This window comes from Eulemur rufifrons, chromosome 21 (assembly GCF_041146395.1).
Source record: "Eulemur rufifrons isolate Redbay chromosome 21, OSU_ERuf_1, whole genome shotgun sequence".
In the NCBI taxonomy this organism is placed as follows: Eukaryota; Metazoa; Chordata; class Mammalia; order Primates; family Lemuridae; genus Eulemur; species Eulemur rufifrons.
Window position 1 is genome coordinate 20,602,278 of NC_091003.1, and position 144,179 is coordinate 20,746,456.

The window sequence follows — 144,179 nt, forward strand, 5'->3', positions numbered from 1 at the left end:
CATAACCCAGGATTTATCTGGGGCACCGGCAGGGCAGGGGGACAGTGTGCAAAACAGACGTCAGCGGGGGGTGCTGCTAGGATGGGGCAGAAAAGCCCTTACACTCCAGCGTCGTCTCTGTCCCACGACAGCCCAGTGCAAAGTACTCGTTAATGACAGATGAGTGACAAGGTAAGTCAGAAAGCCAATATACACAGTGAACCCACCGCCACACATTCATTCTTCGGCATTCTTTTTTCAATAAAATTCATTTTAAATTATACTAAAATGTAAAACAGATCTTTTTTTTTTTTTTTTGCACATCCATTACTGATATTTTCCTGGGGTCAGGCAGAAGGAACCGGAATGACTGTCACACACGAGTGCAGGCTGTTGAGATCCCCCACCCCTGGACCCCGAGACGGACTCACCCACAAGCGTGTGCGCGCACCAGGCACGGAAAAGGTGCTGAGCGCACGGGACTTGAAGATTTTCGAAGACTGCTATATATTCTCCCTGAAATCTAGAACACCACTGTGTCTCCTTCAGAATCACTGCAAACCTTTCCCAGGCCCGATGGCCGAATGCCTTCAAGGATGGGAAACCCCGCGCACTTTGGGAGTACGGTCCCGTCACTCCCACCTGGCTGTGAGCAGCCCTGCGACAGACAGGTCACAGGTGGAGCGACACACAGAGGAGGCCCTGAGTGCGACCTCCTCGGAAAACACCTTCAGCTCTTAACCCCAGGACCCCTGGAAGTCAGTCGTAAAGTGCACAAAAGAGACACCCCCAGCAGTATGGAGCAAAGATGGATATAAAACCAGCAGTGGCTGTTTCTAGATAAAATACGGCAACGCTTAGGGCAATCTGTTCCCCAACACTGCAGGCGGTTAAATGCCACCCTGGAAAAGGTGAAGAAGTGCTGGATATCAGACGTAAAAATTTCAGTGGTGAGTAGGAATCATGTCAAGTTCTAGGTTCAGAGATACCAAATAAGTGTCTAGCAAAGGAAAAGAACTTTCGTATCTTCAGTAGTTTCCGACGTGGGCAGATGCGACTGGGCAGGGGACCAGGTTGACCCCGGGTCCCAGAAGGGTCCCGACTCCGACTGGAGCGTCTCCGTGTGCTTCCACCACGGAAGGGCCCGGTGGCCAGCGTGTCCGACGCTGGGTCCCCACGCCTGGCCAGAGGCTCTGTTCAAAGGGCTGGAGGTCGCCGGCTGGACCCTCGGGGACCTCCCCTGCGGCTGGGTGCTAGAGGCCGTTGCTGTTTCTGTGGCAGAGGGGTGGCTTTGAGAGCTCCACTATGTTGGAGCGAGGTTTGTTGAGGAACTTTGGCGCTCGACGCAGTAACCGCTGGGCCTCCGTGAAGGTTTCGGTCAACTCCTTCTTCCACTGCACGAACTCCGGGTCACTCTGGCCGGAGACACAAAGGGAGAAGCTGTCACAGGGTCACCCGTCCTGCCAACAGCTGCGGCTGCCCCCGGTAATTACCGATGGCCTTGGAAGCCCCGATGGCCACGCCTCCCGTGTGCCCGCCCCAGTGGCACTGCCACCCGGTGGGCCATGCTGACACCTCCAGAATCTCTCGCCGAGAGAAGGAAAAGGCCACATGAAAGCCCTTCAGGTGATTCCAGCACGACCCGCTGTGAGAATCGCTGCCTTCAGTTTGCTAGAGGTGACCTCTGATTTCTAAAGCAACTGAAGTCCACAAAATAACACATGGGGGCCAGTTTTGACAAATTAAAAATGACCTTCCTGTGTGTAATGTAGTAATAAAGTTATTAAAAATGTGTTTTTATATCTACTACATTTTAATCTCTCTGAATACACTCCTTTAAGACACACACACACGCACACACTGGAGAATCACTTTGGTATCTTATGTTTATTAAAATATATAAACCTCAATCTTAAACATGCTGAAAGATAATATCTTGAAAGCTATAGGAGAAATAAAATTCTAGACCCCGTTAAATACTGGACAGAGTTTCCAGACAGGGTAATGAAATTATTTCATGTACTTCCTCCTGCCATTTTTTAATATTTGTTTTTTAAAACAATCACTGTTAATTTGCTGAAAACCTTGCATCTTGGGGCCTTCTTATTAAGTCTGTAAGTGATAAAACACAGAGGAAGAAAAGTGTTTTATGAGCAGGCAGCATCTTTGCTGAATATTTATATAGCTGTTATTTCACCTAAGAGAAAATGAAAACTCACCTCACATTGCAAGACAAATTGTTTCCCTCCTTTTATTCTGAACAAAATACATTTTTTGTCTTTAATCTGAGTTTCTTCCACAGAGAGAATCTGTTCCATTGTCAGTAAATTTTGCTAACCAGGAAAATAAAAATTAAAAATTACTTCAAATTATTTCATGATTTTTTAAGTTACATTAATAGGCAATAATACCCAAAACTATCGGATTAGAATGAGTAAAGAAAAAGGGGTGTTTTTCTTTCTTTGCTGGTACTCTAAAGAATACAGACAAAAGTTTGAATTATAACATTTCAAAGAAAACTGCAGAGAAAGACATATTTCAATAAGGAAAAATAGCAAAACTGTTCCCTCAACACAGGATTGATTTCGGATGAGTCATAAGTATACTTTTCGTATCATACACACATCTAAATTCTATCAATAAAGTTGTCAGAGAAAAATTAAGCACTACATACGATTTACGTGAGCAAAAGGTTTGTAGTTCAGTTTTAACACAGCAACTCAATCAATGCTTGGCGATACCAGCTTGTAAGCTAACGATATTTTGATAGTATCAAAATGATGTTATAAATACAGGCAATCTCCTTAAAAGATTGTCATACTAGGTCTATGGCCTTATTGCTTAAGGTGAATGCTATAGTGTGGTGAATTCCTTACCATTTTGTTTTTTGGATAAATACTCCAGGAATCCTAAGTGAAAAACAATCACATCATAAACTCTCCAGTTTTCTTTTTCCTAATTTGTACTTAGAAATGCACTCATGCATATTATGTAGCTTCTCAAAATAGAACTCTAAATGTTGAATCTTTTAAAACCAAGATAATTTATTACATCCAATGTTAAACAAAGGAAGTTTTTTTTTGTTTTTCTTGGTTTTTTTTTTTTTTTACTTTTTTAGTTTCCAAATATCTCGAAAAGCAGGATCATTTCCTTTTAATGTGCACAACAGTGGCTTGCCAGTAGATAGCATAATAAATGCATAATATGTGCAGGCCTGTTGATTATCTGGAAATAGACTGAGCTTTGGGGAGTTGCTTTTAATACTTACCAGCACCTGAGTTATAATTCAGGGCCCCCCAAGAGAGTCGTATTTATTGCAACTCAGGGCCTAGATCCTAATTTTTAAAAAATGACTTCTCTGGCACAAATAACAGTGAGAAGACCTGGTTTATTTTTAAAGAAGAGTAGCAATATGCAATCATAATCATTCCTAATTAAATGGCAACTTCACCTACAGGGATTAAAAAATACAGTCCAAAGTCAAATATAAAAGATTTAGGTCTACTATTTTCTGCTCTTCTGGCCACTGCAGAACCGATGGGTGGGATTCCAATGTATCCGACACATAAACTATGTTTTTAACACTTGGGACCATCGTCCCATTTGCAGTGACTGACTAGGCCTTCCCTAAGAGCAGAAGACACGCCTTCCACCATGCTGGCTCCTTCTATGGTGACCCCCTCCTCACACAGTAAGGGCTTAATAAATGCTGCCTGGCTTGCTGAAAAGTACGGTGTGGATCAGAAATTTCATTTTGTCTTGTTTGTAAACATCAGCTCTTGCAAGAATCTTAAAGGGCAGCTACATCTTCCTGTCTGTTGTATGACCCACCTACAAATTTCCGACAAGGTAGAGACACAAAGAAATACCATTTGGTGGCCTCGCCTCTGCACCAAGGATCACGGCTTATGACATTTTATTTGACCCAACCAGGAAAGGCTGCTTAATGGAGAAACTGAGAGCACAGGGAGAGCTAGGTCTGAACCACCTCTCAGCCTCCAACTGGCCAGCTGTGTCTTGGGTACCAGACCTTCCCTAAGTTCTGGTGTCCTCTTTATAAAATGGGGGTTGAACCCTCAAAGGTTACTAAACAGATTGAGGCGTTTTTTTTTTTTTTTAATAGCACTTGGCCTCAGATAAACACGTAAAAATTATAGTGCAGTCATCCCTTGGTATCTTTGGGGATTGGTTCTAGGACCACCCAGGATCCTGAAATCCACAGATGCCCAAGTCCCTGATGCAAAATGGCGTAGTGTTTGCACAACGCCTATGGACATCCTCCCGTGTTCTTCAAATCACCGCTAGATTACTTATAATATCTATAAAACTTAAAATACCTAATATGATCTAAACGCTATGCAAATAGTTGTTATACTACACTGCTTTATTTGTATTTTTATTATTTGTAGGGTTTTTTTTGTACTTTTTAGTTTTTACTTTTTTTACTTTTTAGTTTTATTTGTAGTTTTTATTGCTGTACTGTTATTTTTTACTGTTTTTTCCCCAAATGTTTTTGATTCTCGGTTGGTCGAATCTGAGGATTCAAACCCGCAGATGCGGAGGGCTGACTGTAGCTGCTATCTATGATTTCTGTTTCTCTCATTTCACAGATGAGAAAACTGCAGCCCAGACAGGCAATGCGATGAGCTCAGAGGCCCAGAGACGCCGTGCAGCGGGTCTGCACTCCTCTGTCTGACTCCAGCGTGCAACCTTTGTTTTTCTTTTCTTTTTTGATCTACCAGCCTTCTTCAGGCTCATCTGATGATACAGAGCTTTGGACCTCACCAAATGGCACATTCTATTTCCAGATATCACACAGTTCTTCCTTGACTTGGACTTGACTTGGAAGCTTAAAAGTTAAAGGTGCAACATTACAATCTCGTGTATACAAGTTAAAATAGACACACAGCGTTTAGGAGGACGTTTTACTAACATAAAACATGCTAGCAACGTGGAACAACCCTTTGACCTTGAACGCACTGAGCAACGTGCAGGGTGAGGCTGCCGTGGACTTACCCGAGACTCCCCCTCTCCTCTCCATTCAAGTCTGTTTGGAAAGAGGTAAAAATAGCGACGCTGCCACTGAGTCAGAAATGGGTTTCCCAGTTTCAACATGTACCCGTGCATGATGCAGTCTTTTCCCAGAGCGTAATCTGAGGAGTGTAAAATAACTGTAAGTTAAATAGGCTCTGAGACAAACTGTCTTAGCGACATTATTCTCAGGAAAAGAAAGAATGGCATACTTTTTGGAAAAACCAAGTTTCTATAAATGCAACACATTACAGAAATCATTATTTTAGTTTTGAACACATGTGCCCTGGGAATCCAAAGATCAGAGGTTTCTTCTGCTCTCTCTCTCTCTCCTAACATATTAAATGGTTGCTTCTCAATATCCTCAGAAATCATGTTTATTTATTCCTTTGAGAAGCTAAATGTTAGTTTCCAAATTACTTTTTCATAATATATAATGAGAATCAGAGAACCGAGAGTATTTAAATTCAAGCTATCCTCAAAGTACCTTTACTTTTATGTGGGATAGGGAGTCCTTCTTTATTCTATTTTCTATCTTACAAATAATAATAGAGTGGGACTTTTCTTGTCCAAGTAAGCTAAGGTAACATAAGGATCAAAAATGGTTCATTCCTCAGCTTAAGGTTAGGTTCATGCCTCAAACGTATGGTTATGTACAGAGACGATTCACACTCATGTTGAGCCCTGTTTATATGCTTATGGTGAAGTACCGTCTCGATCAAAAAAAGGTTCATCCTAAAGCCTTCATTAATGGCTTTGGTGACTGTGCCCAAATCATTAATTCACTCACTCATTCACCTAACAACTACCATGTAAATGCGTAGGTGCCTCACACGTTCCAGGTGTTCTGGATTCAGCAGTGAACACAAGAGGCAAAAATCCCTGCCTCCAGGAGCTTACAATCTAGTGAGAGATTTGGATCACAAATAAATAACCAGAATCCTCATTATGTCATCTGGAGACAAGCAGGAACAGAACAGAGGAGGCAGAGGATGGAAGGTGGTCAGTGGTGATGGGGGCGACGTTAGTGGAGTTGCCATTTTAATCAAAATAGTGCTTGCACTTGCAAAGTCTGTTTAAAGCAAGAGTGCAGTCATCCCTCCAGTACCCATGCGGCTTGGTTCCAGGACGCCACAGATCCAAAATCCTCAGCTGCTCAAATCCCCAATATAAAATGACGTAGTATTTGCATATAACTTATGCACATCCTTCCGTATACTTTAAATCACCTCTAGATTATCTGTAATACCTAATGCAATGTAAATGCTATGTAAATAGCTGTTATACTGTATTGTTTTTTATTTGCATTATTTTTATTGTTGTATTGTTATTTTGTATCATTTTTTTTCCCCAAATATTCTCAATCTGTAGTTGATTGAATGCAAAGATGCAGACTCACAGATAAAGAGAGCAGGTTGTATTGTATTTTTTTTCCAGAGATCTAAGCTTAGACTGTATTTTTCTGTAAAGGTGACTTCTAAGATCATTGACCAAGACATCGTTATACACAATTTACTTACTAACATATGAAGATAAGTTCATTAATTTGGTAGGTGTTCTGTCTAATTAAAAGGATGCACTTCAACAGGTTATTGAGACACATATTTTTTTCTACATCCAATTTGTCAGAATTATAGTGAGATTATAGCCCTGCCTTGAGCAAATTAGCAAGAACACAATGTCCTGTGTAGAATCTGCTATGGCAAACACGGCCCAGTGTAATGGCAATGGGCTGGTCCTCTCTGAGGAGTTTACAAATTAGGGCCATGTCCCTGCAGAATCGAGGTGAGCAGTTTACAGAAGCGCAGTCCTACTCCCTTGGTGCATTCTGGCAACTGCCATGTATGGGGTAAGTTGTCCGTGACTGAGGACACTTTAAAGGCTACAGGGAAATTGGACAGATAAGACCAATCAATGAATTGTGTACCAAGATGCCTCCACCAAAGTAACCTACAAATAGAGTGAAAATGTCTCTGGTCATTCTTATTATGCAAAGTTAACCTCCTAAGAGTCTTTGCTCAGAGGTAAAATGAAATATCTTACCATAGTCATCAACTACCATTTAAAAATCCAAAATTCATAAATTTTAGAAAAATCCAGAGCAATAGTATTTAGTGAATCAAGAACGACTGATTAATTCTTGATGTAGTTTCCTAGTTTGGAAATCCAAATAGGGTACTCGATTATTTTTAAATAAAAATACAGTTTGGCAATTCTTGAGTGCAGTTTGTAATATAAATGTATTTATATATTTATCTCTCATGTCATGCCAAGTTCCTCACCAGGACTGGCCACATATACCCTGGGGCCCAGTGGAAAACGAAAATGCAGGCCCTTTGTTCAAAAATCATTACAGAGCATTACACCAAAGCCTGGTGCCCTGCGTGACGGCACCGGGCACACATCAATGACAGCAGCCCTGTTCCTGGCATGGCAATACTCAATCTTCAAGGAAAAAACTTCCAGACTAGCCCCGAAGCACTGCAAGATAAGCGGACACACAAGAAAATACTGCTGTCTCCGTACACTTTTATTTACGTGTTGACTGAAGACTGAAATATTACACTGAGCTCTTCCAGAGCAGAGAAAACCAAAATGATTTGTGGTATTGCTTTCTCCTCTACTGAAAAATACTTTACGACCCAAATCCTCTTTCAGCTTTACAAGAAATGATGAAAACTCGTTGCATGAGAAACGCATGGAGACACGTTTGCTATTTTTACCTTCTTCGTGGCCAAGCTGCTTATTTTTAGCCCTCTTCCTGGCCTCGATTTTATCTGTGTCTGCATTTACTGCTTCGTAAACCGTTTCCGCCACTTCCTGCTGCCAGCGTTCAGAGATCACCAAAGGGAAGTTCTTGTAGAGCTCTTGGTCACAATCAAGCAGCTGATTAGTTTAAGAGATCAAGACATTTTGGATTTAACGTACTGACGGAGGCAACAGAGTCAGAGCATCACGTGCACAGTGACGGGGTCATACCCAACGCTGTACAGGAAGACAACTAGATGACAGCACGGTCATTTAGAGACAGTTCATTGGTTGTCCTAAACCGCTGCTAATGACAAGTCAAGCAACCAGGACCCACAGACACCTAGAACCGAGTTGCGCTTCACCTTCAGACCCAGGTGGGTTAGGCTCGGGCCAATCTCCTACACTGTCTTCAGGACATTTGTACCAGTGAAGACTAACAGAGGCGGGGTTCCACTTGAAGGACTAAAAGATTCTGACAACAAAGTAAAATTTCAATTACGGTGAGGATATTTTCCTTCTTAAAGTAGAAAAACAGATCCCTACAGTTTTAGAAACAATGATTGAGGGCGGTGCCAAGAGGGCTTCTAACCTCCCCTCGAATAACCGGAAATGTTAGAAAAACAAAAGGTAAACGAGGCTGGACTTACTATTATTAATTCCATGAACCTTCCAACTATTTAAAGTTTAACAGCATAATCACATGTATAAGGATAAAGCTCGAGATACATGGACAGTTTAGGCAACACAGCCTTTAAGGGTTGCTGTGATAAAGATCACAGTTAACGACAGCATTTTTCTATCAAACAATTACTTGAAATTCTTCATTCTGCCCTCTAGGTAAAGCTAAGAAAGTGGTTTTATGCATTCCTACAGTTTTTATGGCAAATGCTAGCAATGCTTCTGATAGAAATACGTTTGTCTTGTTGGAGGCACAAACCTCCTTAGAGACTGGATTTGCTCATTCCTCTGTCTAAGTGAGGATGGGCATCATCACAGGCAAGGTATTTAGAAGGACAAGAAAGAGCAAGGAGTCCAAGGCCCCCCGCCCACAACCCTTGAGCAGATCAAGGGAACACTGGAAGAACTTGCATCTCACATCCCAAGCTGGGGCCTGCCTTAGCCAGCTAGTCTCACTGATGTCGTGTAATAATGTGTCGATTTTGAGAGCCCTTTGATTCGTAGACACTTCCCCCCGTTCTGGTTTTTTCAGATGTCCAACCTAAGCCCAGAGCTGAAGTCCTTGGTTGTTCTGAATGCGACTGGAGGCGCGTGTGTGTGAGTGTGAGCAATGGGGTGTTAAAGAGCAAGGCCCCAGGAGCACCCGTGGTTAGGCACCCTGGGACGCCGGGACAGGTGCTGAGAAGGCAGCAGCAGTCAAAACACACTCCTTTCCCAGGGCGTCGTTCTGAAACGGTCAAGTCTGCTTTACAGACCAACTGTTCTACTGCCTATAGTTTCAGAAAGCCTTGATCTTTATGACTCACCCCAGGCTGCTGAAAATGAATAATAAAAAAAAAGAAGAGAATTTATGTTTACAAGAGGTGAGCTTCCCCACCTCCAACCCCCCTACCTTTTCTTTTCTTTTAAAGAACAACATATTATCTGGGCTGATTTTTAAGGATAAAGCATAGATAATTTCTTAAAATGCAGTTCGCCCGCTAGACTTGGCCATGAACGGGCCAGGACCTTGGTACTGGCTCGCGGCTGAGTCCCGGCCACTCACGACTTCTTGTTCTACGTGTGCGCTTTCTCAGCTTGTGCTCAGGAAGAACCCAAACCCTCCCAGTAGAAACTACCAGTTTGCCCAGCATTGACTATATACGCCAGCAGGCGTCAGCAGGTCACGTCATCTATCCTCAGAGAAAGCGGGGCAATGAAGCCACCCACTCTACAGGTGAGAAAACCAAGACTCAAAGGCGACGGAATGGCCCAGATGCACTCAGCTGACAGGTGGCGGATCTGAGCCCAGGCTATCTCACTCCAAAGCCCGGATTTTGGTTCACAAAATTCTGAAGTGTGAGAATCTCTTTTTAGCATCAAAAATTTTCGGGGGCTCCCGTAAAGTAGCAGCTTTATTTTTGGCACCCTTTGATGGAGAGTAGTGCATCTGACGACAAGGTTCTGTCGTGACGGCAGTAACCCTTCTAAAAAGCACCGTAAGTGGATTGTTCCCCAAAGCACCGGTGCATAGTGGTACTCAGACACCTGCCGGCTGCTGATGGCGCAGGCTACAGACGGCGCCTGGCGCTGCACGGGCCTGGGCATCAGTCTCGCTGCCGCTGCCAGGACGGCCGCTGCTCCAGACCACAGAAGGTGTCCCTGTGTCGGTCAGCAATCCTCATGGCCTGTGGCCTGGGCTCTCTGCACTTCACCCTCACCTAACCTCCACCTCCTGGGAAGCTGGTCTGTGAACACCCCAATCACCTTTACGACTCAGCCCCTCCTCTCCTGGCGCCACCTGCTCTGCCCAGCTGCGGCTCGGCTCCCAGCTCCCTGATGCACTCGGCCTCCGCATGCTGCTCCCAGTAGCTGCTCTCGTCCCCAGCCATCCTCCCGTCCTCCTCCAGCCACGTCTGTCCCCACAGCCCAGCTGGTGCAAGTCCTGGGTGCCTCCAGTTAGAGCCCCTGCTAGACCCTTGCATTTTACTTGTCAGTCTTTTATCTACACCTGACAGGCGTGTGTTTTAACAGTGCTGCAGCCTGCTGGAGGGGGAAGCGACTGGGTGGGGGAACGAGGGGGCCTCGCATCAGACGGGTATAAATGCAGCCAGCTGAGGTGGGGGGTGGAGTCGGGAGAGCCCGGGGCAAGCTGTCAGCGTGGGGGTGGATGCTTGACGGGTAGTGATAGCTTTGACTTAGCATCTTAAAGGGGATGATTTTCTCTCATGACTCACGTCTCTAATTATGTCTTGTCTCTACTTGGAGAAATAATGATATGAACGAAGGTTTGAAAAATGCAGAGGATTATATAAAAAAAAACAGTGATTATTCCCCCTCTGATTGACAAACGTGAAATGATTCACACTGTTTGCTCTTTTCATCCTAACACAGGGAGAGCTAAAGACTTAGAAGCATTAAGAGGACTGGCTCTTCTGCACTAGGCTAAGTATGTTTGATACCACACCGTGGTTTTTTCCTGCTTCGTACACAATTCAAGTTGTATTTCAATCACAGATATCCCAAAGCAATAAAGATTTTACCATCTTGCAGCTCATCAAAAATAAAACTATTAGTGCAAAGAAAGCTTTCATTGCTTTTAACTTACACATTTTACAAACGTGTGGATATTCATTTGTAAGTTACATTCCACAAACAGCCCAATACTAAAACAATCCCTATGTTTAACTGATTTCCAACAGAAATTCTCCGCATTCAGAAAAAGAACGAGAAAAAGAAAGAGACTGGCACGTGTATACCTTAATGCCTTTGGTATCCTCTTCGTCAAATGAGCCTATGTCAAAGGCGTCAGCAGCGTTGACTTCTCCCCGGGGGGGAATCAGGGGTGGCGGGTACTGGAAGAAGCATGGCACGGTTATCGGATGACCTTTGGGGACCCCATCCCAGCCTAACAGCCCAAAGAAAGAACACAGCGGAAGATGTCGATATGCTACACTCTGTGCAGCATTTTGTTCAAACTTTACACAAATCACATTACACGTTTCACACGAGAGCCTTTGTACTAAACAGCCCGGGAGACTTTGCTTTGCATAGCCCAAAGTTAAGGAAAAAAAGATGCATGACAAAGCCTTAAATAATTTTTAAGTATAAGAAAGTCTCAAGACTGCATAGCCCTCCAGCTCAACCTAGGAAGGCGCGTCCTCTCGGAGGAGGCGGCACCACTCGTGAGCTGCTGGAGCCAGAACACGCGAGGGGCCTGGACAGAGCCCTGCACACCTGCAAGGTCAAGGTGCACCCCGAGGTCAAGGCTAACGGAACAAGGGCTCGAACTCAGACTCTAATTAGGCAGGACTGAGAGAGTCGTCTCTCTTCACTACAGAAAATCATCATTCCTCTGCAGCCTGAGTTCGTGCAAAAACAAGCCCAAAGCTGATAATCAACATTTAAAAAAAAATTAATGTCAAACGTGTCCATCCCCTAGACGGTGCGCATGGGGGGGGAGCGGGGGGCAAGGGCGATATACGTAACCTAAACTTTCGTACCCCCACAATATGCTGAAATAAGAGTAAAAAGAAATTAAAAAAATGTTATAAAGCTTTAAAAAAATTAATCTGTGGTGTTTTGTGTATCAGTGTGAATATAATAAAGCTTAAAATAAGAAAAGGGGATTATGCTGATATAAAATCATGCTAATTCTTAAATTATGTAGCACTAGGTTAGAAAATATATATACGTTTACGACAGAAGTTTCTGGTACATTTTTATATAGATCTGTGTAAAAATACGGCCACGTATTGAGATAAGAATTCAAGAAGATGAGCTAAAACCAAAAAGAGTCTCAAATAAATGTACATCTGAATTAGCTAGATAACAGCTCCATTTTATCTTTTATTAATTTATCTAGAAGATATCAAACAATTTTACACCAGGGAAACGAAGAAGGAGAAGTTGTCCCGTGGGGAGTCGGCCACGCGGTAACACTTGGGTACCAGGGCACTGTGGACACAGGGAGCTGGGATGGGGACCTGGGGGGACACAGCCAGGAAGCCAGCAGTACGTGGAGAGACAGAGAGAGGGACAGACAGACAGACAGACAGACACGAGAGCACAGGGACGGCGGTGCCCAGAGCAGAGCACCACAGCCAGGGAATACCTTTTGCAAATAGACGTGCTGCCAGTCAACGCCTTTGAAAAAGATGTGCTGTTTTACTTCCTGTGCACTGGAGGGGAAAGAAGGAGTCATAACAATGGTAAGTATGCATCTGGAAATAGAAGAAATATTTTGCAAAAATTGTCTCCTATTATTAAGAACATGGAGCAACAACTATTTCTAGTTAAGAAAGCAAGTAAAATAGGCTCCCTTCAAAGCAACAGAGGAAGCGCTGTGATGTTTAGGAATGCTTCCGGTTACACCCAGGGATGTTATCCCATATGATCATTTATTTGGGATGTTTATTTCGGTTTAAGATAACCTGGAAGTTTTCACAGATGTATGTACACACACATGCACGCACACACGCAGTAATCCCATAGTTAAGAGAACATAAGTGAAGTAAGCATTAAATGGGAGATTGACACCTGAAAGAAATTTACAGCAATGTCTGCAAGTCATGATAGACAGTATGATAGGAGAATGACAGGAATCTGAAGCACCACATATTTACTTAGAAGCAAACTAGAAATCTAATAATATAGTGCATACCAAATTCCTTTGTAAGTTTATGGAACTAGTTTTCTTGAAGGTCACGATTGAAGCTCCGTGTACACAGAACAGAAGCTGCATCCTCGGAGGCAAAGCCCATGTCGGGCAGCGGGAGCTCCCAACACACCCCGGCGTCCTCTCTGCCCGCAGAGCCCGTGACTGGCTCTCGGGGCCTTTCCTCTGCAGTCGGTCCCCGGGGCATCTTGCCCAGCCCAGGGTGTCAAGTGACTTTATTTTCCTTTACCTGACTCCCAAATCTATGTCCCAAGCCCCACCCTTTGTCCTGTGCTCCAGAAGGTCCCCCATCCAAGGGCTTGCTCACAACCCACTCCGACAAGGTTGGAGGGTTTGAAGCGGCACCCTTCAGAGCCGCACCTGCTCTACAGGCCAGCGTCATCCCTGACGCTTCTCTTACCATCCCTCAAGCTTCTCTTCCCTCCCACGCCACGGCCGCCCTGGGCTTGGTGTCAGACCCGACTACGTCCCCCCTGCCCCCGGCCTCCACTCCTGCCTGCCGCAGTCTGCAGCCCCGTCTCACTCCATGTCCTGCACAGATGATCTTAAGCGCCCTCACCGCTCCGCTGCTCAACTCTCCCAAGCCTTCCCTTGTCACTCACTGCCAGGCCCGGCGCCCAAGAGACTCGGCTCTTCTGGACCCCGGCAGGCTTGATTCTGCCTCGGAGCCCTCCCTGGTGAACCCGTGTGCCTGGAATGGCCGTGCCTCCCTCGTGCACTGGCTCGGCCCGACACTTAGAGAGCGTGTGGCACTCAGTGTGCCCAGCAGACATTCACGGGACGAAGGAATGGAATTCAAGTCGGAGCTGCCCCTTGGCATTTCCGGCAGAGACACTGAGTTGACTCTCCTGTTCTGCTCCATTCTGTGCCCATCGTCATCTGCACATTAGACGGGGAAAGCTAAGCAAGGAGTTTGCTTGCCTGTGCCCAAGCAACGAAAAATACCCCAGAGAGAGGCTTCCGGTTCAAGCCGGTGATGGAGCACAGGTGTGCAACTTTGCTCCTTCCCGGCAATCACTGAGATGGTAGGAGAGGAACGTGGACATATTGGTCCTCCATGGGGAGTGGGAGAGAGCCATCAGCAGGGGACAGGGACAGGGACACACAGAGGGGTGGCAACTGACAGCAAATGGGCAGAGCTATTGCACGTGGAGCCTCTGACCTTGACCAGCATGCATGCATACATGCGTGTACACACATGCACACACACATGTGCACACCCGTACTCACCACACTTCCTTCCCCGATACCAAATCCCAAAACACCTGCAGCTAGGTGTTTATTCTAATGGGGGGGGGACCCCTGAAATGCTCTACTTTTAAGAAATTGAACCTGCTAAAGTTTTTTTTAAAGATATCAATGAAAGAAAGGGTTGGAAATTTAAACTATCGGAAAGTAAAAGGCCAGGTGCGGTGGCTCACGCCTGTAATCCCAGCATTTTGGGAGGCTCAGGCAGGAGTTCAAGACCAGCCTGGGGAATACAGTGAGATCCAGTCTCTACAAAAAATTAAAAAAATTAGCCAGATGTGGTGATGTGCAACTGTAGTCCTAGTTACTCATGAGGCTGAGGTCGGAGGATCATTTAAGCCCAGGAGTTCAAGGTTGCAGTGAGCTATGCTTGCACCACTGTACTTCAGCCTGGACAACAGAGGGCGGGAGGGTGGGAGGGAGGAAGGAAGGAATGAAGGAAATCAAAGCAAAGACATAGAAAATATATAAGACCGGGAGCATAGAGGACCAATCTAGAAATCCCAATATCCATCTAATAAGAGTTCTAAGACAAATGGAGAAGAAATGTCAAACAGATAAAATAAGAGTGTTCTCTAAGCTGAAGAACATTAGTCTTCGAGCAAAAGGAACTCTAAGTGCCCGCCATGAGTGATAACGGAGCTGTGACCAGCACTGACTGTTCACTTGTACATAATAAGGCAGTGTCTTCAAGGTTCTGGGGGGAAATTATTACTGATTTAGAATTCTATATCCAGCCTAACAATCAGTCAAGTTTGAAGACAACAGGAGGACATTTCAGTTCTCACAGCTTCTCGCTGCGGAGTTGAGGACAGTCTCTAGCTAAAAAGTCAGGGGACGGAGTGAATGGCAGAGTCAGACCTGGAGAGCGAGAAGGGGAGTGTTGAGTGGGACAATAATGATCAGCAGCAATAGAGGTAGCCTCAGTCCTCATGGAGCTGCAGGCTGAGTCCTCCAGGAAAGAGAAACCAGGCACAAATGAAAGTCTACAACTGTGATACTATCTTTTAAGATAAATATCATATTACACATATTGCCATGTTATATGTGTGTGTGTGCGTGTGTGTGTGTGTATAAATAAACTTAAGGTTTATTATCAGGCTAAATAAAAACTATGCAGCAAACAGCATTTATGTTGCCAGGATAGAGTAAATACTCTTTTATCTGCAACTTTTGAAATCAACCTATAAGCAAAGTGCAAAGATCAATTATGATCAATTATGATCGAGCAAAATAGAGAGTAAATAGTATCAATATAAATGTAAAAATAAAAATGAACATGGCAGAAATTAGTGAGAGAGAAGACAACGAAAGACAAGAATGTCAAAACCCTCGTTGTATAAAGTGGGGACTCGAGAGATACTGTTCATAGTTGGTGGAAAAAGGTATAACTGGGTACGTGAATAATTTAAAGATTCAAAGGTAAGCAGGAAAGGAACCAAAAACAGAGGCGGGGGAGAGGGAGGGCTACAAAGAAGAATGAAGGAGCTAAATCTTCATCCATTACAGCAGGAATAGGCGCTTTCTAAATTGATAAATAAGGAAATATGCATTTGAATACACAATTTAGCTATCTGTATTATACCTGTATATAGGTATAATATGTATGCATACATACATGCTACTGTAAAAATATATACACACATATGTATGAGCCATACATACATGTGCCAGATTCTTAAAAGTTGTTTCGTATGTGAGGCAAACCTGGGGATGGAGAGAAATAGGGGAAAGTTGTGTTTTAAGCCCTTCTCTGTAAGTTCCCTGATATCACTGTTTGGGTTTTTTTTTTGGTGGGGGGAGGCAAGAGAATAGAAAGTATGCATAAGATAGCAGCTACTCAGTTATGCATGAAAGAAAATATATGAGAACCTGATCAGGGTATTAAACTGCCATAATTGCAAATACAATTATTACTAAAACTTAACCAGACGAACTATGAAATATCAGAATTCAGTTTTTTCACCTACAAAGTCAAATTCTCAAAGTTGCAAAGTTAGTGACTTTTTCAGCTACTTAATTACAGAACAGGTAAGACAATATACACATATATACATATATATATCTCCCATGTGATTTTTTTCCCCCTCAAGTCAAAGTGAAAGATTTTAAGGACTAGGAGTGACTTTTGATATACAGTATTAAAATTAACTCTTTCACTACCGGGGAAAAGATACCGCAAGGCAGAAGCGATGGCCTACCCGCCTCCGTGACAGCCCAGCCGCGTACTGACGTCTCTCTGGAGCAAGCCCTCCAAAAGCGACTTCAGTTCGGGAGAGAAGGTTTCTGGAAGTTCCACATTCTGGGGAAAAGAAGAGTAAGATTTCAAAAACCCACTCACGGAACAGCACCCTCACAACCAGCTAGATTTAAAGGCTGCTTCTTGGATAAGAACAGTATTAAAAACTGCAGATTCATTACGAATTAATATTTACTCTAAAGAAACATAAAAAGGTCACCGATCAGTTGTAAAATCAATCAACAGGCTACGGCCAGATCAGAAGAACCAGAAGGCCTCCTCATTCTCTTGCATCATAGTAATTTCTCCTTTTGTTGGATTTCTTTAGTTTGGTTCACAATTTTCTCTTTCTTATACTATTTATTAGCAAATCTTGATTTTTTTTACCTTGGCATCTATTTAAATTAGTTTTTCTTTTAGGAATTCTTCTAGGAATTGTATCTTCATTTATTTGTTTCAAGAAAGCAAATTTTAGGCCGGGCGCGGTGGCTCATGCCTGTAATCCTAGCACTCTGGGAGGCCGAGGTGGGTGGATCGCTCAAGGTCAGGAGTTCGAGACCAGCCTGAGCAAGAGTGAGACCCCAGTCTCTACTAAAAATAGAAAGAAATGATTTGGACAGCTAAAATATATATATAGAAAAAAATTAGCCGGGCATGGTGGCACATGCCTGTAGTCCCAGCTACTCGGGAGGCTGAGACAGGAGGATCGCTTAAGCCCAGGAGTCTGAGGTTGCTGTGAGCGAGGCTGATTCCACGGCACTCTAGCCAGGGCAACAGAGTGAGACTCTGTCTCAAAAAAAAAAAAAAAAAAGAAAGAAAGAAAGCAAATTTTTGTTATTTTTATATTTTATATCATATCTTATATATTTATATGACAGTAATTTTATTATTCAAGGAATGAAACATGAAAATTATGATGTAGATAAGAATAAAGTTGTTAATCCCCTTACCACGGTGAGTGTCATTCGGTCTATCTCGTGCTTATCTTTGGTTTTATGTTGCCTGAAAGGGCTGTGACTGTGGAAATAAAGAATGTTCTATTAAAATACGGCATCTGGTAACCCAGCACATATCACTGACTAATATTCGGGTAAGTATTACATCCTGCCACTGTCAATTCAAAACTACAGAGCTACAAAAGCCATAAACATGTATCACTTCCAGAGAACTAGTGAACAAACACGTTAGGTCCCGGAAGAGCAATTCCTGCGTTTCACTTGAACTGCCTGACCCTTATGTCAATGAAATCGTGGCACTAAAATATGCTTTTCCAATTGAAATCTCATTCGAAAAAAATATATAATTAGCCAATGGGTAATCATGAAAATGAAAGTCATTTATGTAACATCTGTCACGCGAGGGTTGGAACTAACAATACCTTTTATACATTTATTTCAGCACGATAGACACTGGTCCCTCCAACAACCCGACACGACCAGGGGGAACATGACTCACCCCTGGAAACCAGCGATTTTAGGCAATACATCCCTTCGATGGAAACTGAGATAAACTAATCACGCCCCAGCAGCTCCTGCAGAGCTCTGCTTACTCATGCCTTCCTTGTGCAGGGCCCCAGCCTGCAGCCGGAAAAGCGGGGTTCAAGTGCTGACTTGGGTGTTTACTGGCTGTGAGTCAGACATAAGCCTCCAGGATCAATGTCTTCATCTGTAAAACGGGGATCATGCCACGTCCCTTACAGAAGTGGTGAACGGAAAACTAAAATAACATCGACGCGAGTGGCCAAGACAGTGGCAGTACACAGAATACAGTGGCTGCCTAACATAGTCACCACTGGTGAAACTGGTAAAGATGACTCTTACTTTGTAACAAGAACGTCTACTTGGTAAACTATACAAAACAAATTATTCTCACTCTCTATTATCATGTTTTTAAAACTCCAGAGAAGTTGGCTTTTAAAGGAAATCTTACCATTGAATAATACTTATTAAATATGCAAAGTAGAATACCATGGTCTTATTTATTTGAAAATTAACAAAGGGATAGATATAATTGAGTTTTCTTATGATAAGACATGCCAGTAAAGTGACTAATCCCATAAATTTATTTATAAGGTATATATAACATAATCTGAGGCAAGATATTATGTAAAATATTTTAATATTAACTCCATGAAATGGATTAGACTGTTGAACATAGGAATCAATGGGATTCTAAAAAAGAATTAAAATTCCACTTATCCTTGCGCTGCTACTTCTACTGGCTGGTCATCCTACTGAACTCATTAAGTTATGCATTGAACCATCTCTTGAAGAGATTAGTACATTTCAGAGCATTTGTCTTAAATACTTTTAATTTTCTTTTTGTACAAGAGAGGGCACTCTAACGCCTTATTTTCTTCCATGTCATGCACTGAAATAAAAAGTAATTTCCAACTCTTAAAAGCATTAATTTGAAAAAAAAAAAAAAAAAACCCCAGAAAGGTGAATTAGCACCAAGCAAGCATCTTTCAAATAGGTTTTGATTGGAAATATTCTTTTCATCTTGTTTCCAAAGGATAAAATGTATAATTACTATATTTAAAAAGTAGATAGGCTATAAAAACAAACAGTATCTATTTGTTATTTATAAGATATTATAATTTCAAAAAATATACCCGTATGATTCTTTTTATACAAAATCCACAGAAATACTAATGTGTTTACAGTTCCAGAGAACAGGAACACAAGTTTATTACATCTTATTAAAACCTCAGTTTCTCTGCTTGACACTTAGCTGTTTCCACCCCAGCCTGGTCCTTAACGTCCAAAAAGTGATTAAGGGAAGCTCTCCTTGTGTCCTGGCAAATCCGTGGGCCCTGGCTCCTGTGTGTGGAGTCGCAGGACCCCACGCCTGTGCTCGACCCCGTGTCCTTGCGTCTGACGCAAGAAGGAAAGGGCTGCGTCTTGACCTTGCAGAGGAGGCCTGCTGTGCCCTGACACAAGCGCTCTCCGCTGAATGTAAAAAACGTCTTTCACCAGCCCACAGGGAGGCTGGTGCAGGGATTGGAGTTAGAGGTGGTGGTGCCCGAAACACCTCCAGCACGTGTGCCCGGCTGCCGCAAATTCCCTTATAAACATAGCGATCCCGTGTCCGGCTCCATAAGGAATCATTGGAAAACGCTCTTCGGCTTGTCATTCCGTGCCGGGGTGTTGAGACCAGTTTGGTCTCTCCAGTTAAAAAATCTTGATGCAGGCCGGGCGCGGTGGCTCACGCCTGTAATCCTAGCACTCTGGGAGGCCGAGGTGGGCGGATCGTTTGAGCTCAGGAGTTCGAGACCAGCCTGAGCAAGAGCGAGACCCCACCTCTACTAAAAATAGAAAGAAATTATATGGACAGCTAAAAATATGTATAGAAAAAATTAGCCGGGCATGGTGGTGCATGTCTGTAGTCCCAGCTACTCGGGAGGCTGAGACAGGAGGATCGCTTGAGCCCAGGAGTTTGAGGTTGCTGTGAGCTAGGCTGACGCCACGGCACTCACTCTAGCCTGGGCAACAGAGTGAGACTCTGTCTCAAAAAAAAAAAAAAAAAAAATCTTGATGCACATCTGTTTCCAATGTATTCTTGATTATTCTTTGTGAACAAAGCCAGAGGCCTTGGTTTCTATTTTGGAAAATATTAAAGAAAACCTACGATAGGAATGATCTCCATTCTGAGGGAGGCACGCGGGGCCCACGGAGCCCGGGTGAGCGCAGCTGTGCCCTGACGCCGTCTGCCTTAATCAGGAGACGGCCGCAGCCTGCAGCCACGCTCTCCAGCACAGGCAGCGTTCTGGCCACGTCGGGGACCGCTGTGGGGAAAGAATTCACATGTGCAGGGGTCAAGCGTAGCTTTCTGAGCTCCAGAGAGAGCGAGACGGCTGCACACGTCTCCCCAGGGCGCTGGGACATGGTCCTAAGACAGTGTAATTGACAGGGAAACGGGCACGCGTGGCCCACGTTAGTTATGTCACATTCACAGGGAGACAATGAGTTGAAAAAGACAATATGTTTGTGATTACAAGAGATTCAAAACTCTCGCATCACAAGTTAATTTTAGAATGCCAGAAAGATTGCATGTGGTACTAAATATGCGTTTTGAACCTAAGCCAATAGCTGCCAAAATATTTATAAACTCTCCGTTTTTCCGTACATAGAACAAACTCAAGACCCCAGGCAGCGTTCAGCTCTCCCCAGGCCGCCACCACCCAGGCTCTCTCGCTAGGTCTGACACCTCTGCAGAGGGACAAGAAATGGTGACAAGCTTGAGATCAAGGCCATTGTCATATCAATTCTTTTCCTTAACAGACACCTTAAATATAGACTGAGGGTCATGACAGCAATTTCACAGATTTGCAACATGGACATATCTTCATACACAGATGCTCTTAAATATCTAACAAGGTCATCTGAAATGGAAGTAGTGACCAGCACCCAGAAAATGTGGTGTACGAATGGCACCGTTCATCACTGCAAATCCGGGGATGGAAAACACCTTCCTCCCATCCAGATGAATGCCTTGTGCTATTCTTCTAGGGTGTCAGGACAAAATTCGGGGTGCAGAAAAGTGCTTAGGCGGAAAGAGCGGGACACGTTGGTCGGTGCAAGGATTATTAAATCACAGAAAATGAAAGCAAAAGAGATCCTTGGTGACCACTGGTTCCACCTCCCCGCACAGGTGTGGGGCGAGGGAGGAGGGACTTGCTCTAGAGCAGAGTTCTTCAACCTCCGCGCTGTTGACATTTGGGGCTGGACAATTCTTTGTCGGGATGCCAGGGAGCTCTTCCGTGCATTGCAGGATGCTGGGCAGCATCCTTGGCCTCTACCCATTAGATGCCAGCAGCAGCCCCTCCCCAAGTTATGACAACCACAAACGTCAACAGGCATGGCCCAGTGCCCGCTGGGCACCCCAAGAGAGCGCCAGGATGCAGAGGGGACAGGCTGCCCCCAGAGCCTGCACCCAGGGGGCCCTGCCTGGCCATGGCCCGCTTAACCTCCTGCCCCACTCTTTTCAGTTACTCAAGGCCCCTGTGCCTGAGAAAAGACACCTGCCAGGGCTCCCTTCTGCACAGCATATGACAAACGCACAGGGCGCTGACAGACACATTTCTGAGGTTTTCCCACGTGCAACTCTGAGGAAGCAGAACAGGTGGCATTATTCCTTCCTTGCAGTGGAGGAGCGAAGCCTCCTAGGGGCGGTCTCGTCTCCTGCTGCCCTGCTGACCCCGTCACAGGGCTTTGCTCCTCAAAGGGCTCCATAAACCTCAGTTTCATCGGAACCACTGAAACTTCACAATTACTGATTTTGGCAACGATATTGTAATTCCCCCAATTATCTTGAATCTGAACTGGCACCATCTTTAACTCCGATCCTTCCATACCCAAGCACCTATAAAAAACAGGAACAAACAAAAAGCCGGCCACCCCACAAAACTCCTGGAGCCCATGGCCTCTAACTCTGCAGCACTGTGGTGTCACATGCTCCTGTCCAGCTCGGTCGGCACTGCTGTACCGAGGGTCCCAGGCCTGTCCCCTGCCTCTGTGCCCCGTGCTCCATGCTGCCGCCAGAGCCATCTCACTGAAAAGACTCCCAACCACATCGCTCCTTTGCTTAAAAGCGTCCAGTCTCTGGGGCGTCGAGGATAAAGGCCCAACTCCACGGCACGGCATCCAAGGTCTTCCCTGGTCCTCCCTGGTCCCGACCCAGGCTTCCCAGCCTTCTCTATCAGCACGCATTCCCCTCTTGAGAAACAGGGAAAACAGGGCTATTCCCTGCCCTAGTCTTTGTATTGTTATCCCATCCATCTACCTTTCCAAGCCCACTCCCAGACGGCACACCACCGCCAACGTGGAGTCAGCCCTGCTCCTCCAAGTGAGAACGGTTCTCCCACGTGCGCTTCTCCGGAGCATTGCTGCCGTGTGAGCGGGCACAGCCCACCCAGCTCACGATCCTGTGTGTGCCTCTCTGTCTACTCCCCTGGGCTGCGCTTTCCCTAAGGACTAACTGCGGCTTCTCCCTCCCTCCCTCCCTCCCTCCTTCCTTCCTTCCCTCTCTCCTTTTCTTCTTCCTTCTCTCCACCCTCCCTCCCTTCCTTCCCCAGCAGCAGCAAGCACCATCTCATGTATATTACAAGCATCCAGTAAATGCTTATCAAGTTTAATTTAAATCACTTAAGTCAAAAAATACTTCCTGCTCTTTGGTTTTAGTGCCGTATCCTGTCCGTGAACGACTACTGAACAAGTACTAGAAAGCACGATGTAAGACCATAAATCTTAGGGGGAAGACTCATCTAATTCTATCTACCATGCACTGGAAGGATTCTTTCTATTTCAGGCTCGATAAATGGCCACCAGACAGTGACAGGGAGCTTGCTATTTGTGAGGCAGGACACTCCTTCATTGGGCAGCTCGAATGCTTGAATGGACATTCTTGTATCAAACTGCAATCTTTTCTTCTCCTTAAAATGCCAAACCCTCTGGCACTGTGCAGCATGAACGTGATCCCTTCAGTAAGACAGACTTCCAATAGCTGGGGCCAACCGCTGCGGCTCCCCTAAGTTCTGTACTCGGCTCTCCCCGTCTTTCCATGCAGGCCACACTCTCCGGCTCTTCTTGCACCACTCTTGATTCAACTCCTCCATCCGTCCCGTCCTGCTGACCAGCCTCTGCATGTCCTGCTGGCCACCAAGGCGCTTCCCGAAAGGAGCCACACTGAGCAGAACCTTCGGTCAAGGCCCCTCAAGGGCTTCACAAAAGAATTCATACCTTCCAGCCAGTTCGATACTCTAAACACGAATGATGGCAACTGAGATGGAATTCGTTTTACCAGCCACAAACCACACTGTTGGATCATACAGAGTTAATAATTCAACAAAACCCTCCACATCTTTTTTAAAAAAAAAAAAAAACTGTGTTGTACCAAAACCTCCCCAGCCTTTATGCATGGACATCCTAACAACTAGAGCAACAAAACAAAGCAGTAAGCCAAGCCCTAAACGCAAAGCCTTGCAGACTTCCCTGTTATACTTGATTTCCACACTGAAAGGTTAGCTGTTGCAGAGAGTTTTATCATCTCTGAATTCTGAGAGTACGGATCCTACATCGCCAACCCTCTCTCCTGCAGAGATCCAACACAAACACTCTGGGGTGTCGTCATACGCTCACTCTGCACACGAGTGACTCCACTGGGGAGAACAGCGTGTCTCGCAGGGGAAATGGCCTTCTCGGTTACTTAGCATAAACTCTCTAATTAGGTCAGCTAGTCTGATGACATGAATTAAGGCCATCCAGGCTCCACAAATACAACAATTCAATTACGGAGTAACAGAACCCGACTTTCTAGGCAATAATACGATTTTACATCCCAAGTGAATACGGTGTGCAGAGAACAACTGGATTATCAGAGTCCTGAGGAAACAGAGAGGGTGCGTGCAACCTGGTTTTGGGGGAATCTGGAACTCAGCCTCTCTTCAGAACGTGCTAAATATAATTGGAAGATGCAGAGGTGCTCGATTAGACTTCCTGACGGAAACTTGCAAAGTTTAGCAAACCATCAGGACTGTGTTGATAGGAAAATATTACAAGGAAAATCTTGACTAGGAAATTTTAACGTCAAGTGCTTTTTGTATCTTTATGAGTGGACGATAAAAAGCTTTTCAAAAATTAAACTCTCTTAAAGTTAGCTAAAAGTCTTAAAATTAATGGAAACCTTAACATAATTGTTAAGTGTTCAACACAAGGACATATTTTGACAGTGCTGTCCTCTCGTAATATTTTCCACTCTATTTCGTCATCTTTCGTCGTTTAAAACAAAGGTCAAGCATCATATTAGCTTTAAAAACACAAATTAATTTCAGCATGCTTATCAATCAATGAAAACTTTTAAAATGGGTTTACTTTGGGCCTCTATCTTTGTTTTATTTGTAACCCTCAAAATGCTTTACGCTCACAAGAGACTCATGAGTAATTAATTTCTAGGGAAAAAAAAAAACTATCCTATCTTCTTCAATTATCCACATTTTAACATAATACTTACTCCCAGAACATGGCTTAGCAATGGAAATATTTCAAAGCAGTCTTACTTTAGGTTTAAAAGTGCTCTGATTCCGACATGATATGGAATGAAACCAGTGAGCCGTAAGCTCGTATCTGGCGGCTTATGGGAAAGCTGCGCTCACTCTTACGAGACGGAAAGAATCTTCCAGACTAGTGTGTGGCTTAAAGATCACCGTGTGATTTCAGGTGACACTGGGGTCTCGTCATTTCTGAATATGCTCCATTCTGATCCCAGCACGTGCCTCGCTGACAGCGCCAAGCGGATGCAGGTCACTCACCCTCGCAGGAGCTTGAAGAGCATGCAGCCCAGGGAGAACCAGTCGGCGCTGCTGTCGTAGGCTGTCCCCTTCTGCAGCACCTCGGGGGCCATGTACCCATGGGTGCCACTGGGGAGGAGAGAGCACACGCGGTTATCAGAGCAGGCCCACCTTACACACACCGACCGTGCGTCATTCCCAAGGTGGCAACGACTGTAAAGGCAGGAGAGGGGACAGTCCGCTGCCAGGCAGAGTTGAGTCCTCGAACATCCAGTGGGGAAACAATCTTTTCTGCCTCTGCTAGTAGAGGAATGGACGTAAACAAATAAGTGACCACATGAAATAAACAGGAAAAACGCGAGGTCCGTAGTCTGGGGGGTGACACCTGAATCTCATTAGTCCTTCTCTATTCCGGCTCTGAAGAGAAGTTCTGCCCCTTTAAGAGCCTGTGTAGAGGGGTATGGGGTGGAGGGAGGCAGGGGGCAGGGAGGAGGGAGAGGACGATGGCAGGCGACCCCCACTGCAGCTGTGGGCCCTCAAGGCCTGGGGACGCCCACTCCTGCGCGGTGCCACCAAGTGCCTGAGCTCATGCGTGCTACGAGTGGGGGCCACCTGCTTGGTTGCAGTTGGTGACAGATCCGGGGGGGGGGGAGGGGTGGCGAAGAAGTGGCAGTGCAGGCCCACAAGTGTATACGATGGAGAAATCATGCGTCACGTTTTAAAAGCTGCTGAAATTCAAAGGACTCAGCACTAAGCACGTGTGAAGATGATTTTCAGGAAGTTGAGAAGGCCATGTGAGTGGAGAACCATGTTATACTGCACCCTCCGCAGCTCCGAAGCCCCTCCCGTTCCAGGACTCTCCAGCCCTCCCCGAAGAGCTGGGCAGGCCTGTTCCGGCGTGAAGAGCCAGGGCAGCTCGTGGGGAACTTTCAAAGTGGCAGCTCGAAGCGGCCCCGCAAAAGCCATCATCCATACACCCTACACCTCTTCATCCTTCTTTGATTTTCTTATCCACACAATGGGTGATAAGGTAACACCTCTACCTCTCAGGGCTGCTGCGGGGACGGCACAGACATCATGGGCTGGCACAAAAGAAGAACTCCATGTCGGGGATTTTAATCTCTATTCTTAGTGTGATCATTTTTAACTTATGCTCAGAAACAGTACGAATCTACTCAAAATAAACGATCCTGGATCATCATCAGGACCCGTACTCTGGGTCCCGGAGGTATGCTTGGGGAGTTTTATCAAACCGTGAAAATGGGCGCTGGCCCATCAAGGCAGGTCTGGCGCTCCGGAAACCTCCACCATCCAGAATTTAAAGTTTGACAGCGAAAGGTCATCAGGCCGTGCTGTGAGAGAGCACGAGAGATTTCTACGAGAGGCATCTGAACCGTTTCCCAAGAAGGTTTAATGTCAGTGTTGCCTGCAAAGCCCTTTGTGGTGACCTCTTAACCTGGGATTCTCAGGATCAAATCGCAGTTCTGGATAGGAAAGATATTTGCAAGGACAAATAAAATCGGTGAACACAGATCGGCTGTCCAAGCTTACACGGGACACAAATAACGCTGAACACTGGACTGCCTGTCACCACGGTTTTCTGGTTCTGCCTACACGACAGCTACTAATGCTTCCTGAAACATTCTGCTAACGATTTATACTGCTATTAATACTGAGTGAACACTTGAACATTTTAAGACACTGTGACACGAGACCCAGCTTTGTGTTCTTACATAAAATAAGCTAGGACTCAAATGAGTCACCGACAATTCGCTCAACTCCAAAAGTCTTCCTTTGATTTTTCATGGTTTACAGTACTTTGTGATTCCGTCATTAAATGGAGTCCGTATAAGCTCAAATCAGGAACCTCAACTATAACGCTACTTTGCAGATGGGCTGGCTCCTAGAGGAAGTCCATGCATTGCATCTATAGCTTTGAAAAGATCTGAGAAGCCAAGTTCGGGGTGAAATTCTGGCCAAAAATCTTTAGTCCTAAGTAGATCATTTCAAAGCCTCGGGGAGTTCGTCCATATGGCGTTAAAGAGCAACAGGCTCCGGAATCAGGCAGAATTGGATTATGATTCTAGCCCCACAGTGCACCGGCTATGTGACCTGGTTCAAGTTCTTAATTTCTCTGAACCTCAATTTCCATGCCATAAAAAGTGAGTAACAATACCTAGGATTTATGGGATTTCTGTGCAGATAACATAGTCAAAGCAGTTAGCTATGCGTGCCTGGGACAGCTGATATTTAGCCAATAACACTGCGGATTCTGCCAGCACCGCTACCAGCCTGTACGCTGGTCATTTAATGGACAAAGTGCTCTGGGCTGCAGGTTCCAGGAGGTCAGGGATCGGATCTGTCTCACTGCGGCATCCCCAGCACTTGGCGCACAGCAAATGTTAAACCGTCTCGCTGAGTTAATGGGTTGACTCAACCCTCACAGCTGTCACGTGAGGTCCACAGCATTGTTGCCTCCTCCTCATAGAAGGGGAAAATGAGGCCTACACAACTTGGAAGAGGAATTCAGATCTAGGTCTGTTGACTCCAAAGCCTTCATTCTTAACGCCTCCTTCATTTAAAAATGTAGTGTTTCGTTGTGCATTTATCTTTTTAAAGTAGTGGCCTCCCGATCATCATCTAAACATGGAAACCAACCTTCCCATCCCCACCCGTGTACAGATGCTCTTCAGACACCGCGCTTTCCAGGGCAGGCAAAGGAACAGACACCGTTCAGAGCCTACATGGGAATTACAGTCAAAAGTGGGCTAGACCCTATTAGGAGATACATAACCCCAATCTGGAAGTTAATTCCTTTGGAAGATTAACTCTTATGAACTCTTGGATTCATATTTAGTTATGACTACACTGAATTGAAGAAATTAGCATACCAAATAGCTGGGGCATTAAAAATTCAAATGACTCTCTTAAAAATGTCTGAAGAACTCCCTGAGAGAAGCTTATACAACCACAGGTTCTGGCCTAATCACTGTAAAGTGCTAGCAAAATGCTAATGCTTTTATCACAGTATCCCAGATTCTGTAGAAAAAGAGAACTATGTTTACAGAAATGGTGCTATTCATTATTAACATTTGATCAGAGCTTTAAAAGGCAGTTTTGATTTAATGCAGTCCCTCGTAAAGTATTGCAATTCAGAACCACTTTACTTCTAGTTACACAAAGAGAAGGATCTGCAGTTTATTTTCTGCATGGAGGGCATGAAATGAGACTCCTGGGAGTTTCTTCAAGACCATTCAACACAGAGATGAATGTTAGCTCAAGATGTACAATAAAATGTGCTTTGAAAAGACTCAGTGCTAAGGAGGATACATTTAAAAAGACAAAATAAAGCAAAAGTTGCCTGCTTTTCCACAATCTGCACACATGTTCGTATTTTCCACCCAGATTTTCTGATACCAAAGAAACAGAAATGAAAACCTGTGAATATTCCATTCTGTTTCTGCGGGGCCCTGGGAGAGCTGTCTGATAGTCCTGAGTCTTTTTAACAACCCCAGGTTCAGAGGGAAGTCTTCGGGCCAGGGTCCCCATGCAATGGTGAAGCACAGCCACCCCCAGAAACAGCTCAGGGTCCCCTGAGGTGTCAAGCGCTGGCTGGGACTATAGTCTCAGGAGTTATGTCCGGTAGCCACTCAGAGGACTGGTGCAACGCCCAAATCTAACAATATGACCCGTATTAAAAGCCTGAACTACAAGTGAATGATTTTTTTAATGTTTTAAAAAGCGAGGGGGCGGGGTGGAAGTGGGGGAGATTCCTGATTTCGTATCCAAAATAAAAAAAAAAGAAAGAAAGAAAGAAAAGAAAAAGAACAGCCTTTTTGAAAAAGCAGGGCAAGTAGGTGCAAAGAGAAACACTTGGCCCCGGGGATCTCCCTCGGAGAGATCTATGCAGCTGCCTCTGCACCTTCCTAGGCACAGGGTCTTTCATTTATCCTATGACAACTTTCAGGGATTTATTACTACCTCTATTTACAGATGAAGAGACTGAGGGTCAGGCAGGTTAACTGACTGACTCAGGGTCATACGAGCAGCATGAATTTGGGTTCCTGGCTGAGGCCTGACTCTTCCCGCTAGACTCCCCCGGGCCCCCTGAGCAGGGGCAGTCACGTCGTGGGTCGATTCGTCCTCCCCACAGACAGTGACAGAAAGCACACCGCTCTTACCTCCTCCCGCACAACCTGGGACACTGGGTCTTCCCCTGCCCTGGCATCATCCCCTATCAAAAACCACCCCTGGCAAGAGAAAAGAGAGGGAACAAATGGCCAGGCCCCCGTCTGGCTGAGTGGCATCAGAGAGACGAGAGTGAGCAGAGGTGAGGGGCTACTTACACACTCGCGTGCGGCTTCTTTTTGGAGAAATCACAGGCGAGACCGAGATCTGATATTCTCACGTGTCCGTGTTCATCCAAGAGGATATTTGCTGGCTAAACAGAAAGACAATATGGTCTTCGAGAGTCCCCCAGGTGCCACAGGGGCTTCGAGAACTAAAAGTACAGCCGCTTAATATCTTAGTATTTTATCATAGCTTGTTCCTAAACATGAATTCTAGCTTTACACTATCACGCCAGAGAAGGGCATGAGGCTGACAGTCGTATTTTTCATGTTAACTTCGGCAGGAAAAGTGGCAAGGACAGAGGTGAGGGATTCTGCTCATTAGAGAAAGAAACACAGGCAGGTGACGTGGGAGGGTTAAGGCCACAGTTTGTCAGAGTTAAAAGCATTTCCTTTCGCCCGTGCCGAGAACTGCAGTGTAGCCAGAATGAGTTTGCCTCTCGGCAATGGGGAGTGAATCCACCGCTTTTTCCGCTTACGTGAACCACACTGACTTGTAAGAATGAAGCCATGAGGCACAGAACAGAAAGGCATCTTTCAAGAATGTATAAATCCTGATCTACGAGATCACAATATCCCACAGTGCCACACTAATCCCGATGAATGTCATTTCTGTTCATTAGCGCAGCAGCAGCAGGGGGCCCTACCAAATGACCAAATATGATTCTGACCACAACTCTGATGAAATGTACCCATTGAGATTAGATTTAGGCATCATAACCACGGAAAACAAAGCTCCTCTCTCTAACATACATTGAATTATAGTCGTCTTAATAATATTTTTCTGCTGGAGATCAACTATTGTTTTGCTTGAAACGAAGATAATGGCATGCTATTATAAAATTGAAGCATGAATAATCATGAGTGACTAGAATTAAGTTTGAATAGAAATTAAATAATACCACTGCCTACTAAATAGCTTAGAAAGTAAAAATAAAGCATAAAGATGATTAGAAACCGGTTATAGATTTAAATTAGGATGTATTATAATGGCATTTCAGGAGCCTTCAGCATATATTTTATTTTTCTGCAATACTCACATGAGGAAATAAAATGTCATATGCCAACCAATGTCTGATTTCTGATTCAATAAAAATACACTTTTTCTTTATGCTCAAAGGAAAACTAAGGGAATAATTCTTTAACCTTGCAGAAAGCTTAAACATTTACAAAGTATTTTATACAAAAAATAATATGCTCAAAAATAAAATGTGATTTTTATAATATTTTAGAAGGCAACCTTGAAAAACCAATGAGGACATCTTAGCTCCTTAGAGAAAGGAACATCATGTGTGCATTTCAGTTGGCCACTCTGTGGGTTCCAAGAAGGAACTCAAAATAAGAGGGAAACACATTCTCTTGGAGTCGCCTCATCCTATTGGCAAATTGTCACTCATATCATTTTTCTTCCCATTATTCTCTGTATGTTTATACAATCATTTCCATAATCACTTCTATAATTTGTCAAGGTCCCTTTTAGCTCCATCCCTGTCTTCGGGCTGGTGGCCGTCACAACCAGGTGAGTGACACCATGGACGTATTACACAAGCTCCCAACTCCCTCCTTCATGTGGGACCCGGCACCATGGTCTGCAATGAAAACACTCAGAATGCTCCTATTTCGTTACTTTCCAGGCCAATGAGCTTTCGCAGAGGACGAGAACAAAAACCCAGGCCCGGCAGTCAGAGGTTACATAGTTCGGGGATCTAAATATCTATTCGTGATTTTTAAGGCAATCTCAAAAAATAATGCAAAGCTCTTGAGAGTGGCTTTTGAGAGAAATCCCGCCGGCTGACCAGCAGCGCCTTCCTCACCGATGGGCCTTGTCTGGGAGCAGTTGGGATGTAGCCGTTCTATGCCTTGGGTCACCAGTTTATAAGCCCTACAAAATACATGTGCTTCGTGTTTTCATCTCTGGACACAGAGCTGGGGCAACATCAGTTGCTTAGTGAACATTAATTGATTTATTAATACAATTACTTATAAAATAGGTGACACCAAAAAAATTCCTACCCTGCTTTTCATTAATGAATCAATTAACATGGATTATTCAGTGCACGTGCTGCACCAGGCACCGTAGCAGGCACCGAGGCTGCAAAGATGCCGGGGACGGCCCTGCATTCTGTCCCTGCAGAGCCAGGTCTGGGGGAGACGGACATCACACAGACAACAGCTTCCTCGGGGCTGAGATGAGGGCTATGAGGAAGACGTGAGCACTCTACAAAAGATACAGGGACTTCCAGGGGACCGTTGGCACAACATCTACTATTCGGAATGAGTCTGTTGACCGTTCTCACCTTCAGATCTCTGTAAACAACAAACCGATTGTGCATGTGTTCCAGCCCCAGGATGATTTCCGTGGCGTAAAACCGCATCTCCTTCTCCGAGAACACCCCGTGCTGGGAGAGGTGGTAATGCAAGTCGCCTCCTGGTGTCAGAGATTCAGAATTTAATTCAAAGCGTGTTAATTTAAAGGAAATAAAAATCATTGTCATCTTAAATAAGACACAGTAAAAAAAAGGTAAACTATGCTTCTGCTCTGTCTATATACCTATCTTTGCTTTCTATAGTTTGGCAAAACACTTTAACACACTGACTGCCATACTAGGAAAAATTTTTTTTTCCCTCGGGGCCACAGTGTTTTATTAAAACAGAACGATCCTTTCTAATTTACTATTGTTTATTGTTTTCTGTGCGTGAGTTATATGCAACACAAACCACATTTTTAGAATTAAATTGTCAATATTAATTGCAACGATAAGAACATCAACGATAAGTTTCACCAACCAACTGCAGGGTTTGGCTTCACCCTTAGGTCAAAATTAGCCGGAGTTAAATACAACTCACATGGCAGCCAATGTGTTAAACAGTATACAAAAAAATAAAAACTGATCATATAAACAGATATTTGGTAAAGCAAATATCGTAAAATTTTAACCGATAAAATCCAGGTGGTGGGTGTTTGGGTGTCCCCAGTAAAATTCTTTCAGCATTGCTACAGGTTTGAAATTTTTCATAATAAAATGTGGAAAAAAGGAAATAATCATATGGCCTCAAGTTGCAGGGACAGAGAATGCTGCCAAGGGGGTAAGGGAATGTTTTTATAAACTCACAGGGAAAAGCCTCCATTGGTTTACAAAAGTTAATGTGTGTCCAACTTTACTGTCCTTGTTTTGAGCAGCACCTTCTCTCTCCACCCACAGAGACCCCTGTGTAACGCCGGCCAGGTCAAGATACAAAGGGTTTGCAGCATCCCCAAAGGCCCCCCACGCCCTTTCCCGAGAGGACCTCAGTCCCCAAGCCCCGACCGGAAAGGGGACTCTTCTGCCCTCCCGCCCCATCGATTAGTTTTGCCTGTTCTGAACGTCACATAAATGGGACCACAAAGAACATATCCCGCTGCGTCTGGCTTCTTTCGCTCGTTATTATGTCTGTGAAATTCCTTCACATTTTGGGGTAGATGTGGTTTTAAATCAAACCCTCAAAACAGAATAAAACTTCAAGTGAACTTCAAAAAAAAAAAAAAACAAACAAAAAAAACTAGGCATTTGAGTTGTTGAATTGTATGCCTTTCTGTTTCTGCTCTTGTTACTAAAAATACCTTGGATATATACCAGGTCACTTTCTAGTCTTAGAAAGCTACTTTTCTAGCTGGATATTTTTCAGAATTCTCAAGGTCATCATTTGCCGTTGAAAAGATCAATTTAGAAGGAACAGAAGATTGGGCTCCAATCTGTGCTTGGCCCCAAATCAGTCCCTTCAAAGTGGATTTTTAAATACATTTCTATCTTTGGCCTGTATTCTTAGGAGGTATTTCATTCCTAAAAGTTGAGGGCCAGGAAATAAGCTAATTACAGACCCAGGCCAGCTGCATTCCAGAAAAATCAAGTTTCACTGTAAGTATTTTATGAGGATCTTTTCTAGAAAATTCAATTTCCTAGGGAGAGAGTGGGAGGTCTAGGGAGAAATTGCAGTAAACATTTTAAAATGAATTTTAACGGAAAATTGAAGGGCAAAAGGTTTCCTCAAATTTCAGGGGGACTCTAATTATCTGAAAAGACCCAGACTGCCAGTCTGCCCAGATTCACGCTTGCTGAGATGTGACGTCGGGGCAAAGTCAGTGAGGTGCTGGGACTGCCCGAGCTGGGCTCACCGTTCATCAGGTCCAGGATGAAGCAGAGTTTGTCTGGCGTGTGGAAGGCGTAGGTCATGCAAACAATGAAAGGACAGTCCTAGAGTAAAACAACAACAAGTTCAGGCAGAATGCAAAAGCTGTCCTGCAAAGCAGATCTAGGACTTTTAATTCATTTGTTTATTTTTTTATTGTCACATTGTAATCGTACATATTTATGGAGGACCATTTGATATTTCGATACATACTTATGTTGTAGAATGATCCCATCGTGGTAGTTAGTGTATCCATCGGCTCATGCATTTATCATTTCTTTGTGGTTTAATGGGGAGCGGATGTAGAAACCATCCGCTCCCCATTAAACCAGTCACCGCTCTGATGGTTCCTTCTGCTGTGATTTCAGTTTATGGAGTTGATCTGGCTTGTAGCTATTTTATAAGATACGATACATGCTATGGATTTTTATCCGTGCCCCTGCCCCATGCACTGAACACAGACACTGGCACGGTAACTTAAAAAGTCACAGTAAAATGGATCCGGTGACGTGATAAAATGCAGAGACACGACATTAATACTTGGAGCAGATGAACTTGAAGGTCCTCCCTCACTCAGATTCAATCATGAATCTATTCTAATTACATCTTCTGAAAGACTAGATTCTACAGAATAATATTACTGTCTTGCTAGCCTTTTTGTTGGTCAACACTGTGGCTCTGGATAGTCAAAATATCTATTTCAATCTCTGCTTCTGGAGTTGGAAGAACCATACCACAGGGGAGGCAAGTTATTTGTGTTATTGTTTTGAAACACTGAGAATACAAATGGAATTAAATGAGTTTTTGAAAGTGGAAAACTATACCATGGTCAGGGATTGAATAACTCAATTGTAAAGATTTTAATTTCCCCCTAATTAATCTATAGATTCGTGCGATCTTAATTAAAATGAAAACTGACAAGCTGATTCTAAACTCTAGGGACGTGTAAACAGCCAAGAAAAGTTGAGATAATCTTGAAGATAAATAAAGCTGGAAAACTTATAGTGCCAGTTATCAAGACTTACTAGAAAACAACAATTCAGAGAGCATGATATTAGCCCAAGGACAGACAAACAGACCAAGGAAACAGAATAGAGAATCCAGAAACAGACCCACACATACATGGTCATTTGATTGTGACAAAGGTGACACAACAGGGCATGGGAAAAGTATGGCCCTGTCAGTCAATGGTGCTGGAGCACTTGATATCTGTACAATAAAATATGGACCTTGACCCCTACCTCACACCATATACTAAAGTCCCCTCCAGTAGATGTAGATCTAAATGTGAAATATAAAACAATAAAGCTTCTAGGAGAAAACAAAAGAGAGTATCTTCATGATCTCAGGGTAAGTAAACATTTCTTAGGCCACAAAAAGCAGTAACAATAAAAAACATTTATAAATTGGACTAAAATAAAATTAAGAACTTCTGTTCAGCAGAAGACACCATTAAGACAGTAAAAGGATAAGCCACAGAATGGGAGAAGATATTTGCAATCCCTAAACACACAAAGGACTCATATCTAGAATATATAAGAACGCTTACTTATCAATAAAAAGGCAACTGACATAACAGAAAAATAGCAAAAAAAAAAAAATTTTTATAAATAGGCACTTCCAATAGACATTTCCAAATGGCCCACAAACCTATGAACATCTGCTCAACCTCAGGTGTCTCTAAGCAGGTTAAAACTACAACATGCTACCACCAAAACCCACGAGAATGGCTAAAATTAAAAAGACTGACAATGTGAAGTGTTGGAAAGATAAGGAAGGAAAGGAACTTCCACATACGGCTGCTGGCAGTGTACAATGGTACGACCACTTTAGCAACCTGCTTGGTGGCATCTACCAAGGCTGAGCACCGCCTGCCCAGGAATTTCACTCTGAAGTAGACACCTTACAGCAATCTGTACGGATGTGCAGCAAGAGACCTGCACAAGCGTGTTCAAAACAGCACTGTTCGAAATAGCCCAAACCAGGAAATAACCCACATGTCTACCAACAGTAGAATGGATAAAGTGCGGTATATTTATACAACGGGATACTATTGAGCAGGGGTCGGCAATCCTTTTCTGCAAAGGGCTAAAGAGTAAGTATTTTAGGCCTTGCAGACCACATTCAGTCTCTGTCATCTCTTTTTCTTTGCTTATTTTCTTTACAATCCTTTAAAAATGTAAAAAACAAACAAACAAACAAACAAAAACCCCACCATTCTCGTTTCATGGGCTGTACAAAATAAAGCCACAGGCTGGATGTGGTCCCTGGACACACCTAGCTTGCTGATCCCTGCTGTGTGGCCGCTGTGTGCAGCAGCACAGACAAAACCTCACCAATGACACTGAGTGACGGAGGCCAGGCACAGAAGAGCACGTTTATACAAAGCTCAAACAGAATTAGCAAAGCTCTTGATGAATTCTAGTGTTAGAAAACTGGATAGCGGTCAGCTTGGGCGTGGGGCTAGTGACGGAGAGGGGCACAAGGAGACTTCTAGAATACTGGTAACTTTCTGTCTCTTGATCTGGGTGCTGAAGACATGCATGGGTTCCCTTGTGAAACGTCATCAGTGCTAGGCTACAGCTATTAGATCTGTAATATTTAGATCTAATGTATCTACCATATCCATTCAGATTCTTTACATACAGTGCATACCTATCACCAAACTGATTCAAATTTTTAAAAATGACATAGACTATCTATATCCACTTTCTTAACAGACAAGGAAAATTATTCAATTTCAAAGAAAATGTCCAGATTTCAACAGAATAATCTGTAAACAGAATTCGCATTGTTCAAACCTCTCTATTAAGAACGTATAATTTTGAGTTGACACATTCCTATATATTAATAGTAAAGATTCATGAACTTGAACTCAATTTCCATATATCTCTCAAAGAAAAATTTCCCACGAAAGAATTACAAAATTCATTTTGTGGCTATTTAGTTTTTCTTAGAGTTCTGCTGAGATGGTGTTAGTATTTACTGATTTCAAGATTTATTTTGCCTTGAATAGGTGAAATGCAGGCGGCATCCTTTTCCCGTGAAAACCCCTGTGGCCTTTCCAGTGGGCACTGTCTACTTGGAACCCATCTGTGCTTCACCAGATCTTTCCATGAGCCTCTGAAGATGGCTGTCTCATTCTGCTCCAAATACCACATTCCTTCCCTAGCGGGGTTCCCCACGTGCTCTTGTTCCTGTTCTGATGAGCAAGTCATCGGCAGAGCAGAGAAGCGGATGAACCTAGAACTTGGTAAAGCCTGGCTCGTTCCCAGCTTGAGCCAGCAACCGCACCTGCGTCACCGGGTGGGGGCAAGTGGACCCTTCCAAACGGGATTTCTGAACATGAGCCCTGAGAAAACAGCAAAAGGTTTAAGTCTCCTTAAAATATTGTTATTAAGATGGGATGTGAATTTTAGATTTACAACTGTAGGCTATCAGGGTAGAAAGGGCTCTTAAAAAAAAAAAAAAAAAACACCTGGTCTAACTTCTCTTTTTTTCTTTTTTGAGACAGAGTCTCACTCTGTCACCCAGGGTAGAATGCAGTGGCGTCATCATAACTCGCTGTAACTTCAAACTCTCACGCTGAAGAGATCATCCTGCTTCAGCCTCCTGAATCGCTGGAACTACAGGTACACCACCATGCCTGGTTAATTTTTCTATTTTTTTGCAGAGACGGGGTCTCGCTGTTGCTCAGGCTGGTCATGAGCTCCTGACCTCGAGTAATCCTCCCACCTTGGCCTCCCAGAGTGCTAGGATTACAGGCGTGAGCCACCGCGCCCGGCACACGGCCTATTTCTTAGCAGGTCATGGACCAGTATTGGGCCACGGCCGGGGGTTGGGGACCACAGACCTAGATGACTTGAATGAACTTGCTGGTCGCTCTTCCTAGCTGTGGACATACTCATGCCGGTTCTCAAACATACGTATTTCTCTTTTTACCATCTGAGAATTACGGAAAAAAAGTAGGATCAGGACTTCCTACCGTCTCTTTGGGGCATGGGGGTAGGAATACTCAATCTGAGATTGAAAAAGAAATTTAAACAAATTTCCAGTAAAAAGAAAACTATGGCAAATGAATGCAGTTCCCACCACAGGAAATCCTGCTGACGCAGGCTGATCTAAAATGTCACCTAATGAGGTAAGTTTAAACTAAAGATTACTGAAACCCTATTAAAAAAAAAAGTGCCCTTTGATTAGCAAAGCCAATCCCAAATAATCTTACTATGACTCTTGCGGTTAAATTATGTATCTTAACCAAATTATAAATTTTTAAAAATGCCATATAGTTGTGATACTTGAATAAAAAATATGAATAATTCTTTTACATTAGTTCAAAGCAGTACCCCAATATAACCCCAATTTTTAATTTATTCTCTTGGGGTTATACCAGTGTGAAACTACATACCTATTTAACCACATTTCCCCCTCCCCTGAATCAAATAAGCATAAAAAGTCTACATGAAAACTGTACTTAGACTTTTCCAACAGCAAAACAGTTTTTCCATAGGCTTCGAGAATAACTATCCAAGGCTTTGAGATGACCCATTAAAAATTAATATTTTAATAACCACTTGAAATCTTCATCCCGTAAACACATCCATATTGAAATGTAAGACACGGACATTTCCAATAGAAATGAGAAGCCAATGCCATTCACGCTGACTCCAATACAGTGTGCACGCTGTTCAGCTTCCGTTCCAATCAGTTAAAAACTTGGTCACGCGCACAGAGTGACTCTTATTTGAAATGCTTAATGTCCATACATTGAGAGGTAGAGGCACATAATTGGAAATTATTTATGGCTTCGGAGTTTCCATTTGTTACAGCTCAGCTAAATATTTCTATGCTATTTCTTTGCTTCAGTGGCAAAGAGCCCTTCTAAAAGCACTTAAACTAATGCTAGAATAATATAAACCAGAGTACAATAAATATAGGTGATAAAAAAAACACATAGCCTGTAAACGGACGAAAAGAAAGGAGCCCTGGCCAGGAAATTTACCGCTTAGGGTCTCAGGTTCCTTGCTTACTCGTTGAAAGGGATTCATTCTTTGATTAACCACTAAAATTTGAGTCTTTCAAATCCTTTCGGTGAAGATGACCTTAGAATCCAACTGTGATATTTAGAAGTCCCCTACATTTCTCACTGCATATACACCTTCCTGGCTTGGGTGTTTAACAGTAAATTCACATGTGAGCTACACACTAAGAGTTTTGCCACTCCACGCCCATCCAGCGCCTGCCCTTTTGCGTGCCTCCTCTGCGCACACGCGTGCACAGGTTTCTGGAAGAGTAAGTTTTCCTGGATGTAGCTTCATACGCACGGGCATCTGTGCACATAAATTAGGGCCAAGAGTTCGATCCCGGCTAATACCATTAACAGAAGAAGAAATCAGAATGGGCAGCTATTTTGCAAGGAACAAAGGTGCAGGGTAAAAGTTTGTTTTCATAAATGTTGAGCTAAAAATGATAGTTTAGAAAGTCCAACAGGTAGAAATATAGTGCTGGAAACGGAAAGGCCAGTAAACAGAGAAGTACGTGCTGAGGGGGAAGACAAAGTCACCCTCAAATGAAACACTAAGCAGGGACAACCCCAAAATGACAATTCAGATTTGACTAACCCAGTTGCTTCCTCTCTATTTGCTTCTAAAGGGCAGGAGCTACTTTTCTCTTTTTCCTCTCCAGATTCGTCTTTCTTCTCATACAGTCAATTCTTGACTATATTCAAGTGATTTTTTTTTTCTGCTATAATTATTTTTTGCCATCTCTGCTACCATATTCTGCAAAGAAGGAAGTCAAGGACAAACAGTAGGCAGTAAAGGAGAAGTCATGGATTGCATAATGAAGGTTGCTAGTGTTCTTCTAACTTGTAAAATCAAATAAGAGATAATATCAAATTCTAGCCCACCCGAGAGCTGGACAGGCCTGTAATCAGCTAGAAAAAAATAATAATAAATCATCCTGCTATAAAACAAACAAACAATAAATTTTAAAAAGCAATGCTGGAAATTGACTACTTACTCCCGTACTGACAAGAGACAACATAATCCTTTCATTTAAGGCTAATGTTTCTCCTTGTTTCATCTTGATTCTCTTCTTATCCAAGCATTTCATTGCATACCTAGAAATATAAATACTACTGAAAAATCCATACTGTGATATATCTAGACTGATTTAAACAATACACATCATACTGGGGAAAGCTTCTAAATATTTAGGCAATGTTTAAAAGAAAGAAAATGGCACCCAAGTGCTGTGCAAGAAATATTTTTCTCTTACGTGGTGATATTAAAAAAAAATCAAGCAATATTTAAGATATTTCTATCATTATATGGATAGAAGTTCCAGTTAAATAAAGTAGAAAATATACGGACATAAATCAATTCAGTGAGATAAATTTTTTATATAATGCCGCTGCCTATTAATATTGGTAATGGGGGGATATTCGTATCATATTTAGCAGGTAGGAATTGTGAATTCACCAGTGGTCAAGTTTTTATAAGAGTGTATAGGGTTTAAGACTCTGAAACATTGACAATCAACAAAATGGGAACGGAAGGCATGCATTCAAAAGAGCGTGTTCTAAAATGTTATTTTATTGACTTGTTCTCAATCTTTTTTGATTTCAAAACTTTACAGGAGTACAAATGTTTAGGTTACATATATTGCATTTGCACCGCCTGAGCTGGAGCTTTTAATTTTGATATTTAAGTTATTATATTTCAAATAATGAAAAGAATCAATAAGATTCTGCTATTTATCATTGGTTAAAGTTAATCTAGAAGAACCAATTGACAGCTTAAGATTTTTGAAAACTTAGAACAAACTCATATTAAGAAAATACAGAAAATTTTTTCGGCATATTCTATAAGCACAGATTAAAGAAAACAGGAAGCTTTCCCAGTAGGAGAAAGCTAAAAGGGAATTCTTGCAAAAGTGTTTTTATACATGTCTCAGGGGCTGAAAATTCTGTGTGTGTAACTATTAATACAAATTCCCAGTGGATGGAGTACTCTATGTAGCCCAGGTATTCAAGATAGACCGCTGTCTTAGTATGGCAGGACACAGAAAATCTACCTATTTCTTATTGATCACAACGTATCATGTTTGAGTTGCATAAAAACAGAGAGAACTGTTCAAATTTGATATTTTTATCCAGTTTTCCAGGAGTTCTTATCATGAGTCAATTGACAGTTTGGTTAATTATGAGATCAAATATTGAGAGCATACGAAACTACGTGTTCTTTAAATATTTCGTTTTTATGATAAACAATTTTCAAAATGCTTCACACTACTTCTATCACTGCTCTGTACCAAGATGGTTTTTAGTAAAACCTTTAAATTGCAGACCAGAGCGGATGACAGGGACTGGCCCTGGGCCACCGGGTAAGCATGTACATTCTTGGCTCCATCTGGAAGGTGCAGGGGCGACTCACTGACGGGCCACAGAGCCAGCGCACGTGCCCCTGGCAGCCCTGAGACGGGAAAGAGCAGCAGCGAGGACTCCTAGGAGCTGAGGCCTGACCTGACCACTTTCTAGCTGTGTGACTCCTGAGAACTGTCTACCCATAGTCTATAAAATAGAAGAATATTTGCCAACGACTTGCTGTTTCTGAGAGGTAAGTGAAACAATAAATGTGTGCAAAGAGATAAACTGATATTATTTACTTCTACTTCATGTGACAGCCTAGATATCCTACATACCTCAACAAGCTGCAATGATGAAGCAAAACAAACAAAATTTAATGAAATGTACCAAGCAACAGGCATACCATTTTGCATAAAAAAGTTCACCGTGCGAACAGAATGGGAAAGAACTTTTTCATGAGAAAGAGACCAGTGTTGCAGAGGCCTGCATGTTTCAGCACACTCTTACTTGTCGGCACTTACTGCAGGATAGGTAGCCTTCCAAATGCTTTACAAGGTATGATCTCATTTAATTCTCACCACGAGCTACTTTGATTATACCTATGTTACAGACTACAACACGGACAACTCTGTCCGAGGCACCGAGTGTGGAGGCTGAACCTGACATCGCTGGCACGGCACCAGGACCCTCCCTGGCTCTAGATCACTGGGCGACACTGTCCCAGCACGACCCCAGACTTCAAGCTCCTGAGCGTCAGGCATCAGACTCACCCCATATGGGGGCCCAAAGCAGGGGGATGACTGATGGGCACAAATCAGTGCAGGTAAACTGCAGTCCCCAAATACCAAAAAAACATGCCAACTATCGGACCTTCCTGAGAACAGGGAGAACTGCCTGGCAGAGCCGTCAGCACCAACCCCAGGAAGTGCCTGAGCAGAGGCTGAGTGATGACTTGGAGGCTAGGATGGAGCCATTTGTTCTAACATGCCTGCCACTTAATCAGACTTGTAGTTCTGGGTCTATTAAATCATATTCTTCCATTCTCTTGTGCTTTCAAAAATATGTTCACCTAAACTGTTTCAGCAAAAAAAAAAAAAAAAAAAAAAAAAATTCCCACACTTAAGAATTCTACTGTTCACTTTCCAGAAGAGCCTTCTACCTGGCTCAGGTGTGCTTAATTTCCTCCCACTGGCTCCCATAAGGAGTGTGACTGAGGGGACTGATGGAGCCCACGCTCACTGTTCACCAGCAGGACGTCCCCCTCTCCAGCACCCCAGTTCCCAGTCTCAGGAATCGACATCTCCCGAAAAACTGTCACCCCAAACTGCTTCTACTAAATAATAGGTGGATCTTTGCTGAAATAAAGAAGTCTCTCTTTTGCAAAGAATTCTTTTTGGTACTATCTGACGGGGAGGCTGCACGTAACACGTCCCTGGTTGCCAAGAATCACTTCCTGCTCATCTCTGGACCCCTGGGGCTCCTCGCCCACGCCCTGAGCCGTGGCGGACACGCAGTACGGGGTTATCATTTAACTTCCCGTTTAGACCTAAGAAGTAGAGGTTCCAGCTCTCAGTCACCATGCTTAACAAAATACAGACTATTTCTTTCTGAGCTAAATCACTTCAAAAGCAAGGTCGTAGGCTTCCACATTTCTATATAGGGATTGTCTTTTGATGCAAACATAAAGTCTTCTTAAAAATTGCAGTAAACTAGATGAGCACCGAAAGCTTACATTTTTCCAGTGTCTGCTTTCCTGCAACCATATACTTCGCCAAATCCTCCTCGTCCGATAATCCTGTGCACACTGAAATCATTCATGGTCAGCTGTGAAATCAAAACACAAAATGAAAACTTCCAGCTATGTTGTTATAAAGATTTTTTTTAACGCAAAACACAGACAGTAATTAAAAGAGTAATTGTGACTTCCGGGTCTCCCTCTTCCACAACTGATTCCTTAAGCTGCAAGATGAGACGCCCAAGGGCGGTGAGATCTTACACAATCTCCCTGAGCTCCACCTCCAAGGTACGTGGGGCACACAACAGAGGCACGTGGGGACATGATGGACGGGGAACCCAGCAGCTAAACATTTCTGCCAAGTGCCCAGGTGACAAATTACAAGATGTATACTTTGAAGGCAAATGAGTGTGAAATTTGGAGCCAAAATGAAAATCAGCCTCAGCTATTCTGAAGCCTAAAAGTTTGGGAATGATCCGAAAATTGCAAGAACTGTCAGGGTGGAAAAAAAAATAAGAGTCCAGGTCAAGGGCATCTGTGTTTTCATAATAGCGGGCAGGATGATCAGAAAACACCACAGATGCAGCCAGGGGAGCCTGGTGTCGATAACACCGGGGAACAGAGAGGGCTCGTGCTGGCCATGTGAGCGCAAAACTCACTAAATGTGAGTAAAGTCTATAAAGAGGCTTCATTCATAAGCACTATCCCAGTAATGCCCCATTTCATAAGTAGGTTTCATGTGTTAAATGACACAAAGACAAAAAGTGAATCCTATGTCCGTAAGAGGCCGTTAGACAATAGCAAATGCCTCCTGCTTTTCAGATCCTGGCAAGTTAAGGGTGAGGCTCTTTAGGGGTTCCCCCAGACAACCCTTAAAACATCGTATCTGCATCACATAACCCTGCGTCGGGGGCCACAGACTTCACGTTTGATGCTCAGAGTCCACGAGGACACAAAGTCTGCTGAAGGACAAGCACGAGAAAGATCCGGAACAGATGTAAAGGATCTTTTAAAATGTGTGGTTATGTAGTCTCTTGCTTCTAAATCCTGCCAGCAAATACGATGGACAAGGGAGAGGTTAAAAAACAAGGACAACAAAAGCCTTATTGCTTCTCCACGTGTTGGCTAAGGGCAAGTGTAAAAAAAAATAATAATAAAATAAAATCAAACAAAAACTCTTCTTCCAACAATACCATTCAAGTAAAATCTAACAAAAAAGAAAAAAAAGGCCAGTCCATTCTTTTGCCCAGTTGCAAGGCTAGGTGGAAGGAGGATGTGAAAGTGAAGAGAGACTGTACTAAGACAGGTGCATTCTGGAAGCGATTGTGCCCTGGAATTGCCCACACTGAAAGCCAAAGGGGATGAAACGCCAAGGATATATGCTAGCAAGTGGCCTGTATTGGAAGATCGCTTTTATCATTTTCACAGCAATAAAAAGGAAGATGAAACCTTGGTCTGGTAAAAGACGTCATCACTTTTATTATTATACTCAATTTTTATTATTGCATGTAGTAATAGGAAGGAGAAATGGAACTTTCCAAGAATAGCAAAAGATAAGGACATAGGGGAATTATATTACGTAAAAGATTCGTATTTTTACTACTATTTTCGCTGAAGGGTCCACTACTGCTTAAAATAGCCTTTATTCCATAAATAAGCACATTCTTTTTCATTTACTAACCACATTCTTATATGAATATTACAAAGAAGCAAAACTCCAGTGATTTATCATTGAGAACGGGAGGGGAATGTTCGGCACACAAGCGGTAGGAGAGACATCTGTTCGGGCAGCGCACCCTTTGGGAGTATGTTCCCGAACAAAGTATTTTCTCACGAGGTTAAGCCAGAGGAAGTTTTTATTTAAAGAAAGAAAAAAGAAAAAGATGATACTCACATGGATGTTTAATTCGACATTTTTCCACTGACAAAATCTAGTGAACTTGTCGCTAAAAGAGAATATAAATAATTACTGCAAAGTTAAATATCGAATTAACTAGATTTACAGAACATTATAGTATAAAATAGAGTCGCACTACTTATAGTGCTTCTCAACTAGAGGAAGTTTTCTTACACGTTTTTTCACAAAGCATTCACCAGCATCCATGGCTTTATTTTATGATTCAAATGAAAGAGCTCACGTTTCTCCTTCAATTGTCGCGTGCTATGGTAACACTTTTATCTGAAACAGCATAGTCCAATAGGAAGATAACAGAAGCCACAGACATAATTTAAATAATGCATTTTATGTAACCCAGTATATCAAAAAATTATTATTTCAACATGTAATCAAATCTTTGAAATCTTGTGTGTCTTTTGCACTCGAAGCACATTTTTTTTTTATTTCATCTTATTGTTATGGAGGATACAGAATTGCAGGTTACATACGTTGCCCATGTACCGCCTTTTCCCCCAAATCAGAGCTCCAGGTGTGTCTGTTCCCCAGGTAGTGCGCGTTGCACCCATCATGTAGGTATATATCCCTCCCTTCCCCACCCCTCCTTCCCGAGTCAGCACCTTCAAGTGTTACCACTCCCCAAACGGTGCGCAATGCACTCATTGTGTAGGCATACCCCCATCTCCTCCCCCACCCCCCACCTCAGTCTGATATCCGATTGGTGTCGTTCCCAGATTTGTATTTAGGTGATGATCAGGGAAACCAATTTTCTGGTGAGTACATGTGATGCTTGTTTTTCCATTCTTGGGATACTTCACTTAATATAATGGGTTCCAACTCTCTCCAGGAGAACCATAGAGATGTCGTATCTTCATCATTCCTTATAGCTGAGTAATATTCCATGGTATACATATACCACAGCTTACTAATCCAATCATGTATTGATGGGCAGGCATTTGGGTTGTTTCCACATCTTTGCTATTGTGAATTGTGCTGCTATAAACATTCGGGTACATGTGTCTTTGTTGCAGAATGACCTTTTTTCCTTTGGGTAGATGCCCAATAATGGGATTGCTGGATCGAATGGCAGGTCTACTTGAATCTGTTTAAGATACCTCCATAATGCTTTCCACAGGGGTTGCACTAGTTTGCAGTCCCACCAGCAGTGTATTAGTGTTCCTGTCTCTCCACACCCACGCCAACATGTGTTGTTTTGGGTTTTTTTGATAAAGGCCATTCTCATTGGGGTTAAGCGATATCTCATTGTGGTTTTGATTTGCACTTGAAGCACATTTTAATCTAGACTAGTCACATTTCAAGTGCTTGATAGCTGTAAGTGGCTGGTGATGACCCTACTGGATAGCACAGCTCTAAATGATAAAAAAAATTGTTTATAAAAAATTATAAGAGTAGCAAACACTTAAATAGTGCTTACCATATGCCGGGCCCTACTCATTTATTCTTCCTAAAAACTCTAAGACCAGGCACTATTTTGATCCCTATTTTACAGTGGAGAAAACCAAGGCATCAAAATATTCAGTGGCTTGGCCCAGGTCAGTCAGTGAGAGAGTGGGCGGAGCTGGATTTGAACCCAGACCAGTAGGCTCCAGAGCATCTTCTTAATCAAAATTTAGTATTCCCTCCTGAAGGTGCAAGAGGGTAGAAGAGAAACCCTCAGGCTAGGATCCCGAGATGGGCCCTGATAATGATCCCACAATTCACTCAACAGCTTGACCGGTGTTTTCGTCATCCATGAAGAAAAATATCTACCTAATTTCTACTTAATAAAAGCATTATTTTAATTACTTTTTTTATTAATGAGTAACATATCTGTAAGGTGTTTGTTTTAAAAAAGATTTTCAAAAGAAATGCATTCTGGATTGAATACTTCTTAAAAGCAGAGAACATTCTTAGTGATGGGTGGACCTCATTTATCCCGTGGCATGATTCCTTACACAGACACAGGATTTGGGATTCTTATAATGAATGAGAGAAGGAAAAAAAAAGAAACAAAGACAGGGAGGGAGGGAGGGAGTTAGTTTTTTTGAAGTGCAAGTTACAGGTACTTCTCAGCTTTATAACAGAATGCCTTAAGACAGCCAAATATCAAAATTCTCTGGGGGCTTCATTTAAGAGGGCTTTTAGAAACAAAGATCTTTTACAAATATTCCTGGGGCTAATAATTGAATTGAAAATCAAAAGCAGAAGGATTCTTTGTAATTACTCAGCATCTTTTTTCAATAAATCTAAACTGACTTTTAAAGAGTGCTTCACTGACCCGCCTAACATCTATGAGGTTGGTAAAGTAAAAGTATATTTTGAGAGTTTCTGAGATTTATTTCAAACCGTTTTCAAAAGCATGGTGCATGCAAAAGGCAAAACCACACAGGTGCGCTCTGCATTTATAAAGCCACGACTGGTCTTTGAAATGCACTTGCTTTGCTGGGCCGGCCCACACTCTCTTTTCTCTCCAATTCTGGGGTTCGGAGATGGCGATGGGGATGGGGATCCGACACGTTTTACACCAGCTGAGGAGGGTTAGCAAACCAGGAAGCGAGAAGGGCCCACACGTTTTGCCACTAAGTATGGATCTGCCGTAACAAGTTCCTCTTTAGGAAGCACAGATGGCCCCAGGACTGAGCATCTAGACTCAGTACGGCCTCCATGGGGGTCACTTGAGCACTATTCCTAATCCACAGCTGGTGACTTGAATGGGGCACTTCTCGACAGAAGAGGAACTGGGGCAGAGGACAAAAGCCTTGGCAGTTACCCGGCTTCGGGAGCCAGAGCCCTTGCAGACAACTTGAAAGGATCTCACAGAGAAGACGGGAGGTTGGGACGCGGCAAGGTGGGGTAGAATAAATGTGTTTAACTCTGATTCCTGACTCAGTCTTTGTCCCGCTGAGCAGCTGAAGTTCACCTGCCTGGACAAACTCCTCCTCCCCATTCAGCCCCGCCTAGAACTTAGCCCCGTGCCTGCTTGGGTCTCAGAGGGCGGAGAGACACGTCCCCAGACACAACTTCCTCTTTGCTATCCTACTGCAAGGTGGCCACAGAGAAACTGCTTTAACCATGTGGCCCTTGGTGCATTCTGGAGACGTCAAAGGCTACGTGACCATATTCACAGAAGGCCCATGCTTTCCAAAACCAAAACTGCAAACTCATAACCCGACATGAATTTTTTTGCTAATTTGAGAATGCATTCACATAAAAAGAGCTGCAAAGGTATAAAAATTAACAAATCAACTTTAAAAATAATTTGTTTATGTAAAATCGTTAACAGCTTCAGAAAACCCAGGGCGGTTGCTTGCCTAACGTGCAAACAGCTTCCCTCGTGTTTCCTGTGACGGTATGAAATGACTAACAAGGTGAGGGAAAATGAAGAGTTGCAAAACATGCAGGGAGGACCCCCTTCCCCACTTCATTACCACCCCCACCTCTCCCCTCTCCCCCAAGGATCACGTAAAGCTAGACTGCCCCAGGAGCTGGGAAAGGTCAGATGTCAGAACCCATGGCAACGGAGGTGACCCAGGACTCAGCTGTAGCTCAGCCCTGAGCCACCACCCCACCCCCTCGGATTGATGCTGCTGCTTTTTGGCAAAGCGTCTGCGACTCTTCAGAAGAGTGCAATCATTTGCACGAATATTAGTTTCCCAAAGTATTTGACTCTACTCCAGGATAAAATTATCTCTTGAACTCCAGTAGAATCACAACACAACTTTTTTCTGTTTGTTTAATTGCTTTAGTTCTGTGACTATGTGGAGAAGAAAACTGCAGTGAAGTGGCGTTTGTTCTTCAAGTGCAATTACCCGGCAGCTGCGCGCTGCTCTGGCAACGAGACACAGTCATCATGTCGATTGTCTAGAATTTAGCTGAGTTGATGGAGGAAGGTACAATCAGTGTCAAGGCAGATGCTGTTCTAGAAAAGTCCAATTCCGATGGTGCGTCATCACAGGGGCAAACTCAAAACGCTGAAGAACTGACCAGAGCAGTGAGTGTTCCAGAAACTGAACATTTTTACAGGTGTCATTGAAAAACTTCAGAATATCACATGACAAACATGCTCTACAGTGTGAGTGACCCCAAGGGACATATTTATCAGGTATGTCAACAATGTATGTGATCACAGACGCACACTGGCCTATGCCCTTACGTTCTATTACTACATGGAGAATCAAGGTCAGGCTGGTCCCATTTTGGGAGATCTGACTCCAAAATCTAAACAAATGGGCCAGATGAGGTACAGGCAGGCTTATGTTATATAGCACAGATCTCCCAGTAAGATACTTTTCCAAAATTGAGGTTCCCTAGTCTATTTAAGTTTTAGACCATAATTAAGCTAAAGACCTCAAGGTCAAATGTTAAGTCAAAGGTCAAGGTCAAAAGACCTGAAGGTCAGATGTTAAGATATACAAGATCTGCAAACCCTAAAATTATAATGTGAAACATTCAGGAAAGCGTCTAACACAAAGATTGGCACATAGTGTATATAATCAAGAAATACCTGTTGGATGAATAAATTAACATGCATTTGAAGGACAGCACTTACAGAGTAAGTGAGCTAGGCCTACATGATACAAAATTGTATATTCATGCATAAAGTTTCATACCTTTCCATAAATTTTTGAAAAATGTCACCTCGAAGACTGTCACAAATTTCTTCTATGTATGGCTGGAAAGGATAGAAAAGAAATCCCGCATTGTATAAATAGGAACTTATTCAAGCAAAAAATACAAACCAGTGAGACTCAGACTAGGCGAGGTTCTCAATTACACACACCCAGGGTGTCTTATCTTTGTACTCGCCCTTCTCGGTGCTTGTCTAATTGTCACTAACAGATTCGTCATCACAATTACTTATTGCATAGTTATCTACCTCGAGACTCCACGAAGAGAGGGACGGGTCTGGCCTGTTTGCCACCGTATCCCTCTTGCCTGGCACGGCTCCTGGCAAGTCCCAGACACTTCTTAAATGACCAGGGCTAGCTCCATGGCGGTGCGACTTGGAAGAGCCCAGTGCCGGCTCTAATGCTCTCCTGTCACCATCGTGACATTTTCAATAATTTCTGAACTCGGGACCCTGCATTTTCATTTGGCTCTAGGCCCTGTAAGTTACATAGCACATCTTGTAAACTACTAAAAGCTGTGTGTTAGTATCGAGTTTTAAAGACTCGAAGCTAATAGAGCCATGGAGTTATTTGTTTTTTAATTAGCTAGTTTATTGATTGATTTTCTATCTCTTAGAGTCATAGAGCTAAAGGTAACCACGGAGGAAGAGTTAATCCCACTCTTCATCGTGCACATAAGGAGGCTATGGGATGGCGGCAGGTGCTTTCCCAAGGTCTCTGAGCAAGTTCCTGGCCAAACTGACACTAAGGGAGGGCTCCTGGCTCACATACACGGTGCTCTTCCCCTCACGGAACACACCTACAATCTACTTCAATTTTCAAGCCACTTTATACAATACCAAATAAACAGCATACGCTTTTCTACGTGACGAACTTTAAACCAAGAACTACAAAAATACGAAGTGCCACTATTACGCGGTTTAGCTTAGAGTCAACTACATAGTTTTGGAAAATATCTTGATACCCTAAACTTGCTGCATGATCCAAATGTAACATTTTTGGGGTCTTCACAGATCCTCCTGAAAGTTTACAGAAAAGGACTAGGTCCTGGAACAGTCCTGGTCAAGTGACAAGAGTGGGAAGTCTGCAGAAACCGCAGTGACCAAACCGGGGCAGGGAGGCAGCCACAGCTGTTCCGGGAGCCCCACTTCCCACAGCAGAAAGCACGCCGGCCTGACAGCAGGCAAGGGGGCTGAGCCCACCTCTGCCACCTCGAGGGGCTATCCCCCTGCTGGAGAGGGCACCGGGACTGGTTGCTAAAGCCACGTGGACTTTGTTCCCTCCTTCCCCTAATAGGAGAAGCTGAAATCTCTCCCTGAAGTTCTTTCCAGCTCTGAAACTCTATGACACCTCAAGGACGTATGAACGATACAACTACCAAGAGGTTCAAAAGACTTCAGAAGACAAAGCAGCTCCTATGTTTAAAGATCTTTACAAAGAAAAGGCTACATTTATGTATTGCAGATTTTCTGTTTACAAAAACTATCATGTTAATTATTGTAATAATATTTTTCTTTTATATTTTATCTAATAGCTCAGACTTTCTGCTAATAAAGTAAAAGATGAAAATCACTGGGAATTCTTCAGGCTACATATAACGTGCCACATTGCCACTTTGCAGCAGAAGGAACCATAGAACATGCTCGGTAAGCAGTACAAAAGCCCAGAGTTCAACAGTGGGATTAGGAGCAAACTACTTCCCCTCTCTGATCCTCAGTTCCCCTAATCTGTAAAAGAGGGCAGTTGCATCTAATTTGCAAGGGCATCATGGGAATCACATAAGATTAGGAATGTTGAATGCTGAGCACAGGGCCTGGCATGTTTTAGGGACTCAAACACCAGCCAGAGCCCTTTCTGACCCAACCCCCCCACCCCCCCCACCCAATGGACCTACGCAGTTACTTATTTCTAAAGGTGACTTGCAAGCAAAATGAATTTAATAAAAAACATTTTGTATTTACTTTCAGAGCATTTCTGTTTCACTACAAACTTCAACCAACTTCGCTGGCTAATGTGCCTCTATAAACAGGACATCCAAACATATAACTTTCACTTATACTATTCTCACTATCTTTGGATGATAAGTGCTACATTGAATTGCGATAATACACAATGCACTTAGTTATTTTCTTCACCTTTGAAATAAGAACACCACCCATTCTATATCAATTTTACGAGAATACTATTTCCATTCATTTTTTAAGCGAACAAAAGAAACCAGTGAAGTGTTTTTAAAAGAAATACTCAAGAAATAACTTTGAAATAAATCAAAGAATCTTAGTGGTTTTTTTTTTTTTTTTGTATCTCACCTAGAACAATTTTTTCAGTGTTACTTATGCTATAGGAAAAGCTAATATCAGAGTTGAGAAACCCATGTGTTAGGAGGTATGGTTTAGCCATGTTCAATGTAATTGACTACAAGGCTATGTGCCATGGCAAAATCAGTTGAAAACTGAAATTCTGACACTAAGGTATCGTAGAGACAACAAAAAGCGGGTATTCACATTGCACTCTTTGAATATGTGAACAGAATCTGTGACAGTGGCTAGCATTTGTGGAGCATTGTGACAGGCAGACCCAGTGCAGAGCCACTCAAGCATACCTTTCTCACTGAACCCTCAGGACCCTCCTTCGAGGGACAGCCCACTGTCACCTCTACTTCACAGGTGAGAAAACTGAAGTCAGGAAGGTGCAGAAGCTTGCCCAGGGTCCCCCAGCTATGGCCCCGAGATCTAAACCCAGCTCAGGTCAATGAATTTCAGAGTCCAAGCTTATAACCTGCTAGACTATACAGACAGGTCCTGTATTTTATGAAAAGGCCATCTAATTATTTTGGCAGAAAGGTAACGCCCTATTTGTTATTATCCAAGTGCTCTCAGAGCCAAATTAGTATCTGCTCTGTAGAATAATCACATTCATTTTGCATAAATACTATCAAGTCAAAAGTCAGATTACCTCACTGCAAGCGACTGGATAATCCAAGAAAAGGATAAATTAATTATTGCCATGTAGGAAAATCTTTATATTGCTCAATGCCATTCTTTCATATTCCTTATAATTCATACAAACGCAAAAAGTACATTATCTATTTGAGAATCTGACTGTCCTTGCAAATCACTGTCACCTCTATGGAAAAGAAAGGATGGAAAAGGCTTTTGGGAGGAGATAAAACCATTAAATCTAAACAAAATACATAGGGCTATTAGTTATGAATTTGGTTTTTCAAGTCTTGTCATTGAAATCTATATGACTGTACTGTGTTCAAGATACGAGTAGTCTATGTAGCTACTAAGTACCCATAATAATTAAAAATAAAAAATTTTTAAAAATAAATAAATCAAAATAAAGATATGAATGGGCAAGGTAAAATACAATTCCTCAGTCATGACTCTAAGGTCATTCAACCATTCACTCTTGATTCTTGAAAATAAATCTGATTTTATCCAAAGAATAATCACTGCAAGTATCAACACCCTGGCAATAAAAATACAAAATAAATCTTGTAAAGTCCTTACTCATCACAGTTATCAGAATGTCAAATGGGAAAACATTTTCTTCTCTGATATCTTGATTGATTTCTAGAACATAATGTTACTAGAAAGCTCTGGTGGCCTTTTTCAAGAAAGCCTTCATGGAGCATGTTGGTAGAAAATCACATTTCAATGAGAAGACAAGCCATGTTAACTTCAGGTGTTCCAGATAAAGCTCCAGATAAGAATACAGTCTTACAAATCAATTCCTCTAGTGCATTTGCACATGCAAAAAGAAATGTCACCAAGGTCAACCGTGAAGCAAAATAGATATATTTATTTTGAAATAACTTTATCTTACCTGAAAAAGAGTTGATGTCACTTGTTTCTTGGAGAGATGACTTTGTACATGTTCTACAGCTTGCTTTGAGAAAGGCTTTCAAAAATCAAATATATTTTTTAATGATAAAATGTAACAGACCTCTGTATATTATATAATATCACAACAGATGATTTAACATAATTACTAAACAGCAACCTATGGTAATTATATTAGCAGGCATTCTTTAAAAATCTATTGAATATTTATAGGCAATCCAAGCAAATACTTATATCTCTGGGCATCCACAGTTCTTAGACACCATACCTAGGGGTCACCTGATTTGCATACCTAGTTCCCCAAGAGTTCAAGGACACTGTGATAATAAAGTGTAAAGAATCCTATTATCGCCTGATTAAATATATATACCCCTTAATTAGCTGATAATGGGGTTCCAAAAATGTAAAATTTCTACTCTATAAGAGAAATTGAATACACGAAAATACACCTAGGAATTAAATGCCAGGCTTACAAAGCCAAGTTATAAAGGGCTCTGGGGTAAGGGAAGTCTTGCTGTAACCACAGCAGACAGGAACTGGGGCAAAAAGAATGGCGCTTCCACTGACAAAAATTACAAAGTGTATCCTCCCCCACCCCCACCGAAACTTCAAATTGTCTTCTTTAATAACACACAATAAGAAGAAAGGCTTAAAAGTCACATCACATGGCTACAAACCCTCTCAACTGCTGAGATGCATAAAAACCAAGTTCACGGAGGCTATCCCACTGAACAGCTGGCATTCCCCAAGGGGTCCTTACGCCCCAGCAAGGCAGCAAGGCATAGAGTGTCAAGGACTAGTTCTAGCTCAGACATTCCTTCCTCCCCAAGCAAGGTGGGTCCAAAGAGCAATGAAGCAGTGCATGCTACGGAAGATGCCATCTTCAGCCACAGTTATTCAAATGTCGGAAAGAACCGTAAACAACACAATAAACACAGAAGCACTGAAACAGATCGTGACGATGGGAATCTCGTGTATCTGTGCCATCTGACACAGAGGCCACTAGCCGCATGTGGCTACTGAACCCTGGAAATGTGGCTCATGAGGAACTGAGAGATGACATTTTTAATCTCATTTGATTTCAATTAATGTAAATTTAAATAGCCACATGTGGTTAGTGGTTACCATAATGGGATAACAGGCCAGAACTGTTAGGCCACTCTTTTGGAAAACGGTCCTAATGTAGTGATATTACCTGGTAAATTTTCATTATTAATTATTCCACTTACTCCTGGTGGAATAATTTTCTAGGAATCTAGTGTAGCCTAGTGACTGAATTAGAATGTTTGTCTGATTTACAAAATATATATACATATATATATTTCAACCATTATTTAACTATTAATGAACAAAATTAACATAATTATAATCCTCATTAATTCAAAGAAACCTTTTAAGATTTATATTTATCCAATATTTGATTAGCCTAATTGTTAAAGTATAGCTAAATTATTATAAAAATAATAAACTTAATTTTCTTTAGAAACTCTAGAATTGAGACTAACCTTGTTCTTCAATTGATCCAAATTAGCTATTTTATTTTGTCAATTTTTGCAATGAAAGTATCAGCTTTTGGAAATATATTAAGTTGAGACTAACTTTGTTCTTCAATTGATCCAAATTAGCTATTTTATTTTGTCAATTTTTGCAATGCAAGTATCAGCTTTTGGAAACATACTAAGTACACATGAAGCTACAGATATTGTGTCATTATTAGCAGGAAACAAATGACAAAACAGAAGAAATGGGTTCCATCCTGGAGATGCATTTTCACATTTTTAAACGTCTTTCTGCTATCTTACTTTCATTCTAGAAACACTGAACATGGTCTTGTACTTATCAGCTCTACAGCACTCGGATGAGAAGAAATACTCACATGGGAACAGGAAAGGAGCTCCTTCATGATATAGGCATCGTAAATCTGTCGACTTCTACAAAGGCGATCTTCCTCATTGTCAAGCTTTTCGTATTCTTTTATCTAAATGTTTTAAAAGTTATCATTGTTAGGTTACGTCATCCTAGAAATTTACCTTATTAAAAGGTATTATTAGCCCAGACAAGAAACCACTACCATGTGAGATAAAGCAAATTACTGGCCTGGCCATTCCACAGGAAACAACTACTTCTAATGTTGTCATGATGAAGTTGGAATCATTTAAATTCAACTAGAAACATACACATGGATGTTTTTCCCTAGGATGAATCTCATCACTTAAATGGAGAAACATAATATTGGGAAACAAATACTGCCATGGTTACGATTATCTTATAATGGCGCAAGTCGTGGACCATGTGTCCTTGCCAATTCTCCTTTCCAAAGCACAAATAATTTCAATTTGGCTGTAATTCAGTTCTAAGAGTTATCATAGAGATTGTTCTCACTCAAGTACAGTGTTCCAAAACTAACAGGAGAAAAAAAATAAATTGCCAGGATTCCTGCAAAGATATTTTTAAAAATCAACTAAAGAAAGGAATTAATCCATAGATGAAAACATTGGCTTTTTAGGTTGGAACCTCACCTGAGCTATACAAGTATTAACAGAAAGGTGACTTCAAATGGTATATTTTGCTATGCTTAGGTATACCTAAGGTAACCTGCCTCGGGTTAAGATAAGCTAGATAATGAAATGTGCTTTAGAAATATTTGCCTTTTGTGGAAATGGTCCCGATTCCTCTACCCTGGTAACAGAAGGTCCTGAATCAGGGATTTGTTCCCATTTATTTACAGAAATACTTCTAATCCAAAAGATGAGAAAAGAAGGAAAACATAAATAAGATATGAAGCTGGGAGGAAGACAGTTACAAAGGGCTTCAATATAATGGCTGACGGCTATACATGATTGATTTTGGGGAAAAACTGTTTCCTACAGTTAGCCACTCACTGTATCACCTGTCATCATACCTGAGCATTCGTTATCTTGGAATGGTAAAAGGTAGAAACTACCTCTATGGAAGAGAATATAAACTGAATAGAAATAAAAATTACTTTTTTACTTTATAGTATGGGTTTGACAGTTTTGAAAGCTAAACCAGCAAATCCTATAAGAATTCCTGATAAAGATAAGGTCACCATTGGGGGGTCGGGAGGAGATGAGTAGGTGAAACACTGAGGTCCCACATGAGCCATGGGGGGTCAGCTGGTCACACTGGGGGAGGTCATACTGAAAAATCACTGGAACATCTTACTATCCTGAAAGATCATCACTGTTACATTGCGTTGGCTACAATTCACACTTCTGTTCCTGCCAGTGCTTAGAATGGAGTCTTCTGAGAACAGATAATAAAACCTGCCATAAAAGCAGGTAGACGGTAGACTGGGGTAGGCTGATACCCCATCCACGAGGAAAAGACTGTCTCAGTGAAGAATCAACTCGGTAATGTTGGCATAGCCAAGGACCAGGGCTTAAGCATCCTGTCAACTCAGGAGAACAAGTCTAAAGAGTCCACACACCATGCTAGATGCAAATACAGCATCTGCATCTGCAAATGTAATTCTGCAAAGTAATAGAAGCCAGACACCAAAATCCAAAGTAGACTCAGAAAATAAACAAAAGAGTTTCAGCTTGGTTGAGTCCTTTTGTTGTGATTTGTTTTAAGCAGATCCAAAGGTTAATGTCAGAATGCTAGGACAAAAAGGTGGACTGTTACTAAATCAGAGGCAAAAATTTCTGCCTCAACTGGCTATTCTGCAGGAAACAACCTCAAGGAATAACAGGTCTTCATGGAATCCCTGAAAACAAGTGTAATGAAATGTAAGTCTACGTTCCAGGAAGCACATAAAGCAAATTGACACTTGCTTAAACAAATGTTCATTCTATGGAAGTTTCCATGAACTATCAAATTCTGACTATACAAACAATTCTCAGAACGAATGACACTCTGAACCACAATACTGTCTTTACCTTGAGCCTTATAAACTCCAACTTGAACAACAGAAAAGGTAACTCTAGGCAAAGTAATAGCCTAAAGTATCTGTGGCTGTATTCAGAATTCACTTTCTGTTATCAGTTAGACCACTGATTAAAGAACATGTATAATAGTAGTTACCTGTCAATTAGCTCTAAACAGGATGTCCTTACGGCAGCCTATACGTAGCAAATGCCACCTCTGATTCTGACGGTTTGGTTGTCCAGGTAACCTGAACAGGGGAAAGGTCTAAGTTCAAGGTGAAAAGTCTTGCCTACTGCAGGGTAGGGAATTACTGTCATCAGTAATAAACATTCACTGACCATGTAGTCCCTTTCTGCTGTGGTAGTTACACAGCTCATAGCTGAACACGTACCCAAATGACCTGACCCCGAAGAGCAAGCATTTTGGTCCACAGCTGTCACGGTCTCCGCTTTCTCCCCCACTGCTTGTTCGGCCACCATTCCACTGAGAGGGTCTAGTAAAGTCAGTAATGGTCTCTGCCTTGCCCAATCCAAGGCTCTCTCTTCTGTCTTCTCAGTGGCACTCAACTCAGTTGTCCACTCCTGCCTTCTTTAAAACTTTCTTCTCTGGTTTCTGTGATCTACTCTCTCCAGGGGCTTCACACATGGGCGCCTCTTTCTCAGTCTCCTTTAGTAGTTCTTCCTCCTCTGCTTGACTTCTAAATTTTGACCTGCCTCAGAGCGTGGTGCTGGGGTACCCCTTTTCACTAAGCTATGTCCTCCTTAGGCAAAGCTAATCAGTCCTGCACTTTCAAATACCAACTCTATTCTGATGACTGAATGCAGACCTCTAAAACTTACTTTCTACGCCTGAGCTCCAGATTCTAAATATTCAACGATGCCCTCTGTGCTCCAGCAAAACAGGCCCCTCCCCCAATCTTCTCTACCACAAAAGCAAGTAAAACCATCCTCCCGGTTTCTTAAGTCAAAAAATGAATAATCTCATTGATTCCACTCTTTTGCCCATACCACCTGCCACCACCACCCCCTACATATAATTCATCAGCAAATCATGTTTGCTTTACGTTAAAAACATATCACAAACCCAAGCTCTGCTTCTGATAAGAGCCAAATACCTCCTAACAGAACAATCCTCCTGAGATAACAACTATAAATTCTGCACATACATAAAACACAACTACCTATTGGCACTGGAGAGGGACGAAAAGCACACAGATAATGGAGAAAAGGCATCAAACAGAAGCTGTAAGAGAGGATATTCCTGAAAATAAAGAGACATAGAATGGGAGTTCCAAAATTCTATGTATAAATTCTGTCAAAAGTCCTGGTAGACCCAATACTGACACATAAGCATGGCAGACCCTCGTAGCCTGGCTAAGTCTTAAATAACTGAACAAGATTCAGCTGCTACCCAGTGCAGAGAAGACAGAGCTTAAAGTTCGAGTGAGCCAAATTAACTGTCTACTAAAATAAAAAATATATATATCATTTGGAGGAGCATAACAGAGTTTAGAGTATCTATAATATATCAATTGTAATATTCAATATACAATTGAAAATTATTCCACATATTAAGAAACAGGAAAATGTGATCCATATGCAAGAAAACAGACCATCAATGAAAATCCATCCAAGACGATCCAGAGGTTGGAACTATCAGACAAGGATCTTAAAGCAGCTATCATAACTGGACATAACAAAAAGGATATTAACAGAAAATATTCATGTAATGAATACAAAGGTAGGAAACAGTGCAGAAAAATAATAACTATGAAAAGAACCAAATGGAAATTTTAGAAGTAAAACAGAGAACATCTGAAATAAAACATTCAATGGATCAACATAATGGCAGACCAGAGAAGCCAAAAGAAAAAGTCAATGAACTGGAAGACAGATTCATAGAAATTACCCAATCTGAAGAAGAGAAAGAAAAAAAATGTTGGGGGAAAAATTGAACAGGGCATCTGAGATATATAGGATACTATCCAAAGATCAAACATGCATATAACCAGAGAGGAAAGAAAGATTGAAGTAGGGAAAAAAATGCTTTAAAAAATAATGGTCCTAATTTTCCCAGATTTGGTGAAAGATATAAATTTACAGATTCAAGAAACTCAGCAAACCATATAAAGGCTAAATACAATATCTAAAATTACTCCACTAAAGAGAAAAAATTGTCAGAATGAGGAAAACAATAGCCAGGACACTTTCGTATCTGTCTAAAAGAAACAAGATTTATACCTAAAAACAGAGGTTGATGGTAGAAAGATGGAAAAAGATATATCATGAAAACAGTAAGCATAGGGAAATTGAAGTGGCTATATCTATATTAACATCCAGCGAAGCCGATGTCAAGACAAAGAACATTACCAGAGATAAAGAGGGACATTTTGTACGGAAAGACATAACAGTCATAAATGTACATGCACCTAATAACAGAGCTTCAAAGTACATGGAGAAAATTGACAGAACAGATATTCTTTTGTACATTCTACAATCAGATTTGAAGATTTTAATACCCTTCCGTCAGCAATTGCCAGAACAACCATATATAAAATCAATAGAGATACAGAAGATCTATCACATCAACCACTTTGACCTAACTGACATTTATAAAACACTACAGCGAACGCTTCCCTGTTTTAAATTTCCCATGGGCTTTAGACAAAAATCTAAATTTGTTACTCTAACCCCCAAAACCCCATTTCTCTCCTCAACCTGATCGTATCTCACAATACCTGCCCCACCCCCACCCCAAGACAACTATGCCACACTGGTCGTCTTTCAGTTTCTCAGACATGCCAAGTTCTTTCGCACCATGTTAGGGGCTCTGTCTTAGCCGTGACTTCAGCCCAAAATTACTTCCTCCTCCCTCTGCTCTCATCTTCAAAAGACTAGCCTCCTTGACACTCAAGTCTCTGTTTAAATGCCACCTCCTCAGACGGTCTTTGACCCATCAATCTAAAGTGGCCACCAAGTCACAATATATCACAGAGTTTTGAGTCTGTTTTGAGTCATTGTATAACAGTTATTACTTCTGGATACATTTCCTGTTTCTTTACTTATTATTTGTACTTTGTTTCTCTCAAACAGAATGTCAGTTCAAAGAGAGCAAGGATTTTGTTCATCCAAACAATGCCTGCACAAGATTGGCCTTTAATACATATTGGTTGAATGAGTGGAAAAAAAAATCTATAGCTGGAACTCTTACTGCTCTGTTACACAGATGCCTACATACCTGAACAACACGTGATAGATATGATAGTTTAGAAAGTGACTGTTCACCTAGTATCCTGTTTGGACTTCATAATCAGACTGTCAAGGAAGCAGGAGATGATGACTAATCTCACTGAATAGGTGAGGTGACTGAAGCTCAGACATTAAGTCCCCATACTGTGAGCTTCTCAGTACAGAGACAGTGTCTTTGCATCTGTAAACTCAGGGTGTGACACAAGGTAGATGCCTCAGGCTTTGCTGAACGACTTGGCCCCATGTCCCACCGCAAGGGAGAGGCACAGCTGCACTAGGTCCCAGCTAGGCCTTCTGCGGAGGAGTCCAGTTACGGTCAAGATAAAAATCCTGATTACACACAGGTAAGCAGCAAGCACAAGGCAAGTGTGACTTGAGCACAGCAGACACAAACAGCGTACGAGTCAGAGGAATAATCCGTCACAGAAGACAGGAACAGCTGCACTAACAGATTTGCTAGAAAATGCGGAGATTTTCCACTTGGGGAAAATTGAAGTCAGGCTTTCGACAAGCCCAGGAGCAGCATTCTAGGCTGGTGAAAGGACTCAGTAAAAAAAGAACAGGCGCAGGTCCAGGGAATGCTGGTTAGTGAGGTTCGCCAACGTGGAAGTTCTAGGTGAGAAGGCAGAGAGAGACAAAGCGGGAAAGGTAGGTAGTGAGTAATGTAGAGATATATGAATGCCAGGATAAGCCATCAGGGCTCTAACACACAGGAAATGGCTAACTGTTAAAAGTTTCGGGATGCAGGAAAGTGGAAATACAATGTACAAAGTGTACGCTTCAAGGAGCTGACAATGTGGTTTTCTACGGATTGAGGGCATAAAATGACCAGAAATTAAAGAAGAATCTGCTAGAATGACAAAACCAAGGGATCGCAGAAGAATCACTGATGACTTACTTCAGTGTTCACAGGCTACACTAATTTACAGAACTGCACTTGAGCCCGAGGGGGACGGCCGCAGAGGAGCTTGCAGCGTCCTCCAGGGCATCAGATTCCTCCTGTGCCAGGAAGAGCGGAGAGAAGAGCTGGGGAGGAAGCCGACAGAGAGAAACACCAATGCCTGAAGTTCAGGGAGAAACGCAGCAGCGGCAGCTACTACCAGTTTTTGAAAGAAAGTGTGAAAAATACCAAGTTTTCACATACAACCATAGACCAGTAAGAAAGGAATATCCCCCAGTTTTCAAATGTGCATAAAGATTACTAATGTGCTTCCCTTGGACCGTTTAAAATGCTTTCTCCTACAGATACATCACACTAATAATAATAGCATATATCATTTCTTAAATACATATATATATATATAATATATATATATTTTTTGAGACAGAGTCTCACTCTGTTGCCCGGGCTAGAGTGCCGTGGCATCAGCCTAGCTCACAGCAACCTCAAACTCCTGGGCTCAAGCAATCCTCCTGCCTCAGCCTCCCGAGTAGCTGGGACTACAGGCATGTGCCACCAAGCCCGGCTAATATTTTCTATATATTTTTAGTTGTCCGGCTAATTTCTTTCTATTTTTAGTAGAGACGGGGTCTCACTCTTGCTCAGTCTGGTCTCGAACTCCTGACCTCAAGCAATCCTCCTGCCTCGGCCTCCCAGAGTGCTAGGATTACAGGCGTCAGCCACCACGCCTGGCCTTAAATATATTTTAATTTAAAGTATTTCCAAATTTCTATTTTAATTTCTTCTTCGACCTATAAATTATTTAGATGTGTATGCATTACCAGGCAGTTAAGAATTTCTTAACTCTGTTATTAAAGTTGAGCTTAATTCTATTGTGGCCAGAGAATATATATACTAGGAGCACTCCTAATATCCTATATCCCTATTAATATTTTGTCTGTTTCTATAAGCTCTCGAAGGGTGTGTGTTATTATCTTCCACTAGAATTATAGATTTGTCTTATTTCTGGCAATTTTTGCTTTACATAGTTTGAAGTTATGTTATTTGTAACATACAGATTTCAGGTTGTGATATCTTTCTGTTGGACTGACCCTTTATCGTTAGGAAGTATCTCTCTTTATTTCAAAGTGGCATTACCGTGCAGTTTATCTGATATTAGTGTAGTTACACCAGCTTTGCTTTGGTTAGTGTTTCTGTTATATATGCTGTTTCCATCCTTCTATTTAAAATATATCTCTTAAAAGCAGTATATAGTAGAGTTTTGGCTCTTTATCCAGTCTGGAAAAACTTTGTCTTTTACTTGGAGTATTTAGTCCACTTATAGTAAATGCAATTATTTAAATAGATTTATAGCTACTATCTTACTCTGTTTTCAATTTGACATACTTATTTTATGTCCGCCTTTTGTTCCTTTTTGGTGCTTAATCTAATATTATTTTATTCAATTTTTCCCTCTTTCAGCTTGTTGGATATATAGTCATGTATCACGTAATGGGAACACATTCTGAGAAATATGCCATTAGGCAATTTTGTCGTTATGTGAACATCATAGAGTGTATTTACACAAACCTAAACAGGATCGCCTGCTACACATCTATGCTGTACAGTGTAGCCTGTCGCTTCTAGGCTGTAAACCTGTACAGCATGTTACTAAATACTGTAGACAATTGTAACACAATGGTTAGTATTTGTATATCTAAACATAGAAAAGGTACAGTAAAAAGACAGTATTATAATCTTATGGAAGTTCTGTCCTATAGTGGTCCATTGTTGACCAAAACATCATTATTCAGTGCATGACTGTACACACTGTTCTTATAATATGCATTTTTCACTCATTACAATCCAGTGCAAACTATGACTTATGCTACTCCCCCCAATAATCCTAGAACCTTACGATACTTTAACTTTTTTCACCTCTCCTGCTTTTTGTGCTATTGTCATACATTTTAATCCCACCTGCATTCTAAGCTCTAGAAACATGACATTACTGTCAACATTCATTTATCTTTTATGCACACAGTTACCCTTCATGATGCTCTGCGTTCTTTCTGCATCTCCATCTGGGAGGGTTTTCCTCCTGCCTGCAGTAGCTCCCTTCAGCATTTCTTGTCATGCAGGTGCCACAACTGATAAATTCCCTCATTTTTGGTTTTCTGAATTTATCTTTATTTCACTTGCACTTTTGAAGGAAGTTTTTTGCTGGGAATGGGATTCTAGCGTTGGCAGTTTTTATCTTTCTCTCTTTTAAAGATAGACATTTCATTGACTTTTTTTTTTTTTTTTAATCATATCTCTTAAGATGTCACAGTCAGCCAAATGGTTGCTCCTTTAAAAGTAATGTGTCTTCCCCACCCCTCACCCCGGCTGTTTTTAAATTTTTTTTTTTTTCTTTGTCATAAGTTTCCATAGTCTTATACTGATGGGCAAAGATATGTTTCCTTTGTATTCATTTTGCTTAGGGTTGTCTAACTTTTGAAACTGTACATAAATGTCTTTCATCACTTTGTAAAATTCTTAATATAAGTCCTCAGATATTGCCTTTGACCCTATCCTCTCTCTTCTCTTCCTGGGACTCTAATTCCACTTGTATTAGACCTTTCGAGCATGTCCTGTATGTCTCTAATGCTCCTACCTATTTCTTTTTCCTATTCTTGTTTCTCTGTGCTTCAGGCTGAGATTATCTACCAACCAGCCTTCCTATTTTGTCTTGGATTGTAAGCAATCTGCTACTGAAACCAACCATTAAGTCCTAATTTCAAATATTGTACTTTCTGTTCTGGAAGGTCTATTTGAGTCTTCATAATAAATTCAAATTATCCTGAAACTAACTCTCCCTCCCTCTATCTTGTCCATATTTTGCTCTATTTTCTTGAACATATTATTCATGGTTATTTTAAAGTAACTGGCAGCTAATTCCAACGTCTGATCCATCTGCTGGTCTGGTCCCACTGCTTTGTTTTGAGTCCCATGATCTTGCCTCTTAGCATGTCTAATGATTCTTTACTTGCATGCTGAACACTTTAGAGTCTTTACATAATGTCATCTTCTACCTGTAAAAAAGACAGAAAGGGCTCTCCTTCTACTCAGCTAAGTAGGTAAGGAGGAGGCTCCTCACCCAAAGAGGGAACGAGCTGGCTGCGTTTGCCATTTTTGCAGGCCCAGTCCGCCTCTGCCCCGACCCTATTTCCAAGGCCTGGCCCTCCGCAAGTTCAATGAACCAGAGTCAGCCCTGCCCTTAGTAAGTCTTTAGCTCAGCTCTTTGGCCTCCAGCCCTGTTCAGCTCCAAAACTCGGCATGTGTCTCCAGAGGATGTACCTCCCTAGCACCCCGAGGGTTTCTCCAGTCTTGTTTCTTTTTTTAACTCCAGCCTCAGAAACCTCTTCTGTCTTTTCCGTCTCCCAGAAGCAGCCAAGCCTGGGGTCGCCTCTGCTGGCTGCAGCTGGAAGCAGCAGCCGCCCGGGTGGAAAGTGGCTGTGGGTCTTCAGTGCCACCGGCCGTGCCCTCTGGGGCTTTCGTCTCCTGCCCTCATGGGGCTATGTTTCCTAAGCACTGTGAGGCTGTGGGAGATTTCAATGTGCCTTCTAGAAGCTTCTGGCTCTCTTCAGCCCCACTGCAAACCTCCGATTGCACCAGATGCCTTGTGGGGAAAATCAATCGTGTATTTGAGTGCCTAAGTCTCCAATCTGCCATTCCAGCGTGACCAGAACACCTTGGCTGGTTTCCCGTTCAAACCTAGCAGCCATCCCCTGTCTCAGCACACACCTCCAGCGTCAGCTCGTGTCCACAGAAAACGAAACGGCTGGCAGTCCCCAGCAGGCCACCCAGTGACTCTCCCTTCTCTGGGATTTTAGTCCAGCTGTCCCTCATTCCTTCAGTGGCACTCTGACGCTCTTGAGGATATGATTTTTATCACACGCTCAGCTTTCTGTAGACGGGCTGCTAGCATCTTTGATAAACGCGATGCTGTATTTTGTGCTACTTGATTACCTTGGATGAATTTCTAAATATTTGTAAGACATTTAGAAGTCTTAATATTTTCCAAAGTACAGTTTAAATATGCTTTTGAAATAAAAGCATCAGTAAAACGGTGACTTCTTACCTCTTCATAAAACTTCACCTGAGGTACAGCTTCATTAATTTCATTCAAACAAAAATCTTTAAATAGCAAGAAACCTAAAGGAAAAGAATGAAAAAATTTCAGGGTGGGCAGTAAATTGAAATTTTATCCCACCCGGTGTTGTCAAAGTGTTGTGTTTATTATATACACCTCTTCCTCCCCTACCTTTTAAAGAAATGGATTTCAATAAGCTAATTATTAATATGCTGTAGAAGGACACAGTCCAGGTAAAAGAGCAGCGCATACCTGACTCCTGGCTTCGGGGTTTCTTCTCCACTCACACACCCCTCCCACCTTCTAAGAAGCCATGGGCCAGCGGTCACCCCACTGGCACACGCGTCACTACAGTGAGCAAAATAGCAACCGAAGAAATAAGAGGTACAGGTAGTGTGGAAATGTTGGTAAGAGTCACCATGGAGCTAATAAATATTATGCCCTTAGAAACAGGGCTGAACTCCCCCAAAAGACAGAAATCTCACAACCTTGCTGGCCCTTTCTCTTCACTACTCAACTCACTACTTCCAAGTCCCCACCAATACCTGGCGCCAGGGCAGATTCCCCATTCCCAGGGCATCCTTGGTGCCTTTGCAACCCCATGCCTCACCTTTAAACCATCAGTGCCGTGTGCCTGGACTACCAGCCCCTTCCCTACACCTCAATAACTCCTAACATAACCTTCCCAATTGGATTCAAGAGCCGCCTTTGCTCTGAAGTCCCCTCTAGTCAGATAGATTCGATTTCACAGTGCCTGGGCCTGGTACACAGCAGGAGGTCAATAAGTGTTTGTTAAAGCGCTGTTCTGTTTATACGGTTTATTTCCAAACGTGTCTCTGTCAAAATATTTACCACACTTGAATTCATGATTTATAAGGCTCCCACCCCATTTTGAAAACCTAGTCCCCAGTTTAATGCCTGCCATGGTCAAGCCCAGATGAGCAAATGAAGTTGAATAAAACAAGCTGATACCAGGCTGAAGGTAGAGATACTTGTAGATTATAAAAGCCCCAAAAGTCAAAGCAATTAAAGGAAGTCATGGAAGGGAACTGAAGAAAGACTCACAAAAAGTCTAAAATGTAGGGAGGAGGAGGAGGAGGGGGAGGAGGGGGGGAAGGGGGAGGAGGAGGAGGGGGAGGAGGAGGAGGAGGAGGACCACCAGAATTCCCCAGGGAGGACAGAGAAAAAGGAAGCAGCTTTGACCAGATTTTAACTAATGTTTGTATAAGAATCTTGAACTTGTCGGTTTCTCCTCCGTAAGTTCCCCAGGAATTTGGGGAGGAACATGACCTTTGAAAATGGTAAATGTCCACTGATTCAAACTAGAAGAACATGACTGAGACTAGTAATTAAACAGGCAAGGCCAGACTTCACCCGGGTCAGGTGCAGCCAAGCTCCTCCTGCGCAGGAACTGCAGTGACAGGGACGCCACACACGAGGCAGGAGGAAATGCAAGCAGCAGACACACAGGAAGGAGACCATCTCTACCTATCTGCATATTAGTATTCGCATTTTAAATAAGAGTAACGGGTGTGTCTCCATTTTCATTCATTTCAACATGATTCCTATTCCCCTTGTCATTGCTTTTTTGGCCCAGGAATCATTCAGAAATGTGTAGCTTGATTTCCAAAAATTTGGGGCTTTTTCCAGGTATTTTTCAGGTATTGATTTCTGTTTAACTCTGTTGTGGTCAAAGAACATGCTCGTGTGGTTAGATAACACACTTGATACGATTTTAAGGCTTTTAAATATATTGAAATTTGATTTGGGCTCCCCAAAATTTGGTCCATCTAGGCGAATGCTCCATGGCACTTGAAAAAAATTGTATATTCTGCTCTTGTAGGGTGGAGATTTTCATTTAAAAGAATAAAAAGGCAATTAAAGCAAGTTGGCTCGATACAGTTGTTCAAGACTATCATCTGAACCCTTAATGTCTGTCTACTTGTCCATCATCAACAGAAAAATATTAGAATCTCCACTTGTAATTGTAGATTTGTTCATCTTTTTTCAGTTTGGTCAGTTTTTGCTTTGTGTATTTCTTTTTTCTATTTTTAGAAGAGAAAATTAAAATGAGAATTTGAACTTAGGTGTCTTGATCAAACTAGAGATGTTTTTTGAGACGTCTAAATGACAAAATGAAACAACCCCCACACGTGGGCCACTGGCTTTTGAATGCACTTGGGATCAACTGGAATTCTTCCCCATGGCCTGTCCTGCCCTCTGGACTCCAGTCGCGATTTTCTTTGGCCGCATCTTGCACTGCACCCCTTAGGCCACACTTGGGTACTGTGGCTTCTCAAACACCAGCCTCACTCCCTTCTCTGGCTTCTTTCCGGCTGTGTCCCCACTTCCTCCAATACCCTTTCCCTGGACCCTCTGGACTTGACGTCTTGGTCCAAATACCCCTTTCCTTAAGGAGGACGTCCACGATTCTCAATTCATTCTCGCACTCTCTCTCTCTCATCTCTCAACCATACACACACACACCACGCTTTGTCTACGGCACTGTGGCTACCAAAAATCAGCACATGCACGTGTTTACGCTGCAGACGGACAGGGCGCATGTGTTTTATTCCCCACTACACTGGCAGCAACAAGAACGTTGACCCTGACGTAGACAGAGCTCAGGAGAGAGGACAAAGGGAGAAAGGTGGAAGGGAAGGAAGACGCATGGGGGAGGGAGGGAGGGGATGACAGAAGAGGAAAGAAAGAGGGGGCACGAGGGGAGGAGAGAGTGAAAGAACACCCAGCTTAGAATGTTTTTACCGACTTCTTTTAATGCAATTTCCACTGTCCATGTGCAGAATAGGCCAAGGAATTAGCTTAACATACTACAGGGAAAACAAAACAGTATTTCCCTTGTGTCTGCACATAAATTGAAGCTTTACTTTCTGCCAGCTGTTCAAATTGAGCTGTTAAAATGGAGCAGCAAGAAGACAGACATTTTGCCTTCTGGATGGATCCTAGATCACTGTGTTCCTGGGTGAAAGCCATTCACGATCATCAGCCTCAAATTACATAAAAAGCAAATGAAGTATTACTCAGATTAGAGCAAAAACTAAAGAGCAAAAATAAGAAAAGACTTTGCCTAATAAGTTCACTTCATCATGGAGATTGCTCCAGATTTTACAGAATAAAAATCAGTGACCTAACACCTGCTTTCTAGATAATTGTAGAATGTGTTTACCTTGTTTCTATATTTGAATCACTGCAAATTGCGTGAATACTGATTAACTTTTTAGTGTATGTAACACCCAGGGAAGGCAAACTATCCCAATTTGCCACCACAATATCTTGCAAAAATTAGTAGAAAGAATTATATTGCTTTTGATAAAATACTAATGATTAAAGAGCTTTTTAAAAGTATCAAATGTAAGTGGTTTCTATGAAAATTTTTGAAATTTAACCTTCTAAAAAATTAAAAAGGGGGAAAGAGAAACCTGAAAATTTCTTGCAAGAAATAATACTTGTCCTAGGTTTTGCCAAGGAGTTAAAACTCTGGAAAGGAAAATAGATTGTATAACTGTTAAAACTTCCTACCAATATTGACTGATTCTACAAAGTAACCACTAGAACGTACGAGCAAATTTAGCAAGGCCACAGGATATAAGGTCATTAGATAAGAATCAATGAAATTCTCCTATACTCATAGCACACAATTTTAAAACGAAAATTTAAAAACAAGTCCATTTGCAATAACATCAATGAACAATCAGTACTTAAGAATAAATAAATAAGTAGCAGACAAGACCACTATGCTAAAAACTATAAAGTATTATGGAGAGAAATTAAAGAAGATCTAAATACATGGAAATAAATACTCAGCTCATGGACTGGAAGACTCAGTTTTGCTTAGATGTTAATTCTCCCCAAATTGATTTGTAGATTCAATGCAATTACAATCATAACCCCAATAGGCTTTTTTAAAGAAACTGACAGCCTGATTCTAAAATTTATATGGAAATATAAAAAAATCTAGAATACCCAAAACATATTGAGAAAGAAGAACAAAGTTCAAGGATCTAACGCTATCCAACTTCAAGACTCATGATATAGCCTTATTAATCAATACAGTGTGGTATTGGCATAAGACTAAATCAATGTAACTGAATAGAGGGTCCAGAGCATGCCCACATCTATTCTGGTCAATTTAAGTCTTTTTAACAAATGATACCAGAAAAACTAATATCCAAATAGTAGGAAAAAAACGGAAAGAACTATTACCTCACACCTTGGAGAGAATTATATTAGGAATTATCACAGAACTAAATGTGAAGGCTAAACTTATAACGCCTCTAGAATATATATAGACTATCTTCGCAGAAAATCTTTATACAGAAGATTTCTTAGGCAGGGAAAAGAAAAAATGATAAATTATCAAAACTGAGAACTTCGGCTCATCCATAGACACTGTTACAAAATACAGACCAGTCACAGACTGGGATAAAATATTATGAAACCTAAAGCAGAAAAAGGCCTTATATATGTACATCCAAAGAAATAAACAAACAAAAACTCTTGCAAATCAATTTTAAAAGAAAAACAACCCAGGGAAAGAAGGACTAAGAAATCTGAACGCTTCACCAAGTTTAAACACTCCACAAAGAAAGAGCCATGAATGGTCAGTAAGCCCATGAAAGCCGCTCAGCATCACTGGTAATCACGTAAATGTAAACTACACCACTCTGAGATGCCACTCCCCAGCCACCAGAATGGCGGACAATACCAAACGCCGCCAGGGATGCTGGGGAGCCAGAACTCTGACACGCTGCTGAGAAGGGACAACGCTTTGGGCTCCGTGTGCCTCTGAGTCGACAGGCAAAGAAGGGAGTCCTTGTGCTGGCTGGAGTGAACGATGCTGACAACCAACGGGAAATTAAACCTTGACTCCACAATTTAGGTAAGGAAGAGGGTGTCTGGATATAAGAGACCCAGGTCTCTCTTACTATTACCATGCCCTGTGGTTAATGTCAGTGGAAAACTATAATCCAGTTCCTTCAGGAAGGAAGTTGGGTCACCCCACCAGGTAAAGGTGCTTGCTGATGGCAAAAGGAACACGGAACGGGTAGCAGAAGGAGGTAGTTACAAATACCAGCCAGCTACAACTACGTGATCAGTTACAGAAATGAGGACTGTGCTTCCTCTGAATTTCGTATTTCCTCTGTATCTTGTGTGTGGGGGGGGGGGTGTTGGTTGGGGGGATGTGTATATTAAGCAAAACCTTTGTTCTTTGTTTTCTTCCCTCTTTTATCACCTTATCATGTAACATAAGATATACTGACTTCATAGCACAATATTTAAGTATTCTTAACTTTACATGATAGTATTTAAGGTATAGCATATCAAAGAGAATAGCAAACATCACATAAGGACTTTGCATCCTCTTCTGGGAAATGGGTTGATACATTTTCGGCTGTACACAGAACAGCTGTGGCATGCTAGGTGGAAATCTGACCTTGTTATTGTCTTTATTTGGAGAGAAGCATGGTGTAATGACATGTATCTGAGCACCAAGTCGACAGGGGTGGACATGTGATGGTTAATTTCATGCATCAGTTTGGAGGGTGTTTGGGGATGAGATTTACAGTTAAAGCGATAAACTTTGAGTACGCAGACTGCCCTCCACAGTGCGGGGGGCTGCACCCAATCAGGTGAAGGCCTGAACAGCACGAGAAGGCCAAGAAGGCCAAGAAGGCCCAGGATCTGCTGTCTGCAAGCTGAAGAAACAGGGAAGCCAGTAGTATAATTCAGTCCCAGTGTGGGGGAGTGAGAACAAGGGGAGCTGACGGCGTAACTCCCAGTCCAAGGCCAAGGGCCTGAGAACCAGGGCAGGGCGGCTGGCGTAAGTCCTAGAGTTCCAGGGCCCGAGAAGCAGCAGCTCTGATGTCCCGGAGCAGGGGAGGGTGGATGTCCCAGCTCAAGAGGAGAGAGGGAGTCCGCCCTTCCTCTGCCTCAATGGATTGGGCGACACCCGCCCACACTGGTGAGGGGGATCTTTGCTCAGACTGTGAGTCAAATACTAATCTCTTCCAGAAACACCCTCACAGACACACCCAGAAATAATGTCTTACCAGCTATCTGGGTATCACTTAACCCAGTCAACTTGACACCTAAAATTAACCATCACAATCAGTAAATGGCAGACATTCTGCTGGTCAAAAGATGCCGGATACAAAGGAGTATATAATTCTATATGTATGAAATTCTAGAAAAGGCAAAACCCATCTTTGATTTTAAAAAATCAGAAAAAAGCTTGCCTCTGGGCGCATGAAACTGACTGGGAAGAGGCATGAGAGAACTTTCTGGGGACTGGAAATATTCTGTCTTTCGATAGAGGTGGGGGTTATGCGGGTTAATGCATTTATCACAACTCAATTGTGTACAATACTGTAAGTAAATTTACCTTCAAAAAACTGGAAGCAAATATTAACTCTAGCTAGTAGGTTTGCTTTCACAGCAGTATGGGTTAGTAGTTCTAAAACTACTTACAGTGTGTTCTGGGCTCACACAAACAAGTAAGCACATTGAAGATAATGAGAGATTTCTTGGAGAAGAGTTAAAACGTGGAAAGAGAACGGAACGTGCACTGCAGTACTGGATTGGAATGGGAGTATCTACTCATTACTTTTGATACGTGGGTCCACAGATGCGTACACACATAAATGTACACACACATTCCCTTGCTCCGTGTACTAAGAAGACCTGGAAGCAATGATCCACCAACTGCAACGAGCAATTCTAGGGCCCAGATTAGGTTTCTAAACACCATGCTCCATTGAAAGGACCTAGGGCTGCTTGGAGAAAAGGCTGGTTGATTCCAGGGCAGGAACAGTGAATACATAACAACATGAACTTCACACATCTTATGCCAGAAAGTAAGAAAGTGCTCACAGGATGAAGGGAACAGATCAACAGGACACAGACCACCTTGAAGGGGCTCCTGGTGGCCCAAACTGAGACAATCTGAACAAACAAAATACATAATGACAGGCATGGAGTTAACCCATTAGCTAAATTAAGGATCCACAAGTCCATGGTGATACAAAGAAGTCAATAAACAGGGAGAAGGGAAAGCTGTTTCTTGCAGTCAAACGCCAATCACAAACTACACACGGGATGGTGGAGTCAGGGACCGGTGGGGGCTGGAACAGGAGGGTAAAGGTCTGATGAGGAAAAGAATATTTACATGGTGTCAAAAGCAACTCCCACGAGTCACTCACTTAGAAAGGGAAAACTTGTAACGCCACAGGTGAGAACCCTAGCAAATACCTACTTCAAGCAAATGACCAAAACTAACAAGCAGTGTGGGGACAAAGCACTGCCGTGACACACTGAGAACAACACGTCTCATCTTCAGTCCTGACAAAAGGTCTACTCTGAATCTTAGCTATTACAGAACATCACACAAACCAAAATAAAGGGGCGTTTTACAAAATGATTGGCCTGTACTCTTTGAAAATATTAAAGTCAAGAGACTGACAGGAAGCTGAGGAACTTGTCCAGATTAAAGGGGACTAGAGGTGTGACAGCTAAATGCAGGCGTGAGCCTACACCAGAGGGGTGGGGCCCCTGCAGCCTTGGGGCCACATGTGGCCTTCGGGGGCCTTTGAGGCCTCTGAGGCCTTTCGAGGCCTTTGACTGAATCCAAATTTTACAGAACAAATCCCTTTATTAAAAGGATGTATTGGCCGGGTGCGGTGGCTCACGCCTGTAATCCTAGCACTCCGGGAGGCCGAGGTGGGTGGATCATTTGAGCTCAAGAGTTCGAGACTGGCCTGAGCAAGAGCGAGACCCCGTCTCTACTAAAAACAGAAAGAAATTATATGGACAGCTAAAAATATATATAGAAAAATTAGCCGGGCATGGTGGCGCATGCCTGTAGTCCCAGCTACTCGGGAGGCTGAGGCAGGAGGATCGCCTGAGCCCAGGAGTTTGAGGTTGCTGTGAGCTAGGCTGACGCCATGGCACTCACTCTAGCCAGGGCAACAGAGTAAGACTCTGTCTCAAAAAAAAAAAAAAAAAAAAAGGATGCATTCTGTGAAGTTTGGATTCGGTTGCGGGGCCGCCCTTGGGGATCTGGAGGGCCACATGTAGCCCTGAAGCTGCAAGTTCCAACACGGGTTTGAACCGCGTGGGTCCACTTACACGTGATTTTTTTCAATAAATACAGTCAGCCCTCAGTCTCTGCGGGTTCCACATTTGCAGACAAACCCGGAGGGAAACACAGTGTTCTTAGGATGTGAAACCCGTGTGTACAGAGGGCCGACTTCCACGGGGCGACCGCGGGCCGTGAGCGTGCACGGATTTTGGTGTACGGGGCAGGCATCCTGGACCTGGCCCATGCATATACTGAGGGGTACTCACAAGAAAAGAGGTAAAATCACAAAACTAACTTATGGCTAAAATGTTATATAATTATTGGGAGAGAAGGTTATTTTATTATGCTGGAGAAAAATAACTGAAATTCGGCTTTTCACAATGAAAAATTTTTCGTGACCAATAATACAATGATTGCTATCAACTTGGTTTTTCAAATATGTATTCCTTTTGTAATTAGTAATTTCCTATCCACCTGAAAACTACTGAGTGTTGCACTAGAAAAAAAATCTTAGAGCATTTTAAATACTTGAATAAACCCAGTATAAGGGAAATGCTAATATAATTTAACTAGAGCAATGCTCATAAGCTCCACTATAATTAAACTTAATTCTGAGAGAGAAAAAGGTCTGCTTTAATGTAGTAAATTAAAGTTACATGTTTCGAGAGTTCTCTAAAACATTTTTTCCTACCAATTTGAAGATTATCATTTTCATGTATTGCATTTCTCTAGAATCTTTAGAATAAGCCACCCTAAGCTACCAGTTCCATGTAACTGGAAATTCCCTTCAACCCCTTCAAGCACCTCGAAACCATTTCCTTATACCTTGTCATCCGTTACCACGACACGTGTCATGAGACAGCCTAGTGACCACAACAGCGTTGTCTCTAAACCGGGACCAACAGCACTGCGCGTTAGACCTTGTACCTTAACTTCCCAGGGGAACAAGTTAACAAAACAAGTATTAGTTTTCTCTACCATTAGTACATTTTTTTCAAATTTAAGAGAAAAAGATCTTGGATTAACCTCTAGAATTTCTTCAATCTTAAGATTTTATTTCTCTAAATAAAATAAAATTAATCAATCATAAAGTCATGGATTGAATAGTGAAGAACACACAAAGAAAACTAATAACCATGAGGTCAAAGAGAAGCAGCAAATCAAACCAACTGGCTCGTGGAAGACCTTAAAAGCTGGGGACAAACAGACAGGAAAAGAAGTCAGTAACATGACAGTCTAAGGATAAAAATGAAATTACCCAAGAAAGCACATCGTGAACACTCATCGTAATTATGCTGTATGGAGTAACAAAAACCCCCAATAATCAAATTATTTTTAATGCATTTTCTTATAAAGTTTCAAAAGTTAGTCACAAAGCATTAAAATACAACATGAAAAAAAGACTTTAAAATATTGCCTTGAAATATCAGAATCAACTTTTTTTACTGAGAGATAATGGAATCAAAAGAGTACTAAATTATAATTTGCTTGGGAAATCAACTAATTAAACAGATTCATTCATATATTTGGTACACACCTGCCACTGGTAAAGTAGTTCTATATACCAGCAATGAACAATGGGAAATTTAAACTAATAATGACACAAAAATGCAATACTTAGGAATAAATCTAACCAGATACGTGCAGTTTGTACATTAAAAATTACAAAATACTGATGAACAAAATCAGAGATGACTCAAATAAATGAAGAGAAGCACCATATCCATGGATTGAAGACACAACATTGTTAAGATGTTCATTCTCCCCAAATCAATCCTACACACTTAACGTGATCCCACTCAAAAGTCCAGTAGGAAGTTCTGTAAAAATCAATAAAATGATTCCAAAATTTATATGAAAAACAGCAAAGGAACTATAAAAACAAGTTTTTTGAAAAGAACAAAGTTAGAGGGTTCACATTATCTGGTTTCAAGACATAGTACAAAAATACAGCAATCCAGGCAGTATGGTGCTGGAGGAAAGGATAAGCATATAAATCCTTGGAACAGAACAGAGTTCAGAAATAGATATGCAGACACATGATCAATTAATTTTTGACCAAAGTGCAAAGGCATTTCAATGAGGACAGGAAAGTCTTTTCAACAAATGGTTTGAAAACAACTGAATATCTATGTGCAAAAATATGCAACCCCTACAAAAATTAACTGAAAATGATCATAGACTTATATGTAAATCTTCGAACTATAAAATCTGTAGGAAAAAAAAATACAAGAAAATTTTGGCAACCTTGTGTTAAGCAAAGATCACTAAGATCCAACATGATCTATAAAAGTGAAAACTGACAAACTGTATTTTTTTACACTTTAAAACTTCTGCTTTTCTAAAGGCACGCTTAAGTAAATGCAGACAAGCCACATATTTGGAGAAAATATCTCAAAATATGTATCTGCTAAAGGACTTGTATCCAAAATATATGAAGAACTCTCAAAACTCAGTAAGAACACAAAAAATGCAATATAAAAAAATTTTTTTGAGCAAAAGACTTGAACAAACTTTCAACCAAAGAAGATATATAAATGTCAAATAAGCACATGAAAAGATGTCCAACATCATTAGTTATTAGGATAATGCAAATCAAAATCACAATGAGACATCACTAGTACTTACTAGAATAGCAAAAAAAAAAAAGAAAGAAAGGAAAGGAAAAAGGAAGGGGGAAAGGAAGGGGGAAGGAGGAGAGGGGGAAGGGGGAGGAGAGGGGAGGGGAGAAGAGGGGAGGAGAAGGAAGGGAAGGCCAAAGCTGGTAAGGATGTGGAGTATTGGAAACTCTCATAGACTGCTAGTAGGAATGCAATTTATACAGCCTCTTTGGAAAACAGTTTCTTTAAAGCTAAAAATATATTTATTTGACCCCCAAAATCCCACTTCTGGGTATTTACCAAGAGAAATGAAAATGTATGTTCTTATAATGACACAAAAACTGAACACGGATATTTACAGTAGCTTTATATACAATATCCAAAACCAGAAACAACCCAGTGTTTTCCACCTTGTGGACGGACAAACAACCGTGATGCATCCATAGGATGGGAGACTTAGCAACACAAAGGAAGGAACTACTGACACGTGCAACATGAGCGGCTCAGCGTATCATGCTAAAGAAGGGAAAGAAAGGCTACAAACAATGATTCCACTTGTAAGTCATTCTGGAAAAGGAGAAACCACAGGAACAGAAAACAGATCAGCGGTTGCCAGGGGCTGGGTGTGAGGTGCGGGCGGGCTATGAAGGGGAGGGGCACTAGGAAACTTTGAGAGGTGATGAACTGCTCTGTATCTTGATTTTGATGGGGGTTACACACTTTGTGCATTTGTCTAAACTCACAGAATTGTGCATCTAAATGGTGACTTTTACCCTTAGTTAAATTATACCTCAAGAAACCTGCCCTTGTCCCCGCCTCCCCCAAAAAATAATACCCTGAAAGAAGAAAGAAAAATATGATTGGGTAGATACAGCTGAGCCAGGAATAAGGCTCAAAAGACATTCCCAAATCGTGGCTATCATAGGCCACAAATTGGGATCTGAAAATGTCTAGGAGCCAATGTCTAATCACTACGTAGTTCTCAATGTCTACAGGATGTCTTCATAAACCCCAGGTTTGCATGGAAGATAATATGACTCACACACACAGGCATGGAACTAAAATAAGTCATTACAAGAGGTTCTTTCTAATGCAGCGGCCATAAACAAGTATGTTGACATGTCCAGGATACACAATATTCTTTACAAGTGAAAATAAAGGAAATCTTAAGTGATAAATAGAAAAGCAAACTCAGAAATAAAAAAAAGCAAACAGATATAAAACCTGAAAACTCCCATAAGATGTCATGTCCCTCCTGGCTGAGCATTACTAACCTATATTCCCAACGAATATGTCTCCCTTTCGTTTCTTCCAATTTTCAATAGGAGTAAATAAACATAGATCAAAATGAGTATTTAGTTCACTATAGTCATCTATTTCAGGTAAATCTTTAATATTTTTATTTTTATATAACTCTACTTATCAAACTGGAACTTTCATTTCTTGACTTACAAGTTTACAGAAGGATACAATTATAAATGAAATATAATTTAGGAATATTGCAAATAGATCTTCTGAAACCCAAGTTATCTATCCTACCCTTAATTGAAATTCAGCAAATACAAGTTCTTCCAAAGTATCAGTAAAATATTCTTGGATTAACTAATGGGATCATTCATTTAGATAATGGAGAGATTTGGGGCCCTGAATATTAAGAGTCCAGTAGACAAAAGCACAAATGGTGATGACTGCGGCCAAAGAAAAATTCACGGACTGTTCCAAGCAATTGGCTCTTAACTCAAAGGGGAACAAAGGGAACTGGAAGTGAAATGCGAGAATACAGTGACAAGAAAATTCTATCTAAACCCTTCCCATACTTGGATTACTTTCAGCCTTTTGAAACCATTCTATTATGTAATGACAGAAAAGTAAAAATTTCTGGCTGTGCCTCCATGCTAATACTCTTTCCAGATTGCAGTCAATTTTTTTCATTTATCACAGCTCTGTGCACATCTGATAGTAAACACACTGACAGTTAAAGAGAGATTTAAAATAATTCAAGATGAAATAGAAATATTATTCAAATGAGCCGTCCGACTTATATTCCCCAAAGAGTTCTCTAAGATCAATTATTAAAACTGGTGTTATGGAAATTAGGGCATAAGTGTACACGGATCAAATGTGGCCAGGACACAGAGGAGGTGAGGGGTGGGAGGGGGCTGTGGACGTGCTGCGTCTATCCATAATTGTAACAAGGAAGAAACAGAATAAGAGCCAACCAATTAATACATGTGTGTTTGCTTTGTGATAATTCATGAGGCCATGACCTCATCATGATCTGAGCACTTTTCTATATGTATGTTTTACTGCAATAAGAGTTTATTGAAAACAAGAGAGAATCAACCGAGAGGTATTTATGGCATGATGCTATAGTAAAATGAAAGGGTTCTCAAAGCAATTATGATCTGATTGGAGGTTCCGACAGACACACATAAAATGGTAACACTCAACTGCCTTGAATTAAGTGCCAAATTCGCTCTGTAGGGGAGAAATGCTAAAACTCAGACAGTGGTAAACTTCCTTAGATTACGGCAACAGCATCCTCACTGTCTCCCGGACGCCTGTCACTGTCCCTTCCAACTCATCCTCCATGCTGCGGCCCCTGATCTGCTATGCGGCTCCCCTGCTTTTAAACTGTTCGTGGGTGCTGCAGAGAATGTCGGACAAGACCCAGATCCCTTCCCTTGCACGGCAAGGTACACCGCGGTCTGCCCCGCACCTCACCTGCCCACCAGCCAGGTTCACGCACTTGCCCCTCAGCATGCTGTGTAGACCGTACACCCCACGTCTGCATCTTCACACAGGCTCTTCCTCTCTCAGCACCCACCCTGGGTGCAATCCTCCGCCATCCACGCGTCTACTCCATTTCTCTTGGCCCCCGTCCCCTCCAGACTTGACCTGGCTGACAGCCACTTCACCTGCAGGACCTCACTCCAGTCTTAGAGAAAGCAGGAAACTTTGAAAGCCCACTCACCCCCAGGCTAGGCGGAATGACTCACTGCAACTATTTATTTTCATTTTACGAATGGATAATAGGGTCCAAATATATGTTAAGATTTTCTCTCTCACTTCTGTCCCGGTCTTCCCAGTCACGTACCACCACATTGCCCCCAAGGCAACTGCTGTTACTAGTTTCTTGCTTCTTTTCAGGGAAGTGGTATATGTCACTTCTGGGCCAGGGATGTTAACCAATCGGTGTGACAACTTCATTGTCGTGTCTCCCGGCTAGAAGCAGAGGACTCCAATCTTAAGGGACACCGGCACCACAAGATGGAAAGAACTGAGTTCGTGGAGGGAAGACTCGTGCTGACCTGAAACACCTGCCCTGTACTGTCACCAGATGAGACACTGTATGTGTAAAGCCCCGGATGTTTTGGGGTTTCATTGTTAAAGGTGCTTGTGTTGCCTTCTCATGTGATATAAAGGCAGGCACCAATATGGACTCTTCTTTTCCACCATATTATACACGCTGTCTACGAGTCTTTTTCCCGTAACACTAGATCTTTCTAACCAGTCATGAAGAACCGTTCAATTCCTTTGTACAGTCGCGTGACATATGGAACATCATAATTTACATACCTTGTTCCCCAATGGTGAACATTTGCGTTGTTCCAAATATTTTGCTTTTATAAAACTCCTGCAATAAATAACCCTCTGCATGTATCGTTTCTCACGTATCCAAGTATACCTGCAGCAAGCGTTTGCACAGAGTGAAACTTCTGAGTCAAAGGTTATACAGACATTGTGTTATTTTAATAGACATGGCCGAATTAGCTTCCACTGGAGTAGCCCTTGTTTATATTCCCACTGGCAACGGTAAGAGGGCCTGTGTTGAAACTTACAGTCACACCAAAAGTGTGTTACTTAACTTTTGGACTTTGTCAGTTTGAAAGATTAAAAGAATACTCTTTCAGAGCAACTTTAATTTGCCTTTCTCTTATTTTGGAATAATGTTGAAATCTTCTCTTATGTTTAAGTTCCATTTGTTTTTCCTTTTTAATGACTTTTCAGTAGACTTCGCCCATTTTTACCCCGGGTTATGGGTCTTTCGCTAGGAGTTTCTAGGGCTTTTCGTTGTTGGGGTTTACGCGTCCACACTGCCGCTCAAGGACTCTTCTGGCTCTGCAACTCGCAGGCGTTTGGCTGGGTGGACCCTCTGGTCCCGTTTGGGGCACCTGTGTGTCCATTTCTGGTTCCTTGTCACGTCCCTGGCATTGATGGAAATAACTCTAGCATCTCCATGGACCGTGACACTGGCCTTTGGAACTGACGGTCTGTATCGTGTTAAGGCTGCGTCTCTTCCTGGTTCAGTAAGCAGCAGCTGTTTTCTCATTTGTCTCCCTGACTAGTCTATGGAGGACATGAGGCAAGTGGTCTGTTTTTGTTTACTTTTCTCTAATCCCTGGCACAATGGCTAGCACTTCACCGGCTCCATAAACAGCTGATAAATTTGCTAAGGGGAAGATCAGTATGGCTTGTGGTACAGCCACATGTGGTTTCAGCAGGAAGTGATGTGCCAGCTAGACCCGAGAGGTTCGTGGGCTACAGACAGCCAGAGAAAAGAAAGAAAGGACAAGTGCTCAGAGGCAGGAAATTTCACTGGAGATAAGAAAGGAGTGAGACTTCAGTTTGGGCATTCCGCTTGGGCAGAGCAAGTTCCTACAGGGAAGGGGTGGAAGGTATGTTTCATCGCGCAGGGGAGGCTCAGGTGTGCTGGGAGAGCCGGCCTTCAGCCAGCAGGCTGCGGGCTGCGTTCTCAAGAACGCCAGCACTCGGTGTTTATCAGTTGGACAATACTCAGTGTGTGCTGGAAGCTTTTCTGCCAAAAAGCCTGCTGGGGAATAGTTTTTAATATAAGTGTGCAATTGTTTTATAAAAATAAAAACTCACCTCTTGAATCCAGATCTGAGCATTTTAAAGCAGAGACTTTCTCCTAAACAGGGCAGGCCCTGAGCAAAGCTGAAAGGCTGTATCATGAATTGGTACCCTGTCATCTGCCCCAAGGCACTCATCTGCCATGATGCCTGTCCCCAAATGGCCCCTGCATCTGCATCCCATTCCCTAACCTCACCCAAAACAGGTACTAGGTCGACACTAAGTCCCTACATACTAATAGTCCCTGCCTACCTCCACCCCCTGAATACTTCTATTAGAATGTGAAGATGTTATCAAAAGCCTTCAAGACTCAAAAGACTAAAACCATAATGACGGGATGCCAGGTGGTGTGGCTGCCACTGCCAACCCTGACTGTGTCCCGACCTTCACACCCCGCAGCCTGGTGCTATGCCACCTCGAGCCACTCGTGGTTGGAGCTGCTTTTCACATTTAATGTGAAATTTAATAAACATGAAAGGACTACTTACTAGAGCCATGAGATGGTTTCTGCAATTATTTTACCCACATTCATTTTAACTTATAATCAACTGATTAAAGTAATTTGTCAATTAAATGACAGAGGTATTTTCAAAAGTCCTCTCGTAAGTTGTAAACATACATAGCAAGAGCAGACAGTACCACCCAGGAATGGGGATGTCGCCTGGGGAAGCAGGGTCGGCTTGGCTGGCGAACACTCCCCTCCACTTTCTGTACCAGGGAAGGACAGGTGACACAGCTGCTATTCCCTGATCTGTCCACTCAAAACCGCTGCCCAAAGGATCCCTCTGTTTCTGTTTTAAATGTGTCATTTAATTGACAAATTACTATATCCAGTCGGTTAAAAATTAAAATGAATCTGGGCAAGAGTGACACATTAGACTAGAAATGACCCTACCGCCCATCCCAGCAATGCACAGGTACCTGTGAGTCCCACGGCAAGATGACAGAGAAGACACGTGGGTGGACTAGAACATCACACACTGTCACCACACTAAGAAAGTAATCATACAGTATACAACAAACACACTCTTTACACTAGATGCTGCAAAGAAGAGTCTTATACTAATGGCAGTTGAAATTGTTTCATACTGAAACTGAAAGTCAACCAAACAAAAAAAAAAAAATGTCAATTCCTCTGATGTGGAAAATACTGAACTAGAGACTTCAGAATCACAAAGAGAAAAGAGCACAAGGGATTAGCTTTGATCTCAAAGAATTTGCAGTCCGGTTAGGGAAACGATGTTCAAAGGGCAGCTCACGATACCACCTGTTCCGCAGTAAGTGCCCGGTCGATGCTACAAGACAATAAGCGCGGCAGGAACATCCAAAGAGAGATTATCTGTAGTCAGAAATAGGGGTTTAAGCTAATCCTTGAGTGGTGGATCTTTGAGGAAAGCGTAGCAAAGAGGGTGGCATTGCACAGAGGGAGACAGACGTGGGCGCAGGTTGAGGGGACGGGAGCGTGAGATACGTCCCTGGAGGTGAGTGCCGGAATTAAAAGGTGAGGAAAAGAAGGCAGAGGCCAGCTCTGGTGACTTGAATGACAGTAACAAGTGGCCTCTACCCCGCAGGGGTGCTTGGGACAGGTTTAGGACAAGAGCACGCTGGGATGATATTGCCCCATAACAGAAAAGGGTTGGAGAAAGAACAAAATAAAAATAGGACAGTTAGTTGAGAAGGTCCCGAAATACCTGGGTCAGGGTCACGATGGCACAGGGTCAGGTGGGGAGGGTGGCGCTCGAAAACCACAGGGCAGGAGTGGCAAGGGGAGGGAGGTGTTGACGAAGCCTCAGAGTTTGGATCCTCCACGGAGGACAGTGGTGTCATAAGGTCAACAGAAAGGGAGGAAAGGGAGCCAGGTGTGTGTGTGTGTGTGTGTATACATATGTGCATGTCTGCACACGTATGTGCGTGTGTGTACATGTATGTGCATGTGCATGTGTGCACATGTGCATTGGTTTCTTAGTTTGGGTTTTTCCAGTGAGGGGAGGAGGTGAGCAGTGAGGTCTGGGGTCTGTTAGTGGAGGTGAGAGCATCACGTTACACTAGAAATGAGCGTTCACTAGGAAACGAACCACAGAACTGAAAGAAGCTCGCTGAGGCTGGGGATGAAACTGTGGCCTCGCGCAGGTACGGAGGGCGCTTGTGGGAGGGGTTAGGCAACAACACGGATGCAGGGGACAGAGAGGAGCAAGACAAGCTGAAGGCTGAGACCTGGCCAGGCCCCACGTGGGCGGGGAGCGAGAACATGCTTGGCTCCATCACAGCCACTGTGTCACTTTGTCTCGTCGTTCCATCTCTCAGTACACTAGCTAGGTCCTTTCCTCCTACAGTCACGGATAACTTAAGGAAATATACTTTATGGACTGCACTTATTTCCCTAAACTTTAGAAACTCTGAGAATACCTGCCCTGCAAAATATGGCACTCAAGTTCTCCCTGAGTCGTCTTTTCCCTGCCCGGCATTCATCAGCCAACAGAGCAGATCCCAAACCCGCCCCACCCCGGCACCTCCACTGCTCTTACTCTGATGGTAGCCACAGCGGGCACCTTCCCGGACGGGGCAGGAGCTTCTGCATGCTTCTCCCTGTTTCCACTCTGCCACCTCGACCCTGACAATTCCTTCTCCGTAAAGAGGCTGGAATGACCTTAAAACGAATCCGATCTGGTCAAAACCTACCAGAGCTTCCCATCACACTGACGGTAAAATCCTGGCTCCTGACCCCCTCCCCAATCCCTGCCCCCCCCCCACCCAATGGGTGCTGCTGGCCTCACCTCTGGCTGCTTCTGAAACACACTGAGCTCTCTCCTGCCCCAGCCAACCACCATGCTGCTCCTGCAGCCAAGGATGACCTTCCTCCTCATCTCCGGGGGCACAGCTGTCCTGCTGAATTCAGCTCAAATCGTGTACTTAAAGAAATGTCCCCTGAACAATGGATCTAAGTAATCACCTGCTCAGTCTCCTCACACTTCAACCTGCCTGGCACCCCCAGTACCCCAGAGTCAGCAGGTCCCTACACCCACCTGTGTTTGTGCACCCTAAAATCTAGCTCCTGCTGTCCAACAAGTCGTGTGGTTTTAGTCAACTCACTTCCTGCCGATGTTCCTTAGTGTCTTCATCAACAAAATACGGGGACTGGAATAGATAAAATCTGAAGTTGCACGTGGGCCTAACATTCTGTGGTTTTGTGAATTAAACTGGGGCCAGTTTTTATTTCATTCTCTTCTGCTGCTTTTCTTACTGTTATTTGGGAAGGTTGGGGAGGAAAGAAAAAGAAGATTAAAAGGAAAAAGGTGAAGGGAGGAGAGAAGGCGGAAAGACAGGGAGAGGGAGCTGCTTCTCGTGGGACATTAATCACGCAGCTTTGTCCTGGCAACAAGTAGCCACTTCCAGGAGAGACCAAGCACCTCCTGGAGTTCCGGCACTAGTGAACCTGAACTCCACTGCTGCCGGGAACCCTTCAAGAACTTCTTCATTAGTCCAATTAGTCAGCCTAGCATAGTGATTAAGAGCGTGAGCTTTGGAGTGTGGCCGACTCCAGCTCAGCTCATGACTGTGTGAGACACTGCACACGTCCCTTCACTGTGAGGCCCGGCGGGCTTCTCATCTGTAATACGGGGCCAATGGTGACACCCGCATGCACACACACACACACACACACACACGGGGCTATTCTGAAGACTAAATGAGATCACATGTATGTAGATTACTGAGCACGAGGGGCTCAATAACTGCTATCATCACCCAAACTGTACAGAAATGGCCTTTTTCGAAGCTTCCTAGATGTACCTGGTTGCTATGGGCAACCTGGAAACCAACCATCATCTCTGCACTGCTCTGTCAAGTTACAGCAATGGCGCTAGACGGCTAGGACTTCACAGGGAGTCCTAGTTCCAAATATTGAGCCCATTTTCCCACCGAGAGCCAAATATTTTATTTCAAAAGTAAAATTACACATCAGAGCATCATACAGTTAATAAGAGCTGCACTTCTTACCATATGAGATTTCTCACCATAAACAACTAGCAAACTGGACAGAAAAGTTACACGGAATAGCTGTTTTCCATGTAACTTTCCACGGAAGGGCTGTGGTCCCTGAGAGAAGGGAAATACACTAGGAGGTTCCCGGGCTGGGCCAGCTCTTGACCTGGAGGTACTTTCTGAACCAAAATGCTAGGAGGGGGATCCAAGCAGACCAAGGTGGTCTTGTTGAGGTGACGGCACCAGGAATTCAGGGAAGCCAAGGTTCCTGGACATACCAAAAAAAAAAAAAAAAAAAAAAAAGAGGTATAGCTAATATGCTAGTGATGGCAACAATGTAACATACCAAAATATATTCAATTCAAAAGAAGACAGGAAAAGAAGAAAAAAAGAACAAATAGAAAACAATTAGGAGGATTTGAAACTTAAATCCAACTATTTGATAACTAACTGTAAATGGTCTAAACATTCTGATTAAATGGCAGAGATTGTTAGTCTCAACCAGATTCTGCCTGTAACAAACACACTTTAAATACATAAATACAGACACTCTTCAAAAGTAAAAGAATGGAGAATAGATGTACCACACAAACACTAATATCAAGAAAGCTGGAGTGATTACATCAATATGAGACAAAGCAGATGTCAGCCATATATTATCAGGATAAAGAAGAACATTTCATAATGATAAAGGAGTCAATTTCTAAAAAAGACATAACAATGGTACTGTATGTGCACCCATCATAGAGGATCCAGTAATTCTTCTCCTAAGTATTTACCAAAGAGAAATGACAGTGTACATTTACAAGACTTCTGTACAAATGTCCATAGCAGATTTATTTATAATTGCCCCAAACTGGAAACAGTTCTGATGCCCACAAACAAGTGAACTGCTAAGTACATATAATGGAATATCATTCAGCAATAAAAGAAACAAAATTCCAGTACAAGCAACAATGTGGATGACTCTCAAAATTATTACGCCAAGCCAGACACAAAAGGGTATTGTTTGATTCTATTTATAGGAAGTTCTAGAAAAGGTCAATGTAATCTATGGTGACCGAGAGCAAATCAGTGGTTGTCTGGGGCTGGGGTGAGCTGAATGTACTTTAAGGATGGAAACGGTCTGTGTGTGGATGGTAGTAGGTACACGGGTGTACACATCTGTCAAAACTCAAACTCTATTCTTAAAATGAGTTTTATTTGTATGCATTTTATTGTATGTATATTATACAACATGTCCATAAAATTGCTCTAAAAAGTAAGAACACAAGCACAGAGCCCATGTATCAGTAAACAAGGAAAAAATAAATAACAACTGGATTCTTATATAGTTGGTACCTCATGAATAAGAAATCAGGCCTATTCTGCAAATAATAAACTAAAAAAACAACAAAGGAAAAAAGGGCCAAAAATCAATGCTCCTATTAAGCTATTCTGTTTCAAGTTCTTTCCTATCACCAATTCTGAACTCACTTGTTGGTTTAAAAGTAGAAGCCACAAAACAAAACAAATTTCGATCTCCTTAAATAGTCACAGATTATGAGATAAGGAAATGGATTCCTAAAGAGCAAAAACTCTAAAGACTATTAATGATTTCAACTGCAAAAAAAAAAAAATATCTTTAGAGAGTAGGTGTATCATACAAGGTAAGGATATTTGCTTCTCTAAGAAGTTGTCCTGGTTTCTCTCCTTGTGTTCCAGGGTTATAAATAGTCTCCCGGACTCTCTGTCCCCGTCTTTGCTGGGATTTCTCCTCTGACTCATACCTGTAAGAGTCCTCCCCGTTCATCCGCTAGCAGAAAGCTGTCCGAGTCAGAGCCAAGCTCTTAGAAAGGATCAGGTAGAGTGCAAAGGAGGTGTAACAACACTCCACTGAGCAGCCCACTGTGCAAATCAAGTTACCTTAATTCCGCAAGGCATAAACAAAACCATCGCCCTGTAGCCTCTACCTCTTATCCTAACCTTCCGTCACCTTGGGTCCAAACTGAACCTGAGGATGTGGTGTCCCTGGCAAGCTACTCCACCCACCCCATCCTCCACCACCCCCTTTGGTACCAAAATACAATTCATTACAAATCCCATTGGCTCTACCTTCAAAATCCGGAATCCCATGACTTCCCACCACCTCCACCCCGCAGGTCGGGAGGCAGCATCGTCTCTCTCAGCCTCCAGCTTCCCGAGAGGCTTCCCCAGCCCCTGTCTCCCCGGCAGCGAGACTCATCCTGGAGCCGTCAGATCACACCACCCCAACGCTCACGCTGTCCTACGTCCTGTCTCGCCCCGCTAAGCGCAGAAACCCTCGCCCTGGCTTCCAGGGCCCCACAGTCCCTCTCACTCCCCCTCCACCCAAGCCCCCAGCCTCCTTCTTTCCCTCAACCACGTGGCTCCAGCCTCCAGGCCTTCGCCCTGCTGAACACTCCACCTAGACACTCTGACCCCCAGGTAAACCCAAAGGGGCCCGGCCTCCCATGTCGCCCAGTACTTTGCAACTGTCCTTTATAGGTGGCCCCTTCTCAAACGCCCTATTTAAAACCACCATGCACACCATTGCTCCCTGCCTCTCTCCTCAGCACACCTCTTCTCCATAACATTCCCCACCCCGTGGACAGTATATGTTTGTCAGTCTGTCTCCCCCAATAGAACTTTAGCTCCATAAAGGTGTGGATTTCAGGATGTGTGGCACATGGTTAAATTTGTTGAACGAATGATTAAAGTTTTAGCAATATGTTTCAAACAAAGCCTAACAATCACCTAATAGCATATCTCTAGATTTCCTGGTCTTGACGTTGACTAGAAGTAGAAATAGTAAAATAAATCAAGAACAAGGTATAAAACCATCAGGAAAGGTATTTCCAAAAAAGCTAAAACCAGGGGATATTATGATAATAGACTGCCACCTTGAATTTCATAATCAGCTGAGGGTTCTTAAAATCCTAAAATGGTCCGATCGTCCCCCACTGTCAGTTTTAAAAGCGCATGGATAACTTTTGCAGTAGAGGAGACGCTTCACAGGCCCTTGGCATCTCTCACAAGATAGATTAAGACCCCACATTGCTAATATTGCTACCGCATGTATTTTCTTTTGTTCCTAAAATATGTGGACCCTGGCAGCTCAAAAGATGAGTTCAGCTGCAGATGCTGGGTGATTTGCAAGGCTCACCTCCTGGCTGAAACAGTCGCTTCGCCACATTTGCCTTCCGATTTAAATTCATGTCTCAGAAAAATGACCATGAGCCCTTTCCATGAATCCCAGGGCTCCTTGGCAGTCACACTTAACAGCTGGTCGGTACCAGAATGCCAAAGGTCTGTGGGTTTCACACACTTGCTTTGCTACCCATCTTTTGCAGGGTGAGCTGGTTGGGGAAGGGAGCCTTCTGTGGCCTGCTACTGCCTTAGTCTTCCTCAAGTGCCTTTTTGTTTGATGAGCCCTTCCCAGCGAAGCACTCCAAACACATCTGACGGTGAATGTCTCATTCAGCAAAGCACAGAAAGTAGACCAGCTACAGAGAGATCTTTGTGCACCGCCATTGAATGCTGGATTTCAGTATCATTATAGATTGCATAGGAATCCTACAGTTGACAAGTTATTTTTTTTTTTAAAAAAAGGAACTTGATATGCATGCTAATTTCCACGCTAACTTTTCCTGGTTATAGGCAGAAAATGCACATTACTTCCAATCAAGGCTGTGCCACTTGGGAGTTGTGCAAACTTAGTCACGTTATTTTACCAATATACAGAAACACTCAGTGCAGCTTTTAGTACACAGGTAGCCATCACTGTCTTCAGTTAATAGTAATTCCTATTCTAGACTCACGGTATTCCAATCACAGGATCAGAAGAGCTCAGGGAAAATTAAATAGTACAAATGTAAAAGATAACAGACATGCCAGCCTGCAGCTCAGGCGTCCAGTGCTCATATATCAGTGTTCCTACAGTTCCAGTGATTAGTAGATGTTAAAGGATTATGTTATTCCAGTAATACGCAGTTTTGAAATCTGGGGGGCAAGTGATAACTACAGCTGCTCTCAGAAGTCGAATGATAATTATGAAAAGAAAAACCAGCTCTAATAACCTGGTTCAAAAAAAAAAAAAAAAGAGAGACAACCAAATTTTCTCATAGAACTGGTTTAGCCTTTTTATCCTCTTTTTATCCTTTTTAGCCCAAATCTCTCAGATGTCTCAAATTTTCAGAGCTGTGGAGGCTGCACTTCAGGGGCATGTGGTGTCTCCCAGCCTGGGCCGACTCCAGCACCAGGACCTGATGCCCAGACTTGTTTAATCCAACATAGATGATGAAGTTAGCTGAGAAAGCTGCCTGGCCGGTAGGTTTTTAAGCAACAGCTTTTCCCTCTATGTCAGTGTCTTTCCTCTCTGGGCAGCATTTTTATCAGGAGACCCAAGTTGAAACTGTGCAGAATCTGTGACCTTAATTTACCTAGAGTCCCCTTTCCATTGTCAGCCAGCTGTTGCCTTTTCAACTGAAAATCCAATTAGCTGTGCTTAGTCAAGTGTTTATCTCTGCTGTTTGAAAGTTTAAATGGCTCTTTAACTCTTTCCCTCACCAAAAGTCTCCACAAAGGCACTGATGCAGAAGTGAACGGACCCCAGGTTTTTCTTCTCTGTGGCTGTGGTTGCTCTGAGCTGGAGAAAGTTTTGTGGATAAGACAGGGAGGGAACTGGCTCTGTCACTGTTCTTCAGGGACCCCTGTCACGGGAGAGACCCTTCATGGTGACAGAAACAAACACTTCCAAACAAAGGCAGAAACAAAAGGGAAAACAGAGATTGAAGCTGGTTCCCAGGTTAAGATTTCTCTCTCTACAACCATATGCAAAAGTGCTCAGTGTGCTATAATTTAACCCTAGCCTTTGAATGCAAAGCTGCACAGTTATAAATGTTTTCAGATTTTAACTACCTACCTGTTATGTTTTAAAGCACAAAATACTTCAAGCAATAATTTTATAAATCATAAAATAAATTGGCAACTTTGTTCATTGAAACTGATAAAAATGTAATCCTGAAAGGTTTATTGTTGTATTTTTAGTGCTTTTGTGGCTTTATAAAGTTACCAAGTTGTTAGAATAAGTACCTATGACATATTTGTGTTCATCTTTATTCCTATGGAGACTGCTCAGAAATTTTTTCTTTTTAAAAAAGGACTTTGTAAGGTAGTAATTTCTGTTTGACCAACACATCATTTTATAATGAAACATATATCTTTGTTTTCAAAGCCATGGCAAGTATATTCCTAACACCTTGGCCCCAAATGTCAAATATGATTTATGTATTCTTTCTAGGTAAATGTTCCTTAAAAATCATGCTCAGCATGTTTGAGACCAACATTAAAAATATTTAAGAAATTAAAGTGAAAAGTAAAAATTGGAAAGAAATAAAAGGCATAGAATTGAAAGAAAGAAGTAAAACTGTTTTAATTCAGACAGGATCCTATATGTAGAAAACCCTAAAGAATACACACACACACACACACACACACGCACACCTTACTAATAAACTAGTTCAGGAAGACTACAGGATACAAGATCACTATATAAAAACCCATTCTATTTCCATGTGCTAGCAATGAACAACCAAAATTGAAATTAAGAAAACAATTGCATTCACAGTAGCATCAAAAAAGATTAAAATATTTAGGAATAAATTTAACAAGTTCAACCCTAAAAACTACAAAGCACTGCTGAGAGAAATTAAAGAAGACCTAAAAAAACAGTAGAGACATTTCATTTTCCTGGATTGGAAGAGTTAATACTGTTAAAATGGCAATTCTCCTCAAACTGATGTACAGATACAATACAATCCCTATCAAAATCCCAGCAAGATTGGTTTGCAGAAATTGAAAAACAGATGCTAAAAATTCATATGGAAATGTAAAGGACCACAATAGCCAAAGACAACCTTAAAAAAAAAAAAAAAAAGAACATATTTTTATTTACCAATTCCAAAACTTACCATAATGCTACAGTAATTAAGATAGTATGGTACTGGCATCAGGACAGACACACAGATTAATGGAATTAAATCCAGAGCCCAGAAATAAGTTCTTACATTTACCATTAATTAATTTTTAACAAAGTGCCAAGGCAATCCAGTGGGGAAAGGAAAGTCTTTTCAACAAATGATTTTCAGATAATTGGATATCCACACGCAAAAAAAGATAAATTTAGACCTCACATCACAGACAAAAATTTACTCAAAATCAACCAGAGACCTAAATGTAAGAGCTAAAACAATAAAACTTTTAGAAGAAAAATAGAAAAAAAAATGTGAATTTGTTAGGCAAAACATTCTTAGATATGACACCAAAGTATGAGTCATAAAAGAAAAAAATGTATAAGTTGAACTTCATCAAAATGAAAACCTCCTGTCATTCAAAAGTCAACATTAAGAAAGTGAAAAAGAGATTAGATTCTAGCCACCAACTGGAAGACAATATTTGTAACTCATACACATGATGTATAACATAGATAAAGACAACACAATTTTTAAAATGGGCAAAAGATTTAAACAGACATTTTACCAAAAAGATATACAAATGCCTAATCAGCATGAACATGTTCGGTATCATTAACTGTTAGAGAAATGCAAATCAAAAGCACAATTAGATACCACTTCATACTCATTAGAATGGGTATAATCAAAAAGACAGATAAAAGCAAGGATTGATGACCATATGGTAAACCTGGAACCCTCATCAATTAATGGTGGGAATGTCAAATGGTACAGCCACTTTGGAAAGCAATTTGGTAATTTCTTAAACAGTTAAACATAAATTTACCATACGACCCAGCAATTCCGCTCCTGCGTATATACCCAAGAGCAACGAAAACATATGTCCACAAAAAACTAGTACACAAATGCACACAGCAGCATTGTTCATCATGGACAAAAAGTGGAGATAACCCAAATGCCCATCAGCTGGTGAATGGATGAAGAAAGTTTGCTACGTCCACTTAATGGAATGCTCGTCAGCAACAAAAGGGAAGGAAGTACTGATACACAACAACAGGGATGAACATCAAAAACCTTACGTCAAAATAAAAGAAGCCAGATGAAGAAGACTACAGACTTCACACTGTATGATTCCAGTTTCATGAACTGTCTAGAAAAGGCAAATCCAGAGAGACAGAAAGCGGGTGAGTGGCTGCCTGGGGCTGAGGGTGGGAACAGGGAGTGACTACAAAATGGGCAGGAGGGGTCTTTTCGGGGCATGGAAATGTCTTCAAATCGGATCATGGCGGTTGTTGCACAACTCTAGAAATATACTAGAAATAAAACCATCAAATAATATACTTACAGTGAGTCAATTATACCATACACCAAATTCAAAAAGATTAATATTCACACTCTGAATTAAGCTCTGAAGTCACTGCTATAAAATGAAATGCTTTCCATGGCAATACGTGGTGCAATATTACATTAACCATCATGTCCTTTCTACATGAGAGTAACATTTGCATACTTCATGTATTAAGTATCTATTTTAGAGTCTCCTTATAATTTGAAACATGCTCCTTTAATAGGAATGAATATGCAGACAGAGAAGCTAAGTAGATTGTCCACAGACGGATGGAATTTATCAAATCCCATGGGCCTCTCTTGCATATGATGAAATTACAATTTCAGCATATCTTACAGAAGAAAAATAGGAACAGACTAATCTTAACTATAACTGATGAATTGATTTTACTGCCTATTCAATAACCAGTATCTCCTTAAAACTAAACACACTGTGTCAATGTCTAAATGTGTAAGTTTTACTGACAGCAAACTAGGGATCAATTGATATCCATTAAGACATACAATTTCCATAAAAGGATGAAGAGGAGGATGAAAGTGGCTGTCACTTAATCTCCTTATTCTGCATATTGGCAACTGCAAACAAAGAATGAAGCATTTATCCTGCTGTATTCATTTTCTATTGCTGTGTCACATGTCAGCAAACACTCAGTGACTTAGAAACAACACACACGTTATCTCACAGCTGTGTTGTAGGATGTAAGTCCAGGTGGGCTCTGCTGGTTCTCTGCTTAGGCCAAATTTAAGGTGTCAGCCAGCCTGACTTCCTATCTAGAGGCTCTGGTTAGGAATCTGCCTCCAGACTCACTCCAGTTGTGGGCAGAATTCAGTTCCTTGTGGTTGTAGGACTGAGGTGGCTGTTTCCTCGGCCCCTGGGGAGCACCCACACGCCATCCCATGTGGTTGCCCCTCATCTGCAAAGCCAGCGACAGTGTGTCGACTCTTTCCTGAGCTTCTTCCTCCCCTGCTGCTAGCCCCAGGAGACTCTTGCTTTTAAAGGTCTTATTGGAGTAGATTAAGCCCACCCAGACAATAACCTTCATGGTATCTGCAAAACCTCTTTTGGCCACCGTATGCTCGGGAGTAACACCACAAGGCCAAGGTCGTAGAGGTCATACCTAGCACATCTGCCTTTCTTATTGAGCCATATTTAAAGGTAACTGAATATCCCTCACTGATGGGTAAAAGTACTAAATGCAGAAGGAACAGCATAATTAGGAAACTCACCATTTTGTAACTCCCTAATAAAATAATTGATTGAGGCAAAGATTGTCGGGGGGCGGGGGAAGAAACACAGAGCAGATGCCGGCGGAAGGAGGGACTTGACAGCTGCGCCCATCCCAGCCCACTTCAGAGACGAGACTACAGAGACCCTAAGTGACACGCGGTATTGTGCAGTGCACAACACCAACCACGAAGCACTCTTGCCACGAAAAGTTGAAATTAAATCTAATCAAGCCATTAGAGCTTACTTTCAGTTTACGGGAAATATAGGAAATAGAAGTATAATTTAAACGATACCATTTAGAAGCAAACAGAAAAATCCAGAATGTGGAACATTCTATAACACAACAAGCCCAGTTTCTTCAATAATTAACTGTGTGTGTTTGTGTGTGTGTGTGTGCGCGTGTGTGTGGAAGGCGAGACGGGAGCTGTTTTAGATTAAAAGAGATATTATTACCAATTACAAGAACAATAGTTGGATCCTAATTCAAACCAAAAGTAAAAGGACATTTTTAAGTTAATCAGAAAAACGTAATAAAGACTTAGTATTAGAGTACGCTGAGAATAATCAGAAATTTCATAGATTGGGAAAAAGATATTGAGGTTGTGTACGAAAGCATTCATATTTTTTCAAGACGCATATGAAATGCTATCAGTGGTTTGCTAATTATTATACTTTAAAATATTTCAGCAACCAGAAAAAGGGGATAAAAAAAGCAAGTATAGCAAAATGTTGAAAAATATGGAATGTAGGTGTGTGTATACACACAGACACACACACACACACACACACACACACATATCGGGGTTCATTACTCTAGTCTACTTTTGTGTATGTCAAAAAAACTTTTTAAACAAACAGTTTTGTTTAAGAGCTTTCATTCACTGGGCACCCGCTGAGAACCAATGGTTGTGTTAAGGGCTCTGTGTGCGTTACCTGCTGAGTCTTCACAACAGTCCATGGGCAGGTGCTACTGGTATCCCCACTTAATAGATAAGAAAACCAACGAAATTACCACCCCTTTGGGGTGTAGCGAATAGGTCTGCCGATCACCTGTTATCTCAGCAAAGCTTCAGAGGCCAGGTAAATGAAAGACATCTACAGTTTTCATTTCACAAAACATTTTTACAGATCAGCTGCAGCACACATTGGAGGGCAGGCCCCAAGCCCTATACTGATCGTGCACGGGGGGACCTTGGTAAGGTACGAGAAGAGAGAAAAGGAGTTGACAGGCAGGGACAGAGGGTGAAAGAGGACCAAGGGAGCCACTGAAAAGCAATAGGGAGAGAGGGAAGCGGGGACAGCGAGTAGAGAGAGCAAGATGCCAACACAAGGAGCCATGGGAGGCGCAGATGGAACAGACGACAAAGGGGAAGGAATGTGCTGGAACAGGACCCGGAGTGTCAGACAAATGTCCTCCAACCACAGCCCACCCTCCACCCTTCCCCAATCCCTGATACCAGGCAAAAGTGAGAAGGTCACAGAGAACAAAGAGGGACCAGACGGTCAAACACAGACACGTTAGCTGTAACAGATAGCTCTGCCAAAGCGCAATGACAGATGTGTGTCTTGTGCTCGCTCCCTACACTCCAATCGGTCGCTATTCTTTCCCACGACCATGACCTTCCAAGTCTGAACTCAGCTTCTCCAGACCAGCGCCAAGCTCACAAATTAAGAGGAGGAAAGAAGAAATTATTTATTGAAACCATTTTTAATTTTACCAGCTTAACTGAGATGAATTTCATGGCCCAGCAGTGCCCGGGGAGGCTGACCCTGGGGAAGAAGCTGTGTGGCTAAAGCTACGACACTGGGCTGCGTTAGCCCAGCAGGAGCTCGGGTCAAAGGCCCCCAGAGCCGGGGTTAGGTCAGGCTTTAATCCAAATGGTGGAAAACTCACGTTTAGGGTGCTGTATGTGTATGTGGCAGGCTGGTAGACAGGAGAGGAGCTACAGAAGGGAGAGAGAACAACAGAAAACATAAGGGAAGAAAGAATCATCGATGCATTTCAGAAATGGGAATGAGAGCTGGAGGGGAAGACAGGTTGATCACAGTCTTCCAGTTCCATCTTAACTAACCATAGGGAACCACTTACTCACATCATGGTAAAAAAAATCCCTTCCTTTCATAGCACATTATTCAAAGTAACCAAAAAGCAGAAACAAGCCAAATGTCCATCGACTGGCGAATGGATAAACAAAACGCAGTCTACGCGTGCAACGGAATGTTACTCAACTACAATAAGGGATGAATTTCTGATCCAGGGTACAACCAGTTCGGACCTTAAAGATGGGCTGGGAGAAGCCAAACCCAAAAGGCCACTGACTATACGATTCCCTTAGGTGGAATGTCCAACACTGGCAAATCCATAGAGAAAAAATTCGATTAGTGGTCGCCAGGGGCTGGGGGAGTGGGGAACAGGGAGCGACAGCTAATGGATACAGAGTTTCTTTTGAGGGTAATGACAGTGTTCCAGAACATTTTCTAAACTGTGTTCTAAAACCCTGTGCAGATGGTCGCACAGCTCTGTGAATACACTAAAAGTCACTCAACTGTTAACTTTCAATGGGTGGATTTTGGGCTATGTGAAATGTATCTCAACAAAGCTGTGAAAAAATAAATTTAAAAGGTTTTTGCTATGAAACAAAAAGATATATAATTTCTTTTCCCCTTCCCTCCTAAAGGTAAGGAGTTTCTCTCTCTTGTTATCATGACAGTTTTGTTTTCTGGGTTTTCGTACAAAATCAAACACAAAAGAGAGCAAATTATGTGGATGGGAGTTCAACAAACACGGTGAAGATAATGAGAAGCACTAATTAATGGAACGAAAGCCAAATCCTTTTCAGTTACCTGTTCCCCAACCAGATCCTGAGGATCAGGGTGCGATATCTCTGCATGGCGAAGGCCGTTAGCTTTCCACACCTTTTCCTGCAGCACCTACGGGCCACACTTCATCTGCTTCTCCAGATCACTCCCATCACCTTTCCCCCCGCGGTACTTCATGGCCACCAAAAAAGCTCCATCTACAGAAGACTGCCTTCATAGACTGGCTAACTTTTTGTAAACTATTAAATAATAAAAGTGGTTTACAAAAACACAGAGACTTTGCACCGGTTTCTACTTAACCTGAATAAAGAGAACATCTTAACTCTTTCTTTAAAAATCTACTCAGGTCTTACTGGGTGACCCTCTACCTTTTACACTCACCCTTTCCTTTCCAGTAGTCTTTGCAGCACTATCAGAGCAGAGGAGAACTGGGAATCGGAACAAGTCACTTCACCTCCCCGTGTCTACATCTCCTCATTCGCAAATGAAAGAGCAGCCCAGAACCATCTGGCAGAACACTCCAGTCTCTAAGGGGTCTATCAATCGTTCATAACCACGGACACAACTGCACCCACGAATAGACTTCTAGGGAACTGTAATTTCTTGGAATTTTAATGAAGTAATTTTCTCCAGCAATAAAACAATTTAAAACTGAGGCACACAGCTCCCCGGCAAACCATCGCGGTAACGGTGGGAGGCAAACAAGGTGGAAAGAAAGGCAAGGCGCCTCCTATTTTCCTACATTCGGAGATGCTGATTTCATGTGAAAACCCGAGAATTACCCGTTTATCTCATCATGATGGGCAGATTAACACCATGGCTAGCTGGCAGACCAAATGGTGAATCCTACACTGGCTGAAAATAAAATATTATTTAAGAAATTTTTGGAGAGCAGGAACTGTTTTCTGAGAAAAGAAGTAAAGAAAGAAAAGATAGAAAGGAAGAAAGGAAGGAAGGGAGGGAAGGAGGGAAGGAGGGAGGGAGGGGAGGAAGGAGAGAAGGAAGGAGAGAGGAGGAAAGCTCTTATCTAACCCTGCTGACTGTCACCTCTAAACAAACCACCAGCTTTTCAGAAGGCAGACCCTCTGTCTTCACAGGCCTTGAAACTAAGGCAGTTCCTATGCAGTTCTAATTTCTTCAGGCACTAACTGCTGGGTAGCTCCAAATCACTTCTACACAACACCACATCTGCCAGCTGTGGCCAGAGTTGGGGCTCAGCCAGTGACAGATGGGTCCCTGGCCCATACCTACACATATAATGGGGCCAGGGGGTCCTTATGGCCTGCTAAGCGGACACTGTTATTCCTGGAGCTACAGGAGTAAGAGTAATGGAGGTGGTCCTGCCCAGAAAGAACAGCACACAAAACCCATAGGCCCGTGAAAACTGATGAGATCAAGTGGTCCAGCCCCACGCTTTGGAAGGAAATAGCCAACCACAGAGTGGGGTGATGTTTACGAAGGCGCATGCCAGCTCTCCGCGCCCACGGGAGGCACAAGGGCAGTTTGGGAAGCCGAGGCTCTCACACAAGCTCAAGTCCTGAAGGAGGGCGGTGGGGACACATCAGCTATTCAGTGGGGAGAGAGCTGCTTTTGCTTACTGAGCACCCAATCCTTGGATTGCAGCAACCCCCTAAACCACCGTAAGACTCAGAGTCACTCTCGTGACTTAGCTTATTCCTAAGACGTCTCGCTAGGAATATGAGTCGTCATTAAGAACCTCATTGTTACATGAGAGTTCCTTCATTCCCGGCTGTGGCTACAAAGGACATAAAGCATTCGGGGCTGCATTTATATGTTGCTGTCTTTATCACCCAATTTCACTACGAAATTACGGTACGCAAAACGTGCGAGCAGGACTTACCGATTTTCTGATTGAAAATCTTGTCAAAGGTTATTTCATTTCTCTCTTCAAGATATTTCTGCATCACGCTCCGGATACTGCAAGGGAAGAGTGACACATGCTTAATAATACAGCCTGCATCGCGACTGACTGTCCCCAGAATGAAAGCGATACAGACGCTTGACTCAAGGATGTTAACTTCATGAGGGATAGCCTCTTGCCACATCTGTGACTACATGAAACAGCGGACTAGACCAACAGCCGGAAACGTCCCGGCGTCAGGCACTGTGCTCTCCTGCGACACGGGGCCAACCCGACATGTAGAGACTCAACTACACAATAAATTAAGGACTTTGAAAACCCACCTTCTATACAATCACTCTCCCAAATATGCACACACCGCGTGCCCCACACACACAGCACCACACGCGTGACAAATTCTGCTAATCAATCAATACGCTTCCTTCTAAAACAAAGGTAAAAGTTCCCTAGATATATGATTGATATTCAAAAAAAATTGTATTTCTACACCTATAATAAGCAATGAGAAAACGTAATAAGAAGGAAGACTTCACTTGCAATAAAATAAAAAAAATCAAATACCTTGAAATTATTCTTTTAAATTATGGGCAAGAACTTTATGGGGAAATTTACAAATTGTACTGAGAGACATTAAGAAGATTTAAAGAAATGGAAAGATACACCACAGTTATGAACAGAAAGATTTAATATCGTAAAAATTGAAAGCTTATCCACATTTATCTATAAAATCAATATAATTCCCATCAATATCCCAACAGAGTTTTTCAGTAGAACACAGAAACAGAAAAGCTCTTTCTAACATTTATACAAAACAGCCAGACACGGTGGCTCGCTCCTGTAATCACAGCTACTTGGGAGGCTGAGGCAGGAGGATCGCCTGAGCCCAGCAGTTCAAGGCTGTGGTGAGCTATGTTCATTCCACTACACTCCAGCCTGGGTGACAGGGCAAGACCCTATCCCTAAATAAATAAATAGATAAATAAATAAATAAATAAAATAGGATTTATACAATACACCACCAGATCAAGAATAGCCAAAACACTTACGAAGAAAGAGACCAAAGATACTGGGGCTTATTATGAAGCTAAAATAGTTAAGACAGGATAAACAAACCTATCAAGGAAATGGAATGGCACAGAAACAGTCACACACAGACAGAACTTTGATATATAATAGAAGTAGCAAGTCAGAAAAATGGGGAAGGATAGATTATTCAATAAGTGAACCCCCAAAAGTGATTATCTAAATGGAAAAAGTGAACATTTAATCTCTATTATCCACTGATGGTGAAAGTGAACAACAATTTAGCATTATCTTGTTTTTTTACTTTTTAAAACAAACTAATGAGTTATAACTTATATGTAATTAAATGCATATTTTAAGTGTACCATTAGATGAGTTTTTGACCAACGTATGCACCCATTAACTACTATCCTAATCAAAATATAGAATATTTCCGTCACCCCAAAAAGTACCCCTTTAGAGTCAATCCCTCCATATTCTAGAATCCAAGTAACTATCGATCTGCTTTTGTTAACAGAGATTACATGCCCCAGTTCTAGAATTTTACATAAATAAAATTATACAATATGTTGTCTATTGTGTTTGGCTTTTTTCACTTGACATAAGACAGCTTCACCCATATTGCCATGTGCATAACAATTTATTTTGTTTCTATTGCCAAATAGTACACCATGTGTGACTATTCCACAATTTGTTTAGCCATCCATCTGTGGATAGACATTTGCGGTGCATCCAGTTTGGAGCTATTATGGATAAAGGAGCTATAAATATCTATGTATTAGTCTTTTATGGGCATGTGTTTTCATTTTTCATGGATAAATACCAAGAAATGAAATTGTTGGTCATAGGGTAAATTATACATGAAAAACTTCTGAACTATATTCCAAAGTGGTTGTACCATTTTACATTCCCACCAGTGTGTGATCGTTCCAGTTGCTCCACATCCTTGTTAACACTTGCAAGACTTTTTAAATTTTAGCCACTCCCTGTGGTGTGTGGTGGTATTTTATTTTAATTTGTATTTTAGTTTGCATTTCCCTAATGAACATGTTGAGCATGTTTGTAAATGATTGTTAGAATTTGCATATCTTCTTTTGTGAGGTATGCATACAAATCTTTTGCCTATGTTTTAATCGAGTTGTTTGTCTTCTTATTACTCAGTTGTAAAACTCCTTTTTTTAGCCTGGAAATAAGTCCTATATCAGATTTATGTGACGACAATATTTTCTCCCAGTTGGCACCTTGACTCTTCCTTTTCTTCATGGAATCCTTCTAAGAGCAGAAGTATTTAACTGATGAGTTCCAATTCGTTGATATTTCTTTGATGAACAGTCTGTCCTAAGAAATCTTTCACATCCCAAGGTCAGGAAGATTTTAATCTATATTTCCTTTAGAAGTGTTAAAGTTTTAGCTTTTGTGCTTAGTTAAGTCCAATATCTATTTCAGGTTAATTTTTGTGTATAGTAAAAACTAGAAATCAAAGTTCTTTTTTTCCTTATAACACCTGTTTTAGTGCCACCTGTTGAAACACTGAGTTATCCTGGCTCCTTTGTTGATTCAATATTAAATATGTATAGGTCTATCTTTGGACCATCCTATTGCATTGATCTATATGTCTGTCCTTACACGAATACTATCTTGTCTTGGTTGCTCCTTTTCTAACTTAAGAATTTAGATCAATGAATTTAAACATTTCTAATGTAATCATTTAAAGTCACAAAATTCCCTCTAGGGATTGATTGAACTCCATCTCACAGATAATATCGATACATTCTATTTTCATTTTCATTCAATTCTAATTATTTTCTAATTTCCCTTGAGATCCCTTCCTTGACCTATGAGTTATTTAGAACTGTGTTGCTTCATTTCTAAATACTTGGAGATTTCCAGTTATCTTTCTGTTATTAAATTTTAGTTTAATTCCTTGGTGGTCAGAGAACATATGATTCAGTTAAGATTGGTTGATATTTGTTTTACTGTGTAGAAAATGATATATCTTGTTAAGTATTTTAAGTGCACTTAAACAGAATGTATATGCTACTGTTGGAATGGACTGATCTATAAATGTCAGTTGGGTCAAGTTGGTTAATGGTGTTCCTTAGATTTTCTATACCCTTACTGATTTTCTGTCTACTTTTTCTATTTGGATTATTTCCTATATGGAGCTATTACAAATAATGCTTTTATGAACAGCCACCTATAAGTCTGTGTGGAGATATTTCTCGTAGGTAGATATATGTAAGTGAATCACCTAGATCATATGGGAAATATGTTTTAAATCATTTTTTTAAGAAACTACCAAACTACTTTCCATTTTGGCTATGCCATTTCACATTCCCATCAGCAATATAGAAATGAGAATTCTCATTTCTCCATGTCCCTGAACACACTCATTTTCTGACTTTTATTTTAGCCATTCTAGTGGATACGAAGTAGCATCTCATTGTGGTTTTAATTTCCATTTCACTAATGAGTAGTGATACTAAGCATTTTTTTCATGTGCTTATTAGCCATTCATTTGTCTTTGTTGGTGAAATGTCTATTCAAATATTTTGCCTGTTCTGAGAAATGGTGTCCTAATATTCAATTGTAAAAGTTCTTTACATATTCTGCATACAAGTTATTTGTCATACATGTGATTTTCAGATATTTCTCAGAGTCTATAATTTATCTTTGCACTTGCTTAGTGCTGTCTGTGAAGGGCAACAGCTTCTAAATTTTAATTAAATCCAATATATAAATATTTTCTTTTATAGATCGTGTTTTTGGTGTCACATCTGAGAAACCTTTGCTTTTTTAAAAAATTACTCCATGGGGATGCAATCAGCGAAATCTTGGGTATGGGAAACTACACAGCAAATGACCCAATTTCTTTAACAAAAAAAATCACAAGAGAAAATAATGATGACAGAGGAACATGTGGGTCAAAAAAAAACTCAAAATAATTGACAATAAGGCATAATATATGGACCTTATATGAAACTAAATTTAGGTAAAAAAAATTTATAAAATTAGAGAAATGTGAATATGGATTAAATATTTGATGATATTAAGGAAGTCTTTTTTTTAAGCAGTGGCAACATATAGTGCTTACACTTTTGTATTTTAAGAGAGTCCTTATCTTTTACGAATACACACAAAAATATTTATAGATGAAATGATATGTCTAGATATATTTCAAAATAACATAGGTATAGGTGAAACAGCAGGTATAGGTGAAACAAGACTGGCTATGTATTAATAACTCATGAAGCTGAGTGACAGCTATTAATACATCAGTTTCATACTGTTATTCTCTCCTGTACATGTTTGAAATTTTCATTACAAAAAGCTTTGAAGAATCAAATTTTGGCGGCCAGACTCCAGGATCACTACTTTTACATTCCTCCTCATGAAAATGAGGCCTATATATACCATATATCTATTGGTGGGAGGCCTAATAGACTTTTTTTAAATTTAATACCAACTAGTTGGAGATACGCCAACCCTACTAGGTTGTACTTCAACACCTGCAGTAGAGAAACCACAGCATGTATGACAAGCGAGATACCTCCCATTATTGAAAGTCTCCATATTCTTCTATATGAGGTTTAATAGTGTTTTAGTCTAATGTCCAAAATAAAATGAATTTAAACAAATATTTTAAATAGTACATAATATATTGCCTAAAAAGACCAGTAGCACATAACAAGGTAGTTGTGAAGATCAAGCAAGACCGCGAGAGAGTGCTGTTTGAACTGTAACCGGCATGCAAATGAGCACTGTTACCATTATTGGCCATCAAAAAACCCAAAAGGCAGACTTTTTTTTTAAGATAAGACGACCAAGCAGTCATACCAAGATTCAACTTCCCGCAAAAGAAACTACTGTTTTTCATACATAGTTGCTAAATATTTTCTACAAACTACTCATCAAGCACCCAGAATAGAGCTGCATTATCCAAAGGCCCAATAAAAAGTTTACCGCTAGATTTAAAACCACCAAACCTTGCCAGGTAGAATCTGAGGCAGTCTGTAAAAGTATCTTGTATGGTTTAATGTCAACTGTTCCCAAGTTTCCTCAGTTCCGCAAATCTTTGGCAGAAAGCTCTCATATATAATTTGCATATTATTAAGCAATTCAGCACAGGACAAACTACAGTCAGGAGATCACAATCCAAGTAAGCTAAATGTGAATTTAAATTCCTTTGTGTTTTTCCTACAATATTTTGACAATCTACATTCTGCTTTTAATGCCTTTTTCTTTGCAACATATAACTGGATAGTAAAGTGACGTTAAATATACTTGAATGTCACTGGCCCAAGAAAACAGTCATATACAAAAGTCACCCTTGAACAGACACCACTTGAAGGATGAACAAATCTATGGGATTATGAGTTTACCTAATCAGAGAGACTAACACTCCATAATCCAAGCCATCTCTTTAAATTGGTTACAATAGTCATTTCAGAATCCATTCACCTTGTTATCAAAATCCTTTAAAATTAGCGATAATACAGAAGCAGCTGTGTTCTACGGCTGGGGTGTCGCCTGTGCCGAGGAAACGTTAGAGAGAGAGGCCAGACACAGAGACACTTGTGTAGGAGGGGCAGCAGCCTGCTCCTTGCCTCTGAGAGTCATTTTCCTAAAATACAAATCTGACCATGTAATTATTTCATTTAAAAGATTCCAACGGCCTCTCATTTTGCCCAGGGTCTAAACTCCTTAGCACACTGCAGGGGGCACTTCCGAAGGGGCTGCAGCAACCACGGCTTGCAGTTGTCTTTCTCGTGTTGCAGCCAGGCTTGATTTGTTCCTTTCCATAAAAGAAACAGGCTCTTTCCTTGCTCCTTCTGTAAACGCCATTCCCTCTAATGCCTTCTTTTTTTTTTTTTTTTTTTTTACATGAAAACCTCCTACTCATCCTCTTGTGATCCATCCAGTTCAGGGGTCACTGACACTACGGACCGATCCTCGACTCTTCAGAGGTCAGCCCTCCCTCTGGCTTCTGCTCCCATTGTCACTGTCACTGTCACATCGTTCCCCATAATGGACTGTAATGATTAACATCTCTGTGTCACCCTCTGCACTTGTGAGCTCCCGGGGGACATCTGCCACCATCCTGGTACTCAGTCCCCCACCTTCAACACCGAGGCACCCCAAAGGACTCAACATGTCACTGTGAAATGTCCACAAAGGAGAGAATGAATAAACACCACTTTTCTAAATAAATTCCACACACTGATATAACATAAGCATAGTCAAGTCAGTTAATATTTGCTAAGGATCCAAGGGTCTGGAAGTATTCTGGTCACAAGAATATGGAAAGATGAATTAGACTCATTCATTAATACTAAATTTGTACCCAAGAATTGGTTCTACAATTAAGAGTGTATCTAGCGAGCTAATGAATAGAGGGACTCTCGAAAATGGGACTCTACCAAAACAATATGTCTATTTAACCTTTACTGTTTTTCAGAATGGTAACAACCTTGGTGTGATGACCCAGGATGTCAGCTGACATCACTGGAATATGTCTTGTCTAAAATTGCTTTTCTGCACCTCTAAACAGCTTGCATCAAGGGAGCCCACATACATGAAAAAAACAACCAACAGCAGTGTTTTCACTCTTCAACGCTCTTATAAATGACAATGAAAGGAAGAGCAGTTAGGGACTTTAAAATTAACATAAACTAAAAACTGCAAGCCTCCACCAAGCCTTTACATCTAGCCTATGGTGTGAACATGTGTGTCTGTAACTCCCTCGTATGCACATAATGATATATTTGAGATCAACTGAACTCTGTGGCGAGTTTTAGAGTTGGTAATTGACAACTGATAATAAATTCAGTCTTCATTAATGGATGGTATGGTAGCCACCATATCCTTCTACCTATCAGTAATGGAAACCGTTCTGCCTCAAGAATGAGCCGGGCAGATGGCCACCCAAATTAATAGCACATTTCTCAACCTCTCTTGCAGCTAGATCGTCACATGACCTGGCTCCCACCAGTGGACTCTGCAGAGATGTGACGAATGCTACAGTACTTCCCCATCACTTCCTCAAAGGCAAGTGCTTGAGCTTCACTTCCTCCTCCTTCTGACGGAGAAACGGCCGTAACCGAAACACCTGCTGGGGCTGCGGGGCAGAAGCCCTGCAGTGGGGGTGGCAGAGCCAACGTCCAAGCCCGGGGATGGCCTTGCCTTGCACACCTAAGTCCCTCCCTGGTCAGTTCAGAATTTCTCTAGACCAGTGGTTCTCAAGCTTGGCTATCCTCTAGGATCCCCTGGGAAGATATTCTAAAATATTGGTGCTTAGCCCCCTCCACCGAGATTCCGATGTAACTTGTCTGTGGTGTGGCCTGGGCTTTGGGCCACTGTGTTTTGAGTCTCTTTGTGACACCAGCTTAGGCCATACTCTAACGACTAGAGATGGCTTTTCAATTCAAGTGAAAGCGCAGGGAGGTTTCTTTTATCTATGGTTCCCAAACCATCTTGGTCTAAAAAGGAAATTCGAGACCAGAAAAACCAGATTGCAAATCTGGCCTTCTATGGTGGGCCCCTCATCCGGCGGGATCTGTTCCTAGACCCCCAGTGGAGTCCGAAATTTCGGAGAGCGCCAAACCCTATATACACTGTTTTCTCCTATAGGTACATACCCATGATACAGTTTAATTTATAAGTTAGGCACAGTGAGAGATTAACAACAGGAACTAATAAGAAATAGAACAATTGGGCTGGTCCGAAGGTAGTGAGTTATCTCACTTGATTGTTCACAGTCAGTTACAGATTGAACTCCTTGTTCTACTACTTTCCCCCCTCCTCACTACTGCACTTGACTAGTCTAAAAAAAAAAAAAAAAGAAAGAAAAGAAATAGAACAATTGTAACAAATACTGTTCACAGTTCCATGGATAGAAGATGCATTCTTACCATAGATTTTAGCAATGTCAGCATACTTTTTTTTTTTTTTTTTTTTTGGTCTTTCCTTACATTGAGAACTCTCACCTTTTCACTTAAAGGAAGCACTTGACAGCTTCCCTTTGGCATGTTCCAACGGCCAGCATCACTGCCCTTGCACTTCGGGGCCATCATTAAGTGAAATCAGGGTCCCAGTTGCTGTGATGAGCGAGCCAGCTGCTAAGCGACTCACGAGCCGGTGGCACCTACCGCGTAGATGCGCACCCAGGAGGGATGGCGTGAGATTTCACCACGCTGTGCAGAACAGCATTTAAAACTCAATTAAACCTTATGAATTGCTTATTTCTGAAACTTTCCATTCAATATTTTCAGACCTCGGTTGACCGCAGGTAACAAACCCCAAAAAGTGAAGCCGCAGACGAGAGTAGGCGGGAGTATCCTACAGCTGCGAAGACTTCAAAGCCGTTTTTCCAAACAAACGCCAGTCTTCAGAGACAGACCTCCCAAAGATTTTAGGCTTTTTCCACCTTCCTGCCTCTGCCCCCCGTTGATTCTAGTTTCATATTTGTGTATTTCATTACTCAATAATAAATCATTAGTTTTTCTCAGCTAGCGTTTTTCTCGCATAAGCTTCCCTAACATTGTTTAGAGAAAACTATTTTTCATAGTTTTTAAAAAGCCTATAATGCCAAATCTGTCCAAATTTGGAGTTAAAAATAATGTTACAACCTACACAATATTTTTTGCACTTTCAAATGAATTCAAGAATTTCTGATCTCATACCACTTGAAGAATCAAATCTTTGTCAGAGCTAGCTTTAAAGAGTTAAATACTTTGCCAGCCTGAGCAACATAGCAAGATCCCATCGCCACAAAAATTTTTTTTAAAAAAATGAGCAGGGCAGGTTGGTGCACGCCTGTAGTCCCAGCTACTCGGGAGGCTGAGGCAGGAGGATCGCTTGAGCCCAGGAGTTTGAGGCTGCAGTGAGCTAGGATGACGCCACCACACTGTACCCCAGGCAACGGAGTGAGACTGTGTCTCAAAACAGGAAAGAAAAAAGTGAAATATTTTGGATATTAGCTATATCTAATATAGGATATTAAATACATACATTCTTTGGAAAGAAAAGGAAAAGACCATTCATTCATGTGTTCATTTGGCCATTCATTCATTCAAAAGGTATGTACTATTAATGCACTATTACCATGAGCAAGGCACTGTGCTTTACTCGAGGAATAAAGTGAATCCCGCCCATTCCCTGCCTTGCAGGAGCTCGTGTCCAGAAAGGGTAACAGTGGAGGACACAGGCAGTCCCAGGGCAATGTGACGGGTCTGCTTTCACAGGGCAACAGCAGGGTGCCAGAACCCAGTTGAATACTCCGAACTGCGGAATCTGAGGGGCAACTGGCAGGCGGGGAGGGAGGAGAAGCAACAGGACCTTTCAGGAAGGACCTTGTAAGTCCTGTTAGCCTGCACCAAATAATCAAACAAAATGGACAAAGGACAACAGCAACAACAACAACAACAACAACAACAAAAATGCTGGGCCACAAATAGCCTCCACTTTTGGACTCACTTATTTTTGTAACTATGTGAGAAGAATTCCTAAATTACCACCCATGAAATTAACGTCCAGCTTTTCATGGCTTTTTAAAAGCAAACGCTTCCTTCCCAATGACTGACAGATGAAATTGCGACTAGCAAAAATGCCAACTCATTTGATGCAAATTGCCATAGTTTCTGAACACCCAAACACGGTCCGGGCCTCCTAACCCCTCTCTTCCCTAGGACAATGTGAGCCAGTCTGGGATTTCAGTAAACCAGCGCTGTCTAAGCAAATGGATTTACAAACTGAAATGTGATCCACGGGAGATCATTCAGTATAATTTTCCTATTAATACTAACTTGTCTTCTGATTTGCTATATGACACCTTTGTCACTTGAGGGCTTTTCATTTGTGTCATCGCGCCCGTTCATCTCCTCCTTCATGGTTTCCACGTTTGGGGGTTACTTAGGAAAGCCCTCTGTACTTGACAGTAATAAAAATGCATTCCTTTACCTTCTTGTGTTTTTAATATTTTTATCTCATTAAACACCTGGGATTTACCTTTGGGCACAATGTGGATGGACTGTATAACTTTGATAGCCGGCGATCACACACCACTCTTCCCCCTCAACTCAAAGTGCCACCTTTATGAAGTAAATGAAATTCACATGTACTAACATATACGTGTATGTATGAATAGTTACACTATTTTAAACACTAAACCAACAATTTTTTTAATTTGGAAGAGCAGATCTCCATTGTTTTACTTTTTCAAAAGTCTATTGGTTATTTTTGCCCATTTTCTCTTCTAGATGAATGAAGGTAAGCTTGTTTTTGCCTGTTTTGCTTTTCTTTTTTTCTTTTGAGACAAAGTCTCACTCTGTTGCCCAGGCTAGAGTGCCATGGCATCAGCCTAGCTCACAGCAACCTCAAACTCCTGGGCTCAAGCAATCCTCCTGCCTCAGCCTCCCAAGTAGCTGGGACTATAGGCATGCACCACCATGCCCGGCTAATTTTTTCTATATATTTTTAGCTGTCCAGGTAATTTCTTTCTATTGTTTTTAGTAGAGATGGGGTCTCGCTCTTGCTCAGGCTGGTCTCAAACTCCTGAGCTCAAACGATCCACCCGCCTCGGCCTCCTAGACTGCTAGGATTACAGGTGTGAGCCACCACCCCCGGCCCTGTTTTGCTTTCTTAGAAACAGGGTCTTGCTCTGTCGCCCAGGCTGGAGTGCTGTGGTGTGATTACAGCTCACTGCAGCCTCGAACTCCTGGGCTCAAGCGAGTCAGCCTCCTGCCAGCTTGTGAGGTTCTTTAAAATTCTCATTTGGATGGATTCTCGTTTAGATTCTGATCTTGAGTTTATAGATTAATTTGAAGAGAACCGACATCTTCACAATATTGAGTCTTCCTATCTAGAAATATGTTACGGCTCTCCATGTATTCAGATTCTCTTTTGCTTCTCTTAATAAAATTTTGGTTTTCTCCATACTAATCTTGTTGGTAATTACTTAGTGAGGCCTGTCTTAGAGGAACACATTAGGAAACACTTATTTTAAAATAATTATTTTGAAATGTTTTGACAAATCAATATTCATGTAATTTAAAAATAGAAAGCTGTTAAAGTAATTTTAATAAGAGAGAATTGCATTGCAAAGTTTCATTAGGCTCGTATGGCAAGTAAGCTGAGAGGATAGATCATCTTAAATAACACGGGTTATTAGTTTTTTCCTACTAAGTTTAAATATCAGAGCTATGATTTAATAGATATTCATAATCTGAATGAAGTCTTTTGTACTCAGGAAGAAAATGGGTGTAGTCTTCTAAAATATCATTTCTTACTATGCTTTTGCCCTTTAATGGCCTTTTTGCATTTCTTTCTCATCTTTCTATGGCAAGTCTTCAGGTCAAGAGGTTGTAAATCAGTCCACTCTACTTGGATTAGTCAGGACTCTTTGGTTGCAAATGAGCTTATTAAAACTCTACCCACATCTCTGTAATCACTTTCACGAAGCCTCTTTTTGAGTCATCTAACGCAGCTTCCAAAAAACACATCCTCCTCCCTTCAGTGCCAGTTGTCTGAGATGCAGTACATTTTATATCTGTGAACATCCATCTGAAGTCACCGGTGCTCTTGCACATGACATTGGGACAACTGAGGTTTCCAGTAGCCCTGTAGGAACATAGCTGTGGTCTTCACACCTAGCCACCTACTCCACTGTTCTTAAAAATTACCGTAAAAATTTTCAACTATGAAAAAGAGTACAGTATACTAAGCCCCACAACCCATCACTCGCCCCTGAGCACCAGTTATCAGGGTTGACATCTGCTACTTCTAACCATACCCTGCCTTCATTTTTTAAAGCATTTTAAAGCTGATCTCAGACCACCTGTCATTTCACCCTTACTACTTCAGTTTACATTTCTAAAAATTATGGACATTTGCTTCATGTGAACACATTCTATGATCGCTTCCTGATGCCACCCTGGAAATACCAGTAATTCCTGAAGATCCGATACCCAGTCTCGAGTCACATTTCCGTGATTTTGTACAGCTGGTGGGCTTGAGTCAGGACCTGATCAAGATCCGCACACTGATTTGATTGTTGAAGCTCCTAAATCTGTTGTAATCTAGACCCCACCACTCTCCGCCCCTCCCCCCCCACACACCTTTTATCTTCAGTGACTTACTGAGGAAACCAAGGCAACAGGCCTGGAGGACGTCCCCACTCTGGATTTGTCTGTTTGCCTCCTCGCGGGGCCATCTAGCTTGTTCCTCTATCTCCGTATTCCCTACGAACTGAAAGTGAGCTCAGAGGACCTGATCACATCCAAGCCCGCCAAGCGGCAGGGACACCTCCCGGTGGTCTTGGCACTTCACATCGCCTCGCATAAGGTGGCACATAGTTACTCATCCTAGTGATGCGAAAATCACGTAGAAAATCCTGTTGGTGATAGTTTGATTTCTCCATCTGAAATTCCCCATCAACCTTCCATTTAGCGATGTTATACGTTGATGGTTGATGATGTTTGCCTAAATCAATACTTCCATCCAGAATTGCAAAATGGTGATGTTTTTTAAAACCTCACCCTTCCTTCCATGTTCATTTGCTGCAATTCTTGTGTAAAGAATCTCTCCTGTTGACTACTGCTTCTGATTACCCTAAAACGTAGTTGGTACAGGAAAGCAAGATAAATGCCTAATTCTTTCCCTTCTAAATTGCTGCTTCTCAGAGACAGGGGAATAAGTCTGACTGTCAGTGGTAATCAATACGGTGTTTTGCTATGTTTTGCTTGGGGAATCTCTCTTTTTGCATAGCATGAAGATGTTAGCTTGTTATTGCTGCTGTAATAAATGAAGACAAATATGGTGGCTTAAAACAATGAAAATTTATTGTCTTACAGATCTGTAGCTCAGAAGTCTGAAATGGATCTCACTGGGCTATGATCAAAGTGTCAGCTGGGCTGCATGCCTTTATGGTGGTTCCAAGGGAGAACCATTATCTTGTCTTTCGCAGAGTCTAGAGGCTGCCCGCATTCCTTGGTCCATGGCCCCTTCCTCCATCCTTCCATCTTCAGAGCCAGCAGAGGCTGGTCTCAACTCATTCTCACACTGCATCACCCTGACACTGTGTCTCCTGCCTCCCTGGCAACAACAGTGGGCCCCCCAGATAATCCAAGACATTCGCTTTACCATCCACTCGGCACGTTAATTAGCTGCCTTAATTTCATCTGCAGCCTTAATACCCCCTTGCCATGTAACATAACATATTCATAGTTCTGGGAATTAAGATGTGGGCATTTCAGGGGGCCATTATTCTGCCGACCATCATGGGTTTGTATATGTCCAGAGAATTTTAATCAATTGCAGTCATATTCTTCTGATGCTCACAGTGTCCCACCTTTGCCAGTGGGAACCCCTCCTTCTGGCCTCCGAGTTTGTTAGACGTGGTACCCAGCTCAGCTCTTGGATGGCTCCTTTGTTTTCTGACGCAACAGATAACAGAGGTTCCGGGCTCATCTCGCCCGGGCCCTGCCCATACCTGGAGTCAGGTGCAGTTGTGCAGGGGATGGGACTGCAATTGTTTCTTGGACTTTTCAATGGCTGGGGCTGATAAATACGTATGTTTGAAAAGAAAAAAAAAAATCATGGATTTCAAATGACCTTCCAATTCAAATCTAACCTGACCGGGTTTTTACCTAACTCTTACCTTATACGCATGTATCTCTTCATTTACAATTAAAATCTTCGTTCTTACCAGCAATAACATCATTCTTTTTTGTTTTACCCAACTGTACCTATATAATCTATGTAAAATAATTGTTTATATGAAATAGCTTCAAACAAACAATAACATTACTGCTAACAGTAAGACTTTGGCACAAAGTTTAAAATTTCTTTGCAGCTCTATTTATTTTTAAAATGCAGAGGACAATTTGTTGTCAGCTAGCAAAACTGAAAATGCCCAAATCTTACTTATTTCTAGGTATCTATCCTAGAGAAAGGCTCACACACAGGCTCAAAGATACATATGTAAGAATATTCACTGCAATAGCACTTGTGATTATGAACACAGGGTTAAGAAGATAACAGTGCTGATATACTGTGCAGCAATTCAAAAGACTGAGCTGGAGCCATGCGTTACTGACAAGGAAAAGCTCATCATGTATGACTAGATGAAGGCAAGTCTAAATGGACTCACTGATGTGTTCCTGAAAAACAGAACTCCATCCCAGTGCGACTTCGACAACCTGTCTACGTAAAGGTTAAATACCCAACCTGTTTCATTAGTTTTCTATCACAATTTAGAATGGACTACTAACATGTATCTAGAACAACTGACATGTATGCTCAAGTCCAGAGTACTCATTTATCTATCAACAACGATACAGATGAATTTTAATTTTGTTTTTTAAAATAAGGATGCATCTGAAATCACACACACAAAAAAAGATATTTGGGGTAAGAAAACATTAAAAACTCTTGACATGTAGCTTTTCTCAAGTTATAACACTGCCGTCATTATTAATTATCCTATTAATTAACATGAAATCTATGGCATCTTCTGAGGAATTATTGATATACTTATTAAGCCGCAGTGTTCAGGGAAATTATGTTACTGGAGCACCTCCTCAGATCCCTGCCGTTGACAACCTTTATTGAACGAATACAACGTATTTTCAAACTGCGTCACCAATGTCTGAAATTGACGATGTTCCTCTACCCAAACACCTGGTAAAATATCATCTGCAGCTTTTATTACAATGCACCACATTTGGAATCAGAAGACCTGGGTTTGAGGCTCAGCTGTGTTACTTGTTATCTGTCTGACCTTGAGCAATTAAAGTCTCCCTGAACCTGAACTTCCTCCTTCCAAAACAGGATGATGAGTATTATGGAGCCGTTTCCAAAAATCTCTCAATGAAGAAAAACGCTTGTCCTCTGAGAATAAAAACTTTAAATCAATACATAACACAAAGGGCAGAGAAATGCCAAAGGTTTGTTATCAAATGCAGTGGAGGACTGGAATTAGAACAGAGAGCCAATTAGAACAGGAAACACGGAAATACGGAAAGAGAAGTTGTCACAGAAGCCACCCACTGCCAGAGATTTCAAGTGTTCTACATCCAGTACAAGCCACCCCTACGAAGAGATGGCTCGGTCCCAGCTACTGGAGCTGCAGAGTCGGATGCTGTAACCATCCGACCATGGGCTTGTGCTCACTATACCACCTTCTGAGGTCACTTGGTGTCCCATGAGGGCAACTCCAAGGGAGAAAAAGCTCCAGCCACACAGACGCTGGGCACCTAGGCTCCTGCGAGAGTTAGGGTTTAATGTAAAGAAGCAAACTTGACATTCTAGTTGTACTTTGGCTTTTCAAATCTACTGCGTAAATGAGTTAGTGCACTTTTGGGAGTGGGAGCCTCACTCGGTGGCTCACGCCTGTAATCCCAGCACTCTGGGAGGCCGAGGACGGAGCTTTGCTTGAGCTCAGGAGTTCAAGACCAACCTGAGCAAGAGTGAGACCCTGTCTCCACCAAAAAGAAAAGAAAAAAAATAACGTAAAATAAGAGTAAGAAGAGAATAGATTTAGCCAGGCAGACTTTGCTGGTCACGTGAGTTGCACAATAGACAGATGCTCACCATAGCGATCAAATCTAGTTTCCGCGTCTGCAAGGCTGAGAGCCACTCCCTGGACCACAGCGAAGATGCTAATGTCTAAGGAGAGGGCCAGCTTTTCCCAAATAGATAAAATATTCCTCTCGATATCTCCACATGGACATATCTAGAGTGATTTTGTTTTTCTTTTTAGAATTTCTACCCACTACAAAGGATAATTGTAAAACCTTAAAAAGGTTAATACATGTAAAACTATTATAGTAGGCACTATATAAAAGTATTGGTGGGGTTTTTTTATTTTTTATTTATTTTTTTGAGACAGAATCTCACTCTGTTGCCCGGGCAAGAGTGAGTGCCATGGCGTCAGCCTAGCTCACAGCAACCTCAGACTCCTGGGCTCAAGCCATCCTCCTGCCTCAGCCTCCCAAGTAGCTGGGACTACAGGCATGCACCACCATGCCCAGCTAATATTTTCTATATATTTTTAATTGTCCAGCTAATTTCTTTCTATTTTTAGTAAAGACGGGGTCTCGCTCTTGCTCAGGCTGGTCTCGAACTCCTGACCTCGAGTGATCCTCCCGCCTCGGCCTCCCAGAGTGCTAGGATTACAGGCGTAAACCACCGCGCCCGGCCTGGTGGGGTTTTTTAAACTCTAAATTCAGGTCTATGGCACCAACATGAACTAAATTATCATCAGTCACCCCTGGGTGTGACAAGTTAACAAGTACACGCACAGATCCAAATGACAAGTCCGGCAAGTCAGCCTCGCATCAAGATCATTTCAATACTGACCCAATTTACACACCAGTTCTAGAGTGTTTTTCCTGAGAATCAGGGAAAGAGGGTTTTAACAGGCTAGAACCACTGAGGCACTTCAAATTTGTCTTGCTTTTTCTATCTGTTCAGCCATCATACATGCTACCACAGATAGTCACAGGACAGAACCAAAATGCTCCACTTAAAACTCGAATCTCATAGGAAGCAGTTTCCACCAAAATAAGCTTTTCTTGTAGAGTAACCTGAATTTTTTTTTTTTTTTTTTTTTTTTTTTTTTGACAGAGTCTTGCTCTACAGCCCCAGCTAGAGTGCCATGGCGTCAGCATAGCTCACAGCAACCTCAAACTCCTGGGCTCAAGCGATCCTCCTTCTTCAGCCTCCCAGGTAGCTGGGACTACAGGCGCATGTCACTATGCCCGCCTGATTTTTCTATTTTTCTTTTCTTTTTTTTTTTTTTTGTAGAGATGACGGTCTCACTCTGTTGCTCAGGCTAGTCTCAAACTCCTGGCCTCAAGCAATCCTTTTGCCTTGGCCTCTCAAAGTGCTAGGATTTCAGGTATGAGCCACTGTGCCTGGCCAAGTAACCTGAATTTTTTAAATAATTTAAAACATCAATCCAGTATCAAGTAGATCACTTTTATTTAAAGGACAGAGATGCAGAGCTACTAGCTAATTTTCCACGTTGGAACAACAACAACAATAAAAAAAGCCAATCAACTGAATGATTAAACCCTAAGAAATCCCTGTCCACAAAAACCCTCCACTGCCACTGGAAACAAAACAGAAAGCAGCAGGTCCAAAATGGAACACAAAAGATAGCACAAAAACTTAACACTCTATTCTATACTTACTGTTGTCATGACAAGATTTATCACAGGGTATCATAAGAAAAGAAACAGAAATTTAGTTGAAAAAAAGTAAGAACAGGCTAAAGATGTACATTAAAGTCCCTTGACCTTACCCCTTAGAATTAGTTCCATTTTAAGTGGACTAAAGACCCCCCCACCCCCCACCACCACCAAACACCTCGTATTTTTTCTTAAAAAGTTATATCCAAAATACCATCACAGTCTTAGACATTCACAAAGCAAAACTGAAAGTCTGCAATATTTAACAGCTGTGTAAATGCCATTCCATGTAGCTTTTAGTTCATTTTTAACTTAAAGCCTTATCAAAGGCAATACAGATATAGAAGATTTAGAAGAAATAACCTGAAAATATAACCAGACTTATAATTATCTAGATAATAAAGATCAAAGATCAAGGGACTAATGAATCCCACAGAGCACAAATACTAAGAGAATATTATTTAAGAAAGTTTTATTGTGGACATTAAAGAAACTTGCTGTCTTCTCTAGCTAATGGGGTTTTATGTTTTTGAATATATGCAACCTGCCCCCTTAACATCCTCAGAAGATGACTTTTTCAGCATAATTAAAAGCTCACTTTCTTCCTAAAATATTTTAGCCCATAATTCTCTAAGACGTATACTTAGTATTTCTTTAGCACTCAGCAATGGTAGCTATTGTCACAATGCATGTCACCCACACCCAGCTTACAAATCCTAATGGAAACAGTCATCCCCTAGTCACACTGGTGTAAGGAATTTTAAGGCATTCAGGGAACTAAAACATTTCTCCCTAAAATGGACCTTCAGAGGGACTCAACCATACACTTGAAATAGAATTCGTTATGACTTTTACCATTATGAAACTAATTATGATAATTGTACAGATATCTTTTTGGTCTTCATAAATGCTGACACTCTTACTTAGCTTGGTGATATTCGGGCTGAGGAGCATAGACTACACAGAGCCGGGCACACAGTTCAGCAGACAATGAGGACTGACTAAAGGAGCTGGGGACAGCCTCCTAGAAAAGTCACCACGGGCCACGGGAGCTGCCTTCAGACATTCCAAGATCTGTCACATTTGGGAGGAACTTAACTTGTTTTGCATGACCACAAAGGGATAGTAAGAGATCAGTGCACAGAATGGTTTGCAAGAGAGCTTTCTAACCCTGAAGAGTTTCCAAAGATGCTCATCAAAGATGGCCTGGCTGGATATTAGAGAGGGAAGTCACCCACCCATGTCACCCGATGGACGACTACATTGGATGCTGTCCAAGATCTTTTTGAACATGAGATGCTACAATTCCATGTTATCAATATGCAACCTGTTAATGGCTAAGGAAGCCTAGAATGAACCACCTTTATGCTCACTACAGCGAAGCCAGCTGCTTTTAGATTAGGATTGTTGGTTCAATTTACCGAAGCAAAGACCTCTAAAGAATGAGTCGACTCTCTTAACTGCCTGGTTATACATATTTAAGCAGCATGTTCATGAACTCTGATGCACTGATACCAGGGCCTACTGGATGGATAGATGGATGGACAAAAGAAGGGAAGGAAGGAAGGGAGGGAAGGAGGGAGGGAAAACAGGAACTGACTGAAGCATCATGTGTAAAAAGCTCTACACACACAGCAAGTGCCACAACAAGCAGCTAGGGGAAGAGCACTGAGAAATCTGGGCAATTCATCTACTTACGGGTCTAAGGGTCAAGATTTGCTCTTCTCTGATCCAGGCCAACAACGCTTTTCAGAAGTCCTATCTCCCTAACCTACTCCCTCTTCCTCAGAGTACACAGCACAGGGTCTCCTTATAAAACTGCCTTATATCTGCTACTATTGTGTACATTTTTAAGGTTTACTTACATCTCATACTATATGTTAATATAATCCCAACAACAACCTTATGGTGTAAACTAAAAAAAAAAAAAAAAAAATCATGTCTTTTAATATCTCTTCTAAACTTTTTTTTCTTGAGTTATCTGTATCTGTAATTCAATATGAGTCATTTTTAATGTTTTCTGCTATTTACAAATGTATGGATAGGAAATTCTCATGAGACAGAGATTTTTACTGGGACTTTCATGATCAGAAAAGAATAGGTATTATATTTTACAGATGGAGAAACTGAACACAGTGAATTCAAGTGACTAACCAGGTCCTGTGGCAAGTGGCCAGTGGAATCAGATCCTCATGTCCTGGTTCCTAATCTGGAACCTTCTTTTATTACAGTGTGGCAGGTGGTGGGGGAGGTACAGAAAAATGAGGGGGCCAGCAATGACAGCTGACCTTCCACCACACTAGGGATGGAGGTCTGGGCTGCTACTTTCATATAATCACACTTTCCTGCTCCTGAGACCCTGGGAGGAGGAAGGGGTAGCAGACAAAAGTGGAGGTCCAAGGTGGAGTCAAGGCTGACCTGTACCAACCACCAATCATAAAATATCTGAACTGCAAAAACATTTTCACTGTATTCTCTATGGGCTCCTTCTGTAACGTCCTACATAGAAAGTATTAAAATATGCTTATGCACCAGCTGAAGCACAGATGACCCAAAAGAAGGCTTCCAAAATTAGAAGAAACATTTACAGGATATGAAGAGCCAAGTTATTACTTCTTCTGCATTTTAGACCCATAGAACAATCAAAAAAGGCCTGGGGGGCGGGCGGGGGGGGGGGGAGGAGGAGTCTAACTTCTAATCAATGATAAAAATAGAAACAGAAGAATAAAGAAGTGAGAAATAGGAGAAGCAGAGGCAGTGGGGGGGTGCTGCATTGGGGGGGGTGTACAGCCCCATTAGCATGCAAATTACTAACCATACAAATGATTTCACAATGATAGAGTAAAAGTTGCCAAATCAATCATTTCCATTTCCCGGTTGCCAATGTCCAGAGGACAAGGAGAGACAAAGAGAGTCATGCAACAGAACACACCTTCACCTACAGTAGTCTGCAAGTATGATTTTACTAAAATCAGAGATTTAATTATAATTTTATTAAAATCATGTATGTAATTTTATGATTAACTGGAATTTATTAAAGAAGATTACTGGAACGAGAAACTGATCTTTATTGCAAATAAAGCCAAAAGTATTGTTTTTCCCTTTTACTCTTTTCCCAGAAATGAAAATTTCAGGGGAGGGGACAGCTCAGGCTGCCCCTTTTTCTAAGTAAAAACATGGCAGAAATCCTGTTTGGAGGCCGGGGAACAGGGTGCGGGGAGCGAGAAGGTCTATTATACAGTTTCTCATTAACACCAGCAAGATTGCGTGTCTTGCGTTAAACAGAACAGTCATTTAACCCTCACACTCCTCCTGGGAAATAAGGAGCGAGCTGCTTATTCACTTAGTCATAATTACCGTTTTCGCAGGTCCCAGGGGACTGGCTGTTCTCTGTCAGTCTCTGAGGACTAGTAGCTGATGGGGACTGTCCTCAAGATGATTTGTCCCCAGATTTAAAAAAAGTATCACAGTATCACAGTTTCGACCATTCCTTGCGAGATAAGAGGCCAGGGAGTTTTGCTATTCATTTTTGGGGAGGCCGTCCCCCAAGGTGGGAAGACCCTGGGCTGGGGCAAACCTGGGTTTGATTTCTGCCTGGGCCACTGTCAAGTATTACCTGGGCAGAGTTCTTTACCTTCCCTGAGTGTCTGCTCCTTCTGGAAAATGGGGCCAATGCTCCTCACCTGGTAGAACTATTGTGGGGAAGAAATGAACAAATTATGCCAACTGCCTGATGGAGGCTAAGCTCTCCATTAATGATAGTTATTATATTATTGCTTCGCGGAGGTTAGACTTCTCATTCCCTTGTCAGACCCACAGGGACCCCAGGCGTCCTGCTAGCTGCTCCTTTGCATCTCACTATTCTGCTAGCCACCTGCTCTTCCCTTCCTAGAGCCATGACACCCTCCTCTGATGGTTTCCATCCTCGTCCAAACAGATGTTTGGCAAAGCCAAGTTCGGTGCGCTGGGGCAGCACTTTAAGAGGCTGCCTCTAAGAACACATTGCCTATAAAAGCCAGGGCTGCCTGTACCTCAAAGAGATCTAAGAGGCTCTCAATTCAAAGCAGATTCTAGGTCCAACATTGATTGCACTGGAACATTTATTTCCAAGAATTGGCTGCTACACACAGCCCTTGTATCTTCAAGTCACTGGCACAAATTAACTTTGACCAAGAATGAAATAATAACTGAGAGGTCAAAACAAATTACCTTTTGAGTTTGTCCCTTAGTGGAAAAGAAGCAAGAACACTACTACTGTTTCGTACATAGAAATATTCCTATCAATAGCAAAGAATGCTTTCTCCCTAAAGGCTATGCGTTCTTTCAACATTGACTTTTCAGTCCAAAGTTAGGCTGTGGGCACAGGAGACTGAAGAGGCAGAAAACTCTACAACCCAAACAGAGAGGAATATTTGAAGTTATCCACCAATCACTTATTGATTAGAGTTGGGAAATTACTGAATAAACTCCATTTCCACAAGAGAAGAAAACTGTGCCACTTTTCAAGATCCATAATTACATGTGATGGTTTTACAAATAGAAAGACACAAACTACCATATTACTGTGTATACTATGTCTGGATAGTTCTTTCAAAGGAAATCATTTAAGAATTACTGTAGAACATTTAGCAAACATGTTCTATGAATTATTCCACATTCTACATTAATTCTACGTTCTATGAATATAGAATAATAAAAGTCATCCAAATGCTGTTTGCCCATGGTTAAATAGAATCTTCAAGCAGGCGCACGTAAAATACCCAATTCTGTGTATTTCACACAAGACTGTAAGTTCCTTGATGGAATGGCTGTGGTAGAGTTCATCGTAGCATCTCCATGCCTGGCTCATAAAAATGACTCTACAACTATGTGCTGAATTAATATAATAAACGGTACCATAAAAATGTCCTGAAAGATGGTCAGAGTGCTCCTAGAAAGTTATAAAGAATTTTTAAAATGTTGTTTTCAGATCTTTCCATCATACTGGATGACTATTTTGAAACGGCAAGCTTTGCAATAGAAGATCCAAAACTGTCAATGTCCAGACAAACAGAAATGAGATTCCAGGGGAAAGATGAAGTTCCTGTTACTCAACCTCTTTCAACTCTGTGTCATTTCAAGTCAACCGAATTTCATTCTGTTTGAAAAAGGTTAACACAGTAATAGAGCCTATGGCAGAAGCTGTCTTAATCACTCCAGGGCATAAGATGTTGACCCTTTGTGGGCCTTTGCTTGTGAAATAGACCCTACTTAAATAAAAATACTTCTTTTCCAACGTGGTGTCAAACAATTGGCACACACATCTAAACGCTCCTATTTTAACTGGGCCTGCACAGTGAGTCCACGGGTCACAGGTCACCATTCCCAATGGGCTCATTATCAGCTACATTTGCTCAACAAACATTTCAGCAAACTAAAGCAGCTATATAATTCAAACGAATAGTCAGCTTTTACAGGATTTGCACTCATTGGTTCATTAATTGAATAATGTGTCAACATAACAAAATGTTTGCCTCTTGCCATCTCAGAGAAGCAAAATCTGCCCTGGGCAGAATGTTTCATTTTCTTAGAGTCTCCCATAATGGGTAGGAGACGACAGACCTAGTGTTTCGTTTAAATTAGCTGGATCTTGTTTAGGTCTGATGCTTTTCTGTTCACAACTGTGAAAAAGGCAATGTAACTAAAATTTAAAAAAAGCACACAGAATACTATAGTGACTTCAAATAATCAGCTGGAAATCAAAAATCACTAGTGATAGACCAATGACAAGTTAAAATGTACGCTTCTCATGCAGATGCTAAAAGTGCAAATCTAAATATCTTCTTCAAGAACACCAAAAACTGGTGATCACATGGCTCACCCCATAATGAAGATGAAATAGAAACTCTTATCAGAAAACATTTGAATAGTATCCCTTTGCCAACAGAGTGAAGTCATACTAGCCTTTGGAGTCATTATGCTGAGGCATGTTAACATGAAATTAACTTTCTTACAGGATCTAGAAACCCCCCAACCCCCCACCCCCAAACCAAGCGGGTTAGGCCACTGCCATCCAGTGATAGAGAAAATTGTGCAAGATGTTTTACCTGATAATCTCAATGTAACAGATTCCTAACCCAGCACAAAGAGTGGCTGTTACTATGTAAATGGTTACATCACAAAACTAAAGCCAAACCCCTTGAGATAAACACAAAACAAATTAGAATCTCTGGAAGAGCTTGCAATGGCCTAATTCAAGAGCCTATTCAAAAAATAGCAACAGAATAACAATTACTAAGGGGCTGTTTCCTAAGATTACTCTCCTGTGGACATTTTTCATTTCTAAAACATAAGAAACATGCTCATGGTCACTAATTCTGCCTTAAAAGAAAGTATCACCAAAGAATACCATCGGAAAAAAAAGGCATTCATGCAAGGAAGTGAATACCCTAAGCACGTGAGTATATTCTTAAGAGGGGTACTAAAAAAGCAGAAGTCACATTAAGTTCAACACCAAGAAAAAATAATGAACAGAAGTTCCTAATTTTAGTAATAGTATATTACTAAAAAATATCCCAAAAAAACTGCCCATGAGTTGAGATTTATTGATTTTAAATATAGAAATCCTATTTATTTAGGACTGCATGCCCTTTGGGGGGAGTAGGAAAGGCAACAGAAAAAAAAATTAAGGATGTTTATACCACATGTATAGAAATGTACAGGGTTTTTTTTTTTTTAATGAAATTTAGGTTTGATTTAGGGGTTCTTGTTCTCTAAGTAAGTTACCCATTTGCCAGAAATTTTAAACAGCACTGATTTTCAATTAGCTTCAGATACGTTAAACTCCGGAAAAAAAGTGTTAAATTCACAGCACTCCAGAAAGGTCTGCCCTTTTCCCTGATTTCCACTACTTGGCATTGCCCGTCAAAACAGCACACGCTACAAAACCAACAAGAGGCATGAGCTAAGGAGGGAACGCAAACCAAAACCATCCAGCAAGCATGTCTTCATTCGCACAAGTTGGCTTTTTCACAACAAATAACTCAAAGGGACTGATATATTGTATATCATAGGGCTTGTAAATGAACTTAAAAAATAATCTGATGATCACTTAGCATCAAAAGAAAGATTTTTTTTTCCTAAGTCAAGGTAACATTTAAGCAATCTTGGGTGTATAACGTTTGAAGGACCGATGGTTTCAAATGGAGAATAGCTATGGTTTAAATTCCAAGATTTTACAGAATTGTATGGTTTCAAATTCATCATAAAGAAGATTACTTTTTATCATCAATTCCACCAAGAGCTATTTCGCTTCAAGGAACCACATTAGCTGTACAACTCGCGATGGTGTTAATCAAGAAAGAAGCTAGGAGGAAAAATCCAACACTGATGCTTTGATACATTATTTGAAACTCACTACTAAGCTGATGAACAATCTTTTCTGGGGTAGTGCTAATGACACGAACTAGTGAAATGTTTTTACTAGTCCATGCATAATAAATCATTTGAAATAAACCTGCAACTTGGTATGGATTTCACCAAGCCCCTGGCCAATTCAACGGGGGTCCTTCTTGGATAAATTAGCAACCAATTCCAGTCTGGAAGCACCCATTCAATGTGCCTTTTTAAGCGAATCCCATTTCAACCTTTTAATAAAGTGCCACCAGGGGATCTGCAAGTTGAGAAAGGCAGCTCAGGTGACACACTTAGCACCAAAAAGAAAACGGAGTGGGTCAAAATCCCGCCTGGGGCACAAAAGAGGAGAAAAGATCCTAGGAGGCTGCCTGGCCCGATGGACCTTCCAGGAAGGCAAGCCGTGAAAACAGCAGCTCAAGTACCTGGGACGAAAGGCAAGGAGCCTGCACGCCCCAGCTAAAGAGCCCAGAGGGAGCTGAGCAGAGGAGGATGGACCAGGGAAGGAAGGAGCAGGATGGAGCTCCAGGGAACGACAGGCAAGGGGCAGAAGGGGACCTTAAGGATAGGGCTGGAGAGGACCACGGCAGTGGAACAGGGAGAGCCACAGGGATAGGGCTGGAAGGATGGACAGTGATAGAAGAGGAGAGGACAGGGATGGAACTGGTCCAACCAAGTCATACCCAGCCCCACGCTGGGGCGCTCGCTGTGCGCGGGGCACTTTGGAGCGCTCTCTCCTCGAGTCCCCCCAACAGCCCTCCGATGCCCCCATTTCAGGGACCGGAAGGACGAGGCTGGCCCTGAAGCGCCCGCTCCCCAGGTCACCGGCCGGGGGCAGCGCAGCTGAGCGCCCGACCCTCCCGGACGCAGGGGGTCGCTGGCGGCCCGGGGGCGGCGGCGCGGGGGGCGCGGCGCGGGCCGGGAGCCGGTACCTGGGCTCGGGCAGGACGATCTTCTTGCTGGCGCGGGCGGCCGGGGTGGCCTTGCTCTTCTCCATGGCCATCAGGTAGCTGACATCGGCCAGCACGGCCTCCAGGTCCGCCATGTTGGCGAGCGGCGGCGGCTCCTCGGGACCCGGACGGGACGCGCTCCCGCCGCCGCCGCCCGCAGCGCCCCGACGTGGGGGGGCCGCCCCGGGGCAGCCCCCCCTCCCGCGCGCCGCCGCCCGCGCGCCCGCGCGCCGCCGCAGCCGCGCGCCCGTCCCGCCCCCGCCCGCGCGCGCGCCGCCCGCGGCCCCGCGCACGCGCGTCGCCCCCGCCCCTTCCGCGAGGGTCCGCGGAGAGCGCGCGCCCAACGCTTGGCGCCCCTGGGTGCCCGCGCGCAGTGGCCCGGCCCGGCCCGCCGCGCGCCTCCCGACCCAGTCCCTGCGGGCGCCGTCCCGCCCTCCCCTCGGGGTGGCCACGAGGGACTTCCTCTCCTCCGCCTCCTCCTCCTCCTCCTCGCCTGCTGCCCCGACCTCCCGCCCCGAGATCCAGGCGCTCTCACGCCCGTCACCTTCCCCAGGGGAGCGCTGGGCACGATGCCCACCACCCTAGGGGTATCGGGGAGGTCTCCGTGCCCTGGATGGACACTGTAGTTGTCCAACTGGACAGTGGCAATCAGCATCATCCGGGAGGTGTGGGGTGGCCCCAGAAATGCACGTGTCCCACCTGTCCCCGCAGGTGATAATGAAGCCTGGTGGTCCGAGCCACCCTTGAACAGCTCCCAGCGGGCCTGGCTCCCTGAACATCCCCCTGTGAACTCAGCGAAGAGTAAACGCTGGAGAAAGTTGCTTGTCTCCCGCTAAGCAGGGCCGGGCGGGGTGAGAGCTCCCCACCCGCACCCCGGGAACAGAGCTGCCCTTAGGGAGCGCGCTGTTGGAAGAGCTCTCTGCTTAAGAAGGTCACCACTCCCTTGCACTCAGGTGAGAGGTTTCAGTTTGGGAGTTTAAATGGTCCTTGAGGGATAGAATTGGTCAGAGAGCTGTGGCTCTTGGGTTTGACCACTGATTCGAAAGACAATTGGGGCGCAGGACTGAGCGCACACACCCACCGTGGTGGGATTTAGGGAACTGGGAGAGCTGGAGCCCAAACTGCCCAGGCAGGAGGGAATTTCCAGCTTCCTGATCTTCGGGCTCCCTGTCCCTCCTCCCCACTCCCCCCTCCCCACCCCTGCCCGGGGCTTTCTTTCAGTTGCTTCTTATTTTTCTGGAGCGGTACACACAAGCCCACATTCAGAACCCGTATGGCATTCAGGCTGGCGTGGTGTTAAGGAACACCCAGGCAGTCTTAAGAAGACCTGAGCTGGAAATTAATTAATCAAAAAAAAATTCCTTTAATTCATCCCAATTGGTCACGTTGCACCCTGAGCCTAGACTTTGAATTTGAATGAATGTTCTGTCAATAGCTTACAGGGCTAACAGGGCCCACCAGAAGTGGTTAAGGTCAAATTTGGGGTGTTTCATGTAAAGCCATAGCAGAAGCAGTTTGATTCTGTCATCAAAAGAACCCTGCCCTCTTTTGTTTTGTCTCCCGAGGGGCCACTCTGCCTCAATGTTTCCCTGCTATGCCTGCCACCACTACTGGCCAGTTTGCGGGACGTTTCTCAAGATCCAAGACACCATATGGGTAAAGTTGTCCAGAAAATGACAAGAGGTGTGTAAGAAGTAGGAATGCAAGTGGAAGGAGCGTGGTCTGGCAGCAGAAAGCAGAGTGGTCGAACAAGCACAAAATATATTAACAAGACAAAGATAACACATACGCCAAATAGCAAACTTTCATCTTCCACCCACTTTTTTTTTTTTTTTTTTTTGCCTGAAAACAGGAACACAGAATGTCTTGTCAAAGGTCACCCAGGAGGAGGAGTAAGTTCCTTAAAAAAGCATACATTTTTATGATTTAATTAGTACAGTTTCTTTCAATATGTCTTTTTATCACTTGAGCTTCCACGTGATAAGATCTGACTTCTGCCTACATTTTCTTGGTCCTTTTTGACTTTAATGAAGAACACTTTTTTGTTCTTTTTTACCCCCCTTAGCAGCACGGTGTAGTAAGTTTGGAACAAGACACACCTGAATTCAAATCCCTGCTCTGGATGGAGCTGGGTGATGTTAGGGCAGCATTTTACCTCTCTTGTTCTCATAGGTCAAGTGCTAGTGAGGCCATTTCCCCAAGCGTTGTTGAGAAGACAGAGGAGAAAACGCACCTAGAAATTCACCTTGCCTGGCACCCAGTCTCTCTTCGACAAAGGTCAGGGCACTTCCTCTATTTATTTTGCTTCGTTTTACCCTGGCAGCTAGAGAAGATACTGAAACTGGTTATTAGCAGTCATTACACTTGAAGCAGGAAGACCCCTTACCAAAAATAACATCTCCCCGGGGCTTTTCTAAGAACCAAAATGGTAAAAACGATTGGCATTTATAAACACAAGTAATCACTCTTCTAGCAGAAAGAACAAGGAGTCCAAAATTCGGTTCTCTAACTGGGGCCGCTACACCATTTCAGTCAGCTGACTCAGTTACCCAGGGGCATTTTTTTTTTTTTCTTTCTGGTATTAATAGTGTGTGAACTTCTGTTCCCTGGCTTTCTCCTTTGCTGTCACACTTTCTCCACCCCAGTCCTCTTTTTCTTTGCCTTGACTCTCTTAATGCTGAACAGCTTTTTGTGTTCCCTGCAAACAAAAGGCGTTAATGACAGTGATGAAGTTGTCATAACTGACCTGCTAAATCCTGTTGCTAAACACCATCGCCAGGCTGTGATCATTACAACCAGCAGAGAAAACAAATAGCAACCCATTTGTACTAAGCCAATAATGCTCCCTTGCAAACAATTATGTTTCCCCCTCTCCCCCACCCCCAAGGGACTGAAATGACATCGGGCTCACGCTGCTTGTGATCATAGATAAGACTCCAAAGTTCCCACAAGGCTCATAATCTTTTTTTTCATTCTTTTCTGTGACTCTCCATCATTAGAGAAGATGTTGCTGAGATGGATATGTTAAAATTTAGTCTTTCCAGAGTTTATTTTAATAACAGCTTCAAAGGAAAAAAGCTAACTAGAGCACTGCCTGGTTTTATTTGTTGTAGATTCCGGGCTTCACTGGGACTTCTTACTCCGAGAAGCCCTATGAAAGCTGGGGACAATGGGGTGGTGGGGAGGAGAATGTTGTTCTGAGAAATTAATCAATCACAAATGAAAAAGAAATCAACTCGAGACTCCAATTGGAAGAGTTTTGAGAACAGCAGAACCTGCCTGGCCTTCATTCATTAAAATCACAATATTTAAATCAGTTCCTGCTAAGAGAGATTTTAGTTTGTGTAAGCAGTCCCTTGAATATAGTCGCTTCTCAAGAAAACCACACACGGTTGGCACTGGAATGATCTTATTTCCAAACATCTCACCCCGTGACATCTCTGCAGGGATTTCAGGCACACCGGGGCCACTGTCCCATTTCACCTGTCATAATAGATCACAATTCTGTTTGTTGTCACCTGCATCGGATGAACTGCTTCCCATGCCAATTTCATCGGCAAAGCTTTACAAACTTTAATGGCAGCTCTATACACAGCAACGCAATACTTTTAAAGATCTGCCAAAAGGTATGATACCAAGCTTTGGTTTAAATAGTACTGAAATTATGCTCAATACAGAAGTACCTTCCCTTAAGTACGTGCGTGGAAACATATAACAGTCCCGTGTATGGGGACAGCTGGTCAGGGGGGTCACTCTAATGAGAAGCCGTGGAGTGTTGTGGTTCAGAGCATGGGCTTGGGAGTCACATGGCCTGGATGGGAAAGTCAACCCCAGTACTTCTGAGCTGTGTGACCGTAGACAGGTGGTCTCATCGCTCTGTGCCTCAGCGCTCTCTCAATGGCGTTGATGGGATTGCTGTCAGAACAATGCCATCACCTATAAGAAGCCGTTAGAGCAGTGTCTGACCCATGGAAAGCCCTCAATAAATATCGGCGTCATTATCATCATGGGCATCACACTGTCTCTGCATCATGCAAAGCGTGATGGAAAGGCATCAGTACTGGAAATGTAAACAAAACGAAACAAACAAACAAAACGCAGTGCTGGGTGTGACCTGTGGGCTCTGGCATTGCTGAAGAACTGTAAGCAAGTCACTTAAGCTTTTTAAATCCCACTTTCCACCGCTCACTGATGAGGGGATTGAATGAACAGTCCCCCGAGGTCCCTTCAAATTCTGAAATTCTCTGGCTTTATTTGATCCCACAGGGAATCCTTTTGCAAGGTGAAGGCTACACCCCTTATTAACACCATAACTTAATAACACCGCTGTATCAGACGCTCTCGCCGTCACCACCGTCCACAGGTGAGCTGAGCAATCCATTAGCTGGTTTCTAGAAACAGGCGTGCCTGCATTTGTCCGCCCAGGATCTGCTCTGAGCACACTGACTGAGATCAGTAGATAGCTGTCAAAGTGAGTGAATGGATGGCATAAAGATTGTAGATTGCCGCAAAGAGTAAGACTTGTTTTGAAAAATAATCTAAAGGGAGAAAAAAAATGTTATTTAAAACCACAGGTGCCACTCCAGGGGTGCGTCCTGCTAAATGTCCCTGCTGGTCCTTGGTGCTGCTTTTGTGGCCTACGAGGCCTCCTCGGTAGCTAAGGAGCCTGGTGTGCTCAGGCTGTGCAAAGGTGAGCCTGGAGGTTTAGGCCCTTGAAGGCGTTGCGAGCTCAATCCCTTTGCCTGACAGGAGGGGGACTTGGAGGGGACTTGAAGGAAGGAGTCACAGAGACGGCAAGCAGATGGCCTGAGGCCTGGCACTCCTGGCACTCCAGGCACTGGCGGACCAGTGAAAACCCCCAGAGGCGGGGTGGTTCGAGGGCATTCAGGAAAAGATCTGCTCTTCTGTCTCCTGCGCCATTCGAACCTGCCACTCTGCAGCAGTGTCATGCCTTTCCGGGGACCCTTACAACTACCCAGCTTGTATCTGTGGGTTCTTTAATGGCGAGTTGCAGGAGAGGTGGCGAGTCAGGGCTGGGATCAGTACCAGGACCGAGATAAAGGAACATGTGCAAGACCGAGAGAAGCCATGCGCAGCAAAGGCAGGAAATCAGGACCAGCCATGGCGACAGGAAAGTGGGCTCCCGGGACCCTCAGACGCCCAAGGCAGGCCTTGGCCTTCCCATGGGCTTGGAAAGGCCATCTCGTCTCCCTCTCAGGGAGTGAGACGCTGACCTCTGGATATGTTAGTCGCAAATGGCCAGAACTTTCTCACATTGCAAAGTCACCTCTGGCCCTCGGCCTGGAGGCCTTCCCTCCAGCATTCTGGAAGGACACATGGCATTCAGCTGGGAAACTGTATCAAAACCAACCCAAGAAAGGCCACCGCAGCCCCCAGCCTGCTAAGAAAAGTCCTATGGGTCTTCCACGTCTCCCCTTACGAGCACGAGTGATTTGGGGGCATGCCACGTGGGCCAGGCGGAGCAGGCATTGAGTGAATCTACCCCGCCTCCCGCCCCCAATTCTCAAAGCTCCTCTGTCCCCATCCCAGCGAGCTCTGTTTCTTCTCTCCCAGTCAGCAATCACAGCTCCCAGACCCGGTCTCATTCTGACAGAGCTCACAGCTATAGATTCAAACAGGCCAGGCTCGGTTACAAGATCGCGAAGCCTGGGATGCAGGAGCATCCCCAGGAGCCCCCAGAAAGGTCGCCACACGGTGCTTGAGCATCACTCCTAGACGCTTACGTGCCAAAATTGGCGACGTGCGGGTTCAGATTCAGAGGGCCGGGGCGGGATGTGGGATTCTGCATTTCTCACAAGCCTCAGATGGTGCCCAAGCCGGAGACACACGGGCATCTTAGGCCCCACCCCAGCCCTACTGGAGTGGGACCTGCATCGTACCGAGATGCCTAGGCTATCCCGGCCCTGGAAGTGGCTCAGGCAGGTCTCACTTCCGAGGGTTCCAGATTGGAGAAGGGTAAAATCAGCTGGTCCCAAATAGGCAGCCACGACAGAAAGGGGGAAAAGGGGGAGAGACAGGTTCGGGAGGTCAGCAGGACTAGAGTATGTGGCGCCGGGGGCCCCAGTGGGTAACTGAAGCTGTCCCTGGGGCAGCGGGAAGCCAGTGGAAGGTTTCAAAGCGGGAAGTGACAAAATCAGATGGACTTTCTTGTAGGATTCTTCTTGCTGGGGATACAGGACTAGTTGGAGGCAGGGAACAGGTGAATAAGGGGAGAGCTTAGCGGGATCCAGGGTGGCAGGCCAGGGGACCCAGATGAGGGTGGCTGCAGTAGGCAGACCACACGTGGTCCAGGGGGATCTGCGGGCCTCTGAGGCAGCTGTCAGTACAAAAGGAAAGCCTCCCTTCCCTTCTCCCTGGAACCTTCTGAACAGACCTCTTTAGTCTCACCTGGAAGGTGTCCACACCTTGCCAACTCCTTATTTAACCCTCCCTCCTTCGATCCATCTGACACTTCCCTTGCCCCTGCTCAAAAACCTTCAATAGCTCCCTATTACCCACCAAACAATCTTTAAACTTCTCCACCCACACTTTTATCCTCTGCTTCTAATTCTGCCTGACTCATGGCATGTTAGCTCACACTTTCGTTCATTCAACAAATATTTATTGAGTACCATCAATGTGGCAGGCACTAAAAGGAAATCACTCATCTGCCAAGACACAGAAGGCAATCCCAGGAGGTTTACAGCCCCTCTAAAATGCTCTTCCAAAGAAGCAGTTTGGCTGCTTAAAATAAAACTAACAATAGGCAACACCTATTAAGTATTTACTGTATGCCAAGTATCATGTTAAACACTTTGTGTGGCGGTCTCATTAGATCTTCTTCAAATGCCTACAATGGAGGTGGCTGGTCTCGTAGACAAAAAAAATCACAAGTCACTTGTGAAACAAGTGCAACAACTCACAGGATTTGAACCCGGGCAGTCTGAGCCCCAGGCTGGCTCCTCTAACCCTTGTCCTCTGAATGTCCTTGTACCCTAAGTCATGGGGCTCCTGAGTTAAACAAGATGACATAGGACGTGTTAAAGTGTGCAGTAAAAACCTCATTGAAATTCTCTTTCCAAGTCACCTCCTGCTAAGCCCAGGTCACACTGGCCAAGCTGACGCCAGCCTTGGGGGTTCTGTTCTTCTGTTCCCTTTACCCAGAACACCCTCCTTCAAGGGCTTTTCTTGGCTTCTCACCATTTGTATCTCTGCTCAAATGGCACCCCTGCCATTTCTGGGAGAGAAGCCACCTAGCCACTTTTAAGCAATAATGCACATCTGTCAAAGATTCTCTTTGGGGTCTTCCTTCATGTCCTAGGTCCTTTTCTCCTGTCTTTCCCCTTTTTTCTCTCCCTCTCTTCTTCCTCTCACCTCTCCTTACCTCTTTAGTCATGCACAAGTGCCCCCTCTTCTCCTTCATCCTCTCCCCCTCGATCAAAATCTCCTCTCTTCAAAAGATGCCCTATCAGTCATTTACACTTTAGCGTGAATTTGTTGAGTAGGTCAACTTTCCCAGAAATGTCTGAATTTTAAACCCTACACTGTATTATAAAATAGGAGACTTTCTCTTTCTTAAAAGAATTTCATAAAACAGGATTGTTGTGTGTGTGTGTGTGTGTGTGTGTGTAATGTGTCAGGGGCAGTGGGTTTTCCCTTTAACCCCAGAAATCATCCAGGCCAACCTTATTAGGTTAGAGTGATTTCAGGGGTTGTGGTGTGGCTGGAAAAGCATGAACATTAAAATAAGGAAGGCCTCGATTTGAATCGCGTATGATCTTAGGCCGAGTGACTTCTCTCTGATCCCCAGAATCGCTGTTGTCTCCCTTGTAATGTGAGGATAATTAAGTACTGTAAAGATTATCATGAGGATTAAATGAGATAATAAGGCACACTCTAAGGGCTCGATGGGACTGCAGCGAGTGAAGCGTGCATCACGGCAGTCCGGCCTGATGGACCCGGTGCCTGGGCTCAGAGACACCCACACACACTCCCTAGGGCCCCCACTGCGCATAATTGTTTCCGGAAAGAACTGAGCATGGAATTTGGCAGGAGACCACAAAAAGTCCTGGAATCCTGGTCGCTCTCAAGTCTAGAATGTTCTCCTCCAGAGAAGCACATTCTTGGGACTTAATTGGGGGATTGGAGCCGCTCCAGCCCTGAAACGCTCCTTCCTGTCCCTGTAACCAGCAGATGTCACCCTCTGTCTTGCCGGCCTCACCGACTTCCGTGGGGGCCATCAACACCAACAAACCTGACCAGACATCGGTCCCCCAGAGGAAGTCACACTCCAGCGACCACAAACACAAATGCTAAAGTGGTGATTATCTAAGGATGAGGAAAGGTCCCCTCCCAGTCCCTCCAGGGGCCAAGCAAGGGCTCAGATTAAACAATTACATTAATCTCCATTGATTCATTTATCCATACATTTCTTTACTCCATCAATCATTTATTTAACAAATGTTTATTAGGGGCTTAATGTATGTGAGGCCCAGGGATGAAAATGAGAGACAGGTAGATACATACCCTCCACCGTCACAGAACAACACTCTAACAGTGGGATTTCACTGGCAGTTACCTAATTATTTAGTTACAATTGTGCTATGGCCAATACGATATAGATGTCTTATAACAGGAGACTTTATGGCCAAGTGTAGGTCCAGGAGGGCTTCTCTGAGGAGGTGACATTTAAGCTGAGAACTGAGAGATGAACAGAAAGAAGTTGGAAACAGCTGCCATGCAAAGGCCCTGAGCGGCAGGGAAGGAGCATAGCTGGACAGCAAGGGGGTGGCCTGTGAAATGACACCCGAGACAGGCAGAGGCCAGACCCCGCAGGGCCTCGGGGAGGACACACCAAAGAGCTGGGTCTTGGTCCTGAGAGCAAGGAGAAGCAATGGATGGGCTTTCAGCAGCAGGGACCTGACGTGACCCAACTGACCTTGACAAAGAGAACTCGGCTGCTCTCTAGAGAATGACCTTCCCCTCCCTGTAACACAGTCCAAAAAAAGGCATGTGTGGGGATGGGGGGAGGCGGGATTTTTCTGGAGGACTTTAAACTGCTTTAAATAGGAATAAGAGGAAGCAAACAAATGATAGCTCTGTCCATCCAGACCTTAATTTTTCTAAACAAACAAGAACAGTGAGCAACATCAGGCTAGAGTGTTTCTACGCTTGAGGCCTTGAAAAGAAATGTCTGTTTTCCCTCCTCCTGGGACGTGCAGGGCCCAGTGTGTGCTGTGCGCATAGACGCCACGTGCAAAGGGTAACTCGTTGGGCTGACTGGTCAAGGACAAAGGTTCTGGGGTCCCCCTGGGCCTGGGTGTATTTGACGGCATCTGACCTCTCCCCTCTGCTAGCTGATCTCTGTCACTACATCAGCCCAGCCACCATCCACGTGGACAGCGAGTGCGCGATCAGGAAGCTTCCCCGACCGAACCCTTGCTCAAGAAAGGTTGCCGCAACGAGCAACCCACTTGGGAGTCTTTGTGGCTCTTTTGATCACCCTTAGAAGTCAGCATATAAGCAAGAGAGAAAGTGATTTCCCAAGACTGGGATTACGATACAGATGTCTGGGACGTTTGGCTCAGCAAGCCCCCATCTGCTGGTCATGAGTTATAGCAGTGGTCCCCAATCTTTTGGGCACCAAAGATCGATTTCATGGAAGACTGTTTTTCCACGGACGAAGGTTGGGCAGAGGGCTGTGGGAGGCTGGGGGTTGGGGGGAGGCGGAGCTCAGGTGGTCACGCACAGCCAGCCCTGTTTTCCTAACGGGCCACGGACTGGTACTGGGCCACAGCCCGGTGGTTGGGGACCGCAGAGTTACAGAACTTAGGCAGCTCCCCAGGGAGTATCTTCCCATCTAGAAATGGCATGGTGGTCTATCACCAGCACATAACTGGGTGAGATCTGTTATCTGATATGATATTGTGGTTTATAATATATGATATTATAAACCGTGCTATATTAAACATTTTGTTATATTATAAGCCACAATTATATTAAATATTATAATAAGACACATACATATATTTGATCTTCATCCCATTTGGCACAGAACTCCTAAGAGTGTCTTTTGTGTATAATGAGGTGACTGGTGCCTGGGGGCCACTAGATAGCTTTAAGATGGGGGTTGGTTACCCCCAAGACCAAGACATGATTAAAGGGTTGGAATTTTTTTTACCTCCCCCACCAACATCGAGGGACGAGAGAGAGGCTGAAGGGTGAGTTGACCACCGATGGCCAATGATTTAATCAATCATGGCTACGGAATGAAGCCTCCATAAAAATAATAATTTAAAAAAGGCAGGGTGCGATGGTGCACACCTGTAATCCTAGCACTTTGGAAGGCTAAGTGGGGAGGATCACTTGAGGTCAGGAGTTTAAGAATAGCCTGGGCAGCAGCGGGACCCCGCCCCCTCTACAAAAAATAGAAAAATTAGCAGGGCATGGTGGTGCGCACCTGTAGTCCCAGCTACTCGGGAGGCTGAGGCAGGAGGATGGCTTGAGCCCAAGAGTTTGAGGTTGCTGTGAGCTAGGCTGATGCTGCTGCACTCTAGCTGAGGCAACAGAGTGAGATCCTGTATCCAAAAAAAAAAAAAAATCCCCAAAAGCCCTGGGTCCAGAGAGCTTCCAGATGGCTGAATGCATGGAGGTTCCTGGAGGGAGCCACACCCAGAGGGGCCATGGAAACTGTGTCCCTTCCTGCAGACCTTGCCCTACACATCTCTTACAACTGGCTGTTCATCTATACCCTTTGTAATATCCTTTATGATAAACCAGTAAATGTAGTCAAAGTTTTTCCCCGAGTCCTGTGAGCTGCTCGGGCAAATTAATCACACCCTGGGAGGGATTCATGGGAATCTCAATGTATAGCCAGTAGATCAGAAGTTCTGGCAGCCCGAACTTGAGCCTGGCGTCTGAGACAGGGGACGGCCTTGTGGGACTGAGCTCTCGACCTGTGGAATGTGGTGCTCTCTCCAGGTAGACAGCGTCAGAATGAATTGAATCAGAGGACACCCGTCGGGTGCCCACTGGAGAATTGACCAGTTGTTGGTGGGGAGAAATCCGCACCCCCACTTCTGCTGTCAGAGGTGCTGTGCTGAGTGGTGCGTGAGAGCAGGAAAAGCACTTGGGTTTTTCCTATCTCTGTTCGCTGATCAAATCAGATTCCTTAATTAGATTCTGCATCTACATGCGGAGACAAGGCTGCTGTATTAGTTGTTGCTGTGTAGCAACATGGCCGCACGGTTAGCAGCTTAAAACAGCGCGCATTTATTATCTCGGAGTTTCCGTGCGTTGTGAGTCTGGATATGAATCACCAAGGTCCTCTCCTGAGGGTCTCACAAGGCTGCTGCAATCTGGTGTCAGCCGGGCCTGTGGTCTCATGTGAGGCTTGACTGGGGAAGGATCCGCTTCCAAGGGGATGTGGCTGCTGCCCAAATTCCGTTTCCTGTGGTCTGTTGGATTTAGGGCCTTGGATTCTTGCTGACTGCTGGCCAGAGGCTGCCTTTAGCTCCTAGAAGCTGCACGCAAATTTTTGCCACGTGGACCTCCCAAGCACAGCACTTACTCATCAAAGCATCACAAGATGGCAATTACAGTATTATACATCCCATTTGCATATTGTATCGGTTAAAAGCCAGTCATAGGGCTTTTAACCAATACGCTCAAGGACAGGGACACCAAGAGGTGGGATCATGGGGCCACCCTGAAGTCTGTCCACCACTGCTTTGGAAATCTCTCCTCCACAAAAGGGAACAAATCATTAGTCACTGGTTCCAATAACTTACTATTTGTTGTTTTTTTTTTTAAGTATATTTGTATATGCATATACTTTTATATATAGTTTTATTCTGTTTGTGCTGCTATAACAGAATACGTGAGACTGGGTAATTTATAAACAATGAGAGTTTATTGTCTCACATTTCTGGAGCCTGGAAAGTCCAAGATGAAGGCACCAGCAGGTTCAGTTGTGCAGCGAGGGCTTCTCTCTGCTTCCCAGATGATGCCTGGAACGCTTCATTCTCCGGAAGGGAGGAAGGTCGTGTCCTCCCCTGGCATGGCGGAGGGCAGAGGGCAGGCCAGACCGTGAGAGACCTATTTTATAAGGGCCATAATCCCATCCATGAGGGGAGGAGCCCCCGTGGCCTAATCAGAAAGGTTCCACCTCTTAATACCACCACTTTGGCCGTTGCATTTCAACACCTGAATTTTGGAAGGGATATAGTCCAACCATAGCACATATGTATTACAGATAGATAGAAATGCATGCAGTTTGGTTTAAATTTATACTTTGAGTAAAGGATTAGCTCTATCAACACAGGGCACAGGGAAGTATAAGAAAGATCCAGTCAGGCTGGAGGGTGGACCCCCAGAATCCAAGGTGATACCTAACAAAATGAGGTCATGCAGGAGGGTAAGATGCATGAGGAGTGTGTCCCTGAGTACCGCAGCCTCAACACGGACTTGCTTGGTGACACAGTGAGAATGGGACATGACACGGGGTACCCAGCAGGGACCAGGACCCCAGTGTTGTGGGCATAGTTTGAATCTCTGCTCCGCAGCGGCTGAGGGAGCTTAGACAAGTGGCCTGAGCTTCCTTATTCTCTGATTCTTTATTCAAGAGGCAGGAACAATAATAGATTTGTTGTAAGGATTTACTGACATAATGCAGGGCACCATGCTTTATAGTGGCTAAAATAAAAAATGCAAATAAAACCAACATTGGCTACGATGCAGAGCAAAGGGAGCTCTCGTGCCTCCCCTGGTCTGAGTGTAAATTGGTTTGACCATTTTGGAAAATCGTTTGGCATGTCCTCTAAGTGTTTGCCATATGGCCAAGGAGTTTTAACTCCCAGATATATATCCCACAGAGATGAGTACCTATGTAGACCATAAACCACACACACACACACACACACACACACACACACACAAACCTGTATGTGAATGCTCATGGCAGGTTTGTTCTCAACCCAAACAGGGACCACCCAGACACCCATCAACAATCGGATGGTGAAATTGTGACACGTTCACAGAGCTCAATGGTACACAACAATGAAAAAGCACAAGCCACCCCGGTGTGCAGCAACACGGGCAGGTCACACAGACGTCCTGTCAAGGAAGCCTGACAGAACGGTACTTACTGTACGGGACCACTTGTAGGCAAGTGCAACACAGGCCAAACTAATCGGTGCGGAGAGCGATCAGAATAGTGGTTACTTGGGTGGGTATTGACCTCGAAAGGCGGAGGGGTGAGCCTCCTGGGACTGGAAAATGTCTTATATCTTGAGCTAGTTGTGGTTACATAGATGTATACATATCATTGAGCTATGCACTTATTGGGTAACACCTCAAAATACACTTTTAAATAAGAAAGTGAAAATAAAATACTGGCTGTCGAGACTCCGTTCCAACCCCCAAGCTGTCTTGGCCCTCAGGCCACAGGCTGCCTTGATGGCCCTACCCCGGGCATTAGGAGAGGGGACATCCGTCTTTTCCCAGCCCAGGGTCTCTTCCACACAGGGGTGTTGACCAGCGAGGCGACGTGGACGTGCAGCTGTGAGATGCATTATCTCCGCCGACTCGATCAGAGGCGGATGGCGATGCACAGCCTGCGTCCTGCCTGGAGTTCTCAGATGCGTCCTCTGCTCTCTCTCTCTTCCCTCTGTGCAAGATCCCGCCCCGGCGTTCCACGTGGGGCCCTGTGATGTCCGCACATCTGGCTCTTCTCATTCTTTGGCGATGATAACACTGGGTAGATTGGGTGGCCTGAGCCCCCGTGTTTAGAACCTGAGCGGCCCGTCCTAGTGCAAACCCTATCACACTGGTCCTTTGCCAGTGGTGTGCAAACTACCTCGTCTTCTGCGACCACGACAATGTGAATGGCAGGTGTTTCCTTCCACCTGCTTCCATGCTACTTCCATGCCAGCCAGTGTCACAACGAGCTGGTCTCCACGATACTTGTCTCTGGCGGGACCTTGCAGAGGACGGCTTTCCTTCAATTTCATCTCTCTACTCATTTCTGCTATATTATTGGACGTCTTTTATTTTCCCCTTTACTCGCCATTGCTGAGAACATTGTAAACACTCAGCAGTTACCGCTCTCAGCAGGCCGAGCATTGCAGTCATTGGAGAACAGGCCCACAACAGAGCAGAAATAACCCGTGCGGACCTGTCGCTCTGTTGCTAAGCTCGCCCTCCGACCACCCTGCCGCTCTGGACTCTGACTCGGGGCATAACGAGCAACTTCGTGATGATTGAGTTCAAGTTAAGCCTCCTTCTGAGACCCCTTGATCGCAAGAAGAGAAGCCCTAGATTAGAGTTTTTCACACCGGGACTCGATGCCAATTGGTAGGTCACGAAATACATCTACACGGATGCAAGGAGCGTTTTTAAATAGTGAAGTGAAATAGAGTGTAATAAAAATCATCAGAGTGACTCATACACATTAGTAAGGTTTAAGCATTGTCCAGTGAAACATTTGCTTCCTGGAGGGCTGTGTGTGTGTGTGTGTGTGTGTGTGTTTTCTGGGCTGCTTTGTAAACTGTTCTTCTTACTATGCACAACGATGGAAGATTTTGAGTGTCTCTGAGCCAGATAATGTATCCACAAGCAAATGGTCACTGCGAAGGTAAATTAATAAACTGACTTCACCCACGTGAACTATAGAATTCAGCTTCTAAAACAAAGGTCAGTCCCTGGTCCGCGGTGGCTCAGACCAAGATACAGCCACTCCGTGCGGAGCCCTGGCTGCGACAGGTTAAGAAGTAGCCTCTCTCTGCCCCTTCTCACGTAGAAATGGAAATTGCAGCCGCAATGATGAATGCAAATTGTTTTAGGTGAAGCCTTTCTGGGACCTCTGGGGTAGATGCTAAGCACTTCAGAGAACGGGCTTTGAGATCGCAGCCTTTTAAGAGATGGGTCACTGATAATAGGCTCCTTTAAAAGCCAAAACATGAGTGCTATGTGATTTGGGGCAAAGCACTTAACCTCTTTAGACTTCCACTTTTTCGACCATGAAACAAAGAGTCAGTGAGACTAGGAGAGAGCAGGGGAGACATAATCTTTGCTTTTTTTTTCTTTTTATACTTCTGTGCTGCTTGATTCACGCTAAGGAGGCAAAGTTAACGTAAAAAAAGAAAAATAGAGCTGGGCTGGATCATGATTTCTCAACATTGGAAACTCAGGTCCCCTTTTAATAAAATGCAAATCAAATCGTATGTGCTTGGGCCACTTTTGTGGGCTTTGTTCTTCCCTGTGCCAATTTCAGATCAGACTCAGGATGTCCATAAGGAAGAAGGGAAGGGAGGGAAAGAGGGAGGGAAATGGAAAAAGCGAAGCCAGCTTGAACAGTATGGCCAAGGCCTGTGGGTTTTACTGAAGATGCGGTGGGCAGATGGAGGATGGGGTGACGTCACACAGCAACCTGCCCCGACACCCTCTTTGGACCTCTCTGCTCTTTGTCCCTGATCCTCGCGTACAGAGACTATATCTCTCTTGTTCTCCACGTGCCGTCCCACTCTGCTGGATTATCCTGTTGGCAGTTTGGCTGTGCTGGGAGCCGCACTTCCCAGACCTGCTTTCCTTGTGTGCTTCTGGGTTCAAGCTGCCCACCGGCGAAGCTGTGCAAGACCAGGGCGCCCAAGGGAGACAGCAGATTTTCCACTCTGAAGGTCGCCGTTGTTAGAAGCTGTGAGTGGCCGTCAGATGCAGAGTGGCCGTCAGCTTCCCGTCTGTCCTCGATCCTTCCTGCGCTGTTCCAAGATCTCCCGTGACCCTGCTGACTGGCAGCCATGCCAAGCCCACCTCCGTCACTTAGCTGTGAATTCACAGAGACGGTAGCTCCTCCCACAAATGCCTGTCTTCTGATTCCTATAACGTAGTTTTTATTCCACAACACACCACCATGTGGCTCTGCTTCCCCGACTGGCCCCTCACAGACACACCCAGTCTCTGGCCTCCCGGCCTCAAAAGACAGCAGAAGGGAGATGTCAAAGAAGAACTAGACCCTGTCTGACCTTAAAGCTTGGAAAGGGAGTGTATACTGAATCCCGAGGGCGATAGGGAGCCATTGAATGCGTTAAGCAGCCACTGGGGCACCACTGTATCTTTGTTTTCAAAAACACCGCTGTGAACAGAATGGTTAGTGGGGGGGGGGGGCGCAAAGAGATCAGTGCAAGCAAGGGCTGTCACACATGTCCCCAAGTATTCATTTTCACCTACATAGATGGAGCAATTGTTCAATGAAAGTTAAACTTTAATCATGCTGTGAAAGGTAACAAATCGCTTTTTGAGCAAATATTTACTATTTCTGGACCACGGCTCCTCAATGAAATGGGGCTGCTACCTCTTTTCACATCCAGGACCGAGCATAAAAAGCAGAACTTAAGAACTCCTCAAATAGTCACCACGTGGATCAGCTCAACCAAATGAACCAGAAAAGATGGACGAGTTACACCGAGAAGGCAGATGAGAGTGGGTGAGTTAAACAGCCTCACTGCGCAGCACCAGGTGCCAGGTTCATGGAGGTTTGTTCCTCTACAATAGGAAAATGTTCAAGAGGGGGGAAAAAATTGCAGTTTCTGTTTCCATCTGACTACGGCCATCCCAGCTCCATTTCCACATCCACGCTTCTTTCTGCTCATCGAGAACAGGCTGTTGCACGCACGCCAATTTCCAGAGCAGCTTTCTGAGGCTCCAACTCAGTATGACATTATCCCTCTGAAAATTCAGTCCTAAAAGAAGCACCTCCATTTTTTTTTCCTTATCTGCTAAGCGATGAGAAAAATGAGGGATGGAGAAGCGAAAAGTTGGGTTTTGATTGCATATTCTGGCTTTTAAAAAATAAATAAATAAACACAGCTGCCTTGAGCTTCATTCTTTTGAATGTCTGCTTTGAGATTTGCATTCAATAATAACGTTTGATGGAGAAGGGTCCTCCCCAAACCTGTGGGGGCATCTGGCTCCCGGCGAGCAGCACTGCGTGGAGGGAAGGGAGGAGTCGCCCAACAGCCCAAAGAAAAATCATTTTCATTTCTTCTGAAATTAAGGGAACTATCTTTATTCCCATCTCATAAAAAGGAAGTGAAACCGAATGATAATGCTGAACTGCATCGCCCGGAGCGTCCTTTTGTTCCCCCAAGTGGATGTTCTCAGATTGCAACTTGGAGGAGAGGCTAATAAAGGCTCGGAGAGAGCACAGACCCCGAAATACCAGCGGTTAGGCAGAAATGAAGTGAAACGTGATGAAGTTTCTAATGTTGCTTCTAGTATTTCTTTGGATGAGGAATCTTCCCGTATTTTGTCTCTGCCTGTCTTTCTCTTTGTCTCTCTGTTTCCTACTCTCTCTCTCACTCACTCACACACACACCCCTCCTTCCTTTTAGAAATCCTTTAAAATAAACATGGTGACAATCCCCAAGAAGCAGCCTACCCTCTACTCCTTGTCACGTTGCTCCCCTCCCATAAATTCCCAGTGTCCGCCCTGCCATGACATCGTGGGTCCCTTCCATTCCCCTCCCCTCTCCAAAAAGCACTGCTGCCTTCAGTTTGCTCCTAGGGATCTGACAATTTTTACTCAGTGCAGCTGTGCATCAGGCACTGTGCCAGGTGCCACAGACACTGGGGACACCAGAATGGGCAAGGGCCCTGCCCTGGGAGAACTCGTATTCTAATAGGAGACAGAGAAACAAAGGGACTAAATGAACCAGATACTGTTAGCTCAGGAAAGGGCTGTGACGGAAGGAAAGAGGGATTTGTAAAGAGTGTCAGAGAGGGAGACTTCCTTTTGTCAGGTGGTCAGGGAAGGTCTCTCTGTGGAGAGCTTGAGATCTGGGTAGATGCCCAAAGGAGAAGAAGTCAGCACAAGAGTGGTCTAGGCAAAGAAAATATTAATAGCAAGTGCAAAGGCCCTGGGGCAGGAATAAGCTCTGAGCAGTCTATCTCTCCACTTCTTGATGCCGAGAGCTAGGCCAAGTGACTTGTCTTGGCCACCAGAATGAGGCAGAGGTCACTAGTGCTACTTCTGAGCCTAGACCCCAAGAGGCCTTGCCGTTTTCACTTGCCATTTTGTGCTTCTGCTATGGCCCCTGGAAGAACACGCCAGTGTGTTGGTACCAGGGGAGGGATGAGAGATACACGGAGCAGAGCCACCCCAGCCGGTCCTCCCTACATTGCTCAGCCTTCACGGCCAACCCTCAGACGTGTGAGAAAGCGGAGCCAACCAGCCAAGCCCACCTAGATCCTCCAACCGCAACCAACCCGGAAACCATGAGCTGAGAGCGCCTCTTGCTGTATGCCATTGAATGTGGTTGTTGATCATGCAGCAATAAGCCAACGTGGCAGGGTCGGTTTCTCCAGCTTGCAAAGGATACTATGTTTCCCAGGTTATTTTCCACTGAAGACTGTGTGGGGTAGGAAGATATTACAGAGTGAGTAGGCACGGAAGTGTCAGGTGCATGCTGGGAGAAATACTCCAGACTTGCTGAAAATAATATACCCTGAGTGATTGCCCACGACCCAGAGCTGGACTTGCAGAGCCGTGGTTAACTTCACCACTCATGGCCTGAATCCAGGGCTGCCTAGGACAAGGCGGTTGACAAAGCACCAAGCATCAGCCAGAAGGTGCTGGGATTGAGACAGAAAGCAGCCTCCCCTGCCCAGGACCACAAAGCGGTCATGCCTGCAAGTCACGGAGCTGTTTTGCTCACAAAGGAGCCAAGACAGGCGTAAATGGAGCTGGAAGAGGTTCAGACACCGAGAGCAAGGAGGGACTACAGACCAAAGCTCCCCACGCTGAAAACATGAAAATAATTGGGAAGAAGATTTCTGACTTCCAGGTGTAAAGGGGACGCCTTCCACAACCAGAAATACTAGAGCCAGCACCTAGCACGCAGAGCTTAGTTTTTAACTCCATTCTTCAAGAAAAGGAACCAGGAATGTCTGGAGAAATGGTTGATTTTAGGACTCGGGGTAGGAAATCTACAAGGTGAGCCTGGAGGATTTTGCAGTGCCAGAAAGCAAGGAAGTGCTCAAACAAAACAACACACACACACACACACACACACACACACACACACATAATGATGCTGTCTTATTTGAGCTCCCAAAGGCCAAAGCTGGAACAATTTGAGCAAGAAAATAAAGTTTTATTGGATTATAACCCAAAGCATAAAACAAATATTCATGAGTCCATACTGATATAAATAAGTGAAATAAATATAGAATAGATAAGTCTCCTATGCAGAAGAATTCAAAAAATATATGTGTATGTATTCCACCCTTAAGGAGGTGGAGCTTAACTCCCCACTCCCTAAGTGTGGGCCGTGTATAGTGAATTCCCTCCCAAGGGGGTGCAGGCAGGGCGGGGCGAAGGGAGGAAGAGGAACTTTACCTGGGAAACACTACCTCAGCCAGGTGATCACGGTGAAGTCATGTTGTGTTATGTAATCTTGATGTGATGACTATGCCACTTTATCTTTGTGTTCCCCCTCCTAAAATCCCACCTTGAGAAAAACATGGGACCAATCCCAGTTGAGGGCTAGTTCTACAAAATACCTGACCAGTGCTCCTGGGAACAGCCAAGGTCATCCCAAACAAAGAGAGTCTGAAATTGTCACAGCCAAGAGAAGCCAAAGGAAGCAGGAGGAGTAATTTGAACGTGGGATCCTGGAACCAAAGAAGGACGTTGAGTGAAAATTAATGACATCTTCGTAGTTTGGACTTTTATTAATATTATAATAACGTGTCAGTATTTGTGCATCACTTCTGGCAAATTTACCCTACTAATGCAATTTATAATTAATGTTAATAACAGGGGAAACCGGGTGGTATGTTAGAATGTTCCATACTATCTTCACAACTTGTCTGAAATCTAAATCTAGTATCAAATAAAAAGTGTATTACAAGAAATACTAGAACCGGAGCCAGCCCTTGAAGATGAAAAAAGAAGTTTAAGCGTAGACTTTGAAGTCAAGGAAAGCCAGGTTTGAATTCCAACTTTGCCTTACATCTATTAGTTGGGTGGGCCCGGGGAAGTCAACTTAACTTTCCAGAATTTCATCTTCCTCATGTATAAAATGTGATCATCATGGTGTCTTCCTCATAGGATGATGGAGATATCTGAAGGAGATCACATACCAACACCGTGTGACGGATCGCAAACACTTTGTACATTATGGCTGTCATCATTGTTGTTGTTCCTTTTCAACAGGAAAAATAGATCAGAGAAATCCTGCATCAATTGTAGGGTTACAAGTCTTCATTAACTTAGTTGATTTTGTATTTCGTATCTTTTCTCTTATGCTGAAAATTCTGGTTGCTAACCACATTAATTTAACAATCTGTTTACTTTACACCCTATGTTTTGAAATAACAGTATCAATAGTATTGCTGATAGTATGATTAATGAGAATCTTTTTTTTCTTTCTTTTTTAAAAATGGTTTTTGTAGTTTTTAATAGTTTTTTGTCGTTAGGGTATTTCCCACTAAGGATATACAGTCAAATTGCTGTGTTGAAAGTCACTTGTGTGTGGTTAAGTCGCTGAGTCAACACAGGTTCATTCGTTCCATTTTGCTTTTGATTTTAAAGAATTGCTTTTCATTTTCGTTTTGACTTTTTATAATTGTAAAAGAAATGTACGTGGTTCGTGAGTCAAATCCAAAAAACAAGATATTTTCAGATATTAGTATTTTTAAATGTGTCATCCACACTTCTCAAACTTCTTTTTATTATCTGAAAAATCTTAGGTTACATCTACTAATGAAAAGAAGTAAGACTAAGTGTCATTCAGACTGCTGGAAATGATGGA

The 144,179-nt window shown here is 42.9% G+C and overlaps 1 protein-coding gene across 1 annotated transcript; it reads right to left on the reverse strand.

The window, feature by feature from the left end:
* Nucleotides 1-378: 378 nt before the first annotated feature.
* Nucleotides 379-54,790, reverse strand: GRK3 (G protein-coupled receptor kinase 3). Its single transcript, XM_069496875.1, has 18 exons — nucleotides 54,737-54,790; nucleotides 52,844-52,918; nucleotides 48,995-49,056; nucleotides 44,385-44,436; nucleotides 42,488-42,579; nucleotides 39,408-39,507; nucleotides 33,373-33,451; nucleotides 31,517-31,647; nucleotides 29,217-29,311; nucleotides 24,892-24,999; nucleotides 17,534-17,600; nucleotides 16,546-16,646; nucleotides 12,533-12,599; nucleotides 11,178-11,273; nucleotides 7,734-7,896; nucleotides 4,996-5,132; nucleotides 2,199-2,312; nucleotides 379-1,394 (listed from the first exon to the last, which is right to left on the reverse strand). Exons 1-18 carry the CDS (start codon nucleotides 54,761-54,763, stop codon nucleotides 1,233-1,235), a joined length of 1,728 nt encoding a protein of 575 aa, XP_069352976.1. The 5' UTR covers nucleotides 54,764-54,790; the 3' UTR covers nucleotides 379-1,232.
* Nucleotides 54,791-144,179: the final 89,389 nt, after the last annotated feature.

Coding starts and splice junctions, on each gene's coding strand:
- GRK3 (XM_069496875.1), bottom strand. CDS start 54,763: ATGAAGGAGCTCCTTTCCTGTTCCCAT. Junction 25,000..29,216: donor AAGAAGCCGCACGCGAGTGT/GTAAGTAGCCCC, acceptor TCTCCTCCCCAG/TGGCACCCATGGGTACATGG. Junction 2,313..4,995: donor GAGGAGAGGGGGAGTCTCGG/GTAAGTCCACGG, acceptor TTTCCTGGTTAG/CAAAATTTACTGACAATGGA.